This window comes from Hippichthys cyanospilos, chromosome 3 (assembly GCF_059441005.1).
Source record: "Hippichthys cyanospilos isolate Australia breed blue-spotted pipefish chromosome 3, RoL_Hcya_1.0, whole genome shotgun sequence".
NCBI lineage: Eukaryota > Metazoa > Chordata > Actinopteri > Syngnathiformes > Syngnathidae > Hippichthys > Hippichthys cyanospilos.
Window position 1 is genome coordinate 28,388,422 of NC_142371.1, and position 140,108 is coordinate 28,528,529.

Sequence of the window (140,108 nt, forward strand, 5' to 3'; positions counted from 1 at the left end):
GTATTAAAGAGAAATATGATACTTGAAAGTCTCACACAGTGATTGAAAAGACTATGTTGTGTGCTTGTTTTTATTTTTAAACTTGTATGGCTGTCAAGAATGTTAAAATTGAATTTGAAGCATTACTGCAACAGTTAATGGGTTTTATTACTGAGATCGATATTGCGGATAGCTCCGTTTGAACTAAGTGTCTGATTTTCTTAGATCCCAACAAGACGCTAAATTATGTGTTCATGCTAATAGATAGCCACCAGCCGTGCGCACTATGTTGTGTATAATTCACTAGGATTGCAAACTTGCAATCGTGCAACTGCCTGTCAGACAGACAAAAAAGGCAAAAATCAATCAAAGTAGTTTCTCATGGATTTGATCAATCACATTGCACGTGCTTAAATCATGTATTTGCATCCACGCATCGATAAATATATCAAATGAACTGAATGGCAATCCTTGTTATGGTTAGTTAGCAGGTCAGCCTTCATACAGAAGTATAAGTTAAAACCAGAACATGACTGAAGGCAAACTAAATCATATCCATGTTCAAGTAATTGAAAGACAATATAGCACAGCGGGGGGTGGTGTTACTTTGTTTTCCACCTCACAGAGGTCTTTGAACGTGACCCATGGGGTTTCTATGCAAAATAAAAATTGCGCAAAGCGAAGACCTGTTCCTTGCTCGATTGGTTTGTACGGCCCCGCCCTCTGTTCGCTAAAGCCATTATCAGGGGTGATTAAAATTGTTCCCGGGCTCAGGAGGAGATTCCTGGGTGGAGCAGGTCCTTGAAAGCGACACGCATGCTGACAGGTTGCCTGCCTGCCACAGACAGACGGCGAATAATCCCTTGTCTCCTGTTTACAACGTGGAGCCACTGCAGCTGTAATCACCTGAGACCTGAATCCATCACAAGCCAGCAGTGATATTGACAGCTCAGATAACTGCAAAGGTAGCATTCTACAGTGAAAACAGTTTTTATTTCTGTCCAGCAATAATTATTAAAGAGCCCTGGAGAAACTATTTTAGCACCAAAGTATTCAGTCATGCTTGTATGTATAAAGACATAGCAGCACCTTTTGCAATCATGAGGGGAGATGCCTTTTACAGCCATTAAAAAAAAATGTTTTTCCACCCCACTTTGCAAAAGCCATTTATGAAGTGTGTTTCAAAGAATCATTCAAGATTAAAGGTAATAACACGCTACCATTTTCACCCATAATGGGCCCATCAGGTTTGAGCGCACAAGCAAAGACATCCCAGCGCTTCTAAACCGCAGCATTCATCTTTCGAGCTTGTTTACAGACCAGTTTACGAGTTTTGGCCATATATTTTGAAAGTGAAAAGCAAGAGCAATACAAGATTAGCAATCACTTTGGTACCATCATACCCCGATGGCAACCTTATATGACTTTGTCACAGAACAAGTGTTTTTTCACAGTCATCTATTATTTGTTTAAATTTTAAATGTTAAAAGTTAAAAATATATACAGTATGTGAGCCTCGAGATATAAGTTTACTTTGTTCACACACACACACAATTCAAAACATTTGTACCTTGAGTCATCTTTCCCAGTGAAATGAATGGAAATTGGTGCTGAGGTATTCAATGCCAATAATATTAGGCAGAGGATAAAGAGTATATATATATATATATATATATATATATATATATATACATCCCTGAAATTGTCTGTCCACATGTGTTTCATCATATTTTGTGTTCAGATGGTTAAACAGGAGCCACGCTGACACAGAAATGTTAGCAAGTATGCCTATGGGTAGATATTCCGCTAGTCTTTAATTAGTAGAGGCTACTGTTTTTTTATAGTTAGTTTGAAAGTAACCTTTAACTAAGATCGTCAATAAACCATTTGAAGGCTATTTTTCCAAAATCTTTGTTCATTATACCTGCCAAACTGTGGCTATTTGTTGTGAAACGAGTTAGTCTCCTGCCACTAAAAAACACTTGCATTTCAAGTTTTTTTAGTATTTGTATTTCAAGCAAGTCAAAGCAAAAAGTGGAAGGCTCAATGTGTCATATCTCAAAAAAGTCAGGTCATCATCTTCTTTTTACCTGATTAATGTGACCTCCGGGAAGTAATGCTTCAAAATGTAAACAATCAAGAGTCAGTTTTACAAAGTGTAATCATGATTAATTTGTTAATAATTATGTTTATCTTTGTTGTACGTTTGACATAAAGCTTTATGTGAGAGTGATGGAGCTCTTTTCCCACTTATGAGAATTGAAATGCATAAGGATATCTGGTGGGCAACAGTTTTGTACAATTATTTACTCAATTAAGTCATTAGCATGGACCTCCCAATAACTGCAAAAAATATTGCATTATTAATGCTTCAACATTTGCATATTTCCATGGCCATGCACCCCTCCCAAAAAAAAACAACTTCCAGTTTCTTTCAAGTCAGTTATCGCTAGCTTCAAACTGGGTCATCACATCTCCAGGCACAATTATGGCCAAAACCTCAGTGTGTTGTGCTACGGTTGTGTTTGTTATCAAATGCCAATATGTCAGACAAAGACAATATATATATATTTTTTTCCTTTTAAAAAAAGAAGTGTTATTGATCATTTAATGAGTCAATAAAGGACAAATGTATAATAATAAGCTAATGATGAACCCAGAGGGGGTGATCCAAGCCAGCTTCTAACAAATGTGTTATTGACTTCACACAGCAACCAGGTAAAGTAACAGACAGCATCCGAGAGGGAGGTAGGAGAGCAGGAGATTAGACATGAGAGGCTTTTGAAGCGGTCCAAGTATCGATCAGCCTATTTCGTGTAGCCTGCAGCTAATAATACAACGATGTAATTGACACACAAGGCGTGTGACAACATGAAATCAGCGGAACAATTCTGTCTAGTCTGTATTCTGTGCGGCGAGATGTGTGCGATGGGGAAACCCTAACAACCTCTAATACAATTAGAGACACTACATTGTTCTACAAAATGGGAAATCAATGTTCACAACAGACTATGCGAGCCAAGCTTGTATCAGTTTGCTCTGATTTACACCATAGGGAAGGCATCACACACTCAAGTGAACGTTTTTTTTTTTTTTGTCTCATTAACTTAGCAAAACATTCTAAGCGTGTGTGCAGATAAAACCTTTTCCACTTCCAATACCATATTATTATGATATCAGCAGAATCGATACATGCTTTTATTTATTTTCTTGACATGATATGTTGGAAGAGACTTGAAAAATGTCTACTATTCAACAAAAGTCAATGTATGGAAGTATGGATAAATGTGAAATTTATTGCAAACATTTGGGTCACAGAAATTAAACCTCAAATGTGAATATACTGGACTTGAATAAAATGAATACAAAATAAATAGATGGGCACTGAGCCATTACCAAGTCTGTAAAAATGAGTATGAATCAGAGGTTTATATATATTAGAAATATATATAGATCCATATAATCCAATTTTTTTTTTTCATGATATTCGGAATTGCAGTATTCAATATTGGCTCGGAACCCCCTAATATTTCCACCTTAATTTGAGGCGCCGAAAAAAACAATCTAATAGTTTTTCATTAAATAGCAACAAAGGAACTACAGCGGTTGTTGCTGAGAAATAGCAGCATCAATGAAAACTTTCAGGATTTTTAGAATTCCTGATACAATATCAGTTTGATGAGAATAACGACGTGAACAGACATAATAAAAGCACTAACTAATCTTTCCTACATCCGCCAAAATGCCACAGAGAATAGTCTCTCACATTTGAAATCCTTTAAATAAATGAATATGCGCACATTACACTAATTCGTAATGAAAAAATGATGGAGATTACAATATAACTTTGTTAATATTACACTGGCATTATGTAATTGCCGAATGTGTCTGCTGAAAACCGAGCCTAGCCTTCATAATGTTTGCTGGAGGCTTATCACACCCGGGCAACAATGAGCCAAGATCACATTAGAGCCATTTTTATTCTGCTGTTATTCATCAAAGTGATTCAGTAACATTAACTACTGCTTTGCACTTGCATGCTGGCATTATGAAAATGACTTATGGTGCTGTGAGGCTGAATTATGGCCGCGTCATCAAGTCCACTGAGTAAGATGACAATACTTCACCTGTGTGTGCGTGTGCACGCACGTGCTTGAAAACTAGCTAGCTAAGCTAATTAAGAAAGGATTGCAGTGCTTGGCGTACTGTGTGTGTGTTGGTAAAGTATGTAGTTCTCATCAATTAGATTTTCATACCACTTTGGCTGGACTTAGCGTGTATCTGAAATTAAAGTCAATTGCCTCAATAAATAACTGCTGCAACTGCAATGGCTGTATACAGAAGATTAATTTGGACAATACGCTAATAGGAATGTCCGCCCAATGAAGAAGTCATCTCAAACCCATTTATTCAATATCAGATAAAAGTGAAGGGTGTGTTTTGATGTTGTTTAAAGGGGAAGTCAACCTAAAATTGTCTTCTAATTATAAGTGCTAAGCGCTCCCACTAGTCTAAAAACAGTATTCTGATTAATATTACATTTGTGGAATATGAGTTAAGTAGAAAATCAAATCGTTTTTGGCACGTGCTGCTGACTGAAAAGCCCATCACAGATACTTAGGGCTCAATTGATGACCAATTATTGTTCACCTTGCGAACATCACATGACTGAACTCAGAAACCGGGTAATATGCCGTTACCTGAGCCCTGAGCAACTGCAATGTCATTTTCAGTCAATAGCAAGCAACAAAATGGTTCCACTGATGTGGATTAAAATTTGATTTTGCTGCTTGATTCATATTCGGAAAACGCATTAATAACCAGAATGTTCTGTTTGAACTAGAGGGCCGCACTGAACGTATTCTTGTAAAAAAAAAAAAAAAAAAAAGAACATTACTGAGAAGAGTATAATTATTGATTTAGTGATTGTTACATATTGTGACCGGCCATTTTTTCTTGACTCATTGGAGGCAACATGGAAGGCACTACATGACTGAGGCCGATGAAAATATTCTTGATTTGATCAAATGAAACTATTGATGGCCAACTATGATGGTTCTTATGCACTCTTGCTTTGGAAATCAAGGGAGTTGTCTGAGCTTTACCAAAAACAGAAAATCCAGGTGAGGGAAAACACATTAGCCCTTCAATCTATTAAAATTCTAAACATCACACAGTCACACTTCCACTGCAATGCCTTATTACAGTGTGAACAATAATTAAGTTAAAAATAAAGCAAACACTACAGTTGGCAAAAAAAAAAAAAACCTAAGCTACACAGTAATTAGTATGCATTTCACCATTCCACAGAAATATTACAGGTTTTGTTGTCTAATTAATGTCTGTGTGAATGTGTAAATGCACAGTAATGACATTTCAGATACAGTTACCTTCCTCTCCAGTTATGCATGCAAGTTCTAGAGTTATTGTGGATAGAAAATATTTACTCGGGAATCAGTGTAGCTCTTCTCTCATTCTTGATAAATGTTACAGCATTTGTCTTTCTAAGCGACGGTGCACTTTATACCCATTTATACTAGAGGAGTGCAATTGCTTCCATGCTGCCTTAAGTGGAGTGTACAAGTGTGTGAGTGACGTGTATAATGTTCGGGAGCAGCTTTTTAGACATTTTACTGATTACTTCTTTAGTAATCCTTTAATATCTGTGCATTTACCACATTTTCATTTTGAAATTGTTTTTTTTTAATAAAAGGGTTGGAATTAAAAAGAAGAATTCCATTAATCAGCAAATTAATGCATTCTTGAAACAGAAAAGTTGCAGCCCTAGAAAGTTCAAGAATTTCAAAAAATATGTTGTGACCGAGGTGATTCAGTTGGTTTTTAGTTGAATGTTAGAGACCCTAAAACTGTCTAAATCCTCAGAATTTCAGCTTCTCAGCAGTTAATATGACTATATTACCTGAGTCCACGAGATTGACCGATTGCCATCTTGTGAGATCAAAATGAAACAATTCTGCCCTCGGCTTTACTTCGGCATACAATGATCAACATTTCTGCCAATTTTCTGCTGTTACAGACCAAACTAATAACCTAAAAAAAAGTGAATATTCTGTACTGTTTGAAAAAAAAAAAGTGTCCTGATTTTGAATAAAGGCGTGCGAATTAGAATTTTTTTAACATCTGTTTTGTCCATTAATCGGCAAAATAATCAGCAAATAAATTGAATACTACTAATAATAATTGGTTAAAGCACTACAGAAGATGATGTTGATGTGACAAAACATACTTCAAACGTAACAGTCTACAGTGTGACAAAAAACACAGAATTCAATTATTGACCACACTAATATATGTCTGAGCACACTTTACTTGCTTTTTGGGAGCAAGTAACAATTTTCCCGTGGCCAATATTTGCATTTCGGATTGGACCTGATACTTTGTGTGAACACGGTTCCATTTACAAAACATTAATTATGTAAACTCCACCAAAGCAAAGCTGATTCTGCCCGCCTCTATAGCCGTTCTCCCGCTGTCTACATCCATCCCTCCATCCTGCAAATGATGAACACACACGCGCAGACAAACACAAAGTGCAGCGAGGCAAAACGCATCTGCCGGCACAGCCCGTCAATCTGTGTGGCCTTGCTGTGAGGGGACACTGGCTGTGCCTAGTTTTGCTGCTGGTGTAGATTCGAGGCGTCACAGAGCACCAGCGTGAGATCTTGCAGTGCCACGCATATACGAGTAAAGGGTCAAAGCAGGAGGGAAGGATGGAGGGAACAAACTAGCAGGAGATGTCCTTAGAGGCACGGCCAAATAAAGCAAAGAATGAGGAGCCACTTGGAGATGCAAATTGAGACTTGACAACAATGTGATTTCTCGGCTCTCGCAGCAATGGTCGTTTACACAGGGCGTCCTGATTGAAGCAAGCTGCGCTTTGGCTTACAGAAGAAAAACGTTATCAATAGTGCTAAGTTCTCAATCTGGGAATAACTAGAAAATAAAGACCTCTGTACTGTCGACATGGAGCCTCAAGGTGTGAGAATGGGCTTCCAAGCTGTCAAATGAATAGATTGGATCAATACGGATGGACAATAAATGAAACGCTATCTGCAAAGACACAAAGCGAGCAAGCATTGATGAAAGGAAAAAATAGAAATAGAAAAAGACACCTTCCTGAAGGAAGGAATTACTTTAGCTGGGAATATCACAGAGCAATAAGAGCTCAGATACATTATCAGGGTGAGTGGAAGAATGCAAAAAATTGGTTTCAATTGCCCACCATATGCCGATTTTGCCTTACGATCCCAACTCCAAACGAATTAATTTCATATGGCGGCGATCCATTGTATTATTATAGGTAGACCACAATATCACATTTCATCTAAACATGAATGCCCAGTGTGGGAAATACTAGTTCTTCAACATCACAGCGAGTCATCGTTTTTATGGTACTGATTATTTGATGAGATAAACTGGAAAGAGGGCAGCCATTTTGCCACCTGGGTGAGGCTTTCAGAAGGAAAAAACAAAGTCTCTGAAAACAAGACCTGCGACAGGAAGCTCTCTGCCCTGTGTTTATCCCCGCATCAAAACATCACGAGTGCCAAGGCCGTGGCAGTAATAACAGGGAATGATGTATTTATGTTGATGTAACTAGTGATAATCTACCCGAATGGGTGTTTGTCTGAGGTCCTGGTGTCTGAAGGCATTTACAAAGATCCAATAAACGGAGACATGATAATGGAGGTGACTAGTGTTACTTTAAAGTGCCAAATTTTGCATTCATGAATATGCATACTGACTCACCCCACAGCATTGGTTATAAACATGTTAATGTTGTCTTATTTGACAGATTAAAGCAAAACTTCAAACATCTTTGGCCCATAATTGCTGAGCCAACTTCATTTTTGCAATAATTGTGTTAGGTCCATATAAAGACAGAGATTGCAGTCACTGTGTTTTTCTAATTCTGGAAAAAAAAAAAAAAAAACATTATCAAAGGGGGGAGCTAGTTATAAAGCTAGCAAATCGGGCCTGTCAGTTCTAGTCTGGGAATAATAGGGCAGCTGTCACGAGGTCATGGGAGATGGTGTTTTGTAATGTTCATCTTCATGTGTCTGCATCATCTTCACCTTGACCAGGAGGCTGGATGCGACTGGGGAGCAGACAAGCTGAAGCATGCATGTGTTTTTCGGAAGCATTTGTGGGTCAGGGAAAAAAACAGCCTCAGTGGGAGTCTGAGGAGAAGTTAAGAAATATGTTTTGGTTTGGATTGCCAGTAACCGTTATTTTTTCAGACATTGTGAGAATGAAATATTTCATCGGGGCAGATACTGTATAAGGTTGTTTTGATTTGTTTTTAAGAAGAGTCTGGTCCACTGGTGCACATACAAGTAAAAGTAACACTAACTAACTAACATTATCTTTAACATACTGTACGTCTTGTATGCTTGTTTATCTCAGGAAGATTTGATAATCACATTCAGAATAGGCCATAATGGTTTGCTCGTGTTTTTTTCCAATTAGTTTGGTTGCGAGACTGGTAAAGGTGAAACCTAGTTCTACGCACCGAAGGTAAAATCATATCAAAAGTCAATCTAAGGCTGTATTTACACTGCGTTTTTCAGCGGGGGTAGCCACGTTTGTCTGAACCATTGGCGGCTGTGGGAATTTTGTGCCTCGTATTTAAATACTGCGTGTTATCCCAGGGTCGATCGCTTCCTGTTGAGTCCTGGAGGCTCAAAGGCTTTTGTTTCACCCTGTGGTTTACCACGGGTGCCGGTAACTTCCAGGTCTGCCTGCGATGTTGTGATGGGGATGCAGAAAAGCGTGAGAGCGCATAGGCTGATCATCAAAAGATTCATCATATTAGTATTCTATCGACAAATGATTCACTATTCTATTTCTACAATAGGCCATTATTCCCATATACTACACTGCAGAGTGCTCACTCTCACTCTGGGTTAGGGTTAGAAATGTCTCCAAGGTGAACGGCCTATTAAATATTGTCAGGTAAAGTTGACTGCGCACTGATATACTACAGCCAAACAAGTTTCATATTTGTACTGGTGACTGCCGTGGCTAACGTTTTGACAATTTTAAGATCTCGCCAGGCAATCCCATTTTATCTCTCCGCGCTGTCTCATGGCCATCACACTTTGTCCACGGCGGCCGGAAACATGGCAGGCGTCCCCTTGGGGAACTGAGTGTAAACGAAGCTTAAACTGGTTTAGAGCTGAGAAAAAATTTGATCAAGTTATCTCGACTTTAAAAATAAGTTGACTTAAAATATCCCCTCAAAATATCCGTCGTTTTCTACGCAAGCCTTTTTTGCAGTACTGCTTGTTAATTGTATATTAACTAATATACAATTAATTAATATTATGCTATTAATTAATAGCATAGGCAATTTTGGTAGGTGTCGGATAATTACGGAAGAAACAGTGACTAATTATAATCGCTCCAACTCATGTTCTACCATAGTAAGTTATTGAAAAATAAGAATTAATTCAATATAATATTTTGGAGGGGTATATGTTTTTAATAGCAGTAAAATACCGGCTGATAAGTATTTCATAATGCACCATATATTTTGTATTTTGTTTAAAAATATAACATTAAAGGTGCATTTATTGATTGGCAACGAATTGATTACCAAATGTATTGATTTTTTTTTGATAATTGATTAATACTTTCAAAACCTAAAAATAGTCCAAATTCTTTGACTAGAAATATTCTCAGATATGTTTAGTCCTATACATTTCCTATACAGTCCGTAAAACATTTGCAAACCTACTTTTAAAAACCAATGTGCAACTTTTTTGCTTTTTTTTCTGACATTATTGACCAAAGCAGCAACCCAATTATAAAAATAAGGTTTTTGCATTGTCTATTTGAAAAAAAAAATCTTACTTGCAATAAAAGGATGGATTTTTTTTTTTATTCAAGTCATCGATTAATCAACAAAACAATTAGAAGATGAAGGGATTATAAAAATAATCAATAGATTAGATCAAAAATAGAAAAATAGATTTTGTCAACAGAAACAATGTTTTTATTTACCCAGATATTTCAAAAAGAGATATTTTGGACGTGTAATTTTAAGACCACAAAACCACTAAATGTTTTGCTCAGTTATAATATCGTCAGAATCCAAGATCAGGCCATGACGAGTTGGTGATGATGAAACCAAGCAGAAAGAAGTGTTGCATATATGAGGTTTTCATTTACTGAATAGAGGGTAGGAGGTTCTTTTTCTTTCACTTTCTGCTGATGTTCATTACTTTGGAATAAACCCCGTCAAGGTAAACTTGATGTGGTTGAATTGCGCGGATTAATTATGTCTACATATGTGCACATAGAGATTGATACAGATATTCAATAAACGCAACATGGGTATCGGATATGCGTAACATCAAAGTAGATGTAAATTGGATTCGGGCAATAGATATGAATCAGGTACTTCCAATCTGCATTGCAAATCCAGCCTCGCAGGCTTCGATGGCCACATTTTTTAGACAATGCAGGGGAACAAGAGGGAAAAAAAAGCAAGGGGAAAAGAAGGTCCACTGAAATGTCAACTAATATTTTTGCTTGCGATGTTCAACTATAGCTGGAAATCGTAACAGGCCAGAGGACATTCAGAATAGGATGCGGCTGCGAAAACAGCCATCAAGATGTGGTAGTACATGACGGATATGATCCTTGACTGCAGCTTGCTCCTGGCCGAAGAGCACCACAGGTCACTCACATGTCACCTAATAAAGAGGAAGTCAAGAGGTGCCGTATATCTATTGGTGTGAGGCGAAGGTTGCTTGCCCTCTCTGTAATTAAAGGACAACTGTGTGGCTATGCAAGTCCGTGTAGGTAAGTAATTTGTAATAGATAGGCTGAGGGATATTCGCAGAGAAACGTCCACACCGTGGCATGAATGTTAAAAAGGACAAAGAGGAGCTGAGTGACTGGATGCACGTGTGCGGGCATGCGCTAAACAAAGGAAGTGTGTGACTTTCATCAAGCAAATTATAGAAAGGAGTTTCAAGAGCAGCCCTAGCTCATTAACAGGAGAGGAGCCACTTTGCAAATTACAGTGCAGCCAAGCATTCCAGGTGTACCAAGAGACCCTTCCTTTGCTATTTTATGCACACTCACAAACACGCACGCACACTATAATCTAATACAAACTATAATCATGGCATGATATCGTCGCGCCTAAAGTACAAACATACTATAGTTCTAGGTGTAATGTTTGCATCCACTGTCGCCATCAAGACTAGGTTAAGATAATCACGTTAATCTCTACAGCGGGACCGGGCTAATCAAGTTACCGTCTCAGGTCGCCCTTGGCTGGGAAATTATGATGCCGTCGGGGGGCCTTTTAACCTCTACGTGCGAGTATGAACCGCAAAACCCGCTCCCACCCACCTATTCTCGCCTCACGTCGCTGAAATACACACCTCCGCCAAGCACCTTAATGAGTGCCAGGGGAGACAATGAGAAACGCATACTCAAAGACAGGCTCGCTCTGAGCCGATGCGAATGCGCCATGTCTTCCAAGACTGAAAGCTTCCAAAAAAAACAGGAGATGCTCTAGACAGTAGAAGCGCCCCAGACTCAGAGGTCGAGCAAACGCAGATTCAAAACGGAGAGGAAGCAATAGAGCACTGAAAAGAAATCCAAACCAGAAGAAAAAGGGAACATTTACAAACAGGATTTTTTGCACATCTGTTGCTTCTTACTGTTTACAATATGTCTAGCACAACATCAACACATACCGTAAAATACCATGAATAAGATGTGGTTGTTTCCCATGTTAAGGGATCCAAACTTGTCACCCCATACTATACACGGATGCATTTAAAAAAAATGTAAAAAAAATAAATAAATAAAATATATATTATATATTATATATATTATATATTATATATATTATATATATATATATATATATATATATATATATATATATATATATATATATATATATATATATATATATATGGTTACATTTCGTGTGGCTTTTATATTTAACATCATGATGTGATAAAAAGGATTTTGTTTAAAAAGAATAGATAAAAGACATTTTTTACCCAGCCACAAGTAAAATGAGTCTCAAATCCCTTCCCCCCAAAAAAGTTTTTTTTCCCTTAAGAATTAAAAAAAAATAAAAATCTTAACGCCTACAAATGCTCAGCCCTGAGTTGATAGTCATTTCACGTTACATCATACACATGATAAACCTGGCTGAGAAAATACCAAATCCATTACCTGGGGTAAAACATTCTATTTTGAAGAATCTCAATGATAAAAGATATTATTTTTCAGTGGGCATTATTTTTCACCAAATACTTAAATTAATACTTCATCATAGTGTTGATGACTTAAGAATAAGTATGCAATTCAGGAAAATGTTAAATAATGGAAAGCAAACAACAACAACAAAATATTGACTAAGTGGGTGTTTCCAGACTTTTGACTGGGACAATTTTACTGTGTCTAAATTCAAATGTTGAACAGTGGGCGAATAAATATTGCCTGTGGCATTATACAATTTTGATATTCTAGGACTGGGTTGACTGGTATCATTAAACAATTCACACATGGAGGAGCGTCAGAACTGCTTCAAGAAAGTGAAGACAACAGATGTCAGTGTCTGTGATTCAGCTCCATCCAGCTGTGCCACAAAGACAAACATTTCCTTCAAACAGATGGTGCTTTAAACACATTTTTAAGCAAAGGATTGTTTATTCCATGCTGTCTGTTCATAGAGAATCAACCGCTAGTCTAGATAATTGCCTATAAACGACAAACTGCTCAAGTGCAATGCTAAATTCAAGGCTGAAAGTGTTACTAATTGTTTGGAAAGAGAGAAACGGAAATGTTTTCGGCATGCAAATGTATTTAAGCCATGTCAAACTCCAAATAGGGCCCAGCCTTTGCCATGTTTGATTATTTGCTGCAAAAAAGATTTCCTTCCCGACGCTAACCTCAAGCTGTTTTTAGGAGTCTGACCATCAAGGCTCTGCAACCTGTAGATAATAAACATGATATCATTAGACTGTCCTGCTGGAAAAAAAAAAAATCATTTGATCATGGGTCTGATGTGATCTTAATGATACAGTAATGACACTCCAAAAAATCCATTTAAAAAGATTCTGCATGCAAAACTGTAGGATCAAATATACAGTTGTACAGATATACAAAAACAGAAATGACATTTTTAAATGTCAAAAAAATAAATAAATAAAATTCAGTACATCACAAATGACCTGGCAATTACTAACAGTGTGTTAGTGCAAAAGTTTAGTTTTGAGGTAAGTAATGGTAAGTTTTGAGTCAGCTTAAAGTAGAGTGAAATTGCTTGCATTTGATGACTGATAACAGTATAGGTAAATTCTTTTGATTATAGCAAAAGAAGGCAAGTATTGTACACACTCTCATTCAGCAGTTGACAAGAGGTGCATTCATTGACCACGCACATCATAGAAACACTAAATGCAACAAACTGCGATGACTAATTAAACCTTCTGAATACCCAATATCAATATCAGATTGGAACAACAATGTTAGGTCTGCCATGATAATTACTATATCGATTGACAATTGACACAATATTTTTATGGGGACATGATAAATGGTCATTTGCATGTGCGTTTGTTTACATATGTCAATGTTCACTCGTACTATTTCTTCTCTCTCGATACAGTAACGGAAAGAGACCGGCAAGCAGCACCAGATACCGGTTTTGATTGCCAAAATTAACTTTCCACGGAGCATACAGTGTCACTGTAGCAAGACCTTCAGTGGATCCAGAGAGTTTACGCCTGGCTAAGATTTAATCGTTTGAGCTTTTTAATTAGGAGGGTATTGATTAGATCACTTGGAAATCAACCTTTACTGGGCCGAGGTTTTCATTTTCATTAAAAAAAAAATCTTGTGGATAACCAGCAGACAAAAAAATAGATCATGTTGTTTACCATGATTGTTTGAAAATTGGTTATTGTGACAGCCCTAGAAAATGGTGAGAACATTGACTCGTTTAGCACTGCTGAACTGTCAGCCAAGATCGCATTTAGCATTAGCTAAAGTAATAACACCATCGGCGCTTCCCAGATTGACGAGCAATTACATCTGTTATAAATAGTTACTGGTAAGAATTTATTACCATTTTCATGCTTTTTAATTTTGAAAATCTGGTTTCCAGTGTAATGAGAAAATAAAACTGACAGGTTCCTCTCCTATCAGCTTCACCTTTCACCTACTCTGCCGCCACTATTAATTCTTAGCAGCACATATCAAGCACTGGTGCAGGAGCAGACATTTATTGCAAATAAAGAAATATCTTTCTTCCACATCTCTGAGAAGAAAGACAGACCAATCTTAAATGCTTCAGCAGGAGTTTGTGGCGCCACAGGGATTCACTGGACTGGGATAAATCCTCACTTCCTTGACCCGAGCATTCAATGAGAGATGATGTGACCGACCAAGCCAACAGAAAACCAGTGAAGCAAAAAAACCATCACTCTAAGCGGGGAAAACCTAGTTAATTCATTTGCCATAATGGTGGTCTGGCCTGCTATAGTATCTGTCCAAACAACCACCGATTCGGCCATCGGATCCACAGGATTTGACACTTTGCTTCCACCCCAGACTCGGAGAGAGGAATTAAAAAGTCTGCAAGGAGGGTCACCCTCTTCTTGCTTTTGGAGGCAGGAGTAAATAAAGCCAGGATACTCAGACAAATGCATTCCTGTCTGCTATTTGTTCTGGCCTCGTTACCTCAGACGTGCCAGGGTTGGCTGGTCCTTCGGAAGGGATTAGCGCTTAAAACCATTCCTTTCTCCCGTTCTCAATATGGTCAAAATAAAAGCCTCTTTTACACCGCCTGCTAAAGGGAAGATGTTTTAGCCTATTTTGTGGGGTGTTCTGGAAATGCGACAATCCTGGCGCACAGGTGTGACATTATTATACTCATTTCTTCTGCCCTGCTGTGTTGAAAGCAGTCTTTGACAAATATTGTACGATACACCAGATTCAGTCCAATTCACACATTGTGAGACGTCATGTCGCTTACAAGTGGGGCTGCAACTAACGATTGTTTAGAATCAATTCATGAATCAATTATTCAATGAAGTGAATGGAATTTCCGTCAGTTTATTCAAAATGAAGAAATTATTTCAAATTGACAGGGCACTAACATATGTAAAATTACTGGTTTGGTCTATAAAATCAGAAAAAAATGCAGATTTTTCTTTCAAACAGAAAGCAAACGTTTGCTTGTTTTATTTGTATTCAACAACAAATACATCTGCTCACATGGAAGAAAATAGAAACAGGTGAATATTTGCTGGTGAGAGGCTGAAATACCACACTTGGACTCTTAGAAATTACACTAGCCCTCAAAACGATTAATCGACAATCAAAAATGGTTGTTGATCGATAAGAAAACCGATTACTAGTCAATTGATCGTTGCAGCTCTACTTACATTTATAAGTTGTAACAAAAGAAACCAGGCTTAATTTCAACCGACCAGAGGCTATCTATTTCAGACACCAGTTTTCCTAAAGTAGAGAAAGCTAAGGACCCGAGGGGGATTTAGGCTTTTAGTTCTGCCATACACAGCTCGTTCACTCAGTTAATGAGGACATTAATTACATTCTACAGAAACATTTTGAAAACAGCAAATGTGCACTCATGAGAGAGAGGAACCAGCCTTCCTCTTTTGTTTCAAAGATGCCGCAGTAAGGCAAAGCCGTCTGAACGCTACTAAAATACTCGAGGGGATACAGCAAAACATTACTATTTTGTAATTACGCTACAAGTTTGAATTGCGCGTGTAGTGGGAGGGAGGGTTAAAGCAGAAAGGTGGAGTGTAACAGTTTGGTTAAACAAGGTTATATGCAGTAAAGCCTATTAGTGTTGGGCGAGCAATCTCTGCATCAACGGTGCCCTGTGGTCGGATCCTGATATTGTCACATGATACTAGTGCTAAGTAGAGTAATATCTATCTTAACCACAATGCTCCTAATGCCTTTTCTCCTGTCCCTTGTGATCACCCAACTTCCAACCTTAATCCCAAACTAAGCCGCTTCCTAATTACGCTGGCTGTCGGAATAGACAAAGGGTAAGGGTAAGCCGGGTCGACCTGCTCATAGGTCTCGCACCGTGTCGAGCACCTGGCTACTGACTGGCAGGAAACACTGCTGTTGAAGCAAATCCTTTTTTTTTTTTTTTTTAATCTTAGAGGGGCAATGTATTTAACGCCAGGAAAACGTGCTCATTTGCACTTTCACATAATACAGATGCACTGGGCAAACAACAGGTTTTAATCCCCGGTTGTTATTTTGGAAAGTTCAAAATGGCCAACAAATAATTACAGTATGTATAATGAGGTGGTAAAGACGGTGTACAATATGTTCCTTCAAGTAAAGAAAATACACATGAAAGCAACAGTGGGAGTGCACACATACACACCCACGCCCAAGCAATCATCTGCTATCGAGTTGTTTTGTTTTTGTTTTTTTTAAATAACAACAACCCCATAGTCCCCCTGGAACATTCTTGTATATTTCTGGCTTTGTGCTACTGCAATACATTTGGCCAAGCTCACAGCCTTTGGCTACACAGGGCATAGAGGCTGTAAGGTTTCCCCATTCATATTAGCCTTTCCGGCCCATTCTATAAAAGTTTGCCATTAACATGAAATTACCAAAACAGTACAGACACTCAAGAATCCCCCCTTGGGAAGACCTTGGCAGCCTGAGGCTCACGTTACAGTCGTGGCGTCAGCACTTTTGAAACATTTCTTTTTCCCTCTGCCTCATGAAACATGAGAATTGTTGGAATCATCAGAAAATAGGAAAAAAAATAAGCTTTTTGTAAAGATAAGTTTCATCCATTTCAGGCTTCTAGCCGCACCGCCTGAATGCTCCTGTAAAATCCTCCACTACCATGGTCTTCAGTATCTTCGCTTCGGTCGGCGGCCCAGGTCATGTTAGCAGGACATGGGAAAACAAAGGTCTGAAAAGCTATTTCTCAAATAACTGAGCAATCTCTTGCACACAGGGAGCAAGAAGGCTTTAGGTCAGAGGCCCCAGTGAGAAATGCTACTTAAGTCTCAGGAAGACACAGCAGTTCACCTATCTGGATCTCACACTTTATTTAACATCAACGCTATGCAGCCGCGCTATGCGGAATTGTGTCGCCCCTGTTTCTAAGCAACATGACAGTAAAATGAGCATAAAGGGTATATATATACTGTATTTGTGCTCTCTCTCAGGAGCACCCCTGTGGAGTTGAGAGCTGCATGTTAATGGCATGCAAGTAGTACATTAGACACACAGTACAGTAGTTTAGCAATTAGACTATGTGACAAGTAATGAACAAAACAGAGCCATAGCAATACACTTTTAACTCATTCAATCCCAAAGATGTATTTATACATCTTTATATAGTCCAGACTTTCAATCCCAGGTACTTTCAGTAAGTATCCATTCATTCATCCATCCATCCATCCACCCATCTGTCGTTTATATAATAGGGTAAAGAGCGTCTGAAAATAGGTGATACAGAATCTCAAATCCAAAAGGCTCACTCTATGTCATACACCAGACATTCAATCCCAGGTATTTATTTACATTATTTATGTATTTATGTATGTATATATTTATGTATAGACAGTAAAAGAGAAAGGAACTTGGTGTCTGCAATTTTTTATAATGTTTTTAAAGTGTAACATGAGTGAGGGTGTGAAAAAAAGAAACTGCAGAGTTCCCCTGTGTAAAGCGTATCAATGTGAGGACGGTTGTGATGGGAGGTCACATCGGATCGAAAGGGGAGCTTCAAGAGGGGGAAGACAATCGCGCTACGGTGACAGGCCGTGTTTGAGAAATCAATAGGTGTTGCTTTTCTTCTGTCTCGCTTTAACACCTGAGTCAGAACAAAGCAAAGACCCAAAGTGTTCCTCAACACGTTTTGTTCCACTGTCAATTGATTTCAAGTTCCAAGCCAACTTGGGGTTAGGAAAAAAACTTGCAAAAAAAAAAAAAAATCTCGATACTGTATATCAGTGGTTCTCAAATGAGGTACCCCTGAGGGTACATGAAGGCAAAACATGGGATATGTCAGATTTTAATTGGGTTTCCACAGGAATAAGTGAATTGAACATGACTCTTTTTAATGCCATGAGGATTACGTTTACTCATTTTCAAATTAAGAGCAAATTGGAACATGAAGAAACTGCCTTAGCGTTATTGGGATTCTGTTGCCAGAAAGTATGGCTTCATGTGTTCATTTATTTTCCCTTTCGTTCAAATGTGCATTGTCATTAGTGACACAATTTTCCTGACGACGAGCCAGGGAGAAAAAAATTATGACAATGGTATACAATTTATCTTCTTTTTTTTATTATCTATAAATGTTTTGCACTATCTAGGCTGGAAAAATAGTACAACATTGAAAAAAAGGTTGGGAATCACTGCTCTATATTTCTAAATCTCTCTTTACATTCAAATGAGGATCCAAATAAATTCCCCTGCAGAATCGGGATGACAAAAAGAACTAACAGCACACAGTTTGAATTTCCACAACATCGAAATGATGAAAGTGCGAGCAACATTCACATCGCTTATGTGAAAATAAAACTTTCATGGCCTCGGGATGAACTCATTGGCGGTCTCGTTAATGCTGCCCTCCCCGTAAAAAGGGTCTGTAAACAACGCCTTGTTAATGACATTGACTTTAAATCAAAATTGTGCTCAACAGGTTCGAAAATCACCGACAGCTGGCACCTGTGCTTGCTTCTACAGCTGCCGTGACCCCGCCGTAACCCATCTGAAGCAGCGGCGGCCGTCACCAGCGCGTTGCAGCACTGCTGCTGCGCAGGAAATGCAAAATGCGAGCCAGTCAACTGCGAGCTGGGATGATTAATGCAAGGTAGAGAGGGCATTTTATAAAAAGTCAGTACGATTTCACGCTGTGAAGCCTTCAAACGCGGCGCAGTTTTAAATCACCACACGAGACATTAGCCATGCTCTGTTATACTTTAATGTGTTTCAATTTCCACTGTCCTAATAAAGTTTATGGGAAAGTGTCCGTCTAATGAGGCTGAGATACATCAGAGTGATAAGTGTTTGGGTTCATGGATGGGTCCCTCTGAGGAAATTTCTTTTCCAGAAAGGGACTCGTCAAACCAGAAATACCACTTCCCCTGGAGAGTTTTGTGACACCAAGACAAAAAAAAAAAAAAAAAAAACTACATCCATCAAGCCACCGTGGAAAAGCATGTCCTGAAGAGAGTGTTTTGACTTAGCAGGGGTGTCAGCAGTTCAGATTTCACTGAGTCTATCACATTCAGAGAATAGCACAGCAACTGCTCAATTCCTTACACTGCAATCCGGCCCCTCATCCTCAACTCTGACTCGCTTGACCTGGACATTCGTTACTCGTGTCACTACAGGCAGACGGCCTGAGGAATGTGGTTGTAAATGTGTTGGCTCCAGGGGAAGGTAAAAAACCGCACAGTGAATGCGGTGGCTAAATATAAAACGCCTTTTCTCCTTGGGGTTGGGATAAGGAGCAGCGCCTGAAGCATCGGTCTCACAAGACCCACTTTTGGCAGTCTGCGACTCGCCACCTGAGGGAGGTGGAACAGGAAACAGCCGGGCTTATTTCTTTGTTGGATAATTACACATCTGTGAGCAAGATTGTGTGTCGTACGCTCGCTGGTGTGTAAACACTGAGCCATCTGTGTACAGTGATAGATTTCCATGACCATCACTCAATTAAAGCATGGGCTTTTAAGTGATAATGAGTATAATGGTGCTGTCGCCGCAAAGATTTATATTTTTGTAGCTCAAGTTGTATTGTAGACAGCCTCCTTAGGCAAAACTACACTCAAGACATGTTACCATGTGATTTTTTTTTTTTTTTGGGGGGGGGGGTTACAGTTTTGCTTTATGAGAAAATGTCAAGTGATGACAGTTTTTAAAACAATGCACACAAAAAGTGTGGTGAGTCCTCAAACTACATTACACGTAAACATATGAAACGACGCATATTTTTTTAACTCAACCACACTGCCAGCTCAGTAAAAATTGGTTTTTGACATCTACGGCTGTCACTTGCAGTGAGTTCCGTACAAGTACTGAGAAGAGTCAAGACTGTGGTAAAATGCACTTCTGTAAAGGTAAATGTATTTAACTACAAAAGTACAAACGTAGCAAATGTGCTCAGATTATATTTATTTAGGTAAAAGTACAAATACTGTACCAATGATAAGGCTTGAAGTACTGGTTCTCCTTGAACAATTAAAAAAAAAAAAAAGTACTGACTTAATTGTACTTAACTGTACAAAAGTGCAAAAAGTAGTTACACTTGTAATTAAGCAGAAGTATGGAAAAGACTAGTAAGAGTAGATTATGGGTTAAGCAAAAGTAACTAGTAACTAGAAAAGTTACTAACTACCAACTACCAACTGTAGTTTCACCATGCACTAAAGTACAAATACATGTGGGATCTTAATCATTTTTTTTAATCTCTTCACACCACTAATTATATTGTAGCATCTTGAATTGGGGAAAAATGTTTATGTCAACTGCGCAGTTGAAAAAAAAGAATAAAACACCAAACTAGTAGGCTGCTTGACAACACAAAAGTGGAAGGCAGAAGGCTGTTGTGCATGTAGTCTTTAGTACTACATGTAGTACTTTATTTGTGTGGCTACATCTACAAATATGCCATGAAAGTGACGGATGGGTGCCTAATTCGGCCTCTTGCGTCAAACTCAGCCTCCAAAGACAGAATGGCACTTGATCAAATGCAAGTCAAATTGACTTGCTGAAAGATCAATATCACATTTATAAGCTTGGCCAGGGAAGCTGAAGAGCTGCTGATTCTTCTGCTGGAGTGAGGAGGGGACTACTCAAGCAAGCCCAAAGACTGTCAATCTGTCAGTGTAGCTAGCGTCTCTTCCAGGGCGCTGGAAGGTGTCACCCTCAGGAGTGCATAGTGGCGGCCATGTCGATATCGGAGTATTCAAACTTTCCAGCTTGGATAATTTCGCTCAAAGGCAAAGATTTGTCATTTATGGAAACATCGAACAACACACAAAAGCACCGTTACCACATTTGAATGCAGCATGTTACTCATTCCATGTACAGTATATTCTTCTAAGGGCATGTTTCAAACTATAAAGTACAGTATACGCTAGTAAAGCAGATCGGAGGATTTGAGACAAAAGACCAGAAGAAGGAAAAAAAAATGGAAAATGAAAGAATAAAAGTTGAATCGCCTCCTCTAAGTACATAAGGCGATAAATAGAATCCTTTGTGGTGCATAAGTGGGCTATCGTCTTGAAAATTTCCTCATTGACAACACTTTCAAGGTGATTTAACTTTTCTCTAAAGAAAAACATTCGACTTTTTATTTCACAACTGCCATTCCCGAAGACTTCTCCAAGCATTCAATCAACGCCTAAAAGATATGTCAAAGAAATATAACCATTCCCCGTCAATGCACTTGCACCTCTGGGTAGTTCTTCTGAGAGCTGCTGGTAGAGCTGCAGCACAGGTCATTAAATATGGCCTGGGTATAACTGGAACAAAGATTCATGGTCAAAGTGATCTGGCCTCAAAGGCAACAACCTGTTTTTTTCTCCCTTCGACTCTCTTTTCTTGCGCCCATATACCAGTGTATATTTTAGATATTTGTATTAATTTTCCATCCACACAAAGTGTCCACATGAAGACATATTAGCTGACTGGAAAAACACATTTGAAAAATGGTGGTGCTGTAACACCTGAAGGATCTATGCCTCAGTGAAGTACAGTAACAACACCAAGACAGAAAATTATGAATGTATAATATCAATAAAGGCTTTACAGGATCAGGGTTATGTAGCCAATACAATCAGCGAGTTTGCCAAGTACAGCTATACAAAATACTGCTATACAAAATTAATCCGTTCCGCAGTTGGGATCGTAAGACGAAACCGTCGTATGCCGGGCAACAGAAACCAATGTTAATTAGCTAACGCGAGTAAAATCCCAGGTAAAAACATCAAAATTGTATACACCTATTAAAAATTGGTAATTAAATAGTATAGTAAGTAGTACATATACACAAATAAATAACATCATACATAAAAAATATATAAAGGATTTAATTACATTTGAGTAATGTGACAAGTCATTTTCTCTAGGGAGGGTAGCCTAGCCTTGCCGAGCCTTCTTCGTATTTCTTGATTAACTCCACTTTCATTATCATACTAATCATCTTCTTACTTCTCCCTTTAACATCACTAGCAATCTTGGGACCCATGGCTAGCCAATTAAAGTTTTAATTAAGCACTAATATGCACAATAAATATGATAGTCAAATCTTTAGCATGTTGCCATCTTGAAACCCTGACGCAACCAATAGCAGACCAACATCTTAGTGACGCTGCGACGCTGACCAATAGCAGACCAGCATTGTAGTGACGTAGGCAGTGACGCGTCTAGTGATGTATGAGCGCAGTGCGCCTGGCAGTCACGCACGCAAACTGACCGCCATGTTTGAGAAGTTGTTTTTGATGTCATAAGGTGAAAAAATGTCATAAATAGGGAAAAAAGTCGCAGTCCACGTCGTGAAGTGAAAAAAAAGACGTGAGGCAGGGGTGTCGTAAACAGTGGGTCCACTGTATCTGCCCGTCCGATCCTGTTGATGAGATCTGTGTAAAATGTGAGTCAATTGTGAGTAATTTGGGGAAAATATTCAGGAAATATACTCAACAAGGTGTTTTTCAATACACAAACATCCCACCAAATCAATAATAATAAAACTAAAGACATTTATATAGGTTAACATGCTTATATTTTGAACTATAAAAATATTTTGTATCATTCTTTGCTTACATTACATCAAATGCTATTGATTTTCCAAAATTTCAATAAGCACACAATCAACTGCACTATAATGTTATCATTATTGTCAGGAAAAACAGATGGACATAGTTTGAGTGTGATTTGTGATTCCCATTCGTAAAAAAAAAAAAAAAAAAAAAAAAAAAAAAAGGCCAAAAATTGCCAACTCGAGAGCAAATCTGAATGGAAAAAAACGGAAATAAATGTGTTTAAATATGCACCATGTTCTAAAGCACACGTCATTTGCTTCATAGTCCCCATCATGCACATGATTTATCATCCAATCAGAGCAAAATCTTTAACAGCTTAATTCTAATTCCTATCCGTGCGAGTAGCTAAAGAGCGTTACAGCAAACTGGAGATGTCAGGAAGCCTGCAGTGATGAAGTGCGCATCTCATGGAATTTGGCATGCAAAATGTCTTCAAGCCAAAGGCAGGCTCTTGTCCACACACAATAGATCCGACAACGAAGCAAAAGAGACAGGCTGCCGAGACAATGAGACCTCTCATCAGCGGTCGGTTTAATCACACACATTAATGCCGAGGACGCACACGCCACCGCAAGTCTGTCAGGGGCCTAAAACAAAACAATCTTTCCATCTAAGTCCCAACATACCTCTCTCTCTTTTTACTTCTCTTTCTCTTACCATCTCCCCTTGAGCATCCCACCCTCCTTTTTGCAAAGTTTTCCATCTGCTCTTTGAATTACTGCCCACAAAGATGGAACCCAACCAACCTTTTTTTTAGGAGGAGACAGTCTGACCGGCCCAGTCCCCCCCACCCACCCTCCTATCCACAGATGGTGGCCTGGTTCCTGCAGGGAAAACTTCCACATCATGGATTCACTGCCATTTTGGGGCATTTTTCTTTTGAACAAAATAGGGACTTTCCCCCCCAACTGGAATGTTAATAAATCCACCCACTCTCCATCAATTAGATGCCCATTATAGCAGACACATAATGGACTCTTGAGAACATGAGTGTAACAGGTACAAATGGCTGACGTGCTTTGATGAATGGTGCAAAAAGTATACCTGCGGCGATTTAAAAAAAGGAAAAAAAAAAGAAAGAAAGCCTATTTCCACGTTACAAACATTGCAATGTTAAAGGTGGTTCTCAAAATAGAGGCTGCATTTCGTCCACATTAATCTCTTTAGAGTCTTGCGTCTGTCTACATGGTGCACGGATCACTGCTTTAAGCCCATACACTAATGATCTCTTCATGCAGGGGGTCCTACATTGACCCCCACTACTGCTGCTTTTATGTTGCTTAACATTGATTATTGTGCATCCCGATTTAATGAGACAAACTTGAAAGCTCGCTTCTCGGTTATATTCTGAAATAAGCACAAATAAAAATGAAATAAAGACCTATCTTAAAGTCTGACCACAGTTATGGAAACCATTATGCGACTTGCTGTCACCTGTTTTCTGAATCTGGTCATATGTCGTTTGCAAGCTGAGCTGTGATTGGTTGCCACTTGTTACCTGAACTGTGAGCAACTGTTTCTATTTTGAGGTGACAGCAAGTGACAAAATGGCCACCACCTGATACGAATAAAAATGCGTGGATTTATAGATTGATTTATGTATGTATTTGCTTAATTCATATTCCTTAGGCAACATCACGATGCTGTGATCTGAACAGTGAGGCCACAAACATTATTACAAAGACATTTCCTGAAGATTTTTTTCTTTAAGGCTAGTGTCTACCATGAAAACCACCAAAAGTTCACAAAAAATGACCTATTTATTTGCATGTTATTTACTTCATGCCAGCAGTAGCAATTAAATACAAAGTAGAAAAAAACAGTCCTCACCTATTATGTATCAGTCTTTTTATGGGTTTTTTTCCCGCCATGGGTTGAAACTAAAATGTATTTGTATTTTTGGATGTACATGTGGTGCGCAATGATAAAAAATTGTCTTTCCTTTTGCACGTCTTTTAACTATTAATGTTTTTCTTTTCAAGAACTTTTGGGTTAGGGAAAAAGCAACTCTTGAATCAAAGTCTTCCCTCCTCACTGTACATTTCACTGATATGTCCATTTGGCATAATCAAAGGACGATTTATTTGTCCCATTTAGATATATTGTATTAAGCACTGGTATGATTAAACTCTGGTCTAAAAAAATTATATATATATATATATATATATATATATATATATATATATATATATATATATAAAAAATCCAAATCAGGAGAGAGCCAGCACCCAGCAGAATAGATTGGAGTCAACTTCAGAGGGTTAGATTAAACTGCAGAGAGAGAAAGTGGATCATTTAAATACTTTTTGACGGCATTGGACAGCTGGTAAGTGAACATGTATTCTATTTCAACTGGAGAAAAAGGAGGAGTAAAAATGAGAGCGTACTTGGGAAACATCAAGACAAGGTGGAATTCCTTTGAGCCAGAGATGTTTTCTTTTGTTTTATATAAGGAAGATATTTTTCCTCTTATCAATGTGCCTATAATCAGCCAGGCATAGCGGAGACTTAATATTTCAAAAGCCGCTGATAATTTATCTTCCACCACACTGACAGGTGCGACCGAGTGCAGCAAGCAGAGTTATGAAAAACATGGATTTGATCGAGTGGAAAAAAAAAAGGCGAACAATCCCCAATGGAGTGCCAAGGCTCAACTGTTAGTCAGCATCCAAGGTGAAGGTGTGGTCTTCGTGCAACACTGTGTTAATCAAATGAGACGCCCAGTGGAGTGTGGGAGTCAAGGTTGCATTCACACACCATGTAGGATATGGGAGAGAATGACAAGAAGCATGAGGGGAAACGGAGAGCGGGGAGTAGGGGGGCGGGGGAGGGGCCGGCCATGTAAGCTACAGTTAATGGGGTGGGAAAAGTGCACACGGCAAGATTGCAACACACCAGTAAACAAACAAAACAACAATTATGTCATGTATAGTTTGGTAAAACTTCTCTGTTCCATCTGCCCATTGCTCATCATTAGATAACGTCACGTCAATTAGTGTAATGGTTATTCTGAAGGCCTAGTCTTCACGTAGAATTCTTTGTTCTACATTTTTGCAAACTGGCGGTAAATATCTAGCGTTTGCCCTACCCTTTATACATGCTAGGGCGTTGTTTTTTTTTCCCCTCCATCAAAAAAGGTCTCCAAAACTCCGGCAAAAGTGGAGATTTGACAAAGCCTCCGGATCCACGTTTGCGTGTAGCAAGCATAAACCGGAAATTTCCATCAACGCTTGACTCTATTTCCAACCAAAGACGCCGACGCCAGTGAAGTTATGAGACGGAATTTCTTTTTCACTGGACAAAATTTGGTGACACTACTCCCACCTAGTGGCTTGGCATGCTTGTAAATTAATAAAACCGGACTATTATGCGGATTTGTGTAGCAGCACCCCCCCCCCAAAAAAAAAACAACAAAGCCATGTGGACGGAGGGTTTTTTTACGCATGAAGGGGGGTATGCAGGGTTAAAGTGCCCTTGGTTACGTGTACTGTAGACAAGGCCTAAAGCTGTATTTTTACACTCTTATTTGGATGATGATGTAATAGCTATCGTTTTGAATTTTGACAAGGTGATGAAACGTTTCATTGAGATTTCTGCTAATTGAAATCATTGTTGTTTTGGCATAGCAGCCCTTAACTCGTTCACTGCCACTGGATGGGCTATAGTCTCCAGTGATCCATTCCACGGGGCAGGCTGTGAATAATTTAACACATTCCATGCCTGCCAAGTTAAAATCCATGTGTTGCTTTTTTTTTTTTCCCAACAATTTAAAACTGTTCTGCAATTTCTTAATAAAGGTTATTTGGAACCAAAATGCCCAAGTATAAAGAATTTCAGTGAAGCTTTGTATATTTGCAGTCCAGCATGTGCAGATTTTTACTTTGAACCTATCTTCTGTTATTCGCTGAAAAAAATTCACCTATTTGCGGTCGGTATATTTGTATCAAGGAAGTATACAGAAACAAGGAAGTAAGCGGAGGGGTTTCATTCAGTCATAAGTAGTGTTTGACCATGATTTTATGGGATCTGTAGGATCTACCTTTTCAGAAGGGCTAATTAATTGCAGACTTTCCTATTCCCTATATGACACACTTATACAATTTGAAAACACTCAATATTGGGAGGTTGGTTCTGTTCCATGCAAATGCTCATGCACAACTACCAATGTTTCGCTAACTTTTGACAAGGTTCTCGGCACACTGGACAAACTTTGGTGACAGAGAGTCATATATATGTATACCGTGTCAGCAGACGGCAAATAAATGATGCTTGTGTGCAGCCACCAAAAACTAATCCACATCCTCAAAAAAAAAAAATTTGCAATGTCTCACTACAGGGACCCAACTATTTTTATGGAAAAAATTCAAAATTAACACAACAATCGAATACAAGTTAAATTTGATCACCCGCAAGCACATACACACACATACCAAAACATATCTCTAAAACAATACACATGTACCCCCCTCCCATTCCACGTCCTCTTTTCGAAAACCAACATATGGTGACCCAAGCTTACTCCATTTTCCTCAGACAATTGGTGACCCCAAAAAAAAAGTGTCCCGCGACCCATTTTGGATCATATCCCTTAAGTTTGGACAACCCAAGTTCAATCACTCTCAAATAATACAAACCAGATCTAACCATCAGTGAAATATTAATCATGAACAAGAAGTTAAATAATAACTTGAACTTAAGTAGAAATATACAGCCACAACATACACAGAACAGTATTTTGCAGGGAAAACACGGGTTCAAGAACAGTGCAAGACAAGAGTGCGGCAAAATACATAGCATGCATGGTTTTCTCCCCCTTACACTAAAATCTTATAATAATTGATTATGTTTGGTTCATATCATCCGTGCAGAATTTTATACAAAGAAAAAAAGTGTTATGTGGTGTGATACTTCAACCTGAGCAATCCCATTCGTGATTTTTTTATGATACCGCAAATGTTTTTCCTTTGAGGAAAAATACAGGATCGCACAGGGCAATATTTTTCAAATCGCCTGGTTTGTATTTCGAGCTCCAAACAACATAAAATAAAACAGAAGGCGAGAATTTAAAGGGAAAACACATTCCCATGATGATAAATGGGAGAATAAAGAACCAGCAGCAGTAACTGCTGCTTTTAGTCTTTAAATGGCACGCAGGGTGCCATAACTGTTTATCAGACCTTACGGACTGCAGTGAAATTAAACTTTTATATCTTTTACAATGAGTAAGAAACACCTTGTAAACTGAGCGACGATACCCGGCACAAAGATGATGCGTTGTTTAGGGAAATGGGAGCTTCGCCATATATAACCTTCAATGTCTCGACGAAAAGTTGTTTTTCACTTTAAGAGAGTTGAGTGCATTCTAGACGTAGAGAATAAGCTTATAGATATAACGGTTCCAAGTGATTCAATAATCGCGGGCAAAAGGCGTTAAACTGCACGCTGCGGAGCACCAGAGCACGAAGTTATTGGGTGGCATGCCCGCCGAACTCGCTTCTCGTTTGCCCTCAGTAGTTTTATCCATATGCACAAAGTTCACAACTCCACCAAAAACGCTCCAACGAACATCGAATCTTACCTGTCGGTCCCTCGAGGCCATCGGCGTAGATCTGAACGGCGAGAATCAATAAAAAGGCGCAGGTGTTCATCATCAAGCTGTTTTGGATTTTCTTTTTCTTTTCTTTTTTTTTTTTTTTTTTTTTTAGTCCACTTTTAAATGCGCGAGAGAGGTGGTTTTGAAGTCGCCCCGTGACATCCAGCCAGGGAAGTTTTGGAGAGTGCAGCTCATCTATTCCCCACTGGTTGACAGTGACACAAGCACGCAGTTTCGGAGAACGCGCGGCGAGACGGCCCACTGCTACTTGTGCAAACTGACGTCAGAGTAAACAGTTGAGGGGAGAGATTTGCCTTCTCAAAGCCCAGTTTTTTTCCCACCCAGCCCGAGACACTTCTTCGCACACAAAGGCGGGAGTCGGGCGCCCCCAAGTGGCCAAATTGAGCAAATCATAAACTCAACCATGAAAGACGGTCTCGCCCACTACACACTTGATGTGTTAATGTTTGATTCATAGTCAGTGTTGATGCAACTTGCATTCATAAAGAGTTATTGCATTCATAAAAAGTTATGATAGCTTTAAGGTTTAACGTCTAGGACTCTCGGTAATGATCACAAATATACCGCTTTTAAAAATCGTATTACTTAAGCTACTAAATCAGTTAAAAACTACTATGCAAATTAGAAAAAAAAATACATTGAATCAATTTATGACTGTAAAGATGCTTGAAAGAAATGTTAATAGCTTGGAGGAAGTTAAGTCAAAAATATTTTTTACAATGTGTTTTACGATGCACCAGTAGTATAAGCACAGTACGTTACATATTATCACATTTGTGTATCATGAATTAAGTAGCAAAATCCACTCGTTAACCACCTGATCTTGAGGCTGCCATTTAGCCCTTGCTAATGACGTCACGAGGTTCGAGTAATGACCAATCACATGGTAAGCTTGTGTCACAGGACCAATATCTGAAAACAAGTGATGCAGATACATTTTTAAGAACAGTATAGCTCGTACAGACCACATAAAAATTCAGTATCTGGACATAGCAAATATGTAGTAGTAAAATTAAACATGTTTATTTTTGCTTGTTTTGCATTTATATGAAACTATAACCCATATGGCATATGCATGGTCCATTATGGTTAAAAAAAGAAATAAAAAGTAAACATTTTGCTTTTGCATAAATGTGACCATAAAATCATGCAGGGTTTGTTTTTTTTTTCTTGTTCGCTTAACTTTGAAAATTGAATGACTTCATCTCGGTTCCCCAGCAACTGGGACCATGCAGTAAGCAGCTCAGGTGCAGTTATGACACTTGGCCATGTGTTGAGAAAACACACATTAAGCAAAGCAGTTATTTACACTCAAACTGCACAAAGTGTCCGTCGTTGTTTCTGCAAGAAGCAAAATAAACTGGACAGTTAGCTTGTCTAACATGTTAAATTTGTCTTTTGGTGTAAATGTGAATGGTTATCTGATAGAGCCCCAGTGATTGGCTGGCGATCAATTCAGGGTTTTTCGGTCTCCCCCCCTAAGGAAAACTGGGATAAGCTATTGCTTACTTGTGATCCAAGTGAGGACCAACAGTACAGAAGAAAGTTGGGTCAAAGTGGGTGAATTTACACAAAACAGAAAGGTAAATATGCCTTCACACAGCCCATTACTGGTGGGAAGCATATTTCTCCATAAATTACATCAAGTCTGTCATCAAGTGTGGGGCGAATTTGCATTTGAATGAGTTTCTTCTTTCCGCACCTGGTCATGTTTATCAGAGGATGTGTGACAGAAATTACACTTGCGCACTTCTGCTGAGCAAAATGTAAATAAACAAAAGTGAAAGGATAAACAGAATCGGATTAGTACAGCACTTTCCTTATTGCACAGAGATATAAATGTGTTTTAACACAGTGCTAATGTGCCGAGAGGACACTTGGACAGCCCTTTCACAACATTGTATCTTTGTAGAAGAAAAGTTTCTATAGAAGACTGACATAAAAGACGTTTTGACATAGAAATGTATAGTTCAATATTTAAGGGGTTTTCATAATGTGCTTAAGGGTGTACAAGCTTGCCGACATGTCTCACACACACACGTGCCATTGCATTTCATTTCAGCATTACATGTCCACTGGGATCCACCTTAGAAAATAAAAATTCATGGCGGCTTGAGATGATCCCGCAGGACTTTAGATGTCAAACTGAAGGCCTGCGGGCCAGGCCTGGCTCTAGTTGCCATTTTATATGGCCAAGAAAAGCATCTCTGAAATCTTTCTCGATTTGAAGACGTGACTTTTTCAGAGGATAATACGAGATGAGACCAGTTTTGTCACAATAGTAGCAGTAGAAATAACTTTAACAAGAAAGGTTTGAGGGAGTTCTTTTAAATGTGTCAGGTCAAACAAGACTGTCCTTGTTTTACATATTTTTAAGCATTTATATTGAAGTTTAGAGAGGATGTTTGTTTTATTTAGAAAAATGTTATTCATAAAGAATTACTGATAGTACTGGCAAAACTGGTAGTCATTTCAATTTTGAAGGACAACTTAATTGAGGACTGCCACTGATACAATTGGTCTGTATGTAAAAATGTTAAAAGTTTCATTCTAACTCAATAAAAATCCAGAGGTGATTTCACCAACTGGAATGACCCAAAATTGGGAAGAGTGTCAATCCAGACAACATAATTGATAGAAGGCAAGCATTGTAATGGTTGCAATGGTTGTAATAGTTGTAAAGGTTCTTGGTTTGGTTTCTCACATTCAGTAGTTATCTACTGTAAATCAGTGAGAAATTACTACCGAAATTCATATGCTCTGTTGCGACTATGCATATGACAATAAAACTCTTGAAGATTCAAGATTCTTTAATCTTAAGAGTCTGCATGTTCTCCCCGTGCCCGCATGGGTCCCTATGCCTCCTCCCATATTCCAAAAACATGCATGGTAAGAGTATTGGACACTTTAACTTGTCCTTAGGTGTGATTGGGTGGGTGAATGGTTGTTTGTCCAGGTGTACCCTGCAATTGGCTGGCAACCAGTTCGGGGTGTGCCCCGCCGACTGCTCGTAGACAGCAGGGTAACTTTCTCACTGATACAGTCAAGGTTCTCGGGATTAAATTGTCTTTCTCCTGAGGAAATGAGAGGTGCGTACAGGCGTTGCTCATAGAAGTGTTCCTTCTCACACGTCATGGGAAGTTGTATGAGAGCTTTACCAAACTGCTCATTTCTGTAGGTGTTTTGGAAGTTATTGATTTCTCTGAAGCAAACGGATCAAATTGAAACTGCAAGCCGAAAATAATTTCAATGATAAAAAAAATACATGAATTGAGTTTGTTAATGACGAATGGGTCATACTTGCTAAAGCCACACTCTAAGTGAGATTGTCAGTATTTGTTGAATGTAACTAACAAAGTAACTACTGTAACTTTCAAGTAATCAGTATCTTAATTTATATTTGAAAACATCCTTTTTCTAAAGCAAGATTGTCAGCATTTGCTCACTGTAACTAATAAAGTAATTTGCAATTTAACAAATTTACTTTTAAAATCAAGTAATCAGTAAAGTAAGTTCTCAAAATAACCTTTTTGTTTGGTCAACATTTTAGATTTGGATGACCTTTAGGACCATTATTTAAAATATTAACTGCGCCATTAGTACATTTTGGTTTCAATTATTTTCAATGTTATAAATTGTTTTGGAATTTCAAACAAAATGAAGGTCAACCTGTGTCACACAAATGGTCCATTATGTCATTTACTTCTACATTAGGTTTTAGAAAACATTTTATTGGGCCTTGAAATTCATTGTCACTCGCTATAAATAGTACAGTATTACAGATCACCATTGCAGAAGGGAAAAAATATGATATCAGCAACTATAATAACAATAACACATCTTTTAAAATACTTTCTCACGATCATCAGCATGAATGTGATCAAAATTTTAGTGAAAATGAGTGAACCACAGACTTTTAAATAATAGAGCCGTTCAAATAAGAGAAAGCACATTTTTCCATGGCTCCAAGGAATCCAGCTGTAGCCAGATGTCATTACACAGGCTCATGTCGCTGCGGCTCGTCAACATTAACGCCATGAATTCAATTAAAAGGCGCCGACAGACGTGTTGGGGGCGTCCAACATGAGCGCAATTCTCAGTCTCCAATGTCATTAGTTTCAAATGATGGCTGGATGATGGAGAGCGCTGCAAATGATTTAATTTCACCTAGTGCTTCTAGCATGCATGTCAGGCTGACACCTGTATTTACATCACACCTGCAACTGAGTAATTTCAAATAATCTTCAACAGGCCCAGACCTATCATTAGATTATTCAGAACACTGCTTGTAGTTTAATCAACCTAGTTTAGGGGGGGAATTTAAAGTGTCTTTTCCGGTCACTGGGGTAGAATGTATGTAGGGGTGTATGAAATGTTTTTAACATCGCGTATAGGAAGCGTTGACGCATGTGCCAAACAAAAGAGTTCTTCTACTCTGGGATGAAAACGCTTCAGTGCCGTTGGAGCAGGTGCTCAGCTCATAATGGGGACTATGTTGAAAAATATCAAGTCTTTTATCTTTTCCCCTCGCGAGGGGAGTGAATGAAGGAGCCAAAAACAAGTATTTCACTGACATTAAAATGTTAAACAGTGTCAATAGATCACACTTACTGACACGCGTTCCTATTAAATTGCTCCCCGGGGGAACCCGGAATTCACTGTAAAACAAAGGAACTGCCCACGGGTGACTGACATTGAATGTCTGGCTGTGTGCTCCCAAACACATTTTTACCACTTTGGCCATTTTTATAGTAAAACGCTACATTTAATGAATGAAACGTTGCTGTTTACTTGGCCGACTCAGTGCAAAATCTCTCCTCCTCAACATCGGAAATAAAACAAAACTAAAAGACGTTGTTGAGGTCAGCGTGTACAGTGGCGGTGTAGAGAAAGTACGGAATATAGTGGGTAGGGGCACAAAATAAAAGAAGAACGCTTAGAAATGCATCTATGAAGGAAAAAAACACTTTGAGGTTGTTTAGGGTGAGAAATTAACATTCTAGTATGATTAAAAGCTCCAAAAAGTTGACTTTTCAAGATAGGGCCCCTTTAATATCCACTGCTTTTAGTTTGCATTCATTTAGAGTTTAGTTTAAATTTGCAATACACATCATAGAAGGTAATCAAAATATTGATTTAATACAGAAGAAGCTTTTCATCTGGAGCCGTTAAAGACTTCCTTACTATTATATGCAAGACATGATGTGCACCCGTGAATAACACAATAAGTTCTCCCCAGGCCATCACTGTCCATCAAGCAGCTCTGGCATTGCACAAATTGAACAAAGCGGAGCATGCTTCGAGATAAAAGACAAACACAGACTTACGATGCAGAAAAAAGTCTTATTTAAAAGCAATGATTTGTGCATGTGACCTCAACTTCAACATGCTTGAAGGTCAATACTCATAAGAACCTCTTTGTAGATGTGATCCAGTATTGATTTACCCTGCAGTAAAAACACATACTGTAATAGTACAACAATTGGGTTGGCATTTGAATTGCACCATCATGCTGGGGATATTGACACTTAAGAGCAGGGAAAATTCACTTTTTGTTTAGACAAATTGTTGGGTCTCCATTCTGCACTCTCCGTTAATAACCAACCCCTTGCCAAATTTCTCCTCGCATAAACTAGCAGCTTGAATGGGGGAAGATTCAGAGCTTTTTTGTTTGTTTGTTTGTTTTTTAATTCATTCAATCCTCCCAAAGACATATTTTTATGTTTTTTTTGTTTTCTAAGAATCCAAACATTCAATCCCAAGTATATACAGAATTGACATTTCTTTCCATTTTTTTCATTTTTTCTAAAGTGTTTGGCTAAAGGAGGATCTAAAAATGGCCGGTACTAAATTAATTAAGTGCTAATTTAATCAATTAATTAAGGTAATTACATACTAACGAAAACAATGACTTTATGTGATTAAGTACTAAAGTAATCAACTACTTTAGGTCCTAAAGCGCTAAAGCATAGGTGTCAAATTCAGTCCTCAATGGGCATTTTTTTTTTTTAAACGTAACAATATGTCTTTGGGATTGAATCAATCAATCAATTAATCAATCAATCAATCAATCAATCAAATTTTATTTGTATGGCCCGAAATCACCGAAGTCTCAAAGGGCTTCACAGATGAAAAGAGGTCATGTGGAGACTTCTTTCGAAAAAAGAAGTCATACAGAGACATCTTTTCAGTGTAAGGTACACAACAGCATCCCCTGTCAAAGCTCCCAGAAGGGGAAGAAAAAACTCAAAAACCCCATCAATGTTCATTGAATGAGTTAAGCAATGGCCAGAGTCAAAACATTAGCAGAGCTGCACTTTCACTGGATGAACAAGAGTACAGTCTGTGAAAATAGAGTGCTGTGTCACTGAATTTTTTTCTTAAAGGTAATTATCTCTTAATATCTCTCTTAATATGCGAGGAGTGTTTAAAACTTGCTCCATATGTTCAGCCCGTTGAGCTAACCTCTGTTGCAAACCGCAGTTGTTTGTGCTTGGCAGGCCACAGTCACTTTTTTTTTTCTTTAAAGAATCAAGCCTCAAGTGCAGCCTAGTTGTCATGGTAACAAAATCCATACTTGCCATTGGCTCAGCGATACTGTATGTGTGGGATGATTAGGGCTAACTCACTTGAATAACACAAGGTGACCCTCTCAAACGAGCTAATTTAAGCAAGACAAGAAATAGTGGATGTAAAGTAGGCTTTAATTCTTGATACTTGGGGTATTTTGTGGAAAAAAATGATGACAGACATGTTTTAAGACACCTCTTTTAAATTTTCTAAAAAAAAAAAAAAAAAAGTCTCCTTTAAAACAATTTGGTTTAGAGCTTGAAACATTTATTTAAATGTGTTCAATGATCATACAGGGTATTTATTCACATTTAAAGACTATCTTGATACTTTTTTTTCACTTGCAACGTATTCATAAAAAGTAGCCTTTGAAGAAATCAGCAAAGTGTGATATATACTGTCAAGAAGGTTGTCCTCCTATGCATAGAGCTTAGTGCTGTTGTCATCCCATTGAGAGTAGGCTGCTCTAGTTACTTTCACACAAAAAATACAGTATATATTTATTTTAAACTGTGGGTAAAAAATAAATACAAATCTCGGACATACATGCTTTTTTAATGGGGAAAAAGCATTATGCCTTCATATGAGCTTGAGTGAGCTCCTGTGTTTAAAAATTGCTATTATATAAACCTCAACATTAAATGACCCACAAAAAGTATTTTCATTTACAAATATCGTAAGAAATATTCCCTTTTGCTACCTGCTATCCCAACCAACTTTTACCACAAGGAAAAACAGTCACCAAAGACTAAATCAAAGTAGTCGCACGGACAGGTTTACAAAGTACTCTTTTACAAATTGCCTTTGACATTGGGATCATGTCCCACTTCATGTTGTATCAATCTCTCATTTAGTTTTAAGATTTTTCAATCCCTTTCTCCCCAAAGTCGCCCTTTCAAAGCCATGCGAGCTCTCCGCCTCATTTACCTCCTCACTTCCTCCTAACTGAGGCTGAAGCTTGCACGCCCTTTGTCCAAGAGCCTGCTGCATCTCCACCTTTAGTTCTTGTACCGCCCTGTGGGCCCTCACCTGTTTGCCCTGCTCACAGGGCGCCCGCGTTCTCTCCTCGCTCTTCGCAGCCCCCCCCTGCGGCCCACGATGGCTGGGGAAGTGGCTGACGTGCTGGGGGTTGATGTTGGGGTGAGGGTACGGCAGCTCGGGTAAGCCCACGAGCGAGAGAGGCTGGATCACAGTGTTGCTGAGGGTGGGCGACAGCTGGCTGTTGGATGGCTGGTGACGTTGGGGTCGAAGGTGCTTGGGGGATGCGTGTTTGAAGGATGTGTTTTTAACACACACCTGCTTCCTGCGTTCCTTTGACAGCTCCTCCAGCTCTACGGGGAGACAGTATAGAAGTGATACCGCCGAACGTCAATGTTCAAGCCAACGCCCCCTGAACCTGAGATCATTTGGGAATCCGAGTAAAAGCTTTAGTGGATGTCACTTCTTTTGCTTTTGGCATTTCGTGCTACGCATTTCGAAACAATGATCAGCTTCAGCAATAGGTCGTGAGAGGACGTAAAGAAAAATGTAAAGAAAAAGCAAATTATTTGAGCTGAGAGACGTGGACGGTAATTACAACGGATTTTTACAATGTTAGTTACCTGTTTTTTGGTTGTTGTTTTTTTTTCCAATTTAAGACTGGGGGCTCACAAGCGGTTTGAAAACAATGCTGGTAATTTCGCAAGCCAGCGGATTCGTGTTAAGGAGGCCTGCACCACAGTGGGAGAGGTCACAACTGACTTCAATCATGGCCAATCAAAGCAACTTCTTTAATTCCTTAAATGCGGTTTCTCGACATAGCAGAAAAGTGGGCACATAATCATAAGCGGTACACAAATGAATGAATAATAATGCATTACTTTTATATAGCGCCTTTCTAGACACGCAAAGGTGCTTTACAATGGCTACATTATTCATACACTCAAAAATTCATACACCAGTGGTAAACTACGTACATGACTGAATGTTAGTTTTGTGTGTATATAATCACTGGGCACAATATCGTGTGGGTATAGAAAATGTCAAAATTCTCTGAAATGGCTAATAGATCACTCATTTTTCATGTGCGATTAATACCTTTGGACACATTTTGCAACCTGCTGTCAACTGAAAATGTCATCACATGTTATCAAGACTCCAGTAACAACCAATCAAGACTCAGCTTGCGATTGTCACATGACCACACCCAAAAAAAAACAGTTGAACGGCGATTCGTCACTGCCTGAGCCTTGAGCCCGAGCGATGTCATTTTCAGTCCACAGCATGGGTGATGTGTTTTTGAAAAGTATTAATTGTACCAGAAAATAATTTAGCTATTAAATTAATTCAACAAAATATAAACTTCTTACTGCTGTAAATGGTTATAGTGTAGTAGTATGTAGTGTACGGTTATAAGTATAGTATCATTTTAAGTAGTCACAGCAAATAGGGGAACTCAGCGGTGAATGATTCCTCAGTAACAGCTTGGTAAAGGTTGCCTCCCTTACCGTAGACGCCATCGTCCTCATTGTCTTCCCTCTGGCTGCGTCGCTGCTCCAGCGCTTGCTTGACTGAGTCTAAAAGCCCAAACATCTCACACAGGGAATTCAAGATGATGGCGTCTGGAACAACACAAATAAGTCAATCCTCAGTAGCTGTGCATGACTGGAATGTTTGAAAGCCGTATTTAGCCGGAGGGGCCATCAGCATTAAACATTTACTTAATCAATATTCTACTCAAAGCAAATCTTTTTTTCCGACCTTCAGCATTTTGCAGGTTCTCACTGTGTAAACTCACCGGTCTCCTGCAGCTCGGCCTTTTCGCTGCGGACCTCCACTCCTTTCAGAGTGGCCAATAAGTGAGCCTGAAGACCGGAGAGGACTTCTCCCATCAGCCCATAATCAGATACACCCCTCCACAAGCTTAATAAGCCATCTACACACAGACAAATATGAGATGGAAAAGCGCTTGTAATGTATTCCCGTGATGGTCTTCACGTAAGTGCTACAAACATGAAAAAGAAAAACAATAGAGCTAGCATCCTCGGATCAAGGGTTCTCAAAATGCGGTCCCCGGACCCCAAAAGACACCAGCAAATTCATTGGTTTCAGTTTCATTTTAAATGCAATCACTTCTTGTTGTCTGAAACAATATTTTCTTCCTCGGTTATCCAGTTACAAACAACAAAGTATAGACCAGTTTTTTGTTTTTTTTTTTTTTGACAGTCTCCTTTTTGTTTCTAAATTTGCTCATACTCTTTACATTTTATTTTTAAAAATACATTAAACAAAACCCTAAAAAACCCAATAGTCAATGCCTCCAATCATAATTTAATGTACTGTCATGTTATAATTTCTTATTATGTAAATATTGCCTTATTTTGTTTCATTCTGAGATAAAGGTTGTTTATCATTGTTGTATTTTTATTTTTATTTACTTATTTTGACTTAATATTATAACTAGTATTTGACTTTCTGTTGGCTTATGTATTATGGATTGCCCTGCTGGCTGTATCTTTGGTTGTATAATTTTTTTTTGGGGGGGGGGCTTAAAGATGATGCCATGAGTTATAAGACTACAGAAGAGCTAGGAAAGGTGCAGCAGTGACAGAGATGGGGGATAAAAGGTTTAGAGGTCAAGTCAAGTTTATTTATGGAGCAAATTTTACACAACAGGTTGAGTTGTTGCGCTTCCAATATAAATATATTTTTTTTAAAAAGAAGCAACAAAAATTGTTCAACCCAAAGGGGATTAAATGGAATATACAAAAAGGTATTATTAGCAGTAATACACTCGTGTTGTCACACTTATTAGCCACATCAGGTAGAGTTGGATTTGAGCTGTCAGATGATTAAGTGGTCATGAATAAAGGGATTTGCTGCTTGAAGCCAGAAGAAGCTAACCTTTTTCTCCTTGCTAATGTCTATTTATTTTGTCCAGTATTTAATTAGGAAAAAACACATTTGCCTGAAAAACACTTCTCGGTAGAAACATCAAATGGTTGCATTAAAAAAAAACTGTTGTGAGAATGTTGATTCATAGACCAAACACATGCTGTGACTTTTGGTATTCGGCTCGTTGTTAGACAACAGCAAGTTGTGCAAAGTCACTTAATGACCTGTAGAACTGTAACGGCACTGTGCTCGTGCTAAAAAGTAGAGTTAAAAGTTCCATGTTTCTTACTAAATGGCGATGCGCGTTATAAACAGTCACGGTTACATGTAGACAAGGCCAAAGTGTTTTTTCTGGCTATGCATTCTCCAATTGTCAAATGCCTTGCCAATGTTTACGCTGGTTATACACTGCATTCCAGGAAGGTGGAAGTCCAATGTTTCTTCTCTCCCCAACTTGGACAGACATACGGACAAATGACGGGAACACTCAGAATAACGGTGGAATAAAAACGTCAAAATGGGTGTGTTTGAATGGGATAGACATTTATACCATCAGTTGTCGGTCCGATCAATGCTCCTCTGTTGCTGACAAAATTACGAGCCAACTGTTTTGGCTGTTTCATTGCTGTGTTGCTTCTTTCCGTTGACAATAAACTATAATCACTTTGTGGCTATGGGGCTAAGATCCGCCGAGGGCATGAACTGCCTCGGTTTAATTCACTACTCATTTTTCACAGTATAAACACAGCTAGCATTACAGGCGATGTTATCGTTTTTGCTGCCTTTCTCAGTCATGGTTTCATGAACCAAAATGCATACTGTACTTGCGCAGCGGGACTATTGTACAGACCTAAAGTAAAAAGTAGAATTCAGAATTAAGTGTTTTTGTGATTTTTTTTTTTGTTATTTTTTCTTTTTAAATATCATTTACATGAAGAGATTGCTTACCGATAGTTGCGTAAAACATTCTGGGATGCCTATGAGCAGGCAAAGAGGTGATGTCATTTCAATGACCAATGGGCACATCCCAAATGACAAGCTCACTCTGATTGGCTCTTAGCCAGGAAACGCAAGATAGGAGTTTTTAAATTCCCTAATAAAGGCATTACTTAGAAAATACAAGCTCAGCCCTTACTTTTTACATGCGGTGTATGTAACATATGACATTTACTAATGCGACCGTTTTTAATGGAACCGTCATTTATAATGCTTGTTCAAGATTTTTTAATTAGACGGCTGGGAAAATGGACCCACAGAGGTTAAATTTAGGAGGTGGTTGACAATAGACGTGAGCGACAGATCAGTGGTTGTCTGATGGGCCGACCTTTACAATTTTCGTCGAGAAAAAACAATGGACCGACAATGATGGAAGAGGTGCAGTGCAACAACAACTGAAAAAATATATGAGATGTTTTTTTTACTTTCGCCTCGAATGCTTTGATATCAGAACTGGGACAACCCAAGTGGGATAAGTCTTACTTTGCACCTTTATTGAGTGCAACATTTGACTCTGTGACCTAATTTCATACTATTGGAAGTGCCTTAATAGGCGTATCGCAGTGGTTGCTGTGACTATGTCAGGGTACACATCAAGGCATTGAGTATTTTTAACGTTAAAAATTCCTTAATGCACCTTCAAACAATCTACTGACTTCCTGTACTACCAAGCGAAGATTGTATCATTTTTCAATTTCCAATCACACAGCTTTAGTTAGGCTGCAAACTTCTCCTCCGGCTGAGTTTTTTTTCAATGTAGCTTAGGTATATATTTGCATGCCATATTCAGGGCATCTCACTGATCCTTTGTATCCTCCCAGAAGGTTAGACACTCCTAAAAATATACATTTGTGACTTTGCCTGCAAATATTTCTCTGAATTCTTATGAATCTCAAACACATACACAGATAAAGCTGACACAATTTTAGCTGCCTGCTTGCCAGATATAAAAAGCATCTTTTCTTCCAGCTCCCAAATTGAGAACCTAAGATAACTTGCATTTATATTCCACCTTGGCTCAAACGAAAACATTTTATTCAAAGCACTTTATTTACCAGGCGTATCACTCCTCTTCCTCTTTGCATGTCCATTGGCTGTGGTGAGGTGCGCCGAGCTCCACTCTCCACCGAATTTATCTTCCAAGGCCTCGTCCAAGTCAGCTGCGTCATGTAGAGACTCACCTGAAATGAGAGGAGGATCAAAAACTGAAAATAAAGCATAAACAGATCACTGGCATGGAAGGGGGTCAAAAGTGTGCATCATATTAAAGCCGAAAGGAAAGCAGAGCGGCATTGCGATTTGTTGAATTAACAAATTTGTGTTAGCTTACCAGATAAGCTTGTGACAACTGGAAAATGACTGATTATTCGATAAAGAACTAAAACATTTTAAAGTGTGAAAAAAAATCCTTAATTTGAGAAATGATGGTATCTATAAAACACAGTATTGCTCTGAGAAACACCTTGTTAGCTCTCTCGCAGTAGTTATTTTGGTTTCATCATATGTGGTGTAGTTAAACCTATTTAAACTATTGCTTTGTACATTTAAATATGATATTAAAAATGGAATAAAATATTTAAAATAGCATTATTCCCGAGGAGGAAAAAAATGCTATCATACCAGGATTAGAGGTCAGACCGCATCAACTAAAGAGTTTGCAATAAATGCAGAGGTCTTGTGTCATTAGCTGGCCACACATGATTTCACGTGTGACAGCTGTTGCTATGTGGTGCAAGAAAGAGAAACAGTTGAAGCGTGTCTTCGACCAGAAAATGTTGGTCTAATTGCAAATTTCACAACCTCAGGGGCATTTGGTTTGAGCTTTCTTTATAATAGTGATAAGGCTGCGGAAAGACCGATGCGCCTATCCATTTTTTTTCAGCTTTCAAAGTATTTCATTATCTTGGTAGACAGATAAATTAAATCCACGGGGCTTTTGCAAGCATCTTTATGGAACAACATGCCAAAGGGGAAAACATGAGTGATTGAATGCAGCAAATAGAAAGTGGCCAAGTTTTGCAATCTTCATAAAAACCAAGGCATATATATTACAGAAACAATGTGTTTGCATGTGTGTTTTACATATATATATATATATATACATATATATATATATATATATATATATATATATATATATATATATATATATATATATATATATATATATATATATATATATATATATATATATATATATATATACCTACATATATATATATATACAAGAAAACTGCATAAAAACAGATCTAACAAACATACATTAAGCAAATATTAGATTAATGCAATAAAAAAATAACAGTTTACCTATGACTGTAATTAATCGATTAAAGATTAATTAATTATATACATATGTACAATATTATTTAGACTTTTAAAAGTTATTTTGAATTAATACATTGTATCCTTAGAGAGAGCAGGGTACAGTATTTTCAACTATTTACATTGGTCAACAAGACTCAGTGGGTAGTTGGGAACACAACTGATTTGTGAACTATAAAAATGACCCAATATGAACAGGCTCCACCTGACAACAATATTAACGAAATAAAGATTGGGTCATGCTAGTGCAAATTTCCTCATGCAGTCTCTTCATGACAGATATCAATGTATCTGTGTGATGCTATTATCTGTCTTTATACATCTTATATATCTTAATAACAGCTATGTATCCGATTTCTGTTTACCTGTTAAAACCTAATAATCCCTCTCAGCACAATGGTTGGGAATCATGTACGCACCTGTCAGGGAAGGCCCCTGCCCTCCAAGAGACTCAAGAGCCAGTGACGAGGGATTGGGCTGCACGGATGCCCCCAGAGGAAGCTGCGAGTTGTTGATCAGCATGTCAAATTTAGTGCTGCGGCACGTGTTGCTGCACACCGTGTCATGCTGGTAGAAGTCTATCTGGCCAGAGTCCATCATTTTTCTGCGTGAAAAAGAAATAGGTCGAACCAAACACTGTGTTATTGCACAGGTGCTCAGGGCTGTTTAAATCGGACTTCTTCAAACACGGAGATCTCAGCAGGATAAAAGATGAAAACAACAGATATTGCCTTTGAGTCCGTGTATTGACTCGCATCTACACCAAGGAACAAGAGTAAACATGATAAAATGGCAAAAAGCAATACTCAGCAGTTTGTTTACCCGGTATTTGAGCCTGTCACATTCATAATGCTGCTTAACGACCACACTGACCGTCCATCCTGCCCGTCGCAGACTTACTCTAACGCAAAGTGTTCTTAAATTCGGTTTACATCGTTGTCTTTGCTCCTATCGTTATGGGTGCTTTGCATTGATATGTTAAGCTAAACTTGAGCTGCTTCTGTGGGAATCAAACTACTTCTTACCAAAACTGCATAATACTCTACCTGTATCAAAGGTACTGTTGTGGCATTTTAATGAGGTAAATTTATCATTCATCGAACAGACAACTCTCACACGCGACTCCATTTTAAACCCTTCCTTTTGCTCCTGAACCTGCCCTCCCACCCACAACAGGAGCCTATCGGTTTATCCCAAGCACAATGACAGCCAATCACTTTGAACCAACCCCCAACAAAACAGACCCAAGAATCCAAATGAAAATGTAAAAAAAAAATGCTTTGCTTGTAATAAATGCATCACTAATTTGACCAAATTCTACTTTCTATATTTGTAATGATTTTTCAGGGTCTCACTGCAGCGTTTTGGCTGATTCTTGCATTAATTAGTTAATTGATTCAATGTAAATAATTTTTAAAATGTAATCATACATACGCACAATTAACATGTTTACTGTATGAAATCATTCAGTGATTACCATGAAATAAACCAATGACAAACAATACATTTTTTTAAAGCTCCTTCAAAAGATTATGTGGCCCATCTTTACCTCACTCCAGCTCAAGGTCATAAGCGTTATAAGTTTGTATATGTTCGAGGTCAGAAACATGAACAAAGGATTTCTCATTCAGTCTTTCTTCAAACTGAGTTTTTGTTGTTGTTTTTTTTCTCTTTGACAACTTGCCATGTGTTTATTTAATGAAGATTAACGAGCCCGTCCCAGGAAGCCATGCAAGCCATTGATAATGTTGATTTGTTTGGGAGTCTATCTCTGTCACATCTTTTTTTCATTTCCATCACTTTGGGATGCTCAATCTTTGTCTCATCAGACCACAAAAAGCAGTCTTCCTTTCTTCTTGCAAATAGAATGTTGTTTTTTTTTCCACCCTCAACCAGGCCCTTGCTGTATTTGTTTATGGCAATATCGGTATTCCATTCCTGCAATTTCCCAGATCATGTTTTGTTTTTGCAGTCACGAGTAATGTGGCAAGTGTCTTGATTAGAATAAACTTCAGGCTGTTTAGAAGGCTATCTTCGATCAGTCACAAAAAAGCAAAGAAATAATTTATTTAATTATGTAAAATATTTTTCAAAGTAAATAAATAAAACCCCCAACCTGAGCATAACCCCGCCAAGTCTGATGGCCCTTTTCCAGTCCTTCAAGGTGGCTTTGCCTGCCAGGTGTACAAACTGCTTAGGACTGATAAGCTGGTCATTAAACTGTGAAAACAAGTCAACAGTGTGTGCTTATAAATAAACAAGCAAATGCACATATAACAAGAATAAAACCAATATAACAGCATCCATCCACTTACTTTAACACATCTAACGTTGATTCCAGGACATACAAACTTCTTGAAGAGTAGAACAGCTCGACTTTCTCCACAAGTAATTGGATAGCCGTACTCCACACTCTCACCCTCTGATTTATTGTCATCTACGAAGATACAATTCAAAATAATGATTTATAAAGCCTGAAAGTGCTGCACAGTGCAAGAATCTAGTGTATTTTTTCAACAATTTTATACAGATGGTCCACTGAGGGTATCATCACAACTACAGGAATCACAATTACAATATTCGGCAAGTCAGTCAGTCATCAATTGTGTATAACAATAGTCTGTGCTGTACTAGAAAGTGTCTCTTACCATGTTGAGTCTCTATGGCCAAGACTGTGCTGCTTGTATCTGCAATATCATAATTTCCCCTGCAGAGGGCAACAGAACGTCACATAAAAAAACTGCCATACAAAAGCGATCGTTGACAAATAGCCTATTAGCCTACATTTTAAATCCAAATCTCAGCTCAGGGTCCCCCATTTAAAGTTTGCATGTGTTTCCCATGCCTGCGTGGATTCCCTTCATCTACACCCACTTCCAATATTCGACAACATGCTCGTTAGTTTCATTGAAAACGTTGAATCTTTAGTTGAGTTACCAACCTTTTGGAATTGAAGAGCATCTTCTTGAGTATTACGATTAATGGAAAGGGCTACCACTTTTGTCAACTTCTTTACTATTACTATTAATGCAAAAGGCTTCCACTTTTATGTACACTTCTGTAATAATAACAACAAACTTTTGTAGTTGTTTCAATTTTTTTGTCTGTCAAAGTTATGTCCAAAAGTCAGTATAAATGTATTATGAATTTAAGGCAAAAGATTTGAGGGATATTGAAAATTCTGTTTATGATTATTAGGCGTAGAGCCGTTCAAGTGAGCCACGGAAATCAAAGAAAAAGCAGAAGACAAGTGGCTGTTTTTTCTACAAACAATTTCTGTAGTTATTCAAATATTTACTGTAATTGTGTGATTTGAAGGTTACAAACAGCATGAAATGAATGTTTACACAATGCAGTATGTCAGAAACAAAGTCACACAGCTACAGCCATAGTTAGTCTTTTACGTCTTATTGTTTTATTTGTACAGTGTATTTCATACAAATATTACTGTAAATTAAAACCTTACTACTGCAATGTTTTGTAAAGGCTATAATTTTGTTTGTAAATAAATAGCTGTGTCTCTGGAGCGCTTGTCCAACAAGTGACATTAAACAACAAAGTGCATCTTTTTATCTCCCTCTATGTGAAAATGTGTCTGTGAGCATAAAGTTTTTCACTTTTGTCCGACTGGTATCTACTTTGAAATTTCCGAAAATTTCTTAAATTGTGCTGCTGATCCTTTCATTTATGTTGACATTTTAGAAAACTTTAGTTACCCCCCAAAAATTTAGGAAGCTTTCTTTTTTTAAATTAACTTTATAAGACATGACACTGGGAGCCTTCCTACCTCCTGCCGGCTAAACCCAGTGCCAAGGCCCAGGCCCTGGCTCTCGCCTACATAACTACATCAGGAACAGTGTCACTCTATCTGAAGGTCATACTATAAATCTGTGTGTTCGCTCCAGAACTCTCAATGGAATTATTCAAAAAGAACAAAAAAAATGTTTTTTTTTACTATTGATTTTCTTAAACTTTTTACCTACACTTTTTTTATTATTGATTTTCAGCAGTTTCACCAAGTAGCACGGTGATAGCACAGTAGTTGCCAGGCCTGTTTCATGAATTAGTTTTAGGGTTAGGGGGGAAAAAAGTCAACCAAGTAGGGGAAGTTAACTTTAAAAATGTGTCGACTGAAAATATCTGCCTCAAAGCTGCGTCAGAACCATGGTTGCACCATCATTTTCTACACAGATCTTTCAGGTGCACGCAGTTTTGCAACCCCGCCACCATAAAAAAGAAAAACAACGGGATATCACAAGTTTCTGATCATTTCCAATTAAAAACTTAGAAAATGTACTCAACTATTACAAAGTGGACCTGACTAGCAGGACTTTGACTGTTGCCGTACTGTCAGAGAAATCTCAGAAAAGAAGACTAGGACAAGCCTAGCTGCTTAAACAGCAAAAAGAGTAACTCAGACCAGCCAAGATTGACTTTTCTACGCCGGCGCAGGGAAAAAAGCTTGAGCAAATGTAACTCGTGGGTCTTCCAACGCCAGTTTTTCCACTTGCCCAGCCGTTCCCCCTGGCTTTTATTGAATGGAAGCATAGCAGATTACAAGACACAACAAAAGAGCCAGCCGGGCGCCACCGGCAGCTGGGCCAAGGTCCCGGCTCACACTTTCGTGCGTCAACAGTTCTATCTAAGGACAGGGTCAAGATGAACTAGGATTGCATAAATGGGTAACAATGAACTAAGAACATAATGATAACAACCTAATATATGATTCCCTTCACACGTACTTAAACAGAAAAACATGCAAAGATCAGCTCCACTTGTTGTCTTGGTGCACCACCAAGTAACCAAATGGCTCATTCTGTCTGTGTGCTTAAAAACACATTGATTTAGTAATCAGCGCGCTTTCATTAAAGACAATATTAGCGCGTGGAGTTTCTGGAAAGAAAGCAAAGAAAGTTCCCAAAACTTCCCAAAAAGCACTAGAGCTGCAATATTAAAAAAAAAAACCTGTTATTACAAACAATCTATTTTGGCTCAGTTTTAGGTGTTCGATTTAGAGAAGACAGTGAAGCACAAAATGTGCCCCATCTGCTGAAGACGAAAACAAACAGGAAGTTAATGACCTTGTTGTAGCTAACAGGCAGCCAGCTTCACTCTTAGGTTGATTTAATGGAGAATTATTGAAGCCTTCTACGTGACTTTGAAGACACTGTGAGATGTGCATTGTACATGTAACATTATGTAGGTGTGAACGAAATGGTGGTAAGTGGTAATTACTAGCAGGCTAATGTTAATTCTGATTGCTAAGTGTTGAGCATTGACACTTTTTGTCAGTGTCACTGTCTAATAAGTCATGTGTAGAAGATAATAAGCAATGTCTATTTGTATCCGCTCACTTCAACTCACCTTTCACTTGAATAAATAAAAATAATAATAATAATAATAAACATATATTGGATCGGGCAATTATTAGATGAAATAATTGAAAGATTCCTCATTTTGAAAACAATCAGATGGTGGCACATCAGTTTGTTTTTTGTTTTGTTTTGTTTTGTTTTTATATTTTTTGAACCACAATTCAAAAGCAATGTCTGGTTTTTCTGGTAGATTTTCATAAAACATTCTTGTTTTGTCAGATTCAGTGTGACTAATGTGGGTTTTTCTTTCACTACCTGAGGGGTACCAACAATTGTGTCCACGTGTGGAGAGGCATGCTGATATTGCTAACATTATGCATTATTATGTAAAATGTATTAGACAGAATCCTGTCAAATGAATGATAAGTGCATACAGTATTTTCTCATGTATGTACAGACAGTGCCTCGATAGCAACATGCATAGTATTTACCCATGCAAGATAGGCTGCAGGTGCAGGATGACTTGAGCCTTATGGTTGTTGCCAGTGGACCCTCCCTCCTCTTCCTTCTCCATCATGAGATCCCCTGCAGACACAATGACCTCAGCACCCCTCCTCACAGAGCTGCACGCACAGAGGCCCAGCCACGCATGTTAACAGTAGGATTTAGACCAAATAAATGCACGCACGCACAGACGCTAAATTCACGCACACACACAATCACACACACATCAATGAAAGCCCCCCCAGCTGCGATGTTTGACATGCAACCGGCATAGAAAATGAACCCATAATGGGGTTAAAATGGAATAATCCACACATGAACTGGTCTTGTTTCACTGTATAAAACAAGCCTATGCATTAAGGTAATGTACACATGTGCAGATTGAGACCAAGCCAAAATGTGTCCTGTAAAAAAAAAAGCTGTATGATTTAACATACAAAAGCAAGATGGCAATCAACAGGTGAAAGTACACTGTGTGTGTGTACATATATATATATATATATATATATATATATATATATATATATATATATATATATATATATATATATATATATATATATATATATATATATATATATATATACATGGATAGATAGATAGATAGATAGATAGATAGATAGATAGATAGATAGATAGATAGATAGATAGATAGATAGATAGATAGATAGATAGATAGATAGATAGATAGATAGATAGATAGATAATGAGTATACCCATTACGGTAATAATTAAGCGTTTCAATTTCGAGACACCAAACATTTAGAGAATATTACAGGATCAAATGTCATAACAAAAGTAATGCCACTCTAGGTATACTGTTGTATTATATAAGGTCAAACGTGTGTCATGCTCCGAGGCATATTTCAATCAGCTTTATTTACTTGAAGTTTAGGAAAAGGCAAATAACAAAAATATGCAAATAAAAGTGCAATTGAATCTGTATTTACAAGAGAGGCAGCTGTTTCGATGTCCCAAGATCTGGGAATTGAATAACATTTGTTTCACTTAGACCACAGAGCTATATGGATGTTATACAGTGGCAATTTTAGCAAACATATCCAAAATATTAATCTTAGTGTAAGACTGTATTGTATGTTTTTTAATTATTAGTAGTAGTAGTAGTAGTATTAGTAGGACATGTACTGCATTGGAAATATCTCTGTAATAAATAAGGGCTAGCTGCTTTAGTCGACCACATGACTAATTTGATCTAAAAGTTTGGAGGATGCTTTTGTGCAGTATGGTCCAAACTACTACTGTGTAAAGGAAATGCTCTCTTTCATAAGACAACAACTGACAGTCAGCGTTCCTTTTGGAATTATTTTCACAACACACAATGTCAGCCATGCAAAAAGAAACAGCCTACAAAGCAACCAAATACGAATGAGCAAAGTGGAAATTACTAACCGTTTACGCAAAAATAAAATGGGCCAAACGCAAAAGCTCCAACATAGCCACACTAGCAAGTAGCCTGAGCCTGAGCTGAGCCGTTGCGTGCCTCCCTCACACTACTTCACCCACTCAAACTGACGTCTGCTGGCGCGGCGTCACGCACAGCCCGGCACGCACGCTGCAAACGAGCGCACAAACCCTCCGCGCAAACACGCGCGCACACACATATTCAAAACGAGGGAAAAAAACGCAGACACCCAAACAGAGCACCTGCTACTTTGAGTCAACGTTGTCTTAGTTTGACTTACCGTTGTTGAGCGGGGCACCCTTCTCCTCATCCTCCGCCGGCCAGAGAGGTAGGAGAGCATGCGCCGTGACGCGTCCACGCTCCCCGCACTGAAGGCAGCCTTTGCCTGAGAAGCATCTGTCCCGCTGTCACGACAAGCGGTGCGCTCGCACGCGATGCTGTGTAAATCGGTCAAATTACTCTTATGTGCTAGGGCGCCGCTTGATTGGCGCGCCTCTCAGCCCATGGCCGATCCGCGTCGAAAGACACAACGTGCAAACACACACTTACAACACGCGCGCGCGGCTTGTGCGCTCTAAAAAGAAAACCTCATAAATGTTCAAATGAGCCTCGTGTGGTTTGTAACTTCTTTGTTTTGGAACGTCCCTCTACAGGAGACGTGCTTTTGTCAAAGGGTGACGGGGGCGTGTACGTGGATTGTTGGAACATGTCAACGTAACATACTTGCAGCCCAAACGAATTGTGAAAAATTGCAGTAGATCCGAGTTCAGCGTTACCGTCCATGTAAACAAAGGTAAACCATTAACAATTGAGCACAGACTGACCTCGGATCAGTTTGAACGTTTGCCCGCCTCTTCTAAATGGAATGCGGGCGGCGGGGTGACTGACAGCGCCGATGGACCAATCGCAAGTCGGGTAAGCACCTCGTGGCCAATAGTAAACACCCAATACTTTCTACTACAACTTTAGCTCACTCCGGAGAGCAAAACGAACACGAGAAAGAACGTTTCGGCAGCGCAAGCGGCTCTCCTTGCACTGTGCTTGCCTGCACTGAGCTCTGGAAACCATGAGAACAAAGTGCGAAAAACTCGGAGATCAAAGATGATATCACTTTTACTTGGATATTGCATCGCATTTAGCGCCTTTTCCACACGCGCCCGGGGCCAAGAGGGTAAGTTACGAATATTGAGTTAATTAGCTCAAATTCGGGTCTCGAGACTTTTTCTTTGGGAGCATACAAGCTAGCAACTGTTTGGGACGTTTAAACTTTTTTTTTTTCCTATAAATAATAAAGTTTTGTATTGTACAGACAAACTGTAAAACTGCCAATTTACTGTTAACTTTTATTATCCAGCGTCATCCAATTGTCAAGTCAAAACGTGCATTTTTATCAATTGGGATTTCCATGAGTGGTTATCACGTTTGCGCGCATTTTTTTCATATTGTAGTCATTTAGTTCCATAAGTAGATTTTTTTTGTTGGTCACGTGACACATTCTTAACATACTCTTCCCTTCATGTTTACCTGGAGCAATGCGTTTACCTTTCCCAGGTCCGAACGCTCAAGTGGAATTCGTACGCCACATCGAGAAGCATTATACCTTCATCACACTCGAGATTGAAGAGTGCAATCAATGTGTTATTTTTGGACGTCTCTCTGTGGCTTTGATTTCTTCACGCCGGCTGATGATTAACTTCACAGTCACTTTGCAATTGCTGGGAAACAGTCGGCTGTGGTGGAGCCCACGCAAAGTGGGAAATATAGTATTTCGTCTCGAGTGTTGAGTGACGGTGGCCCTTACACGTGGTATTTTATTGTATTATTCAGACCCGTAACAGAACTTTCTCCCACCGTGTCGTGGGAAAACAACTGTCACCCTCTGGCATGTAATTGTTACACATCAGATTAGTATCTGATCGTGGGATGATATATGGCTGTGTGAAAATGCACAGTGCTGGGCGTTGAGTTAATATTTGCAGTATCTTTGTGTAAAGAGGCTTTTTGCTACCTACGCAAGCTGTATTTTCCCCTCACCCCAGAGGTTGTCCTTTAGAAGCGGTATTTTTTTCTACTTTTTTTGTTACTGTTCTGCACTGCCACACAATGAGGGAATGATGCCAACCCATCACTTTTGCGCTGAAAAATGGTATCAGAACATTAATAAGGCAGAACAGCTTGTAATGTAAGCAAGTCCTACAGGTGAGCATCCCAGCTGCTTGTGTGGACCTGCGAGCCTGCCAGCAAAACACTAGAGGAAAATATGGAACAGGGTTTTTGTGTTTTCTAGTTAATAGCCCAAATAGGTCAAACCAGGATAAAATGAGCTCATGTTTTCATTGGAGAACGGCGAAGGGGAAAGATGATTTTGCCAAAGCGTTGCTCACTAAAGTAACCCTTCCACAATAAAGAGACATCCATGCTCGGTTGCCCATGGTTTACTGCATGTGGCAGTGGCATTTCCAGGAAATCCTCAGGGGCAAAAACAGAGTGGCGTGGAAGTTGGGGGCTGGTGTGTGTGTGTTTTGAAGACACAGGGTGAGCACAGAGGGTTATCCTGCAGTTTGGACTCAACATAACTTAAGCACCCTTATATGGAAGACGAGGACTAGGGATGAAGCTCAGACGGTGACCAGTGCATTTCTTAATCTTTTGACCATTCCTGAACCACTTGACGACTGAACTCTTGCTGCCGCCTCCGCAAAAGCGATCTCTGTGCGATAACGCTGGGAATTGCTCATTTATTTACTGTGGCCCACTGATGAGTTAGATTTCATCTAAATATTAGTGTCCCAGTCTGATTCGTGTGTTTGTCACAGGAGCAGATGTCAGTTCAGATCGTGTTATGAATCACCTTAAAAAGGAGCAGAAATAAAAATTTAAGTATTTAAACAAACCGTTTGAGTGGTTTAGCAATAACTATTGCTGAAATAGCAATAGTCATTGCTGATTTTCCCCTCAATATTTTGATTAATATGTGTTCATTTTTTTGAGGTCTTCCTGTGCATTTTAATCAAACATAAACAAATATTTGTTTTTTTTTTAATTTTGCAATAAAAAAATATCAGCTGTTTATGTTCAAGCTTAATCTAAAATGAACGCAAATGAACCATGAATTAACATGAAGGGCAGTTTATCTCCAAGTACAGTTGTTCGAGTTGAGTTGTTCTAATGGATAAAATGTTTTTAATGTATTATCTGGGTCTTTTTTAGTATTTGTAAACAGAGGTGTGTGGACCTTTTTATAAAGACTGTGTGACTGCTTCCATTCAAGATAGTTATAAATAAAGTGCAGTTTACTGCATGTGCTCTCAGGAAGTGTCTATTACCGGTAGACTTCTATTGTACACAGAAAGTGATGGTGATGCAGAAGTGGGAAAATCTTTCTCACGGCTGCTTTACATTTGGAACGCTTCCAACTCTTGCAATTTGTTTAGTTATAATATATTGTACTTCTCATATACCCATATAGTATACTTAATCTAGCTTTTATGGTTTTAGTGTTTTTGCAATACAACAAATACTTTAAGGAAGCAAACATAAATATCCCTGCAATTTACCCATTCGCTGAAAGCCATTTTAAAGAATTTGGACATTTTCAATATCCATGTGATATTAGGTACAGTGATTATAAATACACCGAGTCTACCATATGCAAACATGTACTTTGTCCTTTCTACCTTTTTTCCATTATTTTATAATCAGTAGTGGAAAAAAGTGGTAAAAAAAAGCATCTATTTCTCCAAGTGGACTTCAAATTGTGTTGATCTCATATCTAAATTGTGGCATTGTTGTTTTGGTGGTTGTGCATCAGTAAAGCTATTTCTACGTTAGACATTTACTTTGGAGCGGAATCATATACTGTCCTTCCACACCCTCCCTGTTGAAAAAAAATTGACTAGTACACTTGTCAATGGCAGTGAATGAGTTCATAAGAATAATGTAAATGTGTGACATTTTGCATTATTAAATTGAATAAATTCTGTGTACCTTGCAAAATAAATCAAAATATGGATGGATGGACGGATGGACGGATGGATGGATGGATGGATGGATGGATGGATAGATAATGAAATAAATACCTGGGATTTTGCCTATTAAAAATGTAAAAAATATTTTTGGGGGATTGAATGAGTTATTATACTATTTAAATGCTATGACTGACTGTAATTGTGGTTTTAACGTACAGTGGATGCCCTCATTATTCAGAAGAGCTAGTTGGTAAACTGCCAATTCGAGTGTTCCTTAAAAATGGCAAGGCAACTTCACTTGAATTGGTTTGCATCCACTTGCTTGAAAAAACACATGAGAAAGCGCTTCATTTATATTGTTTCAGGTGATGGCTGTGGCCATACGCTCCTGGGCACTGAATCCGGCACCTTGGCCTCACAGAATTACCCGGGCACATATCCGAGTCACACCTGGTGCAAATGGAAGCTTCGTGTCCCAGAAGGGCGCACGCTGCGATTTCTTTTTGGGGATTTTGACATCGAAAGTAGTCCCGGTTGCAGTAACGGCTCTCTCGTCATCGCAGAGAAAAACGGGCGTCCCGGCCTAGGTAAGATCTTTCACAGGCCCTGTACCTTCCTACTTTTCTCTTACGGCATTTTTGGTCTTTCCCATGCAATCGCAGACATCCCCCGTGCCAATAAACCCAAAGCATGCCAATCTTTTGACACATGATGTAACAAGCGAACTCAGAGACACAAAGGTTGTCTTGAAGGCATATGAATTTGGCCCTGCTCCAAAGGGATGATTGAGAAATCGATGATAGAAGAATTGCGCTGCGACATGTTTGTTACTGGATACCGTAGTACCTTAGTCATGACCGTAATGTTCTTTTCTCCCTGCCGGATTACTGTTCCTACAAGCTGTGACAGTCTACAACTCTTTGATATTACTCGCACTAATGTTCAGCGAGTGAGTTCGCCAACGCCCCGATCAGTTGTGTACTCATTGTAAACCTTTACCGACAAATGCAGTGGGTGGAGCCTCCTAAAAGTTGTACAATTTAGATATCAACCACAGAGTCAAAATTAGGAGTCAAAACCATAATTTTTCTCAGTCTTTTTCTCAGTGATGTGTGTATTTGGATTTTTCTTGGGCTTTTTCGTATAGATTACTCAAGCAATGGCAAAGAGGAAAAAGTGTATAGGCCTGCACAGATGGATAGCAATGCATACAATTCCAGACAAGAAATAAGCACATAATGATAACAACCGAATATATGATTTCCTTCACAATGTGGTATATGAAAGTATCAAGATTCATCATTACAATCATATTTTTGATTCTGTATATCAATGAGAGATACTTTATCCAGCTAATTCAATATTAAGTGCATAAACAAATGATTTTTACTTAGCACATGCTAAGGTTAACAGCATTTGGCTAATGATTATCATAAAGAGAAATTATCTGAAAACAGTACATACATTTTAATGTTTTTTTTAATTTACTACTTATATTTTAAATGGATACTAATCTTATTTAGCTATTTTCAGCAGTATAAAGTTAATTAATTACAGGAAATTAAAAATTAATTTATGAACTAATTTACTGTATTTGTAATAAATTTATCGTACTATTTATTTTTTCATATATTTTTACAATTCATACTTTTGAAACATATTTGCTCTAGTATTAAAGACTCCGGTAACAACCAATCAGGGCTCAGCTTGCAAATGTCACATGATCATACCCCAAAACAAACCAGGTGAACTGTGATTGGTCGTTACCCGAGCCTTGAGAACATATGATGTTATTAGTTGAGCATGAAAAATAATTATCAAATGAATTATGGACAAAATATTGAATTTTTATTGCTGAAAATGTCTAAACAAATAAAGTATCTCTTAATAGTAGTTAATGTCCCTTTTTAATCATTAACATTTAAGAAATTCACATAAAACATTGCAAACAAAAGCAAACTCTGTTTATTTATGAAACACTTTACAATTTTCGGGGAAACTTTTCTTAGAAGGGTTATATACCATACCCATCCACCCATTTTGCATCGCGTTTGTCCTCATGAGGCCCTCAGCCTATCGCAGGTGATCTTGAGGGTCAGAACACGACACCCTGGATTGGTCGGCAGTCAATATGCCGATATGTATAATTGAAAATATCCTTCTGCACGTTCACAGGTCCAGTGTGTGGGAGACTTAATGCATTACAAAAGAATTTAACAGTCGCTAGCAATGAAGTGACAATAATCTTTAAATCGGGGTCACATCGGTCTGGACGGGGGTTCCTGCTGTCCTACGCCACAGACCTTTATCCAGGTATGTACCAAACCTGCTGCTGAGCCCACCCACCAAAATGAGGCGCGCTTCTCTCCTATTTTATCGTAGTAGCTAGTTTTATGGTAACCCTTGTGCAGTATGAAGTGTCAATTCTTTGGACAAATTCTCCCACATTCTATTCGCAGTATCTAAGCCAAGTGATGGCACTTTTCTTTGCGATATCTTTACCCTTTCACGACCTTTTTTTTTGTTGATAAAAATAAAACTCATGGCATGTATTACTTGTTTTTAAGTCTAGGATACTTGGAAAATTAGTTCAAAAATCCCTACTTCCATAGATTAGGTTATAGGCCCTGGGATTTTTTGTCATATCGGTATTTTTACAATAATAATAATATATGAAGTGAAAATGATCACCAAACGCCTACAATACATAGCAGTCAATGTAATCTATAGTAACACACATATATAGCACATATTATCAATATATTTCCGCAGTACTAGATTATTAATACATGGGAAATTGTACAACACAAGCTACCTTGTTGACAGTCGGCCCAGCACAACTTGTTGTGTAGGGAAAAGCGTCCCAACAGGATATGAGAGGCTTAAATTGGTCAGGCCTTTTCAAACTTTGACAAGATGTCAACATCTAGGTGAAATTTCAGCTCCATGGTGTTTTTTTTTTATCAATGCTTCTCTTTTGATGTAGAAATCTAAGGATTGGCCAAAATACTGGACAAGTGTTACGGGGAACTACTGTTAGCTGCTTATCATTTTGTTTTGTTGATGATTAATTTATCACAACCACATTACAAATTTTCACGGAAAAATATCGCAACCACTGAAAATCATAAAAATGTTGTCTTTTTATGCTGCGATTTGATTTCAAACTCTCTTTTGAAAGAATTTGAACAGTATATTTTCAAAATATTTTTAATAAGTTTTCACCTTCAACAGAGACACGTCTTTACTTTAAGTTGGTCCTTGCCTTATGCTTTTTGAGGAAACCAGTTCCCATCATGTCAAAACAAGTACTGTATCTCTGGTTTCAAACAGCTTCAGGATACTCAGTAGTCAGTACATACACAGGAAATAATTACAGGATGTACTTTGTACATAATTTCTACAATATATAATTTGGCTAAATCATAAAATAAAAAAGTATTTAAATGATTAAATAATGAATTTGTTTCTTCTATCATTTTAGCTCTAACTATTCTCACAGCTTTGTTCTGTAGCTTAAAAAATAGTAGTAGGTATTAGGATTAGGCATGTACTACCTCAAAACTCAAGATCATGTCATATGGAAGCAATAACAAGCTATGTCTTGCTGCATCTCTAACCATTCCAAGAAATTTGGTATGATACACTTTCTATTCAAATAGTGTGCGTCTGTATGGTGATTTGAGAATTTTTTTACTGTATAAATGACAATAAGTGCAATTTATTGGAACAAATTTGAAAGTTCTGCCTGTTTGTACGTGTTTTGCTAGCATAGGTAAATGAACTGACATATATTATCATTAGTGAATAAATAATCATTTTCAGACCATTTTTCCATATATTTATTTTCCTAGTTACTTATACTCACGAGGGTTGCGGGCATGCTGGAGCCTATCCCAACTGTTTTTACACCCTGAACCGGTTGCCAACCAATTGCAGGGCACAAAGACAACCATTCATACACACAAACACAGCTAAGGACCGTCTAAGCTAACTTGGACCGTCCAAGATAACCACCATTCGGGTTTTGGGGAATGTGAGAGGATATCAGAATGCCCAGAGAAATCCCACATAGGCACAGGGAGAGAATGCAAACCCCACACGAGAAGGTCGTCGGCGGAAGTGAACTAGCGACCACGCATGTGAGGTGGACGTGCCAACTAGCCTGCCACTCTGCCGTTTTCACCCCAATTGGTTCAAATTAGATATGTATCTGTGGCTACAGTCACCAAGTAAAGACCTGAACGAGTTCTTGAGAATTTCAAGTTCCTACATTTTTTTTAAAAAAGTGCTTGAATAGTTTAACTTGCCCCAGATACCTGCTAATTAGTGTACACGACTGAAAAATCACAATCCCAGCAAGATTTGAATGCTCTGCACAACCCTAGTCTGAACACACCTTCTTAATAATGCATATTGTCATGTGAGCTATTGAAAAAAGTTTGACATGGTGACAAATTGTGTGCTTTTTTTTGTAACTTTGTACAAAGCTATTTGTAGTCCGTGTGTGTGTATTTGTCACAACTGATTGGCATTCAGAATCCGTCGCTATCATTGCTCAATGTGTTTGCTGGGAAAGCAAGACTGCTTTGGGGATGAATGCTGAGAGGCCTCTGGCTTCTTGTTCTGTGTGGATTGATTCTTCTCCTCTTACAACACCAAGAGCGCCAATGGCCATGTGACAACAGCTCATCGACATGACGTAGATTTTATAAGGCACATCTCGTTTCGTGAGACAGAAAGATATAGGGACTTTGTTTTTTTTCCTGCGTCATGTGAGTGGTCCGAGCAGGAGTCTATACTTAGTCTGCCCGGATGAGGTCATCCGGACTGCGCTGCGTGTATCACAGTTTCCTGTCTTCCCTTAGCTTGTTTGTGAAATCTCGCCATGTCTGGACGCACAAACCGCCGTCTGTTAGCTGAGATCACACGAGAGCCAGTCGCTGTCCGTGCTCGTCGGTCAGCGCAACAAAGGCCTTGCTCATCGCAGCACCGATGACCGCACATCCCCTAATGTAGCAACATTTGTAATACACTGGGCTGTCTCATGTCTGTGTTGGGGGGGGGGGGTTGTTATGTAAGACCTTTAATACATATTCACGTCTTGCTTTAAATCCCACTCTTCCTCAAATTCCTTTTTTTTTTCTATTGTTGCAGATATTATCTCTTGTTTACAGCGAGGCTCTCATTTTAGCTCGCCACATGTGAGGTTGGTGAATACTGCGTGTTTTTCATGGTTGTTCAAGAAGTAGCAAGAGTTGTTCAAGAATCTTTTGCTTTTTAGTGTATACTGTCCTGCCGGGTGCAAAAATGTGACTGGAGACATTTGGGGAGGTCACGAGCGCGGCTATCGAGATGTAAGTACATAACAGTTTTCAAACTTTTGAATAATACTGAACTTGACCGCATTCATGACCAGCTCTGTTCAAATAGATTTCTGACTTTAATAGCCATCAAGAACTGTGAATGATTTAAGTAAAAATTGTTCTTTGACATCTAAAGTCATCAATGGTAGTCAATGAGTTAATGCATTTGAGAGAAGTACAGTTTGAAGGTGTTTCCAAACTTCTGGCTGATACTGAACTTGGCCTCTTTCACTATCAGCTCAGTTCAAATGGATTTCTGACTTAAATAGCTGTCAATGGAAGTGAATGGTAAAATGCATTCACCGCCAGCCTAAAAATGGTTCTTTGACGTCTAAGGTCGTCATTGGCAGTGAATGATTGCGTTTGAGACCATTAAATTTGATGGTATTGCCAAATTTTTGACCGATACTGAATTTGAGTTACAGCAGCACTGAAGGAACCCAACTCTGTCATAAACAATTTTCATCCCATTCAATTCATCGTAAAATAAGACAGGCAGATTTAGTTGACCAATCGACTCAAACTAGCCGCACCTTCCTAAATAGAAAAGCAACCGGGATCCCCACAAATAAATCCTGGTATTTTGGGATCCTTTACAATGGACTTAAATATGTTACCGTAGCATATTGAACCGTTAAGTGGAAACAGAGTTTCAGAAGTCATTTTGGTGCGCAGGTGTGGACATAATGTGCCTTTGCTAGATTCAGGTGCTAAACTCTCAATGTTGAACTTTTGCTAGAGCTTTGTGCAAAACTGTTTTGTTATTTCCTTGTGCCATAGACATCGGTGCTTTGTAAGTCTGCCGTGCACGCCGGAGCGACGTCCGACGGTCTCGGAGGTCGCGTGAGCGTGAGCCGCGGGAGGAGCCTCACGCTCTACGAGTCGACCTTTTCCAACGGGATCCTTTCAAAAATGTCCGTAAACTACAAGTGTTAACACGCTCCAAATTGTAAAGATGTTCATTACTGACTTCTCTTCGGACAGGGGGTCATTATCTGAAAAGAAGCTCTTGTTCACACAAGGTACAGCCCGATGGCTTCAAGTCACATGTTTTCATTCTAACGCGTCTTACAATTTCTAAATATTATTTCTCGGCTGTTTATAAAACATTTCAGCACATTGAAACAACCTCCTTCCAGCATCCCATCCTTTCCTTTGATTGCTCAACAGAATGTAACAACGTCCTCCCGGTGTATGGTGTAAACGCCACATCTTTTGGGGACGCAGAAAGCCAAGAGCACCGACCGTCCTGGTCCACCAGGAATGTGCATTCTGGACACGAGGGGCTCGTCTGGACCGCAGAGCGGAACGATCCATCGCCCTGGGTGGAGCTCGGACTCGTAGATAAGAGCACCATCACGGGTAGGAATGGACCTAATTTTATGAGTAGAATAAGCCGTCTTTACAACCTTTTTCACTTGAACAAGTGTAGTCTATAAGCCACACCCTGATGAATATAGCAGCATGCTGTTCCTTTAAAAGCCAGCGGTGGACATTCCAAATTGGAACCAAAAGGAAGAGTTCTGTAATTGATCATTCATTTGAGTGTGTTTGTCACTAGGATTTGTTTTATACATTTACCTTTAAATTGATTCTTTCTAGCGGCGCCTTTAGTTCAAAGCGCAATCCCACCAACGAGCGTTTACATCAACACCACGGCTGTAGACCGAAAAGGGCTAGTTTCCAAACATACGATTGCTGCTAACACACTGATTTTGTCACTGTATTTAGCAACTTTTTAGATCCCTGTCGCGGATGTTCAAAACAAAAAAACTGAATAGTGACTCATTCCCGCATAGGAGGATTTCATGAGAAGGGTCAGTATGACAAGAAAAGGGTCCAGTGGAAGACAATCACATTTACAAAGATGTGACGCTCTTTCAAGCAGTATGTTGCAAAAGAGATGGGAAAAAAATTACTTTTGAGGGATGCTAATGTAAAAGCACCCTATCACTGTCACAATAAATTAAACACAGGCTCACATGTAGGACTGCAGCTCACCTGTATTTTTGGTATTCGGATATCAGAAACACGGAAGACCAAATAACATGGCCAAATATGAAAAATTCTCAATCAATACGTTTTAACTTCAATTTAAACTGAGCTCCCTTCCATAAGCAATTACCTTACCCTAGTGGAAAGGTTTGCATGTCACAATGATCCTACTGGGAGAAGGCCCTGGGGGGCGACCCATGACACAATGGAGTGACAATGCATCTCAGATGCCCTCTCTGGATCTTCTCGGAGGGGCTAAGGTGGCTGGGGAGAGGGAAATTTGGGCTTCCCTTCAAAATCTACTGCCCCTGCGACCTGACCCGAACCCAGATGAGTGGTGGAAAATAGATGGATGGATTCATGGATAAAATGTGCTTGGCAACACATTATGCTACTCTTGATAAACATTAGATTTTAAGACAAATATCGCTTCATAAAAGTCGGTCTATGAGACAAATTTCCTGTTTCATTGTGTCAACGTGATTTGTTAAATGTGGTCAGTAGTAACAGCATCAAAGTGAGCAGAGTAATTACTGTCTATCAAGCCAGCCTATGTGGAGCACTCCAGCACTGCTAGCTAGCAGCTAAATTTTGCTAGAAACAAAGCGGCTATAACAAAGCCGAGCCACTGGAATTCCTTGACAACAGGTGCCGTATGTCATTGCCAGTGTAATTAAGTCATTAATTAAATAATTAAGGCAGTGCCCCAAATGGGCAATTGAACGCGGTTTAGAAAAAACATTGTGTTGTTCGTATCGACAGTCTGGAGCGACAGTTTCAGTAGAAAGACGAATGAAGCTGTTCGGCTGCATCATGTTACAGGGAACAAATCCAAAATAAAAGTGTACCAAGGTATTTATGCCCTTATATATTTGGTAAACTTCAAAGATGGCCTTCGCATTGGGCTGGCGGCCTGTTTTGCAGGTATACACAGCATTAACATTTTTGTGTACACTAAGAAAAAAAATTATAGAGTGACTAAAGAGGGTACTTTGGTTTATGACAAAGTACTGTCACTATGGCAACAGAGGCGCAACCCAAATTTGTGCTGACCCATGCTAACACACTGGTAACATCATAAATAATCTAAATGTATGAAAACACTTCCAAGCCCTGAATACAAAATAATCAAATGTTAAACAGCAACCGAGCATGCCTGTGGGACCTAGATGATTGCGTGCCGTCGGTGACCTCGAAACGTTGCACGTGAATGGAAATTGAGAAACCGCTTATTTTTTAAAAAGAAGCGCTCCTTAGCGAGGCTTCACATTTGCTTGACAACTCAAAAAGATCAGAGGTGGTGCTTCCGATTTCTCGGTTAAAAAAAAAGTTTGACATTGTGAATGGCAAAACGTGAAGAGAAACAACATTGTTCTCTTTTCAGGAGTGATCACAACCGGATCAAATGAGAACCACATCAAATCCTACGTGCTACTTTTTAGCAGAGACCGAAAGAGCTGGAGAGTTTACAAAGATGCTATCAGCAAAGAAGAAAAGGTTGGCTTTGAGAAATGAACTGTTCTTCTTGATGGGGCATATCATTTTCTCCACGGGATGAATAAAGTCGATCTATCGTTCCCAAGGTTTTTGAGGCCTTTGCCGACGGTCACCCCAGAGTGCTCAACAGCTTGTTTCCTCCCGCCGCGGCTCGCTTTGTCCGCGTGCGGCCTCAGAGCTGGCGCGGCCGAGTTTCGGCTCAAATCCAAATCGCGGGCTGCCCTGTCAAGGTCACGCCCAGGTCTGGCTCACCTGACGGTACGTATAGCGGCCGTCTTTTTCAAGCTTTCCGTACTGTTACTGATCTGCTTTTCTTGCCTAATAGAAATTCCGTTCAGCGGAGCTGATGCGGCCACTCCAAATACGTCTCCTTGTTCCACAGAAAGTCCCGTTTTAGTGGAATCCAGACGGAGTGAGTGCATATACTGCTATAGGACTTATTGTGCACAGACTACAGCATATTGTAAATACAAATGACTTCCTTATGGCTATGCAGGGTCCGGTCAACCAGTCATCATCGCAGTGGGCGTGGTCCTGGGACTGATCATGTGCTTTGGATGTTTGTTGGCTGGAGTCTGGTGGAAGAGAAGGTTGTTTTTTGTTGTTGTCGTTGTTGTTTTTTTGTTAATATACCAGATTTTCGCCGGTATTAGCCAAGGGTTTTTGTTGACTTAACTGCAGAGAGTACCAGTTTTTTTTTTTCAGTAAGTCAGAGACTAGCGATTATTTGGATAAACAACTATTCTGCCAATTATTTTGTTGAATAATCACAGAATCAGAATTTATATGTTCTACTTTGGATGCCTTTATCCAAAAACATGTCATCAGTTCAATTAAAATTGAACAAATTATGATTCCATTACTGGTTAGGACCAAATCATGTGAGAATATAGGCCAACATGTTGATCTGATTTTCCAAGTAAAACCAAATGTCTCGTTTGGATTCAAGACAAATATAATCGGTCTGCTTTGATGGAGGACCACAGAAATTGGGATAACATGTACTGTTGAGAAGTGGAATTCCAAGCAATCGGACAAATTTAAATGAAAAATGTAGGTGTGACTGGTTGTTCTTCCCTGCGTGCCCTGCAATTTGTGAATTCAGGGAGCCCATTCTCACTCCCGATGTGGCCAATATAAGATGTTATTGTTCCTCTCACTATATTCTCAATGATTACAGTAATAAAACTGGCGCATACCACTTTGTTTAATCAATGTTAAAAGTATCTTGCTTGGCTTTGAGCTAGTGTTGTAATCACGAGATGACATTTTCCAGCCACTGTCTGTGGAGGGAACAAGCTATTTTATTGCTAACACCGATTAGAGTGCATTTCTTGCAGTCAGCTCAATTTAAAAAAATGTTTTGAAAACAAGAATATTTATGGGCCTTATTTCATATGATAAACTTTGATAGTCTCGTTCTCGTGGGCCCAATCTCATTTCAGCCCATCCCTAACAGACATTATGCAGATTTTGTCAAATTGTTATGTGATGGTTCGCGTTCTTTTCACGCAGGAAAAAGGCTTCCCAAATGAAGTACTCGGTGCCAACGAGTAAGTGTGCCTCTTCCCTTAACTTGACGCCAATGTTGTTTATCGGGGTTAAAGAGTAACTGTGATTTATGTTCGGCAGGTTGCCACAGTTTCCAGGTTAAAGCTCTCCCGTGTCCTCCATCAGAGCTCATCTCATACCCTCTGGAGCGAAATATCCACGACGACCTACCGAGCCCTCCACTCAATGGTCAGAATGATATCAGTGATGTGTTTGTTCACGATGCTATTTCCAGTTCTTTTTGGACGGCAAATGCTTTCTTGGTTTTTCCCGCTGTAAGCAGGCCGTCACGGGGGGGGCTTCTCGGCTCTCTCCGCGGGCTTTCCATTCTTTAGCTCGTCACCCAGTCACAGTTTAAACATTCCTTTCTTTGGCCCGCAGAGCCCCTCTGAAAGGGACCCTTTAATTGGCGCGAGATAAAGGCCGCTCAGCCCGAGCGCGCCCCGCCTCCCACCAGTCCTCCCTGCACCCCTTGACCCCCGAAAGGGGCCCCCTCATTGAGAGTGATAAACAGGACTGGGGGGGGGGGGGCGACGCTAAAGACAAAGCGGCATCCGGCGCAGTCTGTCTAATTAAAAAGTCTCATGGATTGAGGCCGTTGTAGGTTTTGTGGGGGTCTTGGCCACTACCACTTCTTAGGCAGCAGAGTAGGCTCTTCACAAGAGTGAGTTTTGGGAGGTGGAGTTTATTGGTGGCCTGGCAGCAAATGAAGATCACTGTTCAACTGACTTCCTTCGCATGGCAGTGAGAGAAACGGTACACAGAGGCGGGCACTCCATCAATACTGACGGACTGTCACGGACCGCCGAATGGCAAAAAACATTTTTAATATGACTGTGTCACCTGACACCGTTGGTAATGGTTTATCACCCGGGTAAATCTTGCAAATTTCTGACAAATGTTTTAATCGCCATATACTTCAGAGCACATGCTGCAAGTATACATACATGCACTCAGGAATAACTGACTTTAAGAGTCATGAACTGAAATGCATACTGTACACAATCTTGCTTAACACATTCATTGGCCTAAAGTCAAAAGCAATGTTTAGAATTAAGAGATTTTTGTGCTTTTTAAATGTGATTTGAATGACTAAATATCTTGCACATATTTGAGCAAAGCATTCTGGGATGCCTGGTAGGTGACGGCATTCAAGTAACCAATGGGCATCGCAAAGTGACATCTTACACCAATGTGTCCTTAGCCAAGAAATGCAAGATCGAAAAAAATTATCGAGTAAATTAAGCTCAACGAACCTTGCTTTTTACTTGTAGTGTATGTGACAGATGACGTGTTCAAATGTGTAATTCGTTCTGTGCAATGATTTCTGTAAGCAGTTTTAAAAAGAATATCCCAATTTCAACAAAGAGCCTCTGCAAGTGATTCCTACAAACTGCTAGATAATTTGCTTGCAGTCTTCTCAATGAAAAAGTATGAAAATGGAAAAAAGTATATTACGTATTATTTCACACTACAAATTTTGCCAAAAATCTCCCGAGACATCTTGTCTTGTGGGATTTGTGTTTTGTCCCATCTGTGTGGGAACAGAAGTGGTAGTTGATTGATTGCTATTTTGGTCCTGTAGCTGCAAGGGTTAAGTGGCGACAAAACTGCTAATAATACATTGGCAGCCTGTGCGAACTACGCTGGCATTATCATGCTTGTCACATCATCACTTGGATCCTACTTGTTCAGATGATCCAACAGAATTGTTGTGAAGCCTGTTTCTGAAGACCTACCTTCGTACAATGACTTCCTTTTCTTCACGTCGCTTCGGAGAGGCCGCCACACAAGCGAGGGTGAACCATCTTGTCGAAATCGTGTCATCTTGGGAAGGTTACGCCAAGTTATAGCTGTTTACATCTTGTTTCCTGACTCTCTCTTTACGTCTTCAACATGTAAATGAAAGTGGATAAGGAAAAAAATGGACTGAGGTTGGCTGCTGTCACGCACATTTTCGTTTGCATCAATCGTTCAGCGCGCAGCTGGTTATCATAATCATTGAGCCCTGAGGTATTTTAGGGCTGTATACAGTCCGCCGTTTATTTATTTTTGCGTCCTGATAACAGGAGTTTACATGATTTTGTAGGTGCTGCTGTTTTGGTCAGCAGTCAAATGAGCTTCACAGTTAATGTTATAATATTGATTTCTGTAAAACAGTGATTACAAGTTGAGGTTGGGCACTTGCTAAATTTCTAAGAAGCACTTAGTTGAGGGAAGCATTTATTTAACCCTTTACTGGGCAGAGCGGGTGCTTTTGGCCGATAGTCTAAACAGGCAAAAACGATCTTTATTAGGCCCACGTTTTTCAATTTCTAAGTCCGACACAGGCAAGAATTTTCAGGATTTTAAAGAAATTTAGGAGTACGTTAGAATTTAAGCAATGGCTGGTACGGATGCTTTTGGACGTATTGACTATTTAGACTATCGGCCGAAAGTGGTCGCTGTGCCTAGTAAAGTGTTAAGCTAAGTGGTGATGATGAACAATGACTGGAATAGATTGGGAATCTCTTAGTGGAATGAACTTCTCCCTTCAAGTGTTTATTTATCCTGTGAACAAATAAAGGTTTGAGTAAAGTTAATATGTTCACCTACGGTATTTTGACCACAAGGTGTGATGTTTTTGTAGACTATGCCCAGCCCGCTCTTGGACAGAAGGTGGGCTCTACATTCCGGCCCTCCTCGGACGAGGGCTACACAATCCCCTTTGCGCTCAGCCACTACGACTCCCCCAGCAACCTGCCCGAATATGCAGAGCCACTTCCACCCGAGCCCGAATACGCCACCCCGTTCGGGGAGCAGGAGTGCCCACCCTCAGCAGAGGGCACTCACGGCAACGCACGCAGGCACCCAATGTCTGCGTCGGCCGGTCCCTCGGGGAGCTACGACTGCCCCTCCCATAGGATGCTGGACAACGGCTACTGCACTCCCGCCGCCCACGCCAACGCACCACGACCAGCCAGCGTCATCTACGCCGAGCCCAAGTCATGTTACTCTTTAATGCAGCACTATGAGGAACCTTTGTGAGACCAACTCACAACAACTAAGATGGACCGAGCTGTCCGAAGTGGACCAAAGGCGACACGTAGGGATTTCCAGTTACACAAGAACCCAAAGTTGATCACACAGTGGGAGTGTGTCTGAAAGAACAAAATGTAAATAACACAATATTGCACCCCTTAAAAGCTCATGTATTTTTTTTTAATTATTGATGAAAGATTGTTTGTCACACTGCACTTTCATAAAACGGTTTTACAGCAAAACAAATATCGTGAAAATGCATTCTTATTTACAGTCACCTTTTCTTCCATCTGTGATGCACTGGGAAGTATGGTGGCCAACGGGCCATGTACTAAAACACCACTAGGTGGCTCTAATGAGATTTAAAATTGAAAAAGACTGGACGGACGTTTGTACAGTATCGAGTGTAATGTACTTAACATGCTTCAAATAAAATACTTTGACACATAAAGGCACCATAAACATGTTGAGATTTTATGTTGTTTCCATACTAGGAAAAAAAAAATATGTAAGAAGTTCCACGATTTTTTTTTTAAACAAGTGTACAAAAATGTCCCACACACAAACACGGGCTTTTTAATATATGAATTTAGTCACCTTTTATGTGCGGTAGTGGTCTTTTAAGATTTACATGAACATTCATCTGCAAATTGTGCTTTGTTGTTGTTGTTGTTAATTACAGCTGTTTTGCTCATTTTTATAGTGCAACTACTGGTTGCATAAAAAGTGCCTTAATTTGTAGGTCGTTGTAGTGTCATTTGGAGAATACACAACTAAAAAGGGTGAGAACATTTCACTTGTAAGGCACAACAAAGCTATTTAACATGCGAGCACAAATATCAAAAATTCATCACGGATCACAACTTTTGATACATAATGGGTTTTAAACCATTCAGATTCCTACAGATAAAGTATTGATGCCAGTAAATTGTGCTGGTTTACCTTATTGATGCCAGTAAATTGTGCTGGTTTACCTAGTAATGCTGTTGAATTCTTGCTAATACTTATCAGCAAAGATGCTCGAGCTCATATCATCTGATATTTGGATACAATATGGCATTTCCTACAAGTCTGAACTAAACAGTGGAACCCCTAGTCACACTTTTTTTTTTTTTTTTTTTTACGAACTGTACAGATGTTTTAATGAATATTTTGATATCAATGACTGGAGTAATAATAAGAATTTATGAATGAAAAATACGCTTTCCCTTTTGTTTTTTAATTTATTAATAAATTAATATTATGAACTAAATCTGTAACTGAATCTTAAGTTTATTTATTATTGCACTGTCATTTTGGAAAAAATATCCGGTTTAAAAAGTTAAATAAAATTTTAATAAAATAAAATATTCGTTATTTATTCTATTATTGTTCAACCGATTAAATGATCCGATCAAGAGCAAATCCACTGTACTGGATTGAAGAAAATTGGAGCCACTGTAACTTAAAGCAGGATTTTGAATTTTTAAATCTGTGATTCTTTTGAGCACCACAAGAGGGTGCATGTGTACCGCTAGCGGCAGTCCTAACACTTTTGGCAATCACTGCCATATATTGAACTAGACTATTTCTGCCTTTGGGTTTAAATTCAGTTCGTTGTTGTGTGCTTATACAGCTATATTGTTTGCAGTCATAAAACTATATCTAAGAAAAATATTTCGAAAACTGCCATTTCTTGTGAATGTTTGAAGTCCTTGTTTTGTTTTGATTTTTGACACACAGCATCATGCCAGAAAGTTATGGTTGGACCAGAATTTTGCGGACTTTGGAGGATCCCCTGTATTCTCTTGTGAAAGGTCAAGCAATATTTTTGTATTTTGTCAATACTTACTCTCCACCGTCATGGCTGACGCTCTCATTTGCGCTTGCGTCTTTGGGAGGCCCTTCCTCCGCAGAGTAGTGCGCCACATTCTGGTGTCTGTTCCGCGAAAGCGCGTCTTTAAAACGCAGCCCGCAGTCCTCGCACGCATAAACGGGCCTGGCGCCCTCTCCTTCCGTCGGACACTTGCCGACGTTCCCGCCGAGCGGCGGGAATCCTGATCGACTGGCACTCTGTGAAAGAGCGTTGACGTCGGGGCTGTGGGCCGCGTTCAGATTGGCAGGCGGGTAAGCGCGAGGTCGCCCGAGCTGCACACCCGTGGTCCCCGCCTGCTCCGGGACCAGACCGTGGACCGTTTGGTTGTGGAAACGGATCCCGGAGCGGTTGGAGAAGGCTTTGCCGCAAATGTCACAGATGAACGGTCGCTCACCCGTGTGGATGCGGATGTGAATCTTGAGGGCTCCGGATTGGGTGAAGCACTTCCCGCATTGGCCGCAGCGGTAAGGCTTCTCCCCCGTGTGGATCCTCTGATGGGCTCGCACCCCCGCCAGGTGAGGGAAGCCCCTCCCGCAGAAGCCGCAGGAGTACGGCCTCTCGCCCGTGTGGATCCGCCTGTGGATCTTGAGCGCGCCCGACTGGCTGAATCCCTTGCCGCATTCGGTGCAGGTGTACGGCCGGGCGCCCGTGTGAACATGGAGGTGGATGCGCAGGTTGCTGTGAGAGTTGAAGGTGCGCCCGCACTGCGTGCACAGGAACCCAGAGGGCTTGTGGACGTGCTCGGATCGTTGGTGCTGAAGCAGCTGCGAGGGTCTGGAGAAGGAGGCGGGACAGTGCATGCAGGGGTGCGGTGTCGCTGGGTGGTCCCGTTCCTCGGGCCCACGCTGGTTCAGGCGGGAATGCAACGCCGCCAAGCAGGGGAAGGGGGGTTGCGGGCAGGGCAGGCACGTGCTGATTGGGCAGTGGTGGTGGTGGAAGTGATGGTGCGTGTGACAGAAGGCAGAGCAAGGGAACATGGAGGAAAGCTGGTTCAAGGAGGCAAGTCGGGATGATGGCGGCATTTCCGGGGCGGGTCTGCTCTCAGATGAGCCGCTGGCTTCAGGGCAGGATTCAGGTGAGTCCATCGGGAGAGGAGGACTGGCGCTGGCGCTGGTGCTGGTGGAGCTGTGCTCTTTTGGTGCCTCAGAGTGCAGATGTGGGGTTGAGGCTTGCCTAGGAGTGGAGAAAGGGCAACTGGGGCAGGTGCAGACGTGGCGTACATCTGGCACACATAACAGGAGTATTTTATTGATTTCTTGGAATTTTCTGGATTTCTATAAATTTGATGAATAAACATCTAAATATGAATGCATATAATATACCAGTCTTTTGGACATTTGATAGGGAAGCTGAAGCATCAGCGACTGTCGAGCAATTAACAAAAAAAAAAAAAAAAAAGAAAATTGGGGGGTATATGTTTTGACCCAACTGTATTTGAGGTTAATGTGTTTTGTTAAGAATTTGGGGAGTTTACCAAAAATACACAAATGTATGTATGTCACACAATTATACACACACTATATATACATATATATATGCACATATACATATATATATATATATATATATATATATATATATATATATATATATATATATATATATATACATAATTATATCATTCATTTAATCATGTTTAATGAAAAACGGTCTTACACGTTTCCCCTTTAAAGAAAAACAAAATACAGAACAAAAAATCTTAAATCTTAAAATCTTAAAAATCTTAAATCTTAAATTAGTTATTGACTTTGAAAAGCAAATTACGGAACGTGAAAATCACTCTCGTGGTGAATAACGCACTGACCATCTCTGGCTTTGCTTTTCCTTAGCGCTGCCTCGGTCTTGTCGTGCAGTGGTCGCGCTTGCTGGAGCGTCTCCGCTCCCAACATGCTCCAGACGTTCAGAACGTCGGGCTGCTCCTTCGAGGTCATCCCAGACGACATCAGGAGATCGCCGATGAACTGGTGCATCTCGATCCAGTTGTTGTGGGCGTGCTTGGATGGTTAGATGGTGCAACACGAAGCAAAATGAGTGACACAAGTTAGCAAGCATGCATTGTTGTGAGGGGGGTGGGGGCGGGGGGTACTTACAGTGCCGCTAGACTCGCAACCGTTGTCTTTGTCCATCATTATACGCAAATACAACTGGTTTCAAATCGACTGCTTTACTTTGATATATATGTACAAGAAACGCGACGAATAAAATACGATGAACATCATTTTTTTAATGGAACTGTTAGCATCAATACCGCTGACAAGCATGTCGCGCTTCCGGGGTTTCGAACATGTGACCGGAAGTGATAGGGGTGTTGCGTCTGTTGAGACGTCAGACACAAGTATTTTGTTTTGTTTTTATATATAAATGCTATGATTTTTGAGCACTGTATCACATGATTAGGTATCTAGAGTAATACATTATGTGAATATGAAATTGATAATATCCTAGCATGTCCTATCGAAGCAAATGACGTCACCTCACTTGTGTTGCGGCACATTAAATACCATTGTAGTCAAAACTAAGCTTCATGGCTTGTGGTTGCTCTTTACAATCATGTCAAGTCCTTCAGCATTTTCTGGCAAAAATAGATAAATGAATAACCATGTAAGGTACACAAGCCATACAGTGTACAATGTGCTTACTTTTACAGTGTATCACAAATACACAAATTTACTCTTATTGACTCTGAAGGTGGTAAGTGAAATATCACGTTGACCCAAAATCTTCCTTCCCACAAATCTTTATTTGTGCTACAGTGACTTGTGAAATCAGTGTACTGTACATTGAACGACATTCATCCGCCAACAACAAACGTTGCTTAAAAAATTACCACATGCACTAAAATGTAAGTCTCAAGCCCTATTCCTGAGTAGACACTAAAACAGGTATGATCATATTTGTGATCGCTCGTAAAATAACAGCAGACCGTAATCCAAAGCACACCACATTGTTTGTTAACTACACAATTTGGTGACAACTTTCTCATCAGCCAGTTTTCAGTTTGATCCACAGACATAACAAACATCTGTTGTAACCCAAGTAAATGACAACATGCGTGCTTTTTCCCCAGACCGTCGGTCGTTTCAAAGTGTTTACGTCATATATAACTATTTGTAGAATTTTCAGGAATAAACAAACATTTGAAACTTGTATCACGGAAACGTTCTTTCAAGTATTGCGGAATAAGAAACCCAGTTCATGTATGTAATTCATTATTTCTCACTTATTAAAGAACTAAAACAAATTCTTGTACAAATTGAGCAAGAAATGTAATAGTACCATGAAACTCTCCAAGGAGTACTACTTTTCTTTAGAAATAAAAAAAGATCCTAATATGCCAAAGGCGGAATGCTTTATTTAAAGAACAGTGAGAACAATATACAAATACTTAAAACAATACCAGTATTGCCGAGGACGCTAAATATCATACTATATAGGAGTCTGTTGAGTAAACCCATCATATTGTATTATAGGGTGACGACAAAAACATCAAGCTCCATTTTGATGTCCTCTTAAGGCGTCTATGTCGAGTCAGCAGACTGAGGCTCACTTTTTATTGTGGGGGATGTTGTGGAGAGATCCATAACAAAGTCGTTGTTCAATTCTTGTTTCAATGCTTCTCTGGACAACTCAAACTCTTCTGGCTCACTTTTAATCGCAGAAGGAGATGTCGGATAGCGCGCTTTCTTGGATAAATCCATTGGCTCACACTCGGCATCTTGGATAGGCCAATTGGCGAGGGGTTGACGGGGAGGAAACTTTTGGTGCTTTGTTAGATTTTGGACTTCTGGGACTACCTGTGTGATGCCAGGCTGAAGTGTCAGAGCCCCGGAATTTGTGGGAACCAACAGGAGGAGATTGGAACCAGGCGGTGGAATTTTGTCAAGGGTGAGCTTCCAACAACCGTCTGGGCCAAGCCCACCCCCGGTCGCGACCTGGAGAACTGCAGAGTTGGTGCCAGATGCAGTAGTGCTGTTTTGCACTTGGATAGGCTCAGGGAGTGCCGGTGCTGGATTCAGGGCGTCATTTGCGGTGGTACTTGCCTCAAGGTTATCCTTCTTTGGTGAAGTGTGTTTCTTTGTAGAACTCTACAATGGAACACAAAAATAACTGTTACAGATAAACACTCCCTGTCATACAAAAGCTGTTTATTTTGTCATTTATAAAAATTACTATGTTTGACACCAGAGTCTGAAAGAATGCCAAATTTGAAAGGTGCATTCGCCTGTGACCATTTCAAATCACTCGTCTCTGTCAACATGATACGGTAGCGCAAAAGTAACTCACGAAAATGCAAAACCACTCTGGAAATGTTCGAGGCAGATGCAGTTATTTGATAAAACAAAATTCCGCTAAACGAATAATTAGCCAATTCATTAAAAAAAAAAAAACTATAATGAATAAAATAACTGGGGGCTGTCAGAGTATTTTAACTAAAAAAAAATACAAACCTCCCTGAATTAATCATGATTAATCACATTTTTCTATGCCTGTATTAAATACAGTATATACTTGAATAAAATCTTGGAATTAACCTAAAATCATGAAATAAAAAAACATGAATATTTTGGAAAGACTGTTACAGGAGCTTTGGCCGATCCCTCAAGACGTTGGTTCTCATGACCTAAACTACCAAATCAGTCTCATTTTTTTCTTCGATAGTCATCCAACATAAACCCTCAAAATTTCCCACATATAAGGTTAAGTTCTGTCCTTGAGCACTGCACTCAAGGTAACATCAGCAGGGTGTTTTTTTTTAAACCCAAAATGTACATCTAATACAGTGTTGGAATTTGGTTTTGCAAAGTGAACATTTTTTATTTTTCCAATGAATCATTGAGGAACTTTTTAAAGAAAAACAATGTAAATATCCATATTTGTGCAGGTGACTCTCCTTGAAGCTTGGTGGCAAGTTTACAAGAGTTCATCTGCTACTAGATGTAAATAGAATGGAGTTAGCTGAGTTATTTTTTTTCAATAATAAAACCTCCAAAAGTAAAACAATAACTTTGACATTCCTGAAAATACCTAATGTTCATTCATTACAAGCAAAACGACTGTTTTACAATAAAGTGCTTTTGAATGTTAAAATTTTTTTAACATAGGCGAAAGAAAAACCTGCAAAAATGTGTCGACTCTTTGGAACTCTTTGTGAACTTGCAGCGTGTCAGTGAAAAAAAATCTTCTGACCTTTGCCAATTTAAAAACTTTTTTTTTTTTTATAAGTTTAAAATAATTAATAGTTCTGCTTAAAGTATAGGTTAGTTGGTACAGGTGATTCACATGCTCAAAACACACTCTACAAAATATGCAGCGACCCGCTTGGGAAAATGATGCAGTGAAGCCTTCAAAGTTCCTAAGAGCAAATAATACAATTTTACAAATAATAAAAGTTTGTGAGAGGGCACAGTATGAACGAAAGACAAAACCCCCTAAATACTGACAGCACTGCCACAGCACTGCCTTCCTCATTTGTGAGCAGCATGGCGATGATTCAAGCCTATGAATTCAAGCAATTGGCAGTTCAAAATCAAAATCAACTTTAATGTCTTCTTCTTGTCTCCCTTTGTTCAATTGATTATTTTACTGAACATATAAACCCATTGCACAAAATTCATATATACAATCATACACATGTATACATATCAAATTTATACGTGACAAACTTTCATATGAGATCTTTTTAAACTTATAAACTTTAAACTTTGAATACTAAATTTTGAAAACTCTTTTGGAGCACCGCCATTGATTCAAATCTTTTCAGTTGTATTTATAGTGGTTCCATAATTAACACCTTGAACAGGGACACATATTTGCTTTACTGGTGGAATGCGACTTGGTGGCTAGTATAAAAAAAAAAAAAAAAACTGCAGCTAAGCCGCACTGCTACTGTATAAGCCACAGAATTCAAATCATGAGAAAAAGTTGCATCTTATCATCCAAAATTTACAGAAATTTAAGATGGTGGCATCGGGTGGGAAGCACCAGGAAAGGTTGTGATGAAAACTGAAAAGATTTGTCGAACCCATGAGATTTAAACCATAGTTTTAAAGCTCTTGAAATAATAATGAGTTAGTTGTGCAAAAGTGACAGCACTTACCGCAGGTTTGGGAGGCGGGGACGTTTGTCCACATGTTTTGAGGTGGCTGTTGTAGTTCTGCTGATGCGGAAAACCCAGTCCACAGGTCTGACAGAGGCAAGGTGTGTTGCCAGCATGGCCGCCCATGTGGGACATGAGCAACAAGGCCGAGCGGAATCCCTTTCCACACTCTGCGCATTTGAGGACCCTCTGGTGAGCTCCGGCGTGCTTCTTCAGCTCCTCGGAGCTGCCGAAGCTGAGGCCGCATTCCAGACATCGGATCTCGTCCCCTTTCGCGTCATGGCTGCCCCAGCAGCCCGTGTCCTTCTTGTGTCGCAGGAAGTCCCCTTGACTGGAAAACTCTCTAAGGCACGCCACACAGTGGATGCGCTCGGGTTCACACTTGTGCTGGCGGTAGAGTTTGGCTAAGCGGAAATGACAGCGGCACCTTATGCACGTGTAAGGCAACAGGCCGAGGTGGGAGAAGCTGTGTTTGAGCAACAAGTCTTTGCTGCTGAAGGTCTCGGAGCAATCGGTGCATTTGAAGATGCGGTAGCACGCTTTCCTTTGGTGGCGCATGAGGGACTTGGCCTGGGTAAAATGGCGTCCACATTTTTCGCAGACAACCTCGGGCTTGTTGGTGTGCAACGCCACATGATGCTTGCAGGCTTTCAGGTCTGTGAACACGCGCTTGCATAGGTCGCACTCATAGAACTCGCTCTCAAAGTGAGTGATGGACAGGTGATGCTCCAGAGATTTACGCGAAGCAAACGACATGAGGCAGATCCGACAGTGCGGCCGGTCCAGCTTGTTGGAGCCGTGCGTGCGCAGGTGCGTGCGGTAGTTCTGGATCTGCGAGAAGCGCTTGCCGCATTCGGCGCAGCAGTATGGGCGCGCTCCCGTATGCAGGTTCATGTGGTCTTGCAGTTTGAATTCTGAGGGAAACCTCACTCCGCACACGCCGCAGACGTAGTCTCCAGAATTTGCTGATTCTGTCGAGAAGACAAGGATGGTTGAGGCTTGAGATTGTAGCATTCGTTGTCTTTTGTCCATGACAATATAACAATGATGCTTTGGGAATTTCATACAAAGAGCACAGTTCATTGCAAAGGAGAACAATTGCATACCTAGAAAATGCTGCTAGATGACAGCACTGCCATAGAGGCAGAACACCTTCCTGGGTTCTCTGCCTCATGAGCAATTCTGGGGTCAGAGATGCTGTAATTTTATTGTGAAAATACTACGTTTCAATGTTAAAATTATTTAGTTTGGCGGTGCTTGAGCACCACAAAAAGCGTCCAAGAAAAATGCTCTGCATTACACGTCCGCTAGGCATCTTCAGAGGGTGAGTAGTCAGGCTTTATTTTGAGCCCTGTTGTGACTAGTTCAAATGTGTTTGATTCCACTTAAAATAAAGATGTTTACATTTGTCTGTATCAAATTAGTCTGTATCCCACTGGTATTTAATGCTGTTTTTAATGCAAATGAAACCAAATTAAAAGCCCACGTCCTGCTGCACGTACATAAGTCAGACGTTGGCAAGAGGAACTATACATCTGGTCAAATGAAGAGCAAATTAATTGGAGTATGAAACTTGTGTACTCCAGCTCATTTTACTTTTTTATGGTAAATGACAAGTGCATGCCACCAGTCTGCATAAACATATGAAGTACATATTGTCAATATGTATATTTATTATAGATTAATTGTGTTTTCTTTCATCCAAACATAATTTGTGCTTGCTTTGGGGTATTAGATATAAAAAAAAACTTACAGGCGAAAGATTTAAAAAAAAAAAAAAAGCTTGACAACTATTGGTCCATTAATGGTTCAGTAAATCTAAAACTAAAAATAATGGAAAAAAGAAACACCAGATATCATTTCAAACATCCACCCATTTTCTGTAGCCGCTTATTCCCACAAGGCTCGCTAGTGCCTATCCCAGCTGTCTACAGGCAGTAGGCGGGGGCCTCCCTGAACTGGTTGCCAGGTAACTGTAGGGCACACAATCACAACTATGGACAATACACCTGACATGCAATCCTAACCCTTATGTGGGAAGAAGCAAGAGTGCCCGGAGAGAACCCACGTGGGCTTGCAAACTCTCAGGAGTTTCCACAAACAACCCAGGCTAAAATCAATGTTAGTGTTGTAAGTATTGTCTTATCTCGTCAACATTATTTGCCTACACAAATTACTAGCAAATTACCGCCTTAGAGCTGAGGTTTGTTGTCCACCTATTATGGAAGAAAATGTAAAAATGTTCTTTGGCACCATATTTTGACAGATAGGTAATAATAAATCTTTTGAGGGAAATGCCAACTACTCAGGTTTTTGTCATATTTGCAGGGTTTTGTCCTACTGGGTGTAGTGTCTATGCCCTGGACTATACTGTTCAATATCAAACGTACTACAAAAATGAATGCTTAACTTATTTATGTACACATCGAAAGCACAGCCTACCATTGTCAAGCCCCTCTTCATCCTCATCTGCGTCCTCTTCATCTTCCTGGCCGGCCATTGAAACATCACTATCATCGGAGTCGGTCTCCTCCGGTTGCTGTTGGGGCGTCGGTGGTTTGTTTCCATCGCCTTGCAGAGGTGTCGTCGGACCACTATTCTCCAACTGTTGACTTGGTGATGCCTGGTTGGTGATGCGAACAGTCGGCTCCTGCAATACAGGTGAGGCGTGGTCCTGTTGCCCAGGTGAGACTCTGGCCTGTTGACCTTTGAGATGCTGGGACGGCTGGGCTTTTACCAGCTGGCATCCTCTGGGTGGGTCAGGGGTGGTCAAAGCGGGAGAGGGACAAGGTGACTGTGAGTCGTCACATGACCTAGAAAGGCTTTCCTGAGTCTGGAGGACGTCGGGAAAGCCCAATTCGGTCAGCTGGATATCGATTGTGTATTGCACAGACATTGTGCTAGCCGGAGAATGGAATGCAGAAGCAATTACTTGGTTAGATTTCGTTAAAATAACCGTACTCCTCTCGTTTGTGGCCACGTGTGAAACAACCGCTGTTGAACACAAAAACTCCTTGGCTCGAGGTCTTCTATCCCTTAATCGTCTCTTTCAACATAACTGTTTCTTTGTACTTTAAGATGTCGTCACAACGGCCAATCGCCAGGCTTGCCCTCAACGTCCAACATTCACAGCCAGCGCGCTCTCGCTACACGCTTGCTGTAAGCAAATCTTTAGCCGCACCTGTCAAACAGCTCTACGGATATTTAGCCCGTCAAGCGTGACCTTCTCTCGACGTTTCTTTGTGGAAAACATCATTGGAATTACAGCAGGACTCCACCTGAAAGAAGCACGCCGCTCACCTGCCTCTGGTATGCTCTGGGTCTACCGCCCGAATGGTCAACAGTCAGTCCATGAATAAATGGCAGAACCAAACAGGAAGAAGTCCACCGGCTATATAACAAAACGATGTGTTTTAACGAGGCAATTACAGTGAACTCTTAACTCTTAGTCGAGTTGGGGCGCGATGAAAACAAGGCATCACAAAGGCAGGAAGTAGAGAGTGGGCATGAGGGCGCACCTATTGTTTCGGAATGGTATTACAGGTTTTAAAGCCCAGTCCTTGGTGCCTTCAGTATTCACATTCCGTGCGGTAACCGCTCGTAAAACACGGCGTCTTGCCTTGTTGGAATAATTTATCAGAATTCATCCGCTTTTATCCAGCTGAAGAGGGAATTACAGTATTTTGCCACTTGCTGTCGACAAAAAATTACGCCACAGTTACTCAGGGCTCAAGTCACTACCAATTACGGTTCATTTGTCCTCTGAGTTTGATCATGTGACACTTGCAAGCGAATCAAAATGTCGTGTTTTGACTAATTGGGGGGACTTTAGAGCAGCGGTTTTCAACCTTTTTTAGTGACGTAACCCCTTTGAAATATGTTTTCAGCCAAGCACCCCTTAATCATTGCAAAGCATTTTTTGGTTTGAAAAAAAAAAGTTTTAAACGTTGTTTGTATTGGTCCACAAAATAATCAACATAAAGTGTCCTGTTTTGAAACATAGAAGAGTTCTGTTATCAAAAACAAATACGTTCATTATTAATAAGTATTTGTCCACAAGAAATAATCAACTTAAAGAGTCGGCCCTGCTCTCAAAAAGAAATAGTTATAAATAAATATTTGTCCTCAGAAAAACACTACACAAAGCGTCCTCCCTGGGATTACAGAAGAGATCTGTTCACAAAAAAATAAATAATTGACTTAATTATTAAGAAATATTTGTCCACAAAAAACAATCAACATGAAGCGTCAGACTGTTCTCTAAAATAAATAATTATAAATAAATATTTCTCCACAGAAAAAAAAATCCTAAAGTGTCCTCTTTTGGGATCATAGAGAAACCCTAAATAAATAACTCGACAGGTAACGAGAGGTGGCACGTGACAAATTGGGTCGAACCATTCTGGTATGAGAGAGAATCTGGCCTAATAAAATAAAGAATTTGAATAACTCACCGAACAAAAAAACATGTTTTATGAACTTATATTTTCCTGGAACATTTAATTTATTCAATAACTATTCTTAAAGTACATTTGCATGTTTGTTTTATTAAAAATCTCGAGTACCCCCTGGATTTCCTTCAAGTACCCCCAGTGGTACCCGTATCCCCATTTGAGAACCACTTTCGTAGAGCATACTGCATTTCTGTACTCGACTTTTCCCTTAGTTTAAACGTTTGCACACAGCATTTTAATATCGTCAATTAGGTCTTTTTAACATATTAACTAGTACACAATGCACATAATTGTTATCCTTGAGCACAAATGCAACATTTTTTTTCCACTGTTTGTAGTACGGTGTTTACTTTTTGAGTATGCCTTTTTTTATTTAGACTTGTGTAGCACAATTAATTCACTTTTTAAAATCTTTATTTGAAAGGAGGTAGTGAAGAAGGGTGTGTACCTTGCTCACATGTTGACTTGTGATGTTGTAAACTGAGAATTGTGAGGTCTTGAAAGTAAAGACTACAAATGACTTGTTCAAAAGCCTGCAGGGCCTAGAGTCTTTTTTATTTTTGTATTTGCACTGTCGAAACACAGCAGTGGGAAAGAAACAATCAAGAGAAGACGCATAATATACATTATTTACTATGGGACTGGATGATGGTGCATTAAAGAGCCATAAATGTCATCCATGAAATGTCTTATGACAGCAATTGACCTCAGTGAAAAAGAAAGCATTCATTTAGAAATTGAAGAAATGAATGATACAAATTTAAAATGATGATATTGGATCAATTGTCCACATTGAACCAAGAGCGCTTGGCAAATAATAATAATAATCTATTTAGAAAAATGTAGGCATGTTATTTTATTTTAGCTATGATTAAAACATTAGGTGTAAAAAATACATATGAACCAGAGGAAGTACAGTATTTTGACAAACATTTAAAACATGGCATCTAATAGCTTACAAAATATGCACTTCAAATTATTTTTGTTAACGAAAATAAATTCACACCACACATGAAAAATAAAAACAAACTTTTTTTTTTAAGTGAATCAAAACTTCTTTTTTTACAAATCAACTATTGTTTAGTTAACAATAAGGAAACATTTAGCTAGTCAATGAGATGTCCCATGTAAGATATAGCTGGTAATCCAAACTTCCTACAATGCGAAAAATGTCATCAGCTTACAAAAGGGGATCTTAAAACCAAGTGCAGGACTCTTCTTGTCCTCTCGCTGCCAGTCATGATTATCTTTTGGTGGTCTCTGGCTGCTCCTCGGGGTGGGTCTTCTCGTGAGCCTTCAGAGTGCGCTCACGGCCAAAGCTTTTGCCGCAGGTGGGGCACGCGAAGCGGCCGGCGGCATGCGCACGCGACATGTGCGCCTCCAGCTGCTCGGGCCGGGCAAAGCTCTCCTCGCACTCGGTACAAGGGTGGGCTTTCCGCACGGTGTGCTTCTCCTTCTTGTGAGTGCGGAGCTGAAGCATGCTGGGAAAGGAGAGGTCACATTCGGGACACGCGTGCTGCCTGGGCGCCGCAGCCTCCGCTTGAACTTTCATCCCCTTTGCTGCTTCAGCGCCATCAGCCGCGGCGATTTCTTTTTCTTCTCCTTCGCATTTTACAGCCGCTGCTGCCTTAGGAGGGCGCCCTCGTTTTGTTGCGCCCGCTTTTGTTTTTTCCTCCGCCGGGGCTGCCGGCGTCTCGGGAGAGTCGCCTGTCGTTGCCCCCTCCCCTTCCTCGCAAACCTCCGCCTCATCTTTCTTCTTTCGCTTTGCCCTTTTCTCAGAGCTTGCCACCTCCTCCACCTTGATTTGCCGGCCGCGCTTCTTGGCCGGCAGGGCGGCGCCGTTGCTCTGCTGGCTTTCGGGACACTTCTGCTCGTGTTCGTTCACCTCCGACTCGCTGTCAAAGCACTGGCCGCACCTCTTGCAACAATGACTTTTTGCGGGATTGTCCGGTTGCTCGGTTGTCACAACATCGGGGCGAGGGTGTTTGGCCAGACGGTGTGTGCGCAGCATCGCTGCGCTCCTGAAGGTTTCATTGCAATCTTTACACGGCAGCTGCTTCTCTGGACACACATGCCTTCTGTGGGATGTTAGCTGCAAAACAAGGAGCCCAGGAATCACTCATGAAAACAATATCCCTCCATCCTTCTTTTTTCTACACCACTTTTTCTTATTTGGTTCTTGGGTGGGTTGGAGCTTATCAGCTGACTGTCTTGTAATTGACTTTTCCCCACACAACCTTTCACACTCACATTTGTCATCATTTACATCTATGGACAGTTTTGGAAGCCCAACTACTCTGGTCAACCTCACGCAAGCACAGCTAGAACATGAAAACTTCACATACAAAGGGCCAGAGCCTAGATTTCAACCCAGAACCGCAGAATTTGAGGCAAATTTGCTTCCTAATGAAAACCTATGTTGCCTAGCTCTATAATTTTCGAAAAAGAAAAGGTAGTATTGATCTCACTTCAGTGAATGTTCTGAAGCTCTCCTTGCAGTAGGCACATTTGAAGGGCTTGTCATCCTTGCTGTGCGTCGGCTGGTGCAGCGTTAGCTCCTCAGATGATAAAAACGTGCGATCGCACACGTAACATGTAAACAGCGTGTTCCCCTGTGGAAAAGTGGCACAAGAAATTAGGATTGATTTACTACCGAGGAAAAGGATAACAATGAACCAAAATATATTTGCTATTCAATTTTAGGAAAAATCGTGATCGAAGAAGTTGATAAACATAATCATCTCAATCACTCGGTTGTCTACACCTGACAGTAAACTTGATCATCTCTGTTTACAGCCATGTAGTTACTGCAAACTATGTGCGGACACCATTTGGATAAAAGGAGACGCTAAATACAAAATTGTAATTGTAAAAAAGGTCTCATACATTCTTCCAAAGACAACTGTTTAAATTAGATCGCTGCAGAAAAAAAAGTATTCATCAGTGGTTGTGACAAAAACTCAAATTTAAATGGATTATTTACCGTGCCCTACTTGGCTCATATCAAGTACATGAAGCCCTCTGTGAGCAATCACTGTTTCTTTGAGGATGTACTTGAATCTGTAAGTAATCCAGAACGCACCACAGTCTGACACTGAGCGCAGAAGTCACAATTACAATGAGTTTGTATAGGGGGAATTAAATATGGTGGTAAATAGGAAGGCCTTCCTGTGCCTCCTGGTCAAATTTATTTTTTGTCTGTATCATTTCGTGTCCTCAATTTACTTATATTTCAAATAGGCAAGCAAAATCAACTGAAATGCTAATGATCCCTTCCAGAATGAAAGAAAAATAGCAATATATTGCACTTAAAGAAAAAAAAAAAGAAGTTTTATCAAGTCTCATTTCTGTCATTACTTACTGCAGTATAAATTTCAAATCACCATTGGCAATAACGCTAATATAACTATAATGAGAATAGATGTAATCTACAATGCACACGCTTTCACAAAAAAGAAAGGTTTGTGGGTATTCGTGTAGCCTATGCTGTCTATCTATATATTAGGGCTGCACAATTATGGCCCAAATAATAATCATGATTATTTTGGCCAATATCGAAATCACGATTATTAATCACGATTATTCATCATCATATCACATTTCGAGTAAGTGCCCTTTTTTTTAAAACAAACAGTACATAAACAAGGCTTGATACTTACAAAATAAAGAAGATAATAATTTCTAAAAAAATCACCCACGACCTGGTAAAAACTTGGCACACAGGGCAATACAGCTAACATACTTGCTAAGTGCAAACCAATGTAAAAAATGAAGCCTACTTACTACAAATGTGAATCAATTAGCTGTCATTTTCGGTCATTTCAAATTGAATGTTTTGCTATTTTTTGCCAATCGGCTTTTTCAAAACGGGTCTCAATTGACAGCACTACATATATTAGGAATCAGGTGAGAAACTCAAAGCCATTTCACACTGATAAATAATATTAGGTGACAAAGCAGAAGCTTTTGTCATGCAAACATGTGCAAAACATTGCCCCCCTGGTGGTCGGATGACAAAGTGCTTGATTAGCCATACATTACGGTGTAATATCGGTGAGGATCAGCTAATTAAACGCGGCAGCCAATATCGTGATTGCAATTAAAATTTGATTCATTGTGCAGCCCTACTATGTATCTAGCTAAAGAGAGAGAGAGAGAGAGAGAGAGAGAGAGCAAGAGAGAGAGAGAGAGAGAGTATGTGTATGTGTGTGTGTGTCAGTCTAGTTTTATATGACTGACTGGCAGCAGCAGAAAGGACACCTGTTGAAGTTGTTGCTTGTACTCTTCCCGGTGGCTCTTCTTCATGTGTCTTTCCTTGGCTTTGGCATTGCAGAAGGTGATGAAGCACTGGAAACATTGTAGATTTTCATGCTGGTCTGAAAAGATGGGAAAAAAGGCAGCAAGTGAGAATGCCTGTGCAAGTGCCCTACAAAAGTTGGAAGTCATACATATTTTTTTAAAGAAATGGGCATGAATATTTCTTTTTATTTAGGTGACTATTGTGTGTGTGCTCGAGTTAATGTTGTGTATGGGGTAAATTGTTTTGATGAAAAGCAGGTGTTGGTTAAATGGAAGGATAAGGGGGATGTTGAAATCACTAAGATAAAGCTGATATTACCAGATTTTATTGTCATTATTTCATAATGTTTCCAGATTTTCCCCAAAATAGAGAAAATTATTCTCAGATGCCAATCCCTAACATCATCTCGAACACCCCCCCCAAAATGACATTTTGTCAGGAAATATGTGTCTCAGCCAAATATCCAAAACTAAAGTTATTTTGAAAAAATGTTTTCTTACTTTGAAAATATTTGAGTGGCATATTATTGATAGTTTACTGTTTTAAGTTCAGTTTTGATTGAGTTTGGTGTATTATTATGCAAATTATGTTTTTACTCACAGGGTTGAGCAGTGGGTGCAAGAGGTCCATTCAAAGAGATGGGCCGCTTGAGAGGCTCTTCGGGTTTTGCAGCGGGGGCTTGTGGGGTCGGATTTGGCAGTCCTCGTCCCATCACAATTTCTTCAATGTTTAAAATGTCGGAATCCATCGTGGAATATCAAAAATCCACAGCGAAATCCTGCATGAAACATTTCAAATTGACTAGTTGCCGAAATTATTTTTCCGCAACTTTCACAATATCCACTTGAAAATTGCTTTAAACTTCAGTTTTGTTTTGATGTCTGCGTAGAATCACCCGGAGCATGACTATCTGCAAATGTGTTTATTTTTCTTGCCAGAAAACGATCAATCAATTTTAGGTTAAGAATACACGTACAAATCAAAACATCTTACCGCACAGATATATTAAAAAGAAAAACACAATCGGTAGGTACGAAATATTCCCGGTCTAATTAATTACTGACACGGGCTTGAGTTCAACGTATCCACACGCCCAACGTAATAACAACGTATGTTTATTGAATTGTTTCATTCGCGCTTATCTTTCGGTTCACGTTCATTCGCGTTTCAACCTTCTCAGGCCGCTAGCGCGCCTGACTCGTTAGAACGATGTAGCAAGCACTTCCAGCCGTTATTGTCGACGTATTAATTGTGTATTCGTTTCGCAATGTGCGCATAAGACAATAGTTCGCGGCAAAGTGCAGTAAATACAGGCACGAGAGTACAGAAATGACAAATTGGCGAAGCAACGTAGTACTACACTAGCATGCTAAGCTCTGCTAGTTAGCGCTAACAACACAGAATGCCGCTCAAAGAAGATCGTACACTTTTCGCGCATCTCACCCAAGTTTGGTCCCGCGGATGACGTCTACAAACACATTTTGCAAATTGACAGCAAATGCATATAAAGACAAGTTCGGTTTCAAAATAGCATTTTGACGGATAAGCAGGTTACCTCAATTCGCTCTTTGAATGTAGTTGGACTGACAGAATTGACCCCGGAGAGGTAAGCGCACAGAACCGAGTCGGACACTTCCTGTTGCGAGACCATGACAGCCGTTAGGACAACTAAGATGGCTGCCGTCCACAACCACGAAGTAAACGAAGAAAAACGAACCTTCCGGACAAATACACTAACTGCACGCGCGCAAGATAGCACGCAGTATTTGAAAAGTGTAATTCGAATGGTGCGCACGCAACATTATTTTTTAAAAATTGTCATTTGGTTATGTCAGATATAGAGATTGTTGGGTCGCGTGATCAAAGTTTGGTGACGTGTAATATTGGATAATCTCATTGGTTGCCCTCTTTTGAATCTGATGTTTACATATCCGTGGATTCTGTACTATTATGTGTACAGTGGCAACATTTTCACGCTTAATCTCACATTTCATTAAAACATTTCAGTCTTAAGTTTCATTTAGCAGTGGCTCACAACTGCTGTCTTTTTTCTGCAGTTGGGACTTAGGGGGGAAAATGTGTCCGTACTTTGATTTGTTTAAAGTGTTCTTCATGCCATCTTAAGAAATCAATAGAAAACAATAGAACTCAACCACTTTTAGTGGCACGGTGCACGAGCAGTTAGCTCAATTCTGAGATCGGTGGTATAAAAAGAGGCACCAGGCTTCTCTGAGTCATTTGCATGTTCACCCTATGCCTGCGTGGGTCTACCCCAATTTCTATTTCCGTTTTCCAAAAACATGCATGCTACATTCACCGGTAACTAAATTGTCCTTAGGTGTAAGGATGTGATGGAGTGTGAAACGTTTGTAAGTGTTCTGCAACCAATCCCAGGTGTAACGCCACCTCTGGCTCAAAGTCAACTCTGGTTAGACTCACCTTGACACTCCGTGTATGGGAAAATCACAATTGCACAAAATACATCCATAAAGTTTCACTCATATACTAGAACTCAATGTTCTTTTATTTTCATTAAAAGGATAGTGTGTAAGATTTGGCAGTTTTTCATTACAGACAGCAGGCGATGCGGCATTTACCATAGTCCGTAGCGATAACAAACATGTCCGCCTCCGGAGAAGTGCCACCCCCACATGTAATATAATGATAACTCGGTCAATAAGAACACATTCATTTGCAAGTTTTTGAAATCTACAATCATTTATTCCTTTTGAATGAAAAATGGTCTACATCTTACACACTGTCCCTTTAAGTCCCGTAACTAAGTAATACATACTGTGTAGGCACTTAATATTATATAGAGATGTAACAAATATGAATCATGTACATGTGTAGTTATTTTAACTATTTCAGACAAGTGCTGTTCATTGTTGGACATAATTTTAGTGAGAAAAAAAACTGGCAGAATTTCATGGCAGTTCTTTTATACACCCAATTTTTTTCAGTGCAATAAAAATGTATGCCTCAAAGTTCCAACCTTGAAAAAACATTTAATGTTATTCACACAGCAAACAAAACCATACAAAAACAAATTCTGAAACACACATCTTAGAGTGTTAAATAATCATTAAAAAATAACTCATAGGCTGGTAAAACCCTCACGGTAAAGACAGCCTTAATAGTGTGCAAAATTGTTCATGTAGAGTATTTATGAATACTCTTAAAGATCACATACTGTACAATTACTTTATTCATTCATTATTATTTCATGACAAACGTACCAGTGCATATCATTGTGAACAAGGGAGAAAGGAAAAAAAAAAAAAAAAAAGGAACAAGAAAGGTAATGGAATGTGTGTAGTTCAAAAAACAGTGTACTGTAATCGTGCAAAAGCATTAAAAGAACAAAACTGATGCTGCAATGCTATTTTCATCAACCCATGAATATTGCGACAAACTTTTTCGGACAGGATGAACTAATCTATCACCCAAGTAAGTACATACAGAAAAGTAAAACCGACAGGTATGGCGCTAGATGTTTCCTGAACTTGTCTGGTTATGGAAATTCAAAAAGCAGTTATGATTGCGTGAGATGCAAAGAAAGACACAGCACTTGAGGCAAAGAACTCGCGATGTCCTCTGACAGTCGCCGAAACGACACCTGCCCCCCTCCCCCTCGGCTAGCTGCTCTGGCCAGTGGCCTGAACCGTCGTAGCGTGTTGCCGCGTCAGGGAGGGGGCTTTCCTCAACTGTGCCGGGGTTAGGCGGGTCGGTTCTGGCATGTGATTTCGCCGGGGACGGTTGAGGGAGGACAGAAGTCTGAGGGTCTGAGCCGCTGGAGTGGATCAGGGCTTTGGATACGCTCAATCGGAAGTCCATAAGAGACAACGTTGTAGATATGGCCGTGTGATCGTGTCTGTACAAAAGCCAGGAGTTGACCAAAGCCATATCCGTTAGGTACCAAAGCACAGCGAGAGGCCAGCCTGTTGGTGAGGTGGCAACCGGGATGGAATAAAGATTCAACAAATCCCTGTTGAGGCGAGCCGCCGCTTGAGCTTTCTCGAAGTTACTGATGAGAGACGCCATGTCTTTGTGACCGTTTCCTGCCGTGCAAAGAATGAAGCCGCGGTGCGACCTGCGCAGGATCAGCTTCCCGTCCGAGCTGACAAACTCATCTCCGATCTGGCCCTGTGCTCCGCCCACTCGGCCCGCGCCTTGGATCCCGGCCACCAGGAGGCGCTCGAGCATGGCGGGAGTGGAGAGTTCCTGCTTGCAAAGAAACACAGTGCTGCCTTTGGGAATCATTTTCTCCATGGCATCCTCTTTATCGGAGAGATCAGCTTTAAGGTCCACATGAAGGAGGATCCCCCCAAATCCAATCAAGGTGGTGCTATGCAAAGCTAGCCTATTATCGTGCACTTTACTAGCTAGGGGAATTAAATACTGATCCACTGCAAAGTCACCCTGTCTTCTAAGTGACTTGCAGCCTTTTTGGAAACGGCTAAGTAAGGGCACAACCTTCCACAACGGGTCCACAGAGTCATTTGGCAGTCCCCTTTGGCCGCTCCGGTTTGCAGGGCGATGAGAATAGTCAACACGAGTCCTTTCTCGCATATTACTATTGTGTGGATCCTTAGCAGGGGAGGCAAGCTTGAGCAACCGCGACAGTTGGAGGAAGCGGGAGAGAGACATTGCTTCCGCAATCAAGGGAACCTTCGTCAAGTTGTCCCAATAGAGTCGCGGACTGGGAAACTGGGGGGAAGAAGTCAAACTAAATTAGTTGAATCTATCAAAAGGAAGCCACAGAAAATGAAAACTGGATGCGCAAACCTTCAAAGTGCCCATTGCAATGTGGATCCCAACAAACTGGGCAACTTCCCTCGCAGTGACGCAATCGTATGTTTGATTGGTGCAGCGGGCCATTTCTGTCCAGGTGTCCCAGCCAAAATATCTGGAGAAGTACTCAAGAGGCTCTGTTGTCTCTCTTGTTGCTGCTTTCAACAGACTTGAACAAAGAACAAAAACAATTGGAACCTTTCCATCAGGCTTTTACTTCTTTAAATAATCACTATAAAACCAGTGTCTAAGACTTAAACTGTAACACAACAATCAAAACAACAGTTCACAATTTTCACAACCTACATTTGCCAATGACATGTTTAATTAGAAAAAAGTGTTTTTTTTTGTAGAGAGAAAAACTTGCCCCTTACGGTCTTACTGCTATGCCTGGTTGTTGCGAGCAGTGCCCTTGTTTTTGGGCAAAATGAGACAGGATTTCTGCTTCGGCGTCAACATGTGGTTGCGACAGCTCTAAGACTCTTTCATCCATGTCATCACAAGTCTGGAGAAGAAAGCTCCGCATGTCTGGTGGACTCTGACACTCGGCTTCTGCTTCGGCTGAAAGTTCAAAGTTGTCCGTGGTTAAATTTTTGATTGCAGATGTTTAAATAAATAGATATTACAACATTTATTCATGCACTTCTTTTTTGCACAATAACTGTGTCAATGCTGAAAACATTCACTACTGTTTTTCCTATTTATCTTAATTAAGCCGATTCCAACATTTTTTTTAAAAAGTCAGGCCCGCAAGCTATTATTTCAAAATTTTACACTTTTGCCAAAATTCAACATTTTCAACCAAAAACTCCCAATTCATTCACAATGGGACGTTCATCCTAACAAAATCACATTGTTGCCATTTAAAATTCAAAACAATGACATCATTCTGTTCACCTCTGGAACAATTTTCTAATTGTCAAAAAATCCCACTGACCAGAAATTATTCATTCTCATCACTAAAATCCACTTTTTATTCTCAGTGAGAAATTCAACAAAGCAGATTCACATCATCAGTCACATTTGAAATTCAGAGCATTTGGTGGCAATTTTCAATAGGCCAAAAATTCCCACAATAAAATGACCCGTTCACTATCATTCCACATCATTTAATATATCAATTATCATTCAAAATCATGCCACACAGACCCATTATTTTTCATTCAGCATTCACGGTAAATTTCTCCAGAAACTGCCACCAACCTTGTCCATCTGCGAAGCCTTGAACATCCATTATCTCTGGACCTCTCAAATCATGGTACTCTTGCTGAGTATCTTCATCTGTTTGCACAATGACAGTTCAAAACATCTTCAGTGAGTTTTTGTACTGTGTGAACACATCTGAAAACAGCAGGGACTCACATAAATGGCAGGCTGTGGTTGGATGCGGAGTGTGTCGGGCATCAGTGGCTGCTTCTTCTGGGCTTCCCCTGTTAGCAGATGGAGCATCCAGAGGAAGTTCCCTCTCTTCCACCTTCACCGGGTAAAAGATGCACTGCTTGCTGCTTAGGTCGGGGGAAATGCGACACTCGCTGGATATCTCCTCAGTGTCTGTGACTGGGAGCAAATAAACAGTCAATTTCTATTAAAAAAAAAAAAAAAACATTTAATTTGGAAAGCACAAAAAGTTGAGTCACGGTTCATTTGACCTCGGTGTTGAATTCTGAAACGAGTACTTACGTGAGCTGGTAGAGTTTTGATCAGTGACGTGCTCCACATTCCATTGTGTTTGTCCACTATCAGGTGTGGACCGAGCATCATCAAGTGGGACTCTGCTCTCTCGCTTCACCAGAACCGACCGAATGTCTCTGTTGTGCTGTGGCTGCATGCCTGCTCCGGATCGGTCGCTTACTTTTTGACCCGTGGGTGCACCAAGCAGCGGATCTGATGGATTTTCTTCAAGCTTGATGACAGCTTGCATCTCATATTCCGCAGTGCGCTTCCAAGCCTGCAAAATTATATTTTAAAAAATTGTCAAAGCGCTGGAAGCCTTGTTGTAGTTGTTTGGAACATTTTTAAAGCAGCACATCTCATAACAAAGTGGTATGTGTCAGGGGTGTCAGATAAACAGATTGATTGCAATCAAGTGACTACAGTCTTAGGTAAAGCCGTATGTTGTTTTTATATCGCGTTCATTTTTAAACTTAACTTTATACTCTCTATGTATTCTGCGTATATCTGTTTTTATGCATCGAGCTTCTTGTGCTTCAGTTGTTGGGGGTTGGAAATCAAAGGCCAATCACACTCTGATTGGATGTCATGTTTGGCAGAACCTGATAGGCTCCTGTTATAGGTGGGTGGGCAAGTTCTGGAGCAGAAGGAAAATGTGAAAATGGAAGAGCATGTGAAAGTTGTCAGTCAAAAGAATCTAACTTTTAAAAGGCCCCAATGACACCTTTGATAAAATAAGAGTAATAGGCATCCTTCTTAAGAAGTAGCCTGGTGACCACAGAAGCAGCTCAAGTTTAGCCTATCACATAAATGCAAAACATCACCCATCTGCAACAACAGCTACAGCTAATGATGGCAACAAATACGCTCATGAGTGAGCCATAGCAAAGCACTTTATTCCAGACTAAACTCGATAACACCCGCATTTTCAAAAGTCTACAAAAGACAGGACGGACTATGTAAAATTTTAATTTCGAATTATTTGCTGACTGACAAATCACAACTTCGTGTGATGGTCGAAACTAAACGATGCAGTCAGTACTTGGGACTAGTCACAAATGTAGCAGAAGATAAATGTTTACAACCACATCTGTTAAAGAAAATAAAGGACTAAATCCACGTTTATGTCATATATAACACGATGTAACTAAAACTTACCGGTCTCTGTCTGTTAGCCAACCCGGGTTCAGCTGTGACAATTTTCTCAAGATAGATTCCTGGACTCTCCCTGTCTGGTTGTCTCTGAGAAACGCTGGATTCATTCAAAATAGAGGGCACTGGGGGGATAATTGTGGTGGCAGAAGGGCCTCTACGGACCTCTACAGGCCCAGGGTGAAGATGTGTCAGGGGTGTTTGTACACTCGGTTCATCTTCATCATTGATTTGGGAAGTATATTCACGTTTTTCAGAAATGACCTGACAAAACTCTTCTTCTTCAAATTCAGTTCCCGTGACAGCACCTGGTTCCAACCCATTTCTTGACATTGCATCCACTTTCAAATGCGCTCCTTGTCTTTTCTTTTCCTTGTGGACTAGCACCTCCTCTTCCTCGTCTTTAAATCCTACTTGTTGCGTGGCGCAAGACACTGACTGCAAACGTCTCACAGATGTTGCTTGATTATCAGTTGTTTGTTTGAAGTGTTTTGCTACAGAATTAGAGGCTTTAAGGGCTTCACTTTGGGAAAGGTTGTCTTGAAGCAAAGCTGCACAGTTGCTTTGATTTTGCTCCCCAACTGTTATAACGTCTACTCCAAGAATAGCATCCTCCTTGATGTCCTCTTCGATGGGGGTTTGGTGTTCAGATAGGTCCTCGGGCATACGTTCTTTGTCATTGGACACTACAGATTCAATCAGTGGAGTGGCATTTGCAAGAAGAGGATCCAAATCAGAAGTCCTGCTGCTTTTCATCGGATCTAATGGTTTGGGAGATACAGCAGACTGGACATGCCCTTCATCAGCCGATAATGACGGAGATGGTATCAAAGCGGGAAAAGAGGCGTTTCGTTCCCTGTCCTCTGATGACGCCACCGGTTCATGATCCCAGCCCATTTTGGGATTCATCAGTCGAATGACTCTTTTTTGACAGTCAACATCTAACCTGGAGACCCCTTCGAAAATGTTCCCATCAGTGTATGTAAGCTCGGGGCTTTCTAAAACATGCACCATGGCTTTGTGCTTCTGGAGGGATGCAACTTCACTGAAAACCTCGCCGCAGTTTTTACATTCCAATGCTCGCTTGGAATGCAGAGAGGTGATTACGCCTTCAGTCTCCACGTTTAGGGAAGCTTTGCGTTTTCGACTGACCTTTGGCTTGACGGGCTGGCTTTCAGGCGATTGAAGGGATGGATTTAGGAATGACAGCAAAGACAGAGTCTTTTGGCTCTTTTTGGCTTTCCCTTTTTTCTTCCCAACGTTGCTGGGACTTCTTGCAGTCTTGGTTTTAGGGACTGCCTGGTTGTCTTTGCTGTCTCGGGGTGAAATTTCTTGCCCAGATGTTTTGGAAGGGTCCAATTTGTGAACCTTCAGTTGGGGCTGCTTGTGCCCTTTGAGCAAAAGGAGAGAGTCTTGTGTTATTTGTGTGGCAGGTGACTTAGCTTGGCCTTTGTTTTGGTTGGGTTTTGGGCTCATTGTGTCTTCCTTTTTCTTTTTTCCTTTATTTGTCATCTTTGGGCTTTTGGAATGACTTTTTTGCGTCATTTTAGACTGGATTTTCTTTTTAATTGCAGGCTTTTGTTTACTTTTCTGCCGATCTCTTGCCGCTTTTTCTTCTTTTGTCATTTTCCTCTTGCTTGTTTTCTCTTTTACTTGTGAATTGTTGGTTAACGATGACATACTGACATCGGAAGAAGCTGCGTTCTTTGTTTTTTTACTTTTCGTGGCAATTCTTCCCTTCTTCTTTGATGGCACTTTATTCTCTATCAGATTTGGTGGCCCCTCCATGAGGGGCTGCTTTTGGGGGGACTGGCATTGCTGAGAAGGCACTCCTTGTTTTTTGTTTTTCTTCTCTTTCTTTTGTGGGCTGAAGTTAACAAGATTAGCCTTTTTTGTTCTTTTGCGTTTAGCTGGTTTGCCATCACTTTGTAAATCTTCATCAAGTATGGAGCCAATCAGTTCTTGCATATAACCTTGTATTATTAAGGCCCTGGCTGGCTTTCTTTTGCGCACTTTGACGAGCTCTTGGGCTGACATAACATTCACAGGTAGATCTGAGTGTTCTGGTCCTTGCTTGCTGGATAAATGTGAAGGATCCCTTTTAGCAGAAGCATTCGTGACATCAGATGGACTTTCCGTTTTATCCCTGTCATCATTTAGATCAACCAGTAACTCTTTTTGTGTAGTCTTCTCTTGGCACTCCTGGGAACTTCTGCTATCAGATATTAAGTGGACCTGATCTTGACTGACTTTTTGAATCTGTGACTGAACCACCTCCTGCGAGTTAGCATCGTGTTCTCCTAAATTTTGTGTGGATGCAAGTGGAGAGGCAAAAGTGGAAATGGGGAGATCTTGTTGATTTGTCTGCAAAGAGGTTAAGTTCCGATCATCTGCAGGCTCCAACAATGGGACTGTGCTTTGTAAAGATGTCAAGTGCTGCTCAACTACGGGTCCCAACGACAGGACTGGTGAGCCAGTATCATGCTCATTTGGAATACTTTGATAGGGAGTTTTCTCCAATTCAGTAGTTGGTACCAATAAAGGGGTTGGGATTTCCGTTTGCGGCTCTTTTTGAGATTGATGCTGCTCCACGGTTAGTGTCTGACCAGTGGTAAGTTCTACTATGCCAGACTGCTCAAGGTCATGCTTGTGGTCTGTTCCTTTACTATGGAAAACTAAGGGTTTAAATGTACTTGCATTAATAGTATCCATCTCTGGTTCTGGAAGCATTTCTTGCATCACCTCCCCCTCTGGATCTAATCTGTGCTCACTTTGAGCAAGACTATGTGCCAGGCTTTCACCTGACATGACGTGTGATTCCAAGTCTGTGAAGGGCGGGTTGATTAACTGTCCATCAGGTGTGATGGGTTCCAGGATGATTGTTTGCTCCATCGGATCAAATGAGTTGCTCACAAGATTTGCTTCCCCTGTTTTCAACTCAACCGTTGTCAATTCCATAGAATCTGATTGGAGGGGTTTGAGGTTTAAATTGGTTGGTTTGGACAGCTCGGTAATGTGCTGAACTTCCAACGGTGGAGCATGAGGAGGCACTTGACCCAAAATAACAACTTGATTTACTTTCTGGACATTTCCCAATGATTCAATAAGCCTTCGTATTGGCTCCGTGTCAATATTGCCATCAACTTTTTGAAGTGGTCCATTGGGCTCCAACTGTAGCAATGATGATTGGGCAATGGATATCGGCGTTATTACCGGAGTAAAAAGATTTGACTTGACTCGCATGGGTTTTCCAAATGAATTGAGTGATACACTGTGCTTGTTGGTAAGATGACGAAGACGTGTCTTGGGACTTTTGAAAGTGGCCTTGCAAAATGAGCAGGGATACTTGGGTGTTGAGGCATCTAAAGACAAAAGAAAGCAGAAATACATTGTGCCATTTAATACAATTACTCAGTTAAAATAAAAGTAGTCATCCCTTGTCATATTGCAGGGGTGTGCCGTGAGGGCCTCCAAAGCCTTCTCTGAAAGCCGAAACCAAATTAAAAAGCATTGACCTGTGTTTAAAACATTGTATTAATTTGTAAAGTATTGTATACATTTATTTCCAACACTCTTTTGTCTTCATCTAATTGTGTGTGCTGCCTTGGCTGCACAGCTTACAGTTGTTTATAGGTTACCATTATTATTATTATTTGTTTGGGTCCAATCAGATCTCCGCTGTGTGTTGCTACACTGGCGTAAAATTTCCCAGGGCCTTCAAACACGAGTCTGCAGGCCCCCTATAATTAAAATAACACAATTGCTTTATTTGTTTATTTTTTTCTTTTTTCCTATAATTAACACAATTGCTTTATTTGTTTATTTTTTCTGAACCAATAAGATTTTGGTTTCCAATTTCTGGGGCCAACCTAAAAGATGAAGTATGTCAACATGCAACTCCACTCGAGATATTCATTGCTTGAAGCAGTGAGCGGATGGCCGGGGCCATACTCAACTGTACATTACTGGAAATTCATTTTTTAAGGTGGAATTTTTAACTGAAATGAAAATGAAACCTAGACATTGTGAGGAGCTTGCATAATGCTTGTGGCTGTCTTTACGCTTGTTTACCGAGTAAAAGATTTATTTTCCACTTTCACAGTGGAAACAGCTAAGTACCCTACTTCCAAATACAAATGGAGTTTGTGAATAAATTCCTAAGTATTTCCTAATGTATGTAATTAGATAAAAGTCGTGAACTGTAATACTGTTGTGAAGAGATTTAGAGTTCGATGTAATAAAGTCAAGGATGCAGGAATGGAAAATTTGCCTGATTTTTGTAGTGTGGGTTATCTTGCAAGTTTTTTATTTTTTTTTTATTTATTTTGGTCTAAGCATATTTTCTACCTTTGACTTTTAGGCGAGTTAGTGTTATGCTCAGTGATGCTCCAGGTTAGAAACTCACCATCTGCCATATTGCAGCCATATTTGTATCACTTTTGCAGCCTTACTGAATCACAGACTTAATATCATACATTATCCAATTTTAGTTTAGAACAATAGTAGTACAATACACGGTTTCTACCCAGGGCATTTAATATATCGCAAGGCTGGTCCGGAATGTAATTCGGTTGTACTTTGCATGCAATACATTCTCTTACCAAGTTCTTTTTTGCGTTGTGCTTTGGTCTTGGCATCTTCCCTTTCTTGGGCACCTTCTGGCAAGTGGGAGAGCATATGTTTTTGCAGTGCATGGGACATGCTAAACCTGCTCCCACACTCCTTGCAAACATATGGCCTCTCTCCAGTGTGCACACGACTGTGGTACTTGAGCAGCGTGATTGTTTTGCACGTTTTGCCACAGTCGGGACAGGTGTAGCCATTCTTCCCGATGTGAACTTTCTTATGAAGCGTGAGCTCAAATAACCTTTTAAAGGCCTGACTGCATAAGGGACACTTGTAGGGTTTCCTTTCAACGTGAGTTTTTTGATGTGCCATGAGCTCGGTGGAGTTGGTGAAGTGGCTATCGCAGTGATAGCAGGCGAAAAGTGAATTCTGCAGCATACGTTGTTCATATTCCATTGGATGGTTCAACTTCAGGTGGCGCTGTTTGCTCTTGGTGTCACTGAAGATTATGTGGCACTCGATGCACTGCAAGGAGAGCTCAGATGCTGAAAAACAGCAGACGTTTGTTTAGAAACAGGAATCACCATGGCTGAACTGTGAAAAGAATATTACAGTGTTGTTTTGTGTTGACTATAGTTTCACTCATTAACTTTTGGATTTTACATTTAGATAGAGAAGAAGGTAGGTTATTATTGTACTCTTTGACGGGGTGATATGAGCAGGACAAAACCAGTGTGTGTAAAACATGATACAGTTTATGATCTTTAACCACATACATGTTATTAAGACATTGGTGAAATGTTTCAAATTTTGTGGGAAAAAAATGCATTATACATTTTCCTTTAACTACCCGTCATGACAAAGAAACCAAGGCTGAATGATTTCGGTAAAAGTGTTTTTTTTTTTTTTTTTAAACAGAATTTTTGATTCAATTCATGATTTTCTTCAAATAAAGCTTCAGTGCAATATGATTTACTTTTGGAACTTGGAATCCAATTTTTGTGGGGGAAAAAAATTGAGATTTCACATCAATCTCGCTCAGTTTGAACAAAATGATGTGTTAATGTCAAGTTACTCACATGTGAGGGGCATAACCAATGGCTTGGTCATGTCCATTTTCAGGGGGTCGACCATAGCTTTCTTGGAGGGGAAACGTCTTTCCACTTTTTTTATCTTTTGTTCTTCAGGCTCAGGATCTCTGTTTGCCTCAAATGTCAGCTCTGTTGAAGTGTTTGTATTTGGTAACTGATCCACTTCCATCTCGTCTGGGTTGTCTGAGTGTTCAACACTCCCCGTAGGTGGATCACATGAATCATCTGTGAGTATTTTATCAATTTGGGTTCCGCTGCTCTCTTCAATTGATGTATCCCTCCCTTCTTGTGCACCTGCTGCACTCGATGCCGCCTCAGTAGAATCAGTGTCATTGTCCAGTGGATCCAGTGAGGTTTGGGTGCTCAGTGGGTTGGGCCCACTTTCCTGTTGGACTTGGCTCAGCATTGCTCCTGTGCTGCACTACTTTACACGTCTCTATAAATCAAGACCACAAAGACCACTCATATTTTGTGAATGCTTAAAAGCTTCCCAATATTAACTAAACTCGGAACATGAAGTCATCTATGTAAGATGAACTGACTGATTCATTAATGCAACAGCTTTGCTTCATGTATTCTAACTACTACTTTTTCAGACACCACGGCGCCTCCTTATCTCATATGTGTGTGTGTGTGTTAAAAACAATGTTAAGGTCAAGGCCTGAATCGCAAGTTATCTGTAAGTTCTGCCACGGTGCACAATACTCATGTTGTGCGACGGTTGGAATGTGAGACCCCCACACCTCAGTAACAGTCTTTAATAAAAGGTTGCGGCCCGAAATCTCAGAGAGAGAGAGAGACTTTGCAACAAGGCTGACACGGTCACGCTCTTCTTCGAGATCTCCCCACTGCAGTGGTAAAACTTAATCGCTGACTCCTGTGTTGTTATTTACACCTCTCCTTGGGTCATTTGTAGGGTATCGAGCCCACTTCAAACCCAACAATCTATTTACCTCATTTTAAAAAATGACACAAGTAAATGACACATGCATTGTCATTGTGCTTATGTTTCCAATTTCAAATTCAAATTGTTGAGCACATCTATAACATATCGAAAACTGTATCCCCATATTCCCACTTTTTTCTCAATAAAATTGATCAAAGTTGGCTTTCTCCGTTACCTCCACTTCTAATATGATAGCCACAGCCCAGGCTGCTACCGTAAATGATAAAAGTGCAGTCTTTTCTGCATGCGTATAAGCCTAAATGAGCACAAGCAGGGTATAGTTCAAAACGTATGGAATTTCACAACACGTTTGTCGAATGTGTGCGTTTTTTTTAATGAACAAAAGACCGCTTAAAGTTTCAATCCTAATAAAAAGTTGACAGCATTTACGACACGCAGGTTGGAAGAAAAACATGTGACATGTAATCTGCAATTGCCAAAATAAACATCCGTCGTTATTATTTAAGAAATTCAGCATTTTGGGAAGAATAGATAATACTTTGAAAATTATTATTGGGACCAAATGACCTACTTCTGCGTAACTGCGAGTGTTTAGTGCGAGCTATCCAGATGGCCACAGGCAGGCAGAATGAATGGGATAATGCATTTGTATTACAAAAGACGAGTGATGGGAGATGGAGCGCAGATGTCGGACACCTAACATTCATTTACTTTACATCAGTTGAGTGCTAGGACCAATACTAAAAAATGCAAGAGCCGAAACTAAAATTACAAAGTATACCTTAAATCCATATATATATATATATAATGGTAGCAGAGTTAGCATGAATTCAGTGATTTGCTGCGGATTAATCCCAGTGCGATCCGCTAAAACGTCCAATAACAAAATGTTGTTCATTCTGGACGATACGCGTATAATGAAGTGTACGTGAACGTGTAATTTCGTGTTACCTGAGTGGTTCACAAAAACATCACAACGCCGTTTTCTCACAAAGCCCAGAAAACTGGAGGTCCTGAAGCCGTAGCATGTGTGACGTCACAACCAAGGAGCATCCCTAGAAGAGGGGCGGGGGGCTTTTTGTATACAAAGCGATTTACCACCACCTAGTGGACTGGAAGGTGAAGCGAACGACAGTTCCCCTGGCGTCAAACAACCAATCGCACTTACCTGCTCACGATTAACCATTTGAAATACCGAAGTGGCTCTTTATTACAAGAATGCGGAAGAATGAAAGAGTTGTCCACACGAGGGCATGCAAATCGTAGCCGAAATTGGTAGGCTCATAATACCCCATGAAAAGCCCCTACGCATATGCTCCCATAAAAGCGTCCACGTGATTTCCTAGATATGTGTCAGAAATTATTGAATTATTGCTTATTTAAATTCGACTTCACATCTAAACACCTCTATTATTCGTCTGAAAATGACTACCCGAAAATGACTACCTCAATACTGTACCTAAATACCGTATACCGTACCTAAATACCGTATACTGTACCTAAATACCATGGGGTGGGGGGCAAGTTTCCCACATGCAGGTTTCGTTGTAGAGGAGTTAAATTAAGCCAATTTGCCTTTTTTTCCCACAACATTTTAGAAGTGCACGCATGGTGCTATTTTATATAATTACCTTGATAATTACCTAAAACGACGATTTCGTCATATTTCCATTTAAATTTGTCGTTAGAACGCAGCGTGTTGTCGCAGTGAAAGTCGCCATAAGATTTACGAGAAGCCATCGCGCAATGTCTGTGAGAGCTGTCTCATTAACTTCATACTGAAGTCTGTGCTGCTGGTATTTTGTAATTTGTATTTTGACACACCATACCTTACTGGAAATAAATATTATACTGCCCTCCATGTATTTGTTGTGCAAATAGAACTGTGGGCTTATATTAGGCTGTTTATTACACATTATATCGTTGTACGGTGAGAAAGACATAAAATATTAATATTGCATTTCTGGAGAATAAATGAACATAATTCACCCACTCAGACGAAGGCCATTTTGCCACTTGCTGCAAATTGACATCACAGTTGTCCAAGGATCAGCTAAAGTCAAATGACAGTGAAACTTGTCATTTTATCAAACTTAGAAAACTGGTGAGTTGTGATTGGTTGGCATCTTCAGCAACTGAGATATCATTTTCAGTGGACAGTAAGTGGCAAAATGGCCCTTTTGGGTGGATTACATTTTTTTTAAATCATTTAAAGACCAGTTGGGGTCACATAGGCTATACGATCAAGAATATTCTGGATTTGACTTTCCCTTTAAATACAAGTCTATAAATTCCCCTCAACAAACACAATTTACTGGATTGTTGGACTTAAATAACTTTTTTTTGTGTGAACTGGATGTATTAATGAAATGAGTTGTCAATCAGCATAAACTTCCTCAAAACGGCCAATAATTAATGTTTAATTATATGAAATATCCTGCGTATGACTATGTAATGATGAAAAGGAGGATTAAAAGTTGGCAATAGTTATTACAAACACAAATGACCATTCTATCACTTCATTTAGTTTATTTCTGCTTTAAAGACATGAAAAGGTAGGTGAAGTCTTTTTGGAATAAAAACAGTCTTACATAAATAAATGTTCACCCCTCAGTGTCAGGAAAAGGCACCTCCCCAGTGGCATGTTTGATGTAATGCAAATGCAGCTGACTTATATGATCAAAGCCCTGACCGCATTCATAGCATTCAAATTCCCAATACTTCAGATGCTCACTGTCTTGGTTTTGTTCCAGATCCTCACCTCTGTCAAGATCTTGTGTGGTTTGTGCTTCTTTTAGAACTTCCTCACTAGCAGGAAAGGTGGATGATTTTGCGGGCTTGTGCACAACTTCTCCGGAATTGGAAAAGTTGGACTGAGCAAACTCATTATTCTTAAACAGCTCAGTAGTTTTCTCCAAATGTCCAGATTTTTGCAGGCTTCCCTCTTTTTCTACACACGGTCGGGGTTCTTGCTCCTCTTGTTCACTTGCAGTAAGCAGGCTTCCGTCTTCTATCGCGCCTTCGTCCCCCGACCCGAAAGCGGCCTTTTTTTGACTTGCGGCGACGTCGTTGAGCGGCGATGAAGGGTGGATGCTGCTGAGGTGTTCCCTGAGCAGAAGTGGCGTGAAGAAGCGCTTGGAACAAATGTAGCACTTGTACTTCCCCATGTGGTGTTTTTGAAGGTGTCTGCTCAGGTAATCCTCTTTCATGAAACCCCGGGTGCAACTAAGACACCAAAAAGGCCTTACTTTATGGGACTTAGTATGAGTGTACCATGCACTGACGGTATCAAAGGTCTTGTTGCACTGAACGCACTTGTGCATTTCATGCTGCGCGTGAGTCAGCAAGTGGCCACGAAGAAGAGTTTCCCTGGAGAAAACCGTTCCGCATATGGGACAGTCGTACGCACGGACACTATTGTCGATCTGAGTTTTAGCTGAAGCGGCATTTTTCTTATGCCCCTCTTGGTGCTTTTCAAAAGGTACAAGATATAAATAAGTTTTCCCACACGTTAGACACTTATATGGCGATTTTGTGGAGTCTCCATGTGTCGCGTCGGGGCAATCTGAGCTCGTTTGAAGATCTTTCTCGGATTTAGGAGTCCCATCCGCATCAACGTGCTGGTCATCCTTCTTCCCCTCCCCTGGAGTATCCTTGTCATCCAAAGTCGTCGGTCCACGATCCCGCGTAACTTTGCTCTGCTTGGCTAGAAATAGGGGGAAATGCATCGTTAAAGCATGTATTTGACAAGCATTTTGGAAAGAGTTTTCAGGCAAGGTGAGAAAAGAAGGTCATTACGCACATTTACATGCAGCAGAAATCTCTTTGCTAACTGATGTTGGATTAGTTGGCAACGTTTCAATTATTTTTGAAGAGTATGGGAGGGATATGGAGCACACAATAAAAAAGTTGGGCAGCTTGCTACATCTTTAAAAACCCTAAACCACTAAGGAGTGAACGCTAGCGAGTGTCTGCAAAGGTAATGGATTTTTTTTTTTTATCTCCTTAAGGTTCATTTAAGGTCTTCAGAGGTCACCAAAATGTTGCCAGACATCCATCTGTACTGCTCCTTGCAACAACAGCAACGTCTGGCGACCTCTGGCTACATTTTTGGCAGTCTCTGCTGATTATTTGGCAACCTTGAATGAACCCTGAGGAGATCAAAGCAGCTGATACCTTTGCGGACACTTGCCAGCTTTCGTCCCTCAGTGGGATGGGGGCTTAAGCACCGATACACACAACCAGTCCATTACAGTTGTGCAGTTAATCTTGTCTTTAATTGTTATTTTCATCCGTCTTGTGTCAATATAATCCATCTAAATGATTGCCACTCATTTCTTCATCAAGATAAATCACCGACAAAACACATCATAAAAGATGTCAACCAAACAATGATTCCAACAATGAGGTCGGTGCAAACTAAAGCCATGAGTTTACCCAAACAGAACTAAAAAAACAAAACATATTTGGTCCCATTTTTGGTCAACACTAAATTTTGATGCATTTCAAATCAAACTTGGGACACGTAAAACTATAAAGCAAATTACTTGAGTATGCAAAAAAAAAAAGAAAAAATGTCAATATGGCCCTCAGTGTTGACTTTTTTTTTATATCACACAGCATGCGAATTGGTGTGAAGTCATTACACAAGCCACTAATTCAGACTATAATAGATCCCTTTATTGTACAGGTAGCTTCAAAAACAACATGTAAACATATAGGTAAAGGCATTAGTAACCCTTGAGGGAAAATAGCTTCATTCATATTAGTCCACAGATGTTTCCATCAAATAAAGTAATAAGAACCATCCCGAAACAATACAAGGACTACATTTTCATTTTATCAATAAATAGCTTTGCCACAAAAAAGAAAGAGACAACGGAAAAGTGTACGGCTTAGTAGTCAAGTCATGCAAAACATGATGTGCATATACTCTATGTACATAGTGACCGAATCGACGCTCTGTCAAGCCTTTTTTTGTGCACACACTTGGTTTGTTTAGTCAATATGACATCTCAGACAATGTTTCCATACTTTAAATGACAGCAGAAAAATATATTAGTACAGATTTCCTGATTTTATATAGAAGGGCTTGAGACACACATCACATATTACATATCTATATTTTGATACAACTCCTAGCTCCAATTTATGAATTTAGAATAGTCGATTTTCTTGCCTTAAACAAAAACGTCGATTGTGTGGAAGATGTTATATTTCTTACTCCAAGTTACGCAAGGTGGCATTAATAACATTTATGCAATATTAAACCGGTGTGAAGGAAAGCATAAATAGCAGAGAATTGATAGGAAGGGATCGTTTATGATCAAAGACAAAGTCTCTTTAAACGTCACATGTAAACATTTTAATACATGCCTTGTGCATGTTTGGTATAGTGCTGGCGCAAATCACTTTCCTGACTAAATGTAGCTCCACAATCAAGACAAGTAAATACATCTGCATGTCCTTCCGAAAGAGCAGCAGGACAATCGCTTTGCCTTCTGCGATCATCAAGAGCTGCCTGGTCATGCTTGGAAAGGACTTCTAAGTCCTCCACAGACGCAGGAAGCGAAGAACAATTGCACACCGCACTTTCACAACGCAGACATCTGTGGTTTTGTAGCGTGGCTATGTCACCATGCGGGCTACAACTGAGCGACTGATTCACCTGCTTCAGCGGACAAGGGGGACAGGACTTCCCTGCGGGTCTGACAGCCTTTGTGCTCAAAGCAGCACTGAGTCGAAGGCGAACTTCATTGGGTAGCCGAAATCGGACCTGATCGTGCCAGGTGAGGTGTTGCTTTAGCTGCCTCTTTGTTGAAAAGGCATTGCAGCACAGGGCGCAGCAAAAAGGCCGGCTTTTTGCCTTGGTTTTGTGAGTTTCTAATTGTTCTTCAGTCGGGAAGGCTTTGCCGCACTTTCCGCATTTGTAGAGACATTTGAGGACGGGCTCCGAGAGGCGGCAGATAAGAGGTGAGACCTCCCCTAAGGGCTCAGGAGCTTGGACCACCATGTTAGACTCTGGACATAATTTATGGTCAGGAATTGTGGCAGCAACGTGACATTGAAGTCCACCCTCAGGAGATGCATCACATTTGCTTATTTCTGTTGAAGCATTTTCACTCTTTATTTCACAGCTCGTGTCTACACTTAAGATTTCATCGTCCGACACTCGCTTCGATTTTTCTTCTGTGTGCTCAGGGTGGGCTTGCCACGTGTGGGCACGAAGACCCCTGGCTTTGGAAAATCTCGCCGAGCAGAGGGGACACTGGTAATTTTCTGTCATCGGTATTTTCAGGATGGATTCGCACCCGTCGTTTGTCATCCGGTTCATCGCTTTGAGCGTTGGGTGACCTGTTTGAGGAGCTCCAGCTTCTAAAGTCTGATCGCCCTCCGTAAATAAGTCTAAAGTTTCACTCTTGGGGCTCACGTCGGCTTGAGGCTGCAGCACGGACATTTGGCAGTCCTGCCGACAGCTTTCGGGAAATTGTTCTCTAAGAGAAGAAAGTTTATCGTTTGTGTGCCAACGTTTATGGGAGCCCAGGGCAGAGTTTGACAAAAATCGCTTCCCGCATTCGGAGCAGGAAAACGGATAATCTTTCCTTAACTCCTCCTCGCTAGTCACGAAGGACAAGGTTGCTTTTGCTACTTTTTTGTAACCCTTGGAGTGAATTCTTTTATGCAAATTCAAAGCCCCAACAACTGAGAAGCTTTTATCACACTTGTTACACTTGTATTGTAAATCACTATTTTCTAAGCCACTTACAGCATTTGGACTTTGCACGTGCACGTCCTCAGTTTCATTCTTTAAGTTACGCAGGAATTTTCCTGCGCTTCCTTGCGAGTTCAAATCAGACAAGTTGACGGATTCATTCTTATTAACATATTCTTTTTGGCTACACAGTTTTCTGTGTGCCCGCAAGGAGGCCTTGTTGCTAAATTGTTTGAGACATGCGGCACACTGGAGGTCCTCCTGCTTAACGCAAGACCCCGACGGCGAAGGCGAACGGCCCCTGTCATTTTGATGATACTTCATATGAAACTGAAGCGCTTTGGCTCGGGAAAACAGCTTCCCACAGTTGGGGCAGCTATATGTATTTTTTTGCAGCTGCTCGACCTGATGCTGAAAAGACTTACTGGGAGGTGGGAGGAGCTCACTATGCACAACCTGGTGTCTGAGAAGACTGGAAAAAAGACGAAATGATCTGTTGCAGACTTCACACTTGTGATTTCCGTTCTCATGTGTACGCATGTGTAACGTCATAATTCCCCTGTGTCTGAACTTTCTACCACACACGGGGCACGCGACCTTCAAGCCGGAGCGAGAACGGCCACGATGCAATGGCTGCGTAACACCGGTTCTAAGTCTCACATCAACACATTGACTTGGATTCTGCTTGTGATGCGAGTAAGCGCCTAAGGACCAAAAACCTTTCCCGCACTGCTCGCAGTGGTAAATCTTGGGGCCTAGAAGCGTTTTCTTTGGATTGTACACTTTTGCGGCACCGGACACGCCCTCTCTTTTATGTGTGGTACGACTGCGCATGTCATTTACCAATTTAGACACCTCACAATCTCGGCACAGTTGCTGTTTATCATACTGATTGGAAAGATGTGTCAGATTTGTACCGCATATGTCACATGTAACAATTTTCCGCCCTAATATATTGGCCTGGTTAGTTTCATTCTCAAATTCTGGAGTATGACCTGCAGCAAAGGTACGGGCTTCATTGTCACATGTGTAAACTTCCACTGACTGACCTTGAGTCTGACGTCTCCTCTCGCGAATGTTGTGCCACACTAAGTGAGCCCGCAGCGATGCCTCGCTACCAAAGCACCGGTAACAATCTGGACAAGCGAACGGTTCTTTGGTTTCTGTGTTTTCAGCTGCTGCCGTTGCTGGGAGGCTCTGTTCCTTAGGAGGGCCAAAGTCAACCTGAACAATTTTCAAGTCAAGCTCTGGTTTTGAAACCAGATTCATGACTGAAACATTGTCTTGGCCCTCCCGCTCAGATACGGATCCTGTATTGAGGTCAGGGTTCAAGTCTTGGACGGCCTCGTCCTCTGACTCACTCGCACTTATCACCAAGACATTAAAGTCCCCAGGTTCATAACTTTCCATCCCTTCTTCTTCGGGCTCATTATCATCAAGGTGCTCTTCAGATTCAACGTAAAGAGGAACATTCTCTGGCGGGATGTTACGTCCCAAACTGTGAGTCGCTTTCTGTTGTTCTTCTTCTATAGTCTCTAGAGGCGACTGTACCTGGACACATTTTTCAGCCTCTGTAAACGCACCGGTGTGTTGAAGTTGATGAGACTGGAGCGCTGACAGTCTGGAGAACCTGAGGCCACAGTCTGTACATTCAAATGCCTTCTTCTGCAGCTGATAAACTTGATAGAGGAATGACTTTGCCGGCGTCTCACTATGCACCATGCGCTGATGTCTATAGTAGAACGTTTGAGTCATGAATACCTTCCCACAGGCCTCACAAGGAAACCGGTGTGGAGAATCTTCCGAGTGGTTTTCATGCCATTTCTCGTGGTTGAACCAGGCAAGATGGCCATGGAAGGTTTTCCTGCATTTCTTACAGGTAAAGAGATGTTTCTTCAGCTTTCCTGCCCTTACTGTTGAAAGTGTATTGCAACTTTGGCTGAATCGCTGGTGTGTCTTCAAATTCATTAAACCAGCGAAGGATTTCCCACAGGAACATTTGAAAAGCTTCTCCGAATTAGCATTAGTCGTCTTTTTAATGTTTGCTGCTGACTCAACGGCATCAGTCTTGTGTCTTGATTTCCTGTTTTGGCGTTTGAATAACTTTTCTTCGTGGCCACGTCTGTGAGCGTCAAGGGCAGATGCACGGGAATAATTCCGCCCACAAGTCTCACACTGAAAAGACTTTTTTTTGAGCTGGTCCAAGTCCTCAAAAATAGATTTGGAAGCCTGTATGTGCGTACGCTGGTGATTGAGATAATGTCCTAAAATGGAATAACTTTTCCCACATTCAGTGCATTGAAAGATGCTTTTATTTGTGGGTCCCGAATCCTTCTGGGCATCAGAACCTTGAGCATGGTGGGTTTCCATGTGGGATCGGAATTCGTTCAGATCATCGAATGACAATGTGCATAACTGACAGCCGTTTGTACTTTCCCCATCTTCGTCAGCTATATCGGAATCATCCATTGGCTCTAAATACATTGTGCACTTTCCATCAGGGTGCTGCTGGCGATGATCCAAGTAAGCTGCCTCCTCACCAAACGCTTCTCCACAATCTTGGCAGCTGTACATCCCAAGCTCTGTAAAAAGAGATGGAAGAAAAGAACACTTTATATTAAGAGTGTGCATAGATCCATACAAGACACATGAATGGTTAACAACGCAACCATCAACCAATGAAGAATGGATTGCAACTCCTGGGCGGGCAGTGGATTACAACTTCTGCACTCATCGCTCGAAAACAGGGAAGCAGAGTTTACACTCGAAATTTCAATTAATTACAAGACAGCTGTGTTTTATAATGACTATATTGCTTCTGTCCCGCGTTTTCGCAAGTGCAGGAGGCAGTCCAACAGCTTGGAGAAGATTGACTGGCTAGACCAGAGGTGTTAACCATACGGCCCGGCGAGCTGGATCCAGCCCTCGAGCGGGTTTTATCCGGCTCGCAAGGTTGTGTTCTGCTCACAATATGTATTTTATGAACAAACGGAAAAATAATGAAAGAAATGTTACATTCATTTCATGAAATTAAAGGAAAAAATGCTATATTGGGATACAGAGGAAGTCTAGAAAATGGATGGATGGAAACAATTTCAATAAATGTTTTATTAATAGAAATGTTGTGGAAATGTGGAATTATAATTATGTAATTATTCTGGACAGAACGGTGGAAGTCTGGTTAGCACATTTGCCTCACAGTACGGAGATCGCGGGTTTGATTCCTAACTCCGGTCTTTTTGTGTGGAGTTAGCACGTTCTCCCTCTGCCCATGTAGGTTTTCTCCAGGTATAGCAATTTCCTCTCATATTATAGAAACATGCATGCCAGGTATATTGGACACTCAAAATTGCCTTTAGATGTTATTGTATAGTAGTTAGTCTTTATGTGGCCTGCAACTGGCTGGCAAACAGTGCAGGCTGTGCCTAGCCTACTGCACGAAGACATCTGGAATACGTTCCAGCATAACTGCGATCCTTGATATTAAGTGGTTATAATGAATGAATGAATGAATGGATGGATGGATGGATGGATGGATGGATGGATGGATGGATGGATGGGAACAAAATGGAAGTTAATTTATTTATTTCAACAATACATTTACAGTTAACCCCTGTTATTCATGAGCAAATTAAGAAAAACATGCTAAATTGCAAAGGACCAAAACAGAAGTTATTTTAATTTATTCACCTTTAATTTTTTTATTTATTTCAACAATACATTTACAGTTAACCCCTGTTATTCATGAGCAATTTAAGAAAAACATGCTATATTGCAAAGAGCAAAACAGAAGTTATTTTAATTTATTCACCTTTATTTTTTTAATCTATTTCAAGCAACATATTCGGAGTTGACCCCCCACTACTTGACGGGGATTGGCTGCCGTGCATAGCAAAAATGGAAGTGTAATTGACACTACTAGTTCATAAAAAATATACCCTGATTTTACCAGTCTGGTTCACTTGGGAATAGATTTTGCTACATATGGACCCTGAGCTAAAATTTGGACACCCTTGCTTTAATATGTTCTGCTGTACAGTTTGTGTAGTGTTGTGTTATCGATGTTCAAGCACTTTAACTGTTAAACTGTACATTTACAAGATTAGCTGGCTGTGTCCAATGTTTTGGCATTGAATAAATACATAATTATGTTTTCCTTCTAATGCATGTCTTCCCAGACACGTCATGATGTTTAATTGACTAAATTTATGACACTATAGTAGATTTCTTGAATCATGCTAGTATTGTTATCAAAGTAGCAAATTATTTACCCTTCTATGCTGTATTATCAAAATATATAAAAACAGAGTTACTACTAATATCTAGTAGCAGAACTAGTAAACAGAAATTTGTTTTGACTGGGATTTGGTCTTTCATGCACAATCAGACAGACTTTGATGAAACATGTTTACAATATAAAAAAATATTGAAAATTTACATTTTGGATGAATATGATTGACATGACAAAACTAAAATTGAAAACACCATTATTACATTTTAAAGTAGGCTTATTTAACACAACCACATCGCTGCAATGCTGCAAATGACATTACCATCTATTTTATTGTTTCATTATCACACAGAAACTGTCTTAGAATTAATCTTAGATATAACATTAGCAAGAGGAAACTAAAGTAACCATTACAGACTGCTCATTGAAGTGATTGTGACTTGAGCTTGTCCCAGAACTATTATGCCAACTATGATGTCATTTTCAGTCCACAGAAAGTCAAAATTACCTCCCCTCAATGGACAAACACGAGTTAATTTTGTTGTTTAATTCACACATCACAAATGACTCAAATGCGGTGTTTAGACTGGCAGGGAAACGTACAACATTCTTGGAAAAGTAGTAGTGGATTTTCCTTGAAAATGTAATGTTAAAAAAAAAAGATTAATCAATTATACAACAACAAAAAAAGAGAAAAACAATCTATTATCCAAGTCATTCTTACTTGCAGCCGTTTTCTGTTTTTGTGAAAATGGCAATTAGGGTTAGGAGTCTTTCAAAAACAGGATAAATACAGGCAAAGTTAACTGTTTGAAGCTCGAATTCTAATTCCCCCCACCACACACACACAAACGCGCGCACACACACAAACTCCCCCGCAATTGACTTTGCAGTAAGACGCATTGGACGTCACTTTCTTAATATTTTTACAAGAAAATGTTACTCCAAGAAGCATCGTCGGTGACATAATGACAATCTTACGACAATACCTGCCAAGTTGAATTTGTATAAAATAATCGGCGTGTATTCACATAGGCTTACCCTAATTATGTTCGCACACCGCAATACATTTCAAAATGAACAGAGAGTTTTGACCGATAATTACGTTTCTACCTTGACTTGAGGCTGGACGCTCGCTGCCCGCGGTCTCCTCGTCCGGCGGCGGCGCATCACTGTTTGTCGATGTGAGATCCATGGTAGTGGACGGTGACTGAGAGTCATCCATAACGGCGGACTGAGAGTCATCCATAACGGCGGACTGAGAGTCATCCATAACGGCGGACTGTTCCTCCGCCTGAAGGTCTTTCACCACAACGGCCGGAACGTGGTCCATCCTCGCCGCGGCGGTTTCGTTAGCGTTAGCTTACTTTGACGACTCTCCTTAGCCGAAAGGCGAGAGCAGAAATCCTTATGCAGCGGTATAGGCACCGGATAGAGTGGATGAAAAGATTTCGCGTGTTTCTAATAGTCATTGCATAAACACACTCAGAATGTCAGGGACGAGGTAACCTAGCATGGTTTTTAAAAAATGCATTAAAGTCAAGGCTAATTGACTTATGCAGTAGATTGAGGTTCGATTCTTCTCCGGAAGTTAATTCTTCTTCGTCGATTTTGTTGACCGCAAAGACGTTCGGGATTGTTTGACCTCCGCTTTCAATAGCAAGGAATTTATTGTTTCAAAACTAAAAAAAAATACTTTTAAAAGCGATCGGAAATTTCCAGTTGATTAACAGTATACGAAAATGTTAAGACTTGCATTATTGATGCTGTCTGGCATGAAATGCTGTTAAATCTTTGCAAACGGATTTTATGTGTAAAACCATTTGCAAGGATTAGATTTGAACTCATTAAACCCCACGAAAGTCGCTTTGGATTGGTAACCGCCTAGCCCTGGTACCCACCCAGCCCACAAATTTGAAATAATTGGTACTATATACTATCACACAATAAATACTATATAGTATAGTATATAGTATATATTATCACACATTAAACAGAGATCAATGCTAGTGTGCAATTAAGACGGACGGTTCAGATTAAACCATTATGACCTCACCAGAAGTCACTTCTGAGAAAGAGGATAGAAGGGCATGTGTTTTTCTATTTAATCATGATTTTGTAAACAAAGGTCAGCATATATTTGGTATTTTATTTTTGTTACATTTAACAGCAAGGAGGAATATTTCCCCTTGCACAGAAGACTTAAGAGAAAATTGTGTTTGCATTGACAGCTTCATCGGCTGGTATACGAAGACTCGTTGGCACCAATGAATCACCAAAATAATTGAAAAGTTCTGATTATGATCGACATTTATACTGTACATCTAAAGTCTTTATCTGATGAGAACTTTATCTGTAAAATGAAAGTAGCTTCATACAAGTACAGTGGATATAAAGTCTACACACCCCTGGATTTTGATATCTCTAAAATGACACTGAGACCAATCATCCCAAAATGTTTGATAATTAATGTGGCCTGTAAAGCTGTACAACCAAACAGATTTTGTGAGGGGAACAAACAAATGAGTGTTTCATTGACAAGCCACATCAAAACTCATGTTATATGGTCAACGTATTCCTGCAACCATTTAAAGTGCCTTGGATAAACCTCAAATACATTTGAGATGTTCTAGTAGCCATTTTTTAACATTTTTGTGGTCATACCTTACAGCACAAAGATCTTTCACACAAATTGTGAGATCCCATTGAACATACTGTACCTCAAAAATAGTTGAACGCAAGAGAAGCGGTAGAGAGGGTTATCTTACAAAGAAAAACATTCAAGCCCAGTTACATTTTGCAAAAACATTGCTGAAATTCCAAAACACATGTGGTACAACATACTGTATTACAAGCCAATAAAACTGAGGGTTGAATGTTTTGTCATACTTCGAAAGAGCGTTCGCTACAAACACAACACTGTTCATTTCATTGGGCTAAAATAAGAAGCATAGTGACAGGTGTGCACTCATCCAAATTTACCATTGAACTTAATTGTGAATTGTAATTTCTGAAGAGAGCCACATTCCCGGCAATAGAAAGGTGTGCACAGTTTTGCATCCACAGTATTTTTTTTTTTTTTTTTTTACCTATTCTTTGGATAATTTTTTTTGCAGTTCAGGTTTACACATCATATTAATGTTACAAATACTTTTAATACTTGTCTTATCTTGTTTACACTATTAGTCAAGTTTGGAAACATCCAACATCTAAATCAGTGTTTGTTAAATCCCATATCATAAATTAATACTTAAGTTATTTGGAAGAAATATTGATAGAATTATTTTGTTAGCAAAAAAAAAGTTAATGATTTTTTTAAGAAACAAAAACAGGTTTGCACCCTTTAGGATTTTTGCAGCTTTATGATGTGGATGTGGCTTCATGACTTGAACTCATTTTTTACCACTTGATGAGTTTGAGACCATGTGAATTTGAAGGTGTTGCAAAATTTTGACTAGTGTTGTACATCTCAAAAACCTGATATTTGAACGGGGGTGTGTAGACTTTTTGTATCCGCAGCACGCCAGTATTTCGATAAACACTATTTAGTGCATATGGAGGACATTGCAGTGCACTCATCAAGGAGTGAGGTCACTGTTTCCCTCTACTTTGCTAACAACCTAGTCTACAATACTGGCGTAGCAGACATGCAGACGGTACTCAAAGGCACACAGTATACTGTACATGAAATAAACCTTTCAAATGATTTCAGACCAGAACAAAAAAATTAAAATGGTTTAAAAACCAGATGTTATTGGCAGTAAATGAAATATCAGTTGGTCCGCACACTGGAGAGGTCGTTCAACCCAAATATTAAAAGCATTTTAAGAGTGAAACAACTACCGTTTCTAACCACAACAACAGTATCCAGTCTTATTTAGAGTGAAATAGTACAGTTTAAAAAGTGTGTAGCCTAACTCAATGTTTTTTGTTTTTTTTTTGGCTTCTAATGCTCCTCCATGTCAGCTGGTCAAAATGCACAAATGAGCGTCAGAGAAATGAAGGTGAAACAGAATAGAAAAAGTAACAAATTTCTAAGTCAAGCTTTGCTGCTACTGTTACAGAGTCAAGCTTCTCCTTGTGCATGTTGCAAGTAATGCAACTGAAGATCCAGCTCCCGGGGGAAAGAGCAGCCGCATATCATGCACTGCAAATGCCGTTCCGGGGCAAAAGGCAACCGGGGTCCCAGTTTTTGAGCTTCAGTCTGCGTGGCGAGCTGAGGTAGGACCGGGGTTTGTGGCATGGGAGGCCTCTCGGTCAGGACAGCCTGCGGGGTGAAGAAAATATTCGGGAGCGGCGGTCTTGAAAGCGGACCAACTGAGACGGTCTGAAGAGAGTGAGTACCCGGCAACGCTAGGGTCGGGAGCGTGGTGAGCGCCGGGGAGAAAAATGGAGGAGGCTGATTTAGGATGATCTGATTGGCTGTGACGACCGGTTGCTGCTGCAAGTCCTGTACTCTCCCCGGTTTGAGCTGCCCGGTGAGAAGCAGCTGAGGACCCACGGGATTATTTTGGAAGCCCCAGAGTGCCGTGCCAATGGTTTGAGCAAAGGGGTTGATAGGGATGGGAAGTTTCTGCGTTGCAGTCTGATTCTGTACATTGGTCCAACCTGCCGCAACCTTCTTCTGTAGCTGGAAGTCTCGATTGTTGACAAGTTTCGGAGAGGAGCCCATTTTGTTTGAAGCCCCAAGCGGCGCTTGGATGCCCCACAAAGTGCTCCCATGGGCGACAGCTGTGGACACTGAAACGGGGACGCTTTGGTCTATCTGAGTTGAGGATTGTGCACCTGCTCCACCTGATGTCCTCTGCTCAGGTTGGTTCACAGTCAACGTTATTGCTTGAGGATCCCACACTTTACTGTCCGCACTCACAGGAAGCATCAACGTCTCCTGTTTTGGCACAGGGGCACCCGGCCACCTTGGCGACTGGAGCTCTTGACCCGCCTTGTTTGAAGAACTCAGCAGAGGAGGTTGGACACTCCATAAAGCCGCGCCATCCACGAAGGAAGTCCCGCGAGATTCGTGACGCAAAGAAGCAGATGTCGCAGGGTGCGCTTGTTTGTCCATCCCGCCAACTCCAGAGGGACCCGCTTTTGGAAGGGATATGACAACGGAAGGTGCGCTTTCTTGATTTTGCGGGCCTGGCTCTGATGGAAGTGACGAGGGGGCTGGCATGACCCCGTCCCCATCCAACTCCCAGTGAACGGCTGGAGGGTGTAGTTCAGAAAGAAAAGCTTCTTTCTGCATTTTCAATTGCAACTCCTCTTGAGATGCCAGCATGGAGGAGTGCTGTATGCCCCCTGAATTGCGATAAAAAGGAGCGCCCCCTAATGACCTGCCCCCTCTCCTCCCCCTGCCCCCTCTGCCTCTGGTCCTCCCACCCGCAGGGACAGAGGTAAGTGGACTGAAAGCCTGCCGTTTGCGATTGTGGATCTTCTGGTGTACTAACAAGCTGCTCAACCAGGAAAAGGTTTTGCCGCACTCGCCGCAGTGATGGGGCCGCTCTCCCGTATGTGTGTTCAGGTGGTCGCGGAGCAGATACGCCAAGCCAAAGCTCTTATCGCAGAGGTTACACTTGTGCGGCTTATCGCCGTTATGCGAAAGCATGTGGTGCCGCAGTTGCGTCTCGTCGCTGTAGCCTTTGCGGCAGCTGGTGCAGCGGAAGGGTTTTTCCTGATGCAGCTTCTGGTGGGTTCTCATGTTCTGCAGGAAGGCAAAATCCTTGCCGCAGTCGGGACATTTGTGAGGCTTCTGGCCCGAGTGGATGATGACATGTTGCTGTAAGTAGCTGCTGAAGCGAAAGCCTTTGCCGCACACGTTGCACTGGTAAGGCTTGTCCTTGGAATGTATGCGCATGTGCAGCTCTAACACTGAGCGATGGCGAAACGTTTTTGCACACTCAGAGCACTTGTATGGCTTAATACCCAAGTCGTCGTTTTTCACTTTTACCTGCTGATTTTCACTGGTTACAGGGCTCAACTCTTGTTGAGGGGAAATGGACACTTTGGCCCAATCTGTTGCTATATTCTGATGGGTTTTGAATATGTGCAATCTTAAACTGAACTCTTTCCGGTAAGTACACGGACAGTGAGGACAGATATGCCCCTTGTCCCAATTCTTTTTTATCTCGGGGGGTGGCTGGAATCCTTTGTCCTGGGACTCAAACTCCACCTCATGAAAATGCATGTGGGCTCTCAGGTTGGCTGGCGAGCTGCAGGTCTGGGGACAGAGGGGACAGTTAAAAGTGCGTTTTGGTTCGTGACTCGGCTGTGCATTCTCCTTTCGTTGCACAGTCTCCAGTGCAGGGGCAGGTGCAGGGGTCTGCTTGGTGGGTTGCTCTGTAGAAGGAAGAGTGTTGGTTTGGTGCAGTCTATGTTGGCGACAGTGTGCTCTCATATTTTGAGCAAAGGCAAATTTCTTACCACAATCGGGGCAGCGAAAGGGCTTCTCACCGGTGTGTAAAAACTGATGCTGGTGGAGGAGACTACTGTACTTGAAGGACTTACCACATACGGTACACAGGTAAGAGCGGAGTTGAACAGTGTGCTTGCGCCGATGGTCTTCCATGACGGAATTGTATCGAAAAGCCATGCCGCACTCGGGACATTCGTAGGGTTTAAGGATCGGATGAGATCGCTGGTGGTAGCGTAATTTGATGTAGTCCCGGAAGCTTCGACCGCACTCCTCGCATGTCCAGTTGCTCTCCTGCGAGTGAGTCATCATGTGCGTGGAGACAGCGCACCTAAAATTGAACTCTTTGCGGCACAGCGAACAGTGATAATTCTTGTCTTCTGCATCGTTGCACTCGTGGCCCCGCAGTTTCTGCGCCGTAGGGAAGAACTTCTCACAAGTGGCACACTGAAATGCATCTTCCAGCTCAGAAGTTGGCTCCTCCTTCTGCTCCTTATGCACATGTCTGTGTTTGATTAAGCTGCTGCGGTCCTTAAAGGAGAGCCCGCATTCTTTACAGGTGAGGGGAGCGAGTTCATCCTTGTGTGCATGACTGTGGCGGTGAAGGTAGAACATCTCACGGCGGGTGAAGGATAGTCCACACTCCTTGCACACCATGCGACTCTTTCTTGGCTTGGATGATCTTTTTTCTCTTCCATCATGGTCTTCGATCACATATGCAACTGAGTCTAAATCTTTCACTGGATCCTCAGATCTCAGTTCTTCGCCCAAGCTTGGTTGGTCAACCTCATGAATTTCCTCTGCACCAGGAAGAGCTTGAGTTTCTGACACTTTCTCAGCAGTCTCTGAAACTGGAAAATGAAAGGAGAGCCACTGATCTATAAACTTAGTCAACCAACAAAACTACATAGCCTGACATAAAACGATAGAAAATGAGTCGTGTATGACAAAGTATACGCGCTAGCTTAATTGTACACTACAATGTACACCGGGCAAGGTGTGAACGCTGAAGTAAATAGGAAGGCTAACGCTAGTAATAAACACAGTATAACAACACCGTTAGCATCGACTTACTATTTTCTTCCGTGTGGGAGTGACCCACTTCGCCATCATCCTCGGGGCAGTCAGAGGGCCGCTGTTCATCTCCTGGTGACTCGGCCATTTTTGGCCCCGATGAATTACATGTTTGGTCGCCTCCAGCCCCCGACTCAATAACCTCAGAATGGCCGGGCAAAGAAGCACCGTTGTTACCACTGTGCTCGCTACTATGACGCTCCCGCGGTTGTTTCAAAGCATTTTCATCCGTCTGATCGGAGGCGTCTTCAAGTTCCGCCGAGTCCGTCTTAGCCCCTGATGACTGGACTTCCTCCGCCAGGGACTTGTGCCGTTGCGGAGACTCCGGTGGGGATATGGCGGCCATATTCCCCCCATGCACCCCTGGCATGGGCTCGAGCAGCAGACTCACCAAATTCAGCGAACAGACGAGGAAATGACGTCATGCCCGAAATTTCAAACTAAAAGAAAATATTGGCCGACCGTCCAATTACTGTATTTTACTTTGCAATTCGTCTCTTTCGGTTTGCGGGTGAGTTGGACAGAGCTAAGCTGACTGGGCAAGTGGAGGCACGCCCTGCTGAGCAGATTCACACCTAGAACATCGTTGATCAAACAATTACAAACTTGACCCTCACGCTGCCTCAAAATAATTTCCACTCACGATTGTTTATTCTGGTTTATGTGGCTCATTGGTAAAGCTGATGTCTTCCAATGTTTTCTCCGGGAGAATTTGGAGTGCGAGGTGGTGTATATAATTAAATTATTTGCAGCAAAGTGTCTTTTTCACACATGCATACATCATATGAGAAGCAGCATGCGCACACAAAAAAATGTTGCTTTGAAATTGATTTAGTGTGCAGCAATTTGACTTTTTTTTTTTTTACCAGTGGAACAAAATTTAATTGCTTTGCAAAATGTAATTAATTTACTTAAAAGCTCTAGAACCCATGCTTTCTGCACTCAGTCGTCAATTAACCTATGTTGTTAAAATGTGTGAAAAAGCAAGCCCACTCAGAAAAAACCTAGAGACAAAATGTAAAATTCCAGCAGTGCTTCAAAACCCAAACCTAAGGCTTGGTGACACTCTCCATTAATGTTCCTTATGACACCAACCAGGTCTACATTTATTTGCACTTCATTATCGGTCATATGTACAAAATAGTTTGGGTAAAATGAAAAAGATGATAGCAATATGCAGTTCTCGATAATCTAAGAACTCAAGATGGAACCGTGGCTCCAACTAAGGGGCTGTTTGAATGCAGAATGAGCTGTAGCTGATTTAGCTTGTGTTGCTGTACTTTGTGTTGTGGTAGTGAACCTTTCTTGTTCATTGGTCACTGAAAAACTCCTTCATTCAATGTTGTGTAAGTTTTTGTCATCTTTATTTGAGATATTTTGTTTTGTTGGGGTAGCTTGATTGCACTCTGTGCAACAAGTGTACCAAGTGATGAAAATGTACTTCTCTTGATAACACAACTAAGCCCCTACAAAATCAAAATGGTGGTACTATTTTAATGTTTGCGTTGCCCTGCTTGTCAGAGGGGGCTTTCATGTACCCTGTTGTGCTCAGAGTTAAAAACTCCAGGCTTCTCCTTCAGAAAAAGAGCAGTGCAGTAGGGAGGTGGGCAGCTTTAACAGTGCGAGGTCGAAGAGACTTTGATGAAAAGATCAAATCCTGGACCAAGTTTGTCTTCTATGCTTCCATGATGAGTAAGGACCCAACATCTCTTTGGTGCTCTGGATTGTCATCATCCTTACCCACTAGATTGTTCTTGGATCCGTCCTCCTCCTTCCAAACCTGCACACCTGATCAAATACATTTTTTATTAGTACAATTATCAAAATCTAAGGCATTGATCTCCAACAATAGAATCAAAACAATTAGCAGGTATACCCCACACTATAATTACACTTATCCGGCTGTCAGAAATCCTAGTCATAATAGACTATTTGTTCTTGTGTTTATTTTGAATTCTTTTGAGGCGCCGAAATCTACGCCATCCCTGTCTTTCAGCCAATTTGAACACATTATCAACAGGCACAGGCCCCCGAGCCGATTTGAGCGATTGAATGCATCAGGTGCTGTACATAAACCAACACTTTGCCCGAATCTTGCACTAGGTAGCCTACTTGGGGGTTTTCAATGTGTCATTTTGAACTTATTGCAATAAGCACTATTTGTTTCAAACCTTTTCAGTTTCTGGGTGTGGTTGGACGCTTTTCTCATGGTACTCCGACTCCACGTCACGAAATTGCATGTGATCTCTCAGATTGGCTGGCCAGCTGCTTTTCTGGAGACAGTTGCAAGAGTTAAGAGTGAGTTTTGTTTCATCATTCTGATGTGTATTCTCTTTCCTTGGCAGCACTTGTATGAGTGCAGAAGGTCTGCTATGGTAGTCTGCTTAGTAGAGGAATGAGGGTTAACTTATAGCAGTCTAAGTTTGGGCCAGTATGCCTTTACTTTTTTGAACAAAGAAACAATTCTTACCACAATCGGGACAGCGGAATGGCCTTTCACTGGCGTCTAAGTTCTGACGCTGTTGAAAGAGACTCCTGTACGTGAAGGTCTTACCGCAAATGGGACACAGGAAAGAGCGTAATCGCTCGCCGTGCTTGCTCCGGTGGGCTTCCATGACAGACGTGTGTGTAAAAGTCATTCCGCACTCAGGACATTTGTAGGGTTTGAGGACAGGGTGACATCGCTGGTGGCAGCGCATTGTCCTGTAGCTTGAAAAGCTTTGACCGCATTCCTTGCACGTCCAGTTGTCCTCTACCGAGTGGTTTAGCATGTGCTTGGCGACAGCACACCTTACTAAGAACTCTTTGCGGCACAGTGTACAATGATAGGGTTTCTCATCTGTATCGTCACATTCGTGACGCCTCAGTTTGGGCGCCGTAGGGAAAAACTTCTCACAAGCCGCACACTGAAAACGAGTTTCCTCCTCGTTCTTTGGCTCCTCTTTATGCAGGTTTTTGTGTTTGTTGAGGCTGTGGTGGTCTTTAAAGGAAAGGCCGCATTCTAAACAGATGAGGGGAACAAGTTCATCCTTGTGTGCATGATAGTGGCGGTGGAGGGAGAACATCTCACGATGAGGGAAGGATGTTCCACACTCCTTGCACACCAAACGAAACTTCTTATCCTTCTCTGTTGAATCAATGTCCCGCACTTTGTCAGTCTCACCGTGATCTGTAATCTCATACTCTATCGAGTACTCGTCTTCTGCTGCTGCATCCTCGGAACGTTTTTTCGGCGCGCTTGATCCATCAATCTTCCCATGATTTCCCTCCGCATCGGAAACCGCTTGCTTTTGTGGGAGCACTCTCCCAGTAGTCTCTAAAGCTGAAGATTGAAATGAGTGGACCATTTTATTCTAATCATAATTTACTTGTGAGAATATTATACAACATTGAACTTTAATATAACCTAAAGAACATATATATATATATATATATATATATATATATATATATATATATATTGCTTTGTTCTCTTGAACCATATTTATACACTGCATTCTGTAACTGATTAAATGAGTTTTAAGTTTGATCTTTGTGTGATTTTGTTGATATTCGGCCTTGAAACTGTTAAAAACACATTTCATCTCATGCATGTTTTAAACATATAGTTATTAAGTTGTGCCTCAACAACTACATCCTGTTATTTAAACGTTTTAGCCATCCTTCCAGAATAGTCATTCTGAAATGGCGCAATGGTATGTATGTATGGCGACAGGGAACAAGCTTTGCTTTTGCCCTGTGAAGTGCTATTGCACATCCAAGACACCAAGTGGTGCAGTGGCGTCCTCATTGGCCAAGTCTGGCAAAAGGTCTTACAATTTTTAAATTGCTGTCAATATTTTTTTTTTCCAAATCACAATAATGATAAATGTAATTAGCAAAAGATAATCATCAAAATGCTTTAAATCTTTTTCTTAGGGTTAAAACGTCAAGCCATTGATGCACCTGTGCTAATGCTCCAGATCAATTTATGTTTGTTATTGGTTTAATATTTTGTTGTTGTTATTCACCACGGTGTGTGTGTGTGGTAGCGTTACAACACCATGAATATAAGATGTATTTTTCATGTTTCTTCCGTGTTTTCACTGAAGTCTGTTATTAGCCAATTCGCCTAACATTGCATATTTTTTGAGCAAAAAAGACATAACTTTGCTTACTTGAATTGTGAATTATTTATCGAGAAAGTGATAATTACGTGTTGTTTATTAGGATCGTTGGTAGTCCTAACAAGGTATGTACACATAATACCCCAACACCAGACATGAGGCAAAGTTTGGGTTAGCTTGAAGACTCGAGCTATTTTACCGTTAAGCTAAAATACAATATTACAAATTACGTACCATTTTCTTCCGAATCTTCCTCGTATTCGGACTCGGAAAAGTCAAAGGTCCGCCGTCTCTCGCTTTCAGGTGATTCGGCCATTTTTAGCTCCGAAAGATTACATGGGTTGTTATCGTCGTCAGTGCATGTTCGCCGAGTGGTTTAAATAGGATTTTCTTACATCTGGTCCGAGGCGCTTCTATTATCAATTTTGCAGCCTGGAAAGGGGTTTCCTCACTCGGGACTTATTCGGTCAGGAAGTTGCGGTGCCTCGGAGCCTGTGGTAAGGGTTTGGGAGCCGTCATTTCCTCACAGCGGAAATGACGTTTTGGTGCGTGCCGAGATTTCAAACTAAAGGTATTTAAAATCATTGCAGGTAACATCAAAAGTCCATAGATGATCAACCAGTTTTACTTTTATTTGTTAATACATTATATATCTACAAAATATAGCTTGTGCAAAACTATAAATATGATAGTAATGTGCGGCTTTAGACAACAATCTACACACAAATCGCATTGCATGCAGGAATATAATTGCCCTACAGATTTACATAGGCTCCAATGAAATTCCACCTGACGATTTGGACTCAAACCGACTGTGATGCTAAAGCAGCAGACTTTAACAAATACTATTTTTTTGTCTCAGAACTCAATGAACGCAGGACATTTTATTGTGTTTCCAAATCCGGAAAAAACACCTCCATGAAACTGTTAAAACACAGGCATACTGTACATCAGCGGGTAGTTACAATAGTATTTGAAGTACAATATACAATACGCACAAACACTTAGGCATATTCGGCTGCAGGGTGAAAATTCTGGATGAATCTAAACGCACTGTAACCTTTACGGGCAAACGCACATAAACATTAAACTCCACATTTGATTGGCTTCACATCAGGTGTTTGGGCCATTCAATAACAAACAACATACAATTCTGTGCCTTTCTGTGACTCTTCCAATCTGCAGCTCTTTTGTAAACTGCTTATGACACTAAAAACTTTGTGGCCACTTTCTTGTAGAATATCTTGGTCCAATGATGTCAACACCTGAACGATCATTCCAATTTTGATCAGCCATCAATTCCCGTTGCAAATTTTGCATCAGCTCCTTGTTAGAGAACGGCCGTTTAAAGATAATGTACTGAAGCATTGAAAGGTTGAATATGTCTGTTCAAACGTTGAGAAATGCTCGAATGAATTTCACGTGTAAAGGTTATAGTGTGCTGTAGGTTCCTCTTGAAATTTCACCTAAAAGCTTAATATCCCAAACTTCCTGGGAATAATATGGTTGGTTACTAGGCATGAAGAATAAGCCAAATCCAAATCAACAAATTGCAAAAGCTGCAATTTAGAAGGGTGGCAATTAGGGTTGGCAAGGTTTAAAAAAATGATAATAATAATAGTATATTCTTACAATTATTCACATATAATTGTTTCATGAAAAGTTCACATTCTTAAGTCACAGATGTTTGCATTATTGTTGAAATCTGATTAATCTGATTCATGATGCCACACGTTTGATTGCATTTTGGGAACTTGTAATGACTGCTTGAAAGACTGCAAGTCAAAGTGCTTAATAGATAAACAATTATCAATGAAGTAGCTAAATGTCAGGATCCAGGATTTTTTGCATAGGCCTAATCTATGAGACCAAAACATTTGCAGTAAGTATAATAAATCTATTAGTTTATTGTGATACAAATTTTATTCTATGTTTTGGTAGTTTAAAAAAGTACACTTCCGAGGACCTTGAAAAATGCATCATGAAATTGCAAGATTGAAGAAAAATATGCAATTAGATCATTTTTCTCTCATTCAGCCCTAGTTTTAACCACACCACTCCCCAAAAGTTTGAAATATCATTACATAATGATGTTGTCTTTACATTACAAGCTCTATTGAAAAGCACGTAGACACCAGCACCTCCAGTAAATTCTGGACTGGGAAAAAAATCTGTCTAAAAGGATCAAGTTGTTCTTCAACTCAAACTTTTCAGGTTTTATAGCATAAGAATATGTACAGTACAATTATATTTAAGGCCACCCTATAAACCCACGACTAATAGTTCTAAGGACAACTTTTAAGTGCAATGTATTTCTGAAGTGTAACTCCAAATACTGTAGCGACAGAAAAACTGTCACATCCTTGTTGATCAAGTACGCAAAAGTGTGTGCTTTTTCACCACCACCAGGTCCCTTCCGTTCTCAGCGTCGCCTCCTGCGCCTGTGATCGAAAGCTCTTCCTCGCCGCGGTTTCTGCGCGCACCCGTTCACACCTGCGGGTGGTTGCGAGGGAAAAGTGGCTTGTAGGTCAGGCGAGGACGGCGAAGGAACCAAGGTTCCGGCCGAAGGACTGTCTGAATGTTGAGTGAGCTGAAGCTGATGTAGTTTGTGTTGTTGCTGTTGTACCATGTGCTGCGGTACGTCGTTTTGTTGCTGTAGCTGCTGTTCAATGTGTTGCTGCTGCTGCAGCGGCGCCTGCGGGTATTGCGTTTGGTGCACACGTTGCTGTTGCTGCTGTTGCGCCTCCAGCACTCCCAGCAGCCTTTGCAGAAGAACATTGTTTTGCTGGAGACTGAGGGCCAACGCCTCTTGCGACGCTACCAGCGTTCTCATGTCCTGCCTGAAGCAGTCTGCGAATTCCCGCAAGCTCTTGTCCACGCGATTCCCCAGTTGGATCGCCGCCTCTCCCAACCCTCGCAGCTCATCTTCGAGCCAGGAGCCACGCGGCGGAGCTTCCAGCGGACCCGGATGCGCTCCGAGCGACGGCTGGGGACTGCCGGGCTCCGGGCTGCCGTTGAGGAAAGGGGCGCTGTACAAGGGCGAGGGAGGCAGCCATCGCTCCGAGGCCGGAGGGGCGCCGATGCCCAGACCTAACCCCAGGCCCAGTTTGTCTTCCATGCTGTTGTCTTCGTCTTCGCAGTCGGGAACCCCGACATCTCTCTCGTGCTCCGGATTGTCGTCGTCCTTGTCTAAAGCGTCTTTCTCAGAGCCCTCCCCTCCAAATCCTGAAAGCAGGAAAATCAAAGAGGTGCTCTAAGCAAGTGGTGGTTATGAAATACAGAGAAGGGGTAGGAATAACAAAGTCTAGACTTCTTCCCACTCGATTTTGAGGTCAGAAACTCTTTGTCAGGAGCGGTTCGCTTTTTATTTATTTTGTTTTTTTTTTAAATTTTTTTCAAAAATTATTCTGATATTGTTTTCTAGTTTTTCTTCTCATCTTAAAAAAATCCACATTCATCAATTTATTCAAGTGAGGTCTGCCCCGTGGGTCCTACTTTATGAATAGTGTGAACAGTAGGCTTTGTACTCAGAGACCACACTTCATAAGTTGTTTTTCAATAGATGGCCACTGAAGGTCACTGAAGTAAAAAAGAAAGAAAAAAATCAAGCAACCATATCTGAAAAGACAAATGATTTTAAAAATCAGATAACTACCTTATTATTGGAGGGGAAATATTACACTGTCCACCCCCCACCCCCACACACATTTCTGAGTAATTTTGCCTAATATAAAGACGTACATTTCTTTGAATTGGTTCTAATCAATCAACTTAATTGACGAAAAAGGATATTTGAGTTATTTAGCTATAAAAAACATGTTTTCTAATTACTTCAATAGCTTCATAATTTCCATGTAGGCCTACAATTAATACGTTTAAAAAAAAACATTTTGCCACTTACTATCAACTGAGGATGACATCGTCGTTGCTCAGTGCCAGCAACAAATTACAGTTCACCTGTTTTCTGAGTTTGATCATGTGCTGCGTGCAAGCTGAGCCATGACTTGTCATTAAACGAGCACCTAATTTCATTTTCAATCAACAAGTGACAATATGCATTTTAAAGGTATTATTTGTACAGGGAAAATAATAAAGTTATCAAATTGACAAACTATATATTATTTTCTGCAGGGAAATAGCAAAATAAGTAAATGTGACCCTAGTCAGGATAAGCGGTTTGGAAAATGAATCTATGTGCTTGACAGTTTACAAAATGAACTTAGAATATTTGTGTATAGACGTCAGCTGTTTAAACATTTGTATTTTGCTGATATAGTCTACTTTTCCAAGTGTCCAATGTGACTTTGAGCAAGGTACTCTTCCTTCAGTTGTCATTGTAAAGTGCTTTGAGAGGCTTATAGTTGGAAAACTGTTAAAAGAGTGATGCATCAATTACCAATTAGATATGAAAAGGGTCCCTGCAATAACAATTTCCGTTGTTCATGATACTGGATAAAAATGAAAGAATATTGTATGGACATGCTTGAAAAAACAAATAAAGCCACCATTTAAGAGAAAACGAGGTCATTTTTAGATTCAGCGACATCAAACTCCTTTAAAATGGAACAGGGCAAGTGTTTACCTGTGTCTGACTCAGGAAAGCATGTGAAAGTGGGCTTCGGTCGGGAGCTTTGCTTTTGCTTGCCGTGTTGAAGTCTGGGACTGGATTGAGAAGATTGTCCAAGCATCGAAGTTCTGCTAGAGGGTAGAGACCAGCTTCGGTGGCGGGCGTCCGCCAGCCGGCCGCCGTTGCGTCTCTTGAGGTCATCCCAACGCTTTTTGACCTCCCGAAGCGTACGCGGAACCCTGGACACGGCGTTGACCCTCTCGAGGATTCCCGCCCATATGCGCTCCCTCTCGCGCCGCCGGAGCCTCCCCGCCGGGCCGAACAGCTCTCCTTCACACCGCGTTACCTCGGACACTAACACCTCCAGCTCCGCACCGCTGAAGCGACTTTTTCTTTTGCCTGCGCCATTGGCAGCCAGTGCAGCTGACATAGCTCTGTCTGTGGGGGGAAATATTCAAGGATGGATGCTTCATTAATTCACTATTGAACTGTCGTGATCAAACATCTGTAAATTGATTATTCTGTCAATTATCCGTTTGATTAATCAGATACATTGTCAAACCAGATTTTTCCACGATTACTGCTTAGTAACCAATCAATGGTGTTTACTTGGTATTGTTTAGTGAATAAAAATAACGACTAAACAGCATTTAAGGAACATCATAAGTTTAACAATGACTTATAAATAATTTCTTGATTCTGAAAATTGTTGTCGATTTCATTGGATAATTGATCACTTGTTGATTAACTTTGTACCAAAAACATAGTAATATGTCCTAAGACTACTGCGTTTCATTCCAACAACGTGATTCCACGTTTTTTTTTTTTTTTTTTTTTTTTTTTGGGGGGGGGGACTCTCTGGTATCTGATGTAGCGGGAGCTTCAAGTCATTTAATGCAATACAAAAAAAAGAGCAGCCACTGGGTGGCAGAAGTGTATGTGAGCAAAGCTCGGCAACAATCATGACAGGAAGAATTAGCAGGAATAGGAACGTGAAGGCTTGTTAAAGGAGAGTGAAGATAGAACAACTATGAGAAGAAAAGGAGTGAAAAATGTGAGATTACTTTGTTCAGACTAGTTATATATATATATATTTTTTTTTTTTTTTTTTTTTTTAAAGATCACGGATCACACCAGAAAATACTGTCTGAGCCCAATACAGTCTACTGAGCCCAATACCAAAATCAACAGATAAAGGAGCTACCTTGAGTTATGAATCCTATGAAACAGTTACAAATTGAGGGGGAAAATGCATACATTTAATTTAAATGAAATATTAATGTTTTCCCTACACAATGGACTAGTTGTACCTCAATTAGTCCATTGTGGTAGAAAAAAAAAGTTTAAAAAATGCCATCACGGCTTACTTTGTTCGATGGACAATAGGTCATCTGAAGACATGCTGGGCGCCATGAGTTTGGGGTGCACCACTACTACGTTGAAGGGCAACCCCCCGCGCGGTCCATTGCTCTGGTCACAGCTGCCCTCCGAGTCGTCGTCATCCCTGGGGAAGCCGTTGTCAGAAGCCCCCCCTGCAGAATGTCCCTCGGGAGACTCCACTTTGATGTGCATGGGAGATTGCTCATACAGCAGTCCCCCGTCCTCGCAGTACTCCGTCATGGGTTGGGGGCCAGTTTTAGCGTAGAACTGACTGGGCGGTCAATTCTGGTGCTGACGAGCGGAGCCCCATTAACACCGGATCAGGCTATCGCTGCAGATACTAAGACATGGTAAACTCACTGGACTGTAAGCGGTGGAGGGTCAAGGCTAATTAGCAATCATTTTCACAACCTAAATTATAATACTTGATCAATGCTATTCATATTGATTCTTTAGTGAATTGACATTTCATAGTGTTTCTTTTGGTTGCACTGCTCCTAATAGTAAAGACGAAGATTTTTATTTTATTTTTTTTGTCCATTCAGATTTCAGCTTCTATGTTCTGCCACGCTAACATACCCAGGTCCTTCAGAATCAGTCGTGACGGTTCATGTTACTTAAAACTATATTAGCAACATGACTGCGTTTTCAACAAAGCAGATTTCAAAATTATCCACACGGGCCATTTTTCTGCCCTCGGATTGGTTGGTTGGCCAGGGCAAACAAAGTTCTATTTGCAAAATTACAAGTGTCATGATCTGCACACCTTAAAACATAATAATCAGCATCCATGGTAAGGCTGTAATTAATTTAAATGCTGTACATTTTTGTCTTCTTTTTTTTTGTCTTGATGGCATACGATGTACACATGTATGCTGTTATATTGTGTTGTGTTATACTATTGTAATGTGTATTTACATAGTGCTGATGGATTCTATTATGGCGACATGACAGTTGTGGTATTCAGCGGTGGAACAACTTGCAATTGAATGCATTAGTACCAAATGCAGCATCTACCTCAGGTGGTGTGCCACCAAAACAGTTGTGTTATTTCAAGAAACTCCTACATTGTATCCGTCATTGTAGAAACAGAACAGAGTTTAAAGCACTACTAATTTCCCAATGAAAACTAAATACATTATTCAAGTTTATGATATCGTATTTAGAAAAATGTTCAAATACCAAGCAATGGGATTCAATCGGAAATTCTTGGGAGCTTATTTGATACTTGCAATTGTATATACGGCATTATTTATTACACTCGCAGAAATGTGGTTCCTTAAAATATGGCCAATGCATCAACACAGTACAAAAATAAACAATAATAAAGCACACAAAATACATTGAGATTGTACAAAAGATTGTACGTTCGTTTTAGGATTATATTCTTACTCCGACCAGCCAATATAAAGGACCTAGAACCTATTTTGTAACCTCCGTGCGTTAGTACAATGTATTTACATAAGCAAGTGTCGTGTTCATCTGACCGCCCAGCTGTTTTGACAGAGAGGCATCATCCCAGCCTGAGGGTCCCCTCCGACGCTAAAAAAACAACAAACAGACGTGACACGCTTAACAAACGTACCACCAACACAAACAATCTTATAATATCCCGCGTTATTGATGTTTGCGCTCCATCGCATTGATGCTCAGTTCGAACCACACCACGATCCGAACGGTTGCGCACTGGCCAGTCGTTGACAAGAGCCAGGAAGAAGCTAGCCACTAGCTAACAAGCGTTTCGCAAAAGGCGCGGGTTAAACCGTGTCACAAAGTACCATCCATATATCTTTCTTATATAAAATATTAAAAGTAGTGTTATTCCTACCTCATGACAACGACGCGCGGAGGAGAGAAGGGGGAAGCACAACACAATCGGCGTAGTTGTTGTTAGCACGGCGGCGGATACACAAACCAGGAACGGTCGCACTTTGTTGACGTCATTGGCAGCGCGCCAATCACGGTTAGGTCATTTACTGGGGCGTAAAAACATAGATTAGAGCTCTGATAAATTAAAAAGTACTTGGGTACAAGTAGAAATACTGCTTTAGGTCTTTAACTGTACTAAAAGTACATGGTATAATGTCTGTTTACCTACCAAATAGGTACATTATTTGTTTTCTACTCAGCACATTACACAATCTGTAATTTTGCAAAAAGTTATCAGGGACATAAGAATAAATAGCCCCAGTATGTAATAAAGAACTTTATTGTATTTAAGGAAATTATGTATAGGTAAAAATATCTTTGATTTCCAAGACTTGTTTGAATTTATGTACTTATAAACCACGAGCCTTGATGAAAGATAAAATGTATATGAAACTTTGTTTAGGTAGTAAGTGATTTCTCTTAATTACTGTTTATTTTCTTTCCAATTTTTCATTAATTCACTATATTTAATCTAACTCATTCAAATTGACCACTATCACTGAACTGGGCTGGCAGTGAATAATTATTCCACCTGTCACTCTACGCTGCTGGCATGTTCAAAATCAGAAATGCATTGTTTGTAGTGAGTAAATAAATTTCACATTTGACTTACTCACCTTTCCTGGGAATTGACAGCCAAATCTGTAAAAGATTTACTGAGTGTGAATGAGTTAAATGTAATTTTTGTTCAAACATAAAGTTGGGAATGAATGTTCAAACCTATCAGGTTGGTTCTATATTCTTTTTTTCAGTGTTCAATGCAATTTACATCTGCATCCATTTAGAACAGACCCTTGGAAAAGAGTTTAGAGCATGCTGGTGCACTTCCCAGGTGGGATAATGTTTAATCATTTTGCACAGCACATGGGAAAGTCCTTGAGCAGGTCTCAGATAAAGATTTGACAGTGTAGACAGTTTATAAGTATAAAAACCCCACAATCCTGTTCCTCCACTGTGTTGGTCCACTGGCTTCTGAACACAGTCATGAAGTACTTCATCATCCTTGCCTTGTGCGCTGCAGCTTGTGAGTATTCGCTAAGCTTCTGTGGACATTTTTATTTTTCCTACGGGATAAAAATGTTTCGCTTGCATTCCAGTTGCTGCTCCCATCGACGATGAGGACGACAAGATCGTTGGAGGATACGAGTGCAGAAAGAACTCTGTCCCCTACCAGGTCTCTCTGAACGCTGGCTACCACTTCTGCGGCGGTTCCCTGATCTCCAGCACCTGGGTGGTGTCTGCTGCTCACTGCTACAAGTCGTAAGTGAACATAGCTGACATCGTACTTCTGCATGTCCCTTCACGGCCATCCCAGTCACAAGGAATCTTTGACATCTATAGTCGTCCGTGGCAGTGAACGAACGCCGCGTTATTCTGTGCAGCCGCATCCAGGTGCGTCTTGGTGAGCACAACATCGCCGTCAATGAGGGCACGGAGCAGTTCATCAACTCCGCTAGAGTCATCAAACACCCCAGATACAGCAGTCGCAACCTGGACAACGACATCATGCTGATCAAGCTGAGCAAGCCCGCCACCCTCAACAGCTACGTGCGCACCGTGGCCATACCCTCCAGCTGCGCCGGCGCAGGCACTCGCTGTCTGGTCTCCGGATGGGGCAACATGAGCGGCTCCGGAAGTCAGTAAAAACCTACGTTGCTCAACCACTTGTCCATGTATTAAGCCTCAGGTGTTCTCTCCTTGTCTTCAGACAACTACCCTGATCGCCTGAGGTGCCTGGATGCCCCCATCCTGAGCGACAGCAGCTGCAGGAACTCCTACCCTGGACAGATCACCTCCAACATGTTCTGTGCTGGATTCCTTGAGGGAGGCAAAGACTCCTGCCAGGTACGGGAAAAGAAACATTGGATTTTCAATTCAACATATCGAGCCTTTGTATGTTTATGTGTTGTATGTTGTACCTATGCAGGGAGACTCCGGTGGCCCTGTGGTGTGTAACGGCTACCTTCAGGGTGTCGTGTCCTGGGGTTACGGCTGCGCTCAGAGGAACAAGCCTGGTGTCTACGCCAAGGTCTGCAACTACAACTCCTGGATTCGCACCACCATGGCCAACTACTAAAGTGTTGAACTTTGTTGTCGCTATACCATCGCTCCTTGTGTTAAATACAGTATATAGTACAACAATACTGCATATGTAAAGCTGCTTATGCAATAAACACTTCCTATAATGACTTGAAATTGCAATATTTTTCAAAGTGACCCTGCGTTGCCATTTAACGTGCTCAGATGAGCAAAGGCAAGTATAAATTCTGCACACAAAAAAAGGTGAAACCAGCTTTTGCGGCAGGAAACAGGATGGTAAAGTAACATTTTCAGGCATATCCCATACCGAGGATGTACACATGAAGTAATCTATTGCTGAATGCATTATTAACTAATTACTAACTAATACTCATTGGCAGCGATAGACACCAAGTCAATATGTTAACTCAGTTCAAATGGACCTTTGACGTCTATAGTTGTCAGAGGTAATGAATGAGAACACAATCATTTGTCAAGGCTTTCAGAGCCCATCCATCAGGTTACACGAAGAGAAAAAAGATGAGCGCATGAAATGTAAAGAAAATGTTTGTGTTCATTAAAAATTACACATGATAATAAATATTCAAGCATTAAAAAGTAGGAGGTAACTTATGAAGAAAATAAAGAAAATATTAGGAGCAAAGTTGTTTGATTAAATGAGCAAATTGTAGGCTTATGGAAAAATATATAATTGAAAGATTAAAAAAGAATTCAAAAAACCTCAATACATTACAAAACTGCTGGCCTCCAAGTAAAACACCTTGTGTAAATCGCATTACCAGAGTTGAGTATAGTTTGAGGATTTCACTCGAAATGCGTTTCACCTTGGATAGTCTTGTTATAAAGATACCATCCATCGTAACAGCTTATCCTCAAGGACCGTAGGCATGCTGGAACGTATTCCAGCTGACTTCGGGCAGTAGGCTAGGCACAGCCTGCACTGGTTGCCAGCCAATTCCGAGGCACATAAAGGACTAACTACCATACAAACACGTCTAATGGCAATTTTGAGTGTCCGATATAGCTTGCATGCATGCTTCTGGAATGTGAGAGGAAACCGCAGAACCTGGAGAAAACCTACACAAGCACAGGGAGAACGTGCTAACGCCACACAGGAAAGCCAGAGCTAGGAATCAAACCCGTGCCCCCGGTACTGAGGCAAATGCTCTAACCAGGCGTCCACTGTTCTGTCTGAACAATTACAAAACTATAACTCCATATTTCCACAACATTTCTTTTAAGGCATAAAACATTTATTTTAAACACAAAGTTATAAAGCCTCAGCATAAGGTTTCACCTGAATTTAATACCAAAATTCAAGGGTGAGAATTTTGGAAAAACAAACAAATAAACAAACGATTAAATAATATGCACGCTGTCTAAATCTGCTAATGTTTTGCTTGAGCAGGACTAAAAAGTTACATAGTTCAAATATAATTGAGAATCTATGATACAATCCCAAACAAATGGGAAATAAACTTTTGACAGCTATTTTGTTTTAAAGAGCTACTGTATATGGCAGTTTTGACTGTTGGAGCAGTGAAGTAAAAATTCGACTTCCAAGACCAAGAAATGTAACTTGTAAAGTTCTAAACCAGTTTATTTCTGAAAACATGGATTAGTGCCAAGAACTGGTCCAATTTCATGTTCATATGATGACTCCAAAATACTTTGAAGAGTACCTCATGTTGCGGAGTAGGAAGGACAAAAAAAGATGCCCTATTTTTCTCACAAACTACTGCTTCTGCCTTTTTTTTAAATATTTTTTACAACTAACTGACAATGCCAGGTGAAGTCAACATGGGCAGTTTAACAGATTAACTGCGATCAATCAATTAGTCAAAATTAATGCATTTTTTAAATAATAATTTTTATTTTTTAATCAGACTTTGCTTTCTGTATGCTGATTAGATGTCATTTTCAAATCTAAAGATTTTAGCCAGCACTTGAGGTTTGTCTCAAATATGGCAGAAGGTAAAATGGTTACGACTGCACTGCATCTCTAAAAAAAAAAAAAAGACTGAAGCCACTTTTTTGTTGTGAATCAATCTTTTGATCTGCCACATTACCGCAATGTATCTTAAAAAAAAAAAAAAAAAAAAAACTGGTCGAGTGTTTTGCAAAGGTTTTATTTAGATGAGATCAAAAAGAGATTTTTTTTAGCTCAATGAATTACGCAATCTTTTGTTTATTTCTTGACTGCAATAATTCAAACAGTCAAAATTATTAAATACTGCAAGTTTTACTTTTGAGAATCAGATCAGTCAAGTTAAATATCCAAAACTAGTTAGAGATACTGTAATAAGACTCAAGAGAACTCACAAGTGAACATCATTAAATAGACTACTATGTTTTATAGTGTATACTAATGTCCCAAAACAGTTTGTATTCACACTATATCAAACTTATTTTTACCTTAAATTAATATCAAACTGATTATGAAATAATTGCTGGTACAGATGAAAAACTCACACCAGATAAGATCTTCAAGATGCATCTTACTGTACAGCCAAACATGTTGTTTTTATCTTACATTTCACTTAAAGAATATTAGTTTCACTCATAAAGAAATAATTTTTCTAAAGTTAATGAAGTGCAGCTTCTCATTCGGTAAAGTTACGTTCCGTATGCTGGCATTATAGTTCGACCGATGCTCACATTATCAATAATTTGGCTGTTGCTTGCCAGGTGTGCGTTCACACACGTCGAGATGATAAGGGAATGGAAAAATGAAGCACGTGTGAGATAGAAGCCTGGCACTTTGCTTTAAAAGCCCCTGGAGCTGAAAAGACACTGAGGTTCAACCAGGACTCACGATGAAGGCTTTCATTCTTCTGGCTCTGTTCGCAGTGGCTTGTAAGTTTCCACCTTGGATATCAATATTATATCACTGATTCATTTGTAAAAGGGTCACCCGTACATAACATAATTTTTTTAACAGATGCCGCTCCCATCGACGATGAGGACGACAAGATCGTTGGAGGATACGAGTGCAGAAAGAACTCTGTCCCCTACCAGGTCTCTCTGAACGCTGGCTACCACTTCTGCGGCGGTTCCCTGATCTCCAGCACCTGGGTGGTGTCTGCTGCTCACTGCTACAAGTCGTACGTGAACATAGCTGACATCGTACTTCTGCATGTCCCGTCACGGCCATCCCAGTCACAAGGAATCTTTGACATCTATAGTCGTCCGTGGCAGTGAACGAACGCCGCGTTATTCTGTGCAGCCGCATCCAGGTGCGTCTTGGTGAGCACAACATCGCCGTCAATGAGGGCACGGAGCAGTTCATCAACTCCGCAAGAGTCATCAAACACCCCAGATACAGCAGTCGCAACCTGGACAACGACATCATGCTGATCAAGCTGAGCAAGCCCGCCACCCTCAACAGCTACGTGCGCACCGTGGCCATTCCCTCCAGCTGCGCCGGCGCAGGCACTCGCTGTCTGGTCTCCGGATGGGGCAACATGAGCGGCTCCGGAAGTCAGTAAAAACCTACATTGCTCAACCACTTGTCCATGTATTAAGCCTCAGGTGTCCTCTCCTTGTCTTCAGACAACTACCCTGATCGCCTGAGGTGCCTGGATGCCCCCATCCTGAGCGACAGCAGCTGCAGGAACTCCTACCCTGGACAGATCACCTCCAACATGTTCTGTGCTGGATTCCTTGAGGGAGGCAAAGACTCCTGCCAGGTACGGGAAAAGAAATATGGAATTTTCAATTGAACATATCGAGCCTTTTCATGTTTATATGTTGTATGTTGTACCTATGCAGGGAGACTCCGGTGGCCCTGTGGTGTGTAACGGCTACCTTCAGGGTGTCGTGTCCTGGGGTTACGGCTGCGCTGAGAGGAACAAGCCTGGTGTCTACGCCAAGGTCTGCAACTACAACTCTTGGATTCGCACCACCATGGCCAACTACTAAAGATGTTTCTTGTTGGAACGGTCATTCCATAAATCATTTCATGTACAGTAACCTGTTTCAAGAAAATAAAGTGTAAAGGAAAAAGCGATACTCCAGAATTATTTGACATGAAACATATTTGAAAGTCAATGAAACAATATTTTCTATGCGGCCTTATTTGCCTTGTGGAATATGAAAAAAATAGCAAATATTCCGTTGTTGAATGGAATTGTTGTATCTCCAAAACCATCCGTTTTCAAGACCCCAAAAATGGCATCTTTGTTCCAACATTAGCATTGCATTGTAAAGGGGCAGAGCCATTTTCAAATTTTTATATTGGTCAATAACTGAAAACATTGAAAAAAAATTCACCCACATAATTACACCAAGTGGTATAAATATGAGTAAAAGTCGCCAAAATGTGATTTCTGAGGATTTGACCTGACAACAGCGAAATCCAACCATTTTTTTTATCCGAAATTTTTTGCCACTTGCTGTCAAATTAAAATGACACAACGGTTGCCCAGGCAACAACACATTATGGCTCGCTCGTTTTCTAAGAATTGGTCAAGTGAACTATACAAGCTGAGCCATGAAACAAGGTGGATTTTGCTGCTTAATTCAAATTTAACAATGCAAAAATAATTAGATGGCTGTTTAAAATAGTGGGGACACCTAGAACATATTGTGACAATTTTTTGTCTTAACTTTCCTTTTAAAGTCACTGAAACTAGTTGACATGCTCATTAGCCTTTCTAGTCAACTATTACAAAAGATGCTTTAGCAACAAGGAGACATCTCCATGAATACTGAAACCGTAAACCTGCACCTTTATGTAGGTATGTTCAAAATGTTCATCAAATCTACCAAAAAATAGTCAGTGGCAGTATGTAAAAACAACATTTATTGATGACAAACGAGAGCATTACCGAAATACAACAGAGTAAAGGTGAGAAATAGTCAAGGAGTCACTTAAGTCAAAATTCAGTCTCAGAGCTGTTTGCTGACTGAAGTCAGTCAAAAACGAGGACTCTAATATTTTCCATCATTGTACCAAGATAGTCTGTATACCCGAGAAGATTTACATTTTTAACAGTATTTGTTGGACCAAACACCTGCTGCTGGTCATCAACGAAATTAAGGGTTTTCAGAGCTTGAAAGATCAATAAAAAAAATGCATGTTCAAAAAAATACACAATTCAGCATGAGCTGACAAACGTTAGTGATTTTTAATGGAAAAATTTGACAATTACTATGAAAAATGTCTCGTTTCAAGGGTGCATTATCTTGGAACACCATAAATCAAAATACAGTATATACAACCCCAATTCCAATAAAGTTGGGTCATTGGTGAAAAATGAAAACAAAAGCAGAGTACAATGACTTGCAAATTATCTTCAACATATATTCAACTGAATGGTCTACAAGGGGCAAGATATTTAATGTGAAAAATAATAACTATATTTTATTATGCAAAGACCATACAAATCGTTGCCAGCGCAATGTTCAAAAGCCAGAATCTGTGATAATACGAGGGTGTGTTATTCCCCATTGTACAAGCGGCTTACACATGTTTAGTAATGGCACCAGCAATGCTGAAAGGTGCATCGAGGTTTTGGAGAACATGCCCCGGTCTAAAAATTCATTGGAACCTGTTGCAGGAATCAAATGCAAAACAAGAGAATAGTTGCAAAAAACAAAATAGTTTATCAGTTTAAGCATGAAATATCTTGTCTTTATGTTGTGTACAATGAAACACGCCCGGTAGGTCGAAGAAATTTTGCAATTCTTTTTTGTTGTTGTTTTTATTTACATATTACACAATGCCCTAGTTTCACTTGAATCGGGGTTGTACATGTATGTACTGTACTGCAAAAATGATTTCTCGTTCTAGAATACAACGTGGTGTGGATATGCACATTGCGGCACACTGGATTATACTTCATCTCGCGCATGTTGCAAATAATGATGATAAAGGTCTGAAAGAGCCGTATATTCATTACCGCACATAGCACAGGCAAGGTCTTGTGAAGACCCTTTATTTGAGGATGAATATCTGTTAGTAGTTCTCAAAGGCGCTTTTTGCTTGTCCAACACATTTCTATCTTTTCGGGGGCTACTCGGCGATTTCTTGTGAACAGCTGTCTTTCCGGAACTTTGGGCAATCCTAACCAACCCCAAATCCTGCTTTTGGTGAGGTGAAGTCATAGTCGGAGTAGAGGAGTCCTTGGGATTCAAGTTTTGGTTACCCGGAAGAGCGGTGGGTCTTGGGCTGCCGTTTCCCGATTCGTAACACAATGTTACTGATTGGGGAGTTGAAGTAGGATTTAACATGCTAGTAGACTGTGTAGAATGATCATTTAAGGACCGATCCATAACGGGGGCCAGGCGTGTGACCTGTGCTGAGAAATGGCAAACCTGGTGACTGAATAACAAATCGAGAGTCTTAAAACGACTTTTGCAGTGATCGCAATTATAAGGCAGGAAGACGGTCTTGGGCTTTGACTGGATCCAACGGAAGCCCGGGTGCTCGCTCATATGCTTTTTGTACGATTCAACAAAACGGAATCCTTTCCCGCATATGGCGCATGAGAAGCGGCCTCGACGTTGCCGGTGTACTCTTTGATGACGCCACAGTTTGGTCCAGTTTTGAAGAGTCTTGCCGCAACAGGAGCAGGTGTAACTCTGATGTGGAGCGTGAGTGAGCATGTGGGCTCGGAGTCTGCCGATGTGCCTGAACAGACGACCGCAACTGGGGCAAAGGTAACTCCTGGGATCCGACCGGTTGTCCAGTTTGTTCAGTTTTGACACGAAATGCGAAAGAAGAGGAGTCTGCGGGACCGTCGGCTTCATCGAGTTCGACTTGTTGCGGTTTACTTTCGATGACGGTCTTTTGTGCGGTTGACACTTGCCGTCTCTGCGATGGCCGTTTAATTTCAGTTCAGATGACATTTTATGCGCCGTCACCGTGTACTCTACTATTGTCATTCTGTCTTCCTCCTTGACCCCGACACAGGAGCCGTTTTTTTCACTCTGGCACAAACTACGATGGGCATTAAACTCAGAGAGCACACCAAACAGTTTGTCGCAGTACAAACAGCGATATAGCTTTGTACCAATGTGATCCCTCATGTGCTTGTTGAACTCTTGCAGGTTGTCTAAAACGTTCTTGCAGATGTGGCACGTGTACGTCAGTGAAGGCTTTGCTACCGATTTGACGGGCTCCATTTGAAAGCTGCTTCCCGGGGGTCTGCACGTATGATTTTTTGCATTGCTATAATGACTGAAGGACTTTTTACAGCCTGTACAATTATAACGCTTCACTGACCAGTGTGTCAGCTCGTGCACGCGGAGAAAATAAGACTGGCCAAAGGCTTTGCCGCAGATATCGCATTTGAAAGGCTTCTCCCCTGTGTGGACGCGTTCGTGTCTTATGAGAGCGGACTGGTATCTGAAGGACTTCCCACAGTACTGGCACACTTTGCTTTCACTCTTTTCAGGGGTCAAATCTCTCTGAAGTGTTTCGACGGGGTGATCGGGGGGCAAAGATCCCTGAAGTCTCTCCACGGGACTATCGTCTTCACTTAAACTGAAAACTTCTTGGTCTGGCCCATTAGCGGGCATCGTCATGTGGTCAAAATATTTGTCTTCCGGGACTTGAATTTTGCAAGATAGACTGTCAACGGCTGAGGCATTCTTCACGTGTGCGTCAAGATGGAGATTTAAGTCTGATGTCTGGCTGAAAACTCTTTTGCATATCTTAAGATGGAGATTTAAGTTTGAGTTCTTGCTGAAGCCCCTTTTGCATTCCTTGCATTTAAAGGGTCGCTCTCCTGTGTGAATGCGTTGATGTATAATGTACTGAGACATAAATTTATATGTTCGGCTGCAGATACCACATTTCAGCAGGGTTTTAGACCCATTTTGGATGTAAATGACGTTTTGGGCAACTTCAGGAGTTACTTCGTCGCAGTCTCTTTGGTCCCCAGTTTCACTTTTTCTTTCATGAGGCACCAAAACTGTTATTCTCCTTCTCCTCTTGCGGCCTTTTCTTCGTCTTAAAACGGTTTGTTTGATGTACTGACATTCAGAACTGCTGGCCAATCTGTCATTCTGTTGAAAATCATTAGGAATTTTTGACTTTGATGAGGGTTCTAAAAGATCCAACGTTGCCTCTGTGTTTTCAACTTTGACAGCAGAAGGGGTCTCAACGGGTTCTTCAGGAGACTCTGCGGTATCATCGTCACTTGGCTTTGTCGCCTGAGGAGAGACAGCGTTGTTTGATTTGTCGCAATTGCTCTGACACCCTGACTCACTCAGGCGTTCATCATCACCGAGCTGCATTTTGGGTGAACTATTACAACACGAATGGTTTCGAAAGGTTTGTTGAGCTACTTGCTCAGAATTCTGAGGCAAGACACCTTTACTTCCTTCTGGTTGCTCGAGTTGTACAGACTGTTTCGCCAGACAACCTTTGTGGTCACTTGAAAGAGTCTGCAGCCGGTCACGGTGCCCGTGCTCGATTGTTTCTTCTACCACAGACCCAGGGGACGTGTCGCTTCTTTTTTCACAAACATTCACTTGTAGATGTTCACCATGCCTTTCCACTTGCTTGTCCCTGTCACATTCCATAGGCCTCAAGGACAGTTGTGCAGAGTTTTTGTCTGGAATTGTTTCCGGGTGCTGTCCATCCAAACTCTGCAGTTTGTCCATCTCTTCTAGATGGCGAGAGCCTACGTCACTGTTTTCCACAGACGCGGCTTCTTGACAACCGTCAATCTTGAGAACCTTAGCAGGGATTTGGTGATCAACTTGCGAGACAGAATGATTATTTGCACTACCTTTGGGTGTAGGAGAGACTGCAATTTCTTCAGGGGCAGCCATTACCTCAGAGTGACCGCTTTCCTCGTGTCCTGAGACCGGTCGTTCTTCCTGACTTCTCAGTTTTCGTGTGGAACTGGTAAGTTCATTAATCAAAAGAGCCTCACCGGCGAAATTGTGAAGAAATTCCATTTCCCTTCTCCTTACTCTTTTTTTCTTCGGCACCAAAAGTACGTCCTCCCTTTTCTGATCACGGTCAGTACAAGCTCCAGAGGTCTCATTATGAGGTAACTCAAATAAGGAATTTTTGACATGGTTAGGTGCCGACTCAGCATTGTCACTTTCACTGAAAGTTGGCACTTGGGTTTCAGTACCAATTTCTTCTTGTTCAAATTGGTCAGAAGTTGGATATATTTTGTCCTTGAGCTTGGAGGCTTTGAGTTTTCTAGTACGCCCACTTTTCCTTTGCCGCTTCACAGTTAGTCCGTGACTGTTTGTTGTCAAGTGGCACTCATTTGCTGGTGCCATTTCAGCCTTTGCATCCATCCCTAACTGTGAGGCAGCAGTAGGTTGCCAGGTGGTATCGACAGGTTCTTCAGATTTTAGAGTCTCTGATATGGGAGATGCAGAGAAAGGCTGACATAGGTTTGTCACTTTCGTGTCCTCCCCCCATTCAGAATCATGGTTTTCCTCACTACATTCTGAATCTCTAGGTGCCTGTAAAAGACAATGACACATCGTTACTTTGTTGTCATATTAGTATTTCATCAGACCCAAGCAATGAATAAAGGCATGCAATTAAAAAAAAACAAAGAGGGTCAGTAATAAAATGTAAATAGCCCTATTAACATTAAACGAGAACAACATGCATAGTCATCAATCACAACTTCCCTTTGGAACATACAGAATTTACTTTTCATTGCTGACTTTCATATAAACGTGTGGGATCATTTCCCACTCAATAAGCTCATCGTGGGTGCCCTGTCACTTACTAATAACAAGTCCAGAATGCAGTCCAGCTTTTCCCCCAAATCACTGGTAAAGGTAGCCTTAATCCAGCGTCGGTGGCAAGCAAAAATAGAATGATGTACAAATAGATGGAAAGACGGATGTGTAAGTTGTCCGTCAATTTAGTTACCTCTTTGCAGTCTGTTGGTGAATCAAAGGAACTGCAAGGATGTGATGTCACAGCAGTTAAATCA

General features: G+C 40.5%; 13 protein-coding genes across 20 annotated transcripts in view; 3 read left to right on the forward strand and 10 right to left on the reverse strand.

The window, feature by feature from the left end:
* Window positions 1–35,264: 35,264 nt before the first annotated feature.
* On the reverse strand, window positions 35,265–51,050 carry LOC148426687 (glucocorticoid modulatory element-binding protein 1-like). Of its 5 annotated transcripts, XM_088410594.1 has the most exons (11): window positions 50,977–51,050; window positions 49,733–49,889; window positions 48,017–48,148; window positions 44,859–44,917; window positions 44,526–44,647; window positions 44,327–44,430; window positions 42,630–42,814; window positions 40,944–41,069; window positions 37,796–37,933; window positions 37,506–37,619; window positions 35,265–36,350 (listed from the first exon to the last, which is right to left on the reverse strand). In XM_088410594.1, the coding sequence occupies exons 3-11, from the start codon at window positions 48,100–48,102 to the stop codon at window positions 35,866–35,868; spliced, it is 1,419 nt and encodes a 472-aa protein (XP_088266720.1). In that variant the 5' UTR covers window positions 48,103–48,148; window positions 49,733–49,889; window positions 50,977–51,050; the 3' UTR covers window positions 35,265–35,865. The 5 variants fall into 5 exon arrangements, with proteins under 5 accessions (XP_088266720.1, XP_088266721.1, XP_088266718.1 ...); XM_088410595.1 differs by lacking the exon at window positions 50,977–51,050 and having other exon boundaries at window positions 48,017–48,110; window positions 49,733–50,306; XM_088410592.1 differs by lacking the exon at window positions 50,977–51,050 and having other exon boundaries at window positions 49,733–50,306.
* LOC148426688 (discoidin, CUB and LCCL domain-containing protein 1-like) lies at window positions 50,416–68,138 on the forward strand. The gene is made up of 15 exons (XM_088410590.1): window positions 50,416–50,623; window positions 53,786–54,007; window positions 55,596–55,733; window positions 58,578–58,629; window positions 58,705–58,777; window positions 59,567–59,700; window positions 59,771–59,808; window positions 59,957–60,148; window positions 62,166–62,278; window positions 62,365–62,536; window positions 62,604–62,690; window positions 62,775–62,868; window positions 63,794–63,831; window positions 63,911–64,018; window positions 66,459–68,138. The coding sequence occupies exons 1-15, from the start codon at window positions 50,554–50,556 to the stop codon at window positions 66,854–66,856; spliced, it is 1,929 nt and encodes a 642-aa protein (XP_088266716.1). The 5' UTR covers window positions 50,416–50,553; the 3' UTR covers window positions 66,857–68,138.
* Window positions 67,009–70,980, reverse strand: LOC148426689 (uncharacterized). The gene is made up of 3 exons (XM_088410591.1): window positions 70,796–70,980; window positions 70,510–70,699; window positions 67,009–69,927 (listed from the first exon to the last, which is right to left on the reverse strand). The coding sequence occupies exons 1-3, from the start codon at window positions 70,832–70,834 to the stop codon at window positions 68,678–68,680; spliced, it is 1,479 nt and encodes a 492-aa protein (XP_088266717.1). The 5' UTR covers window positions 70,835–70,980; the 3' UTR covers window positions 67,009–68,677.
* A 446-nt stretch (window positions 70,981–71,426) lies between these two features.
* On the reverse strand, window positions 71,427–78,305 carry LOC148426690 (uncharacterized). 2 transcript variants are annotated; one of them, XM_088410769.1, is made up of 4 exons: window positions 77,540–78,305; window positions 77,245–77,452; window positions 74,803–75,773; window positions 71,427–72,790 (listed from the first exon to the last, which is right to left on the reverse strand). In XM_088410769.1, the coding sequence occupies exons 1-4, from the start codon at window positions 77,696–77,698 to the stop codon at window positions 72,224–72,226; spliced, it is 1,905 nt and encodes a 634-aa protein (XP_088266895.1). In that variant the 5' UTR covers window positions 77,699–78,305; the 3' UTR covers window positions 71,427–72,223. The 2 variants fall into 2 exon arrangements, with proteins under 2 accessions (XP_088266895.1, XP_088266894.1); XM_088410768.1 differs by having other exon boundaries at window positions 77,245–78,305.
* A 1,470-nt stretch (window positions 78,306–79,775) lies between these two features.
* On the reverse strand, window positions 79,776–85,294 carry LOC148426691 (uncharacterized). Its single transcript, XM_088409334.1, has 5 exons — window positions 85,112–85,294; window positions 84,157–84,334; window positions 83,517–83,632; window positions 81,725–81,868; window positions 79,776–81,348 (listed from the first exon to the last, which is right to left on the reverse strand). The coding sequence occupies exons 2-5, from the start codon at window positions 84,302–84,304 to the stop codon at window positions 80,500–80,502; spliced, it is 1,257 nt and encodes a 418-aa protein (XP_088265460.1). The 5' UTR covers window positions 84,305–84,334; window positions 85,112–85,294; the 3' UTR covers window positions 79,776–80,499.
* Window positions 85,295–86,746: 1,452 nt separating this feature from the next.
* LOC148426692 (uncharacterized) lies at window positions 86,747–98,752 on the reverse strand. Its single transcript, XM_088409304.1, has 10 exons — window positions 98,689–98,752; window positions 96,819–97,266; window positions 95,775–96,284; window positions 91,180–94,535; window positions 90,031–90,298; window positions 89,713–89,907; window positions 89,554–89,631; window positions 88,725–88,911; window positions 88,345–88,519; window positions 86,747–88,266 (listed from the first exon to the last, which is right to left on the reverse strand). The coding sequence occupies exons 2-10, from the start codon at window positions 97,234–97,236 to the stop codon at window positions 87,046–87,048; spliced, it is 6,408 nt and encodes a 2,135-aa protein (XP_088265430.1). The 5' UTR covers window positions 97,237–97,266; window positions 98,689–98,752; the 3' UTR covers window positions 86,747–87,045.
* A 1,488-nt stretch (window positions 98,753–100,240) lies between these two features.
* On the reverse strand, window positions 100,241–110,257 carry LOC148426693 (uncharacterized). 2 transcript variants are annotated; one of them, XM_088411924.1, is made up of 3 exons: window positions 109,794–110,257; window positions 105,499–107,031; window positions 100,241–101,443 (listed from the first exon to the last, which is right to left on the reverse strand). In XM_088411924.1, the coding sequence occupies exons 1-3, from the start codon at window positions 110,011–110,013 to the stop codon at window positions 100,341–100,343; spliced, it is 2,856 nt and encodes a 951-aa protein (XP_088268050.1). In that variant the 5' UTR covers window positions 110,014–110,257; the 3' UTR covers window positions 100,241–100,340. The 2 variants fall into 2 exon arrangements, with proteins under 2 accessions (XP_088268050.1, XP_088268049.1); XM_088411923.1 differs by lacking the exon at window positions 100,241–101,443 and having other exon boundaries at window positions 102,396–107,031.
* A 552-nt stretch (window positions 110,258–110,809) lies between these two features.
* On the reverse strand, window positions 110,810–116,534 carry LOC148426694 (uncharacterized). Of its 2 annotated transcripts, XM_088412142.1 has the most exons (3): window positions 116,164–116,534; window positions 115,101–115,940; window positions 110,810–115,016 (listed from the first exon to the last, which is right to left on the reverse strand). In XM_088412142.1, exons 1-3 carry the CDS (start codon window positions 116,531–116,533, stop codon window positions 112,747–112,749), a joined length of 3,480 nt encoding a protein of 1,159 aa, XP_088268268.1. In that variant the 5' UTR covers window position 116,534; the 3' UTR covers window positions 110,810–112,746. The 2 variants fall into 2 exon arrangements, with proteins under 2 accessions (XP_088268268.1, XP_088268267.1); XM_088412141.1 differs by having other exon boundaries at window positions 110,810–115,940.
* Window positions 116,535–117,505: 971 nt separating this feature from the next.
* LOC148426695 (uncharacterized) lies at window positions 117,506–120,786 on the reverse strand. Its single transcript, XM_088410926.1, has 4 exons — window positions 120,504–120,786; window positions 118,634–119,485; window positions 118,335–118,436; window positions 117,506–117,951 (listed from the first exon to the last, which is right to left on the reverse strand). The coding sequence occupies exons 1-3, from the start codon at window positions 120,583–120,585 to the stop codon at window positions 118,390–118,392; spliced, it is 981 nt and encodes a 326-aa protein (XP_088267052.1). The 5' UTR covers window positions 120,586–120,786; the 3' UTR covers window positions 117,506–117,951; window positions 118,335–118,389.
* A 92-nt stretch (window positions 120,787–120,878) lies between these two features.
* Window positions 120,879–128,201, reverse strand: LOC148426696 (uncharacterized). The gene is made up of 5 exons (XM_088409451.1): window positions 128,045–128,201; window positions 127,678–127,758; window positions 126,204–126,556; window positions 124,852–125,274; window positions 120,879–123,494 (listed from the first exon to the last, which is right to left on the reverse strand). Exons 3-5 carry the CDS (start codon window positions 126,454–126,456, stop codon window positions 122,692–122,694), a joined length of 1,479 nt encoding a protein of 492 aa, XP_088265577.1. The 5' UTR covers window positions 126,457–126,556; window positions 127,678–127,758; window positions 128,045–128,201; the 3' UTR covers window positions 120,879–122,691.
* An 804-nt stretch (window positions 128,202–129,005) lies between these two features.
* On the forward strand, window positions 129,006–130,334 carry LOC148426697 (trypsin-3-like). The gene is made up of 5 exons (XM_088409452.1): window positions 129,006–129,169; window positions 129,243–129,405; window positions 129,528–129,781; window positions 129,854–129,990; window positions 130,073–130,334. The coding sequence occupies exons 1-5, from the start codon at window positions 129,130–129,132 to the stop codon at window positions 130,220–130,222; spliced, it is 744 nt and encodes a 247-aa protein (XP_088265578.1). The 5' UTR covers window positions 129,006–129,129; the 3' UTR covers window positions 130,223–130,334.
* A 2,605-nt stretch (window positions 130,335–132,939) lies between these two features.
* Window positions 132,940–134,194, forward strand: LOC148426698 (trypsin-3-like). The gene is made up of 5 exons (XM_088409891.1): window positions 132,940–133,041; window positions 133,127–133,289; window positions 133,412–133,665; window positions 133,738–133,874; window positions 133,957–134,194. The coding sequence occupies exons 1-5, from the start codon at window positions 133,002–133,004 to the stop codon at window positions 134,104–134,106; spliced, it is 744 nt and encodes a 247-aa protein (XP_088266017.1). The 5' UTR covers window positions 132,940–133,001; the 3' UTR covers window positions 134,107–134,194.
* A 775-nt stretch (window positions 134,195–134,969) lies between these two features.
* The window catches only part of LOC148426699 (uncharacterized), a 7,020-nt gene continuing 1,881 nt past the window's right edge, over window positions 134,970–140,108 (reverse strand). The window contains exons 2-3 of the mRNA XM_088412143.1: window positions 140,045–140,108; window positions 134,970–139,623 (exon numbers count right to left, since the gene is read on the reverse strand). The exon at window positions 140,045–140,108 is cut by the window's right edge and continues 62 nt beyond it. Coding sequence (XP_088268269.1) covers window positions 136,021–139,623; window positions 140,045–140,108 — 3,667 coding nt within the window. The 3' untranslated portion in view covers window positions 134,970–136,020. The remainder of the gene's footprint in view (window positions 139,624–140,044) is intronic.

What these genes read in the sequence shown, in the direction of transcription:
- LOC148426697 (XM_088409452.1), top strand. Translation starts at nt 129,130, where the DNA reads ATGAAGTACTTCATCATCCTTGCCTTGTGCGCTGCAGCTT. An exon ending in GCTGCTCACTGCTACAAGTC is followed by an intron (nt 129,406 to 129,527) that starts GTAAGTGAACAT and finishes TATTCTGTGCAG; the next exon opens with CCGCATCCAGGTGCGTCTTG. An exon ending in CAACATGAGCGGCTCCGGAA is followed by an intron (nt 129,782 to 129,853) that starts GTCAGTAAAAAC and finishes CCTTGTCTTCAG; the next exon opens with ACAACTACCCTGATCGCCTG.
- LOC148426693 (XM_088411923.1), bottom strand. Translation starts at nt 110,013, where the DNA reads ATGGACCACGTTCCGGCCGTTGTGGTGAAAGACCTTCAGGCGGAGGAA. An exon ending in GCGTCCAGCCTCAAGTCAAG is followed by an intron (nt 107,032 to 109,793) that starts GTAGAAACGTAA and finishes CTCTTTTTACAG; the next exon opens with AGCTTGGGATGTACAGCTGC.
- LOC148426692 (XM_088409304.1), bottom strand. Translation starts at nt 97,236, where the DNA reads ATGCTGAGCCAAGTCCAACAGGAAAGTGGGCCCAACCCACTGAGCACC. An exon ending in ATTGGTTATGCCCCTCACAT is followed by an intron (nt 96,285 to 96,818) that starts GTGAGTAACTTG and finishes GCTGTTTTTCAG; the next exon opens with CATCTGAGCTCTCCTTGCAG. An exon ending in TCAAAACTCTACCAGCTCAC is followed by an intron (nt 89,908 to 90,030) that starts GTAAGTACTCGT and finishes ATTTGCTCCCAG; the next exon opens with TCACAGACACTGAGGAGATA.
- LOC148426689 (XM_088410591.1), bottom strand. Translation starts at nt 70,834, where the DNA reads ATGATGGACAAAGACAACGGTTGCGAGTCTAGCGGCACT. An exon ending in GTTGCGAGTCTAGCGGCACT is followed by an intron (nt 70,700 to 70,795) that starts GTAAGTACCCCC and finishes TAACCATCCAAG; the next exon opens with CACGCCCACAACAACTGGAT. An exon ending in GAAAAGCAAAGCCAGAGATG is followed by an intron (nt 69,928 to 70,509) that starts GTCAGTGCGTTA and finishes TATGTGTGCCAG; the next exon opens with ATGTACGCCACGTCTGCACC.
- LOC148426688 (XM_088410590.1), top strand. Translation starts at nt 50,554, where the DNA reads ATGATATCACTTTTACTTGGATATTGCATCGCATTTAGCGCCTTTTCC. An exon ending in GAAGTACTCGGTGCCAACGA is followed by an intron (nt 63,832 to 63,910) that starts GTAAGTGTGCCT and finishes TATGTTCGGCAG; the next exon opens with GTTGCCACAGTTTCCAGGTT. An exon ending in ACCGAGCCCTCCACTCAATG is followed by an intron (nt 64,019 to 66,458) that starts GTCAGAATGATA and finishes ATGTTTTTGTAG; the next exon opens with ACTATGCCCAGCCCGCTCTT.
- LOC148426695 (XM_088410926.1), bottom strand. Translation starts at nt 120,585, where the DNA reads ATGGCCGAATCACCTGAAAGCGAGAGACGGCGGACCTTTGACTTTTCC. An exon ending in GGAAGATTCGGAAGAAAATG is followed by an intron (nt 119,486 to 120,503) that starts GTACGTAATTTG and finishes TTCAATCTTCAG; the next exon opens with CTTTAGAGACTACTGGGAGA. An exon ending in ATTCCGCTGTCCCGATTGTG is followed by an intron (nt 118,437 to 118,633) that starts GTAAGAATTGTT and finishes AACTGTCTCCAG; the next exon opens with AAAAGCAGCTGGCCAGCCAA.
- LOC148426694 (XM_088412141.1), bottom strand. Translation starts at nt 116,533, where the DNA reads ATGCCAGGGGTGCATGGGGGGAATATGGCCGCCATATCCCCACCGGAG. An exon ending in CTCCCACACGGAAGAAAATA is followed by an intron (nt 115,941 to 116,163) that starts GTAAGTCGATGC and finishes TTCATTTTCCAG; the next exon opens with TTTCAGAGACTGCTGAGAAA.
- LOC148426687 (XM_088410594.1), bottom strand. Translation starts at nt 48,102, where the DNA reads ATGATGGAGAAGGAAGAGGAGGGAGGGTCCACTGGCAACAACCATAAG. An exon ending in GCAGGGGCCTTCCCTGACAG is followed by an intron (nt 41,070 to 42,629) that starts GTGCGTACATGA and finishes CTCTCATTTCAG; the next exon opens with GTGAGTCTCTACATGACGCA. An exon ending in GAAGAGGAGTGATACGCCTG is followed by an intron (nt 37,934 to 40,943) that starts GTAAATAAAGTG and finishes GTCTGTGTGTAG; the next exon opens with ATGGCTTATTAAGCTTGTGG.
- LOC148426696 (XM_088409451.1), bottom strand. Translation starts at nt 126,456, where the DNA reads ATGACGGAGTACTGCGAGGACGGGGGACTGCTGTATGAGCAATCTCCC. An exon ending in CCTATTGTCCATCGAACAAA is followed by an intron (nt 125,275 to 126,203) that starts GTAAGCCGTGAT and finishes TTCCCCCCACAG; the next exon opens with ACAGAGCTATGTCAGCTGCA. An exon ending in CTTTCCTGAGTCAGACACAG is followed by an intron (nt 123,495 to 124,851) that starts GTAAACACTTGC and finishes TCCTGCTTTCAG; the next exon opens with GATTTGGAGGGGAGGGCTCT.
- LOC148426698 (XM_088409891.1), top strand. Translation starts at nt 133,002, where the DNA reads ATGAAGGCTTTCATTCTTCTGGCTCTGTTCGCAGTGGCTT. An exon ending in CAACATGAGCGGCTCCGGAA is followed by an intron (nt 133,666 to 133,737) that starts GTCAGTAAAAAC and finishes CCTTGTCTTCAG; the next exon opens with ACAACTACCCTGATCGCCTG. An exon ending in GAGGCAAAGACTCCTGCCAG is followed by an intron (nt 133,875 to 133,956) that starts GTACGGGAAAAG and finishes GTACCTATGCAG; the next exon opens with GGAGACTCCGGTGGCCCTGT.
- LOC148426691 (XM_088409334.1), bottom strand. Translation starts at nt 84,304, where the DNA reads ATGGATTCCGACATTTTAAACATTGAAGAAATTGTGATGGGACGAGGA. An exon ending in ACAAGCAACAACTTCAACAG is followed by an intron (nt 81,869 to 83,516) that starts GTGTCCTTTCTG and finishes ACTTTTCCACAG; the next exon opens with GGGAACACGCTGTTTACATG. An exon ending in GCTTCAGAACATTCACTGAA is followed by an intron (nt 81,349 to 81,724) that starts GTGAGATCAATA and finishes CTTGTTTTGCAG; the next exon opens with CTAACATCCCACAGAAGGCA.
- LOC148426690 (XM_088410768.1), bottom strand. Translation starts at nt 77,698, where the DNA reads ATGTCTGTGCAATACACAATCGATATCCAGCTGACCGAATTGGGCTTT. An exon ending in TGAAGAGGGGCTTGACAATG is followed by an intron (nt 75,774 to 77,244) that starts GTAGGCTGTGCT and finishes TCTTCTCGACAG; the next exon opens with AATCAGCAAATTCTGGAGAC. An exon ending in CCCCGCCTCCCAAACCTGCG is followed by an intron (nt 72,791 to 74,802) that starts GTAAGTGCTGTC and finishes GTTCCATTGTAG; the next exon opens with AGTTCTACAAAGAAACACAC.